The sequence below is a fragment of the Tiliqua scincoides genome, chromosome 1, assembly GCF_035046505.1.
Source record: "Tiliqua scincoides isolate rTilSci1 chromosome 1, rTilSci1.hap2, whole genome shotgun sequence".
In the NCBI taxonomy this organism is placed as follows: domain Eukaryota; kingdom Metazoa; phylum Chordata; class Lepidosauria; order Squamata; family Scincidae; genus Tiliqua; species Tiliqua scincoides.
The window spans coordinates 302,255,892-302,394,855 of record NC_089821.1 but is presented as its reverse complement, the minus strand read 5'-3'; the positions used below and the strand labels follow the sequence as shown (position 1 = coordinate 302,394,855).

The window sequence follows — 138,964 nt, the reverse complement described above, 5'->3', positions numbered from 1 at the left end:
CCAGGGGGCAGGCCCAATGGAGAGGTTCACTTGATAGTGACGAGCAGCAGTGGCAACAGCAGAAGCCCCTCTATGTCAGCACTGCTCTGGCGGAGGTGCTAAAGAAGTGGGCATGTCCATCTCCTATGTAGTTTTCTTCATGTAGGCATTGGGAGGGGAGGGGTCCTCTACTTCCTTCCAATAGGACCGAGTGCCAGGAAAGTTAAGCTTGCACCATTGGGGGGGGGGGGATGGCCAGGCAGAGAGCACACCAAAGGTGATGGAAGGCAGAAAGCATACCAGACAGCAGCTAAAGTATACCATTTCCCATTTTAGTACCATTTTAAGGTAAGGGGACTTACCTTAATGGGTGCTCAGAGTGCTCTGTGGCAGTCACCAGCAACAACAGGTGCTATTGCATTGTAAAAAATTAAAGATGGTGGGCAACAGAATTAATACTTTGCTATTCCTCTGGGGCGGCCTCCACAGACCTGGCAACAGCAAGTTCACGGCCGCAAACTTTAATGGATGAATCAGTTAGATTCATTGATAAAAAGACATTTTATCGCCTAAATTGGTGCCCTGATTAATTGGGCTTTTGTAATAAGTATTATTAATATAAATGCTGCAGATGGCAAACCCTGTCCTGAAAGAGGCACCCACCCCCTTTTACTTTTTTGAGATACTGCCTGGGATGACATCTGAGCATCATCTGAAAACAAAGTGTGCTTTTTGTTTCAGAGATATAGTTTTTAGTCATATGCAATTTAATTGATTAACATGCAAATAATTGACTTCTTTAATCAGGTGACAGCCCTAGTGCATAGGCAACTTACTTTTCAGATACACTTTTTTGTCCATCGCATCTGAGAGAGAGAGAGATCATACAAAGGCATGGGAGAGAGAGATGTAAATTGGCACAAAATAAGCTTTGGGGCAAGAGGCACAAATGTTGGGGGTGGAATTAACATAGCAAGTTTTAAGCTGCAATATTTTGATCTTGGCAAAATGCCAGGTGTTGGCACATCTACCAGTTTACAATCTTAAGTGTGTGTGTGTTTGTGTGTGTGTGTGTGTGTGTGTGTGTGTGTGAGAGAGAGAGAGAGAGAGAGATAACAAAGAGTTGGGCACCTTCAAGTCTAACACAAGTTTTCATGGATGATGGGTAGCACCCAGTGCATCATCAGTGGATGTGTGGATGAGGTCACCAAGCATCAGTGCAGGAACCTCAGCAAACTACGCCAGTACTGCCTTTAAAGTTCGAAACTACCTAGGACTGATGTAACTCAAGATTTGCTTTTTCCTCCCATACAAATCCGCCTGGGAACTCTGTAGAGAAGGAAATGAGGCTCTACTCAGTGCCCGCCCATTGTGGGAGATAAGAGTGGTAAGTATGAGAAGTAGGACTCATTTTTGTATAGTGGCACTTAGTCTATGGAACAGTGACCTTAGAGAAGTGACCCTGGCCCCATCACTACATGTTTTTAAGGGTTTTCCCTTTCGTGGCTAATAGCAGGTGGATGGTTTTCAGGGGGATGGTTTTCAACCAGATCACAACCTAAGTGGAAAAGCTTAAATGCCTCCTCCTCCCCATGCACCATAATCCTGACCCTGATTGCCTCCTACATACTGTCATGCTTACTATTTTAAAGTTAAAAAAAAACCTACAGCACTCCCTGACTTGAGCTTCTCTTCCCCTCTCAATTATCACATTGCACTTGAAATTCTGCATATAGTGAGGCGCACAGAAGCCCAGAGACTTGCTCCTGCACCTATGCAAGAGGTGCATAGATGTCTGTGACCTGACTATGAGTGTTCACAGAATGGCACAGATATACAGATGTGTCAGATTCTAACTTCATGTTATGTTTACCATGTGATGCTGTAGTTCAGGTCTCACTTTTATTCCAATATAACAGTTGTGTAGAGCAACAAGGCTAGTTCAAGGCTACAGCATGGAGGTAGGAGGGTGTTTAACCCCCAAAAATCAAGCCCTCAAGCAACTAGTATCTTTTAAAGAGCCACTGTAGTAAATAGGTGTGATTCTAGGGTGCAATTATCTGCAGAAAAATGGCACAGAGATAAGCATCCTCAACCTCTGTGCAATGGCCCCATATAGCTGTTATATGGTAAATGAAAGACCTAAAGTGCACTTAGTCATTTGGTAAATGTAAACTGTAATTTGGGTCTCATTTTTCACTAATGATCTGGGAAAAGTTTGGCATCTCTGTCTCATACGCTGAACTGTGTGTAAATCTATCCCATAGCATTTTTTTAAACAAATGAGTCAACTGCAGAAAAATAATTGCAACTGAATGTAAAAAATGAGATATTGGGCTCAACAAAAGAAAAAGGAAATACAGTATGAACTCTAGAGCTTTTTACTACTGAGTTCTGAACATACAAGGAGGAAGTTAATAATAAATTCCTTGCTACAGGTTAGGTCTTGACCAAAAGATCACTGCATTCTGACTATGTTGTTCTACATTGATGCCTGTGTATATGAAGCTGTCTTGGGGCCGAATCCTATCCAATTCTCCAGTACTGGTGCAACTGTGCTAATGGGGCATGTACTGCATCTTGTAGTGGGGCAGCAGTCACAGAGGCCTCCTTAAGGAATGGGAACATTTGTTCCCTTACCATGGGGCTGCATTGTAGTTGCACTGGGGCTGGAAAATTGGATAGGATTGGGCCCTTAATCAGTCCACTTAGTTCAATCTGGCTCGTCCTCTTAGGTCATCAGAGAAGGCCTTTTTACAAGTGCCACCGCCTAGGGAGGTACGTGGGGCGACAGCTAGAAATAGGACCTTCTCAGTAGTGGCACCAATGCTATGGAATTTCCTTCCCCTTGATTTAAGAATGCCTCCCTCTCTTGAGACTTTTCGGCGAGGCCTTAAGACCCTTCTGTTTAAACAAGCCTTCTGAGTTCTCGGCCTTTTTAACATCTTTTCAACCTCTTTTAATTTTTTACAGGCCTGATTCTTTTATGGCTTGCTGCTCTATGCTCTTTTTACCTTTTTACTACTTTTTATCTTGTTTGGGATTTTCTTGTTTGGGATACCTTGTTTGGGATTTTCTTCGCTGTCCTGCTGAAGCAGGCCTTTGGAACTGCAACAGAAGGCATCTATCTCCAGACCAGATCAGACGGAAAGCTCTTCAACCTCTCCAGACTGAGAGCAAAGTCCAAAGTCCAGCTGAAATGTCTGCGTGACTTCCTCTTTGCCGACGATGCAGCTGTCACTACCCACTCTGCCAAAGATCTCCAGCAGCTCATGGATCGTTTTAGCAAGGCCTGCCAAGGTTTTGGACTGACGATCAGCCTAAAGAAAACACAGGTCATGGTTCAGGATGTGGACTCACCTCCCTGCATTACAATCTCTGCGCATGAACTGGAGGTTGTCCATGACTTTGTGTACCTTGGCTCAACGATCTCCGACACTCTTTCTCTCGATACTGAGCTAAACAAATGCATCGGTAAAGCAGCTACCACGTTTTCCAGACTCACAAAGAGAGTCTGGTCCAACAAGAAGCTGATGGAACATACCAAGATCCAGGTCTACAGAGCTTGTGTCCTGAGTACGCTTCTGTACTGCAGCGAGTCATGGACTCTCCGCTCACAACAGGAGAGGAAACTGAACGCTTTCCACATGTGCTGCCTCAGGTGCATTCTCGGCATCACCTGGCAGGACAAAGTTCCTAACAACACAGTCCTGGAACGTGCTGGAATCCCTAGCATGTATGCACTGCTGAAACAGAGACGCCTGCGTTGGCTCGGTCATGTCGTGAGAATGGATGATGGCCGGATCCCAAAGGATCTCCTCTATGGAGAACTCGTGCAAGGAAAGCGCCCTACAGGTAGACCACAGCTGTGATACAAGGACATCTGCAAGAGGGATCTGAAGGCCTTAGGAGTGGACCTCAACAGGTGGGAAACCCTGGCCTCTGAGCGGCCCGCTTGGAGGCAGGCTGTGCAGCATGGCCTTTTCCAGTTTGAAGAGACACTTGGCCAACAGTCTGAGGCAAAGAAGGAAGGCCCATAGCCAGGGAAACAGACCAGGGACAGACTGCACTTGCTCCCGGTGTGGAAGGGATTGTCACTCCCGGATTGGCTTTTTCAGCCACACTAGACGCTGTTCCAGAACCACCTTTCAGAGCGCGATACCATAGTCTTTCGAGACTGAAGGTTGCCAATACAATAATGAACAAAGAGTAAAGTGCTTTTTTCTGGCCATCATCTGCTTAATGGCATCACGTCCTGCTTAATGATGGAAATTCTGGCCCTCAGGAGGTGCCCTGAATGCTATTCAGTCCGCTATATGAAATTGACACCCCTGCACGATACCATCCTGGTTCATCCTGGGTGTCTCTGATTCCCTTCCAGCCCCTGGAGTTCTGCCATCCCATGTAACTTCCCATATTGCTTATATCTAGAGGTGTTTGAAAACAGTGTTATTGATTTTACTCAGATGTAAGCCCATTTTTGGTAAGACTTGGGCTGTAATTCTATCTTACTCACCGGAAGCACTCTACATTGGGTCAAACATTCTCTGCGAGCAGCTTCCATGAATGTTCCATTGATAGTTCAAGTGGCCACTAGGTGCCTTTCTCATACCTTGGTGTTTTTTTTTTGCTCCATCTAACGGAAGGCAGCCTAGAAAATGTTTCCACAGAGATGCCATTCATGAAAATATGCGCTGGTGCTTTGCTGAGCTCTCGCTCTAGTTCCTCCCTCTTCACACCTCCCGGTTTCATGGGAATAAAGCCTATTAAGCAAGCCCTCTGTTGCAATTGCCATAGCAACCTTCACACAATGTCAGTGTCCTAGTTCCCCCCTCCCACCCTCGACTCTTGTTTCTGAGCTGACAGCTGTGACTTGAATGCTCCTTGAACCGAATCTGTGCAAGCGGAGCCTGCTTTACAAAAATTGCTTTTAATCAAAGATGGTCAATCGCTTTTATTTATGCTTGAGACAGGAGTAGAAGAGGTTCTTTTTCTTTTTTCTTTTTTCTTTTGCCACCACATCCCATTCTGAAAACTTTAGGGCAAATCTCAAGAAGGGCTCAAAATCAAGGCCACGTTCTCCATCCTTATAATCTGGACTGCTGTGATTCTGCAGGAGGCCAACAATTAAATCACCAAATGGCTCATGAATAATCTTGGGAAGAGCTTGATTGCAATGAATTTGAAAGACAACTTTACAAAAAAAACCCAAAACTGCTCCAGTGGGTACATTTATTTATTACTTTAAAAGCATGCATACCACCCTTTCCGCTTTGGAATCAGGGTGGTTTTTGACAAAGAGTTACAAAAATAATACAAATTACAATAAAAATCGGCATCAAAGGTTGCAAATGCAATAGCAACCAATAAGCAATGTCCCCCCCAAAGATAAATTACCGTATTTTTCGCTCCATAAGATGCACTTTTTCCCCCCAAAAAAGTGGGGGGAGAAGTGTGTGCGTCTTATGGAGCGAATACTGCAAAGCTGCAGGCGTTCTCAGGGCAGCAGAGCCTCCTTGGCAGGTGCTTCTGCCCCTGACCAGGGTCCTGCCTGCGCTCAATGGTAATGCAAATGCAAATTATAATGCAAATGCAGGCGCTCCGTGGTAATGCAAATGTTCAGTGCTTAGTGACAAAGCACTTGCAGAAAAATACTACAGTACCTCATTCTACCAGTGCAAGGATGATAAAGCAGAAAAGGCTAGTATATAAAACTCCTTTTAAACTAGAGGTAGTAAAATATGCTAAGGAGCATGGAAACAGAGCAGCAGAGAGACATATTTTATTACACTATTTGGTTCAGAATATTTTTTTTCCTGTTTTCCTCCTCTAAAAACTAGGTGCGTCTTATGGTCAGGTGCGTCTTATAGAGCGAAAAATACGGTAAAGTAAAACTTAATAAAGCAAGATAAGAGAATATAAACGAAATACTAGTGTAATACAGTCAGCCCTCCTTATTCGCAGGTTTAGCACCTGCGGATTTGACTCAAAGTAGGGGCCAAGCAGTATATAAACACTGCTATATACTATACTAGGATACTATACTATAGTATAAACTAAAACTGATCTACTGACTGGCATATGATAAATGTTGGCATTGTGGAGAATTACATGTAGAACAGTGTTTCTCAAACTGTGGGTCGGGACCCACTAGGTGGGTCGCGAGCCCATTTCAGGCAGGTTCCCATTCATTTCAATATGCTTCCATGGTATGTGATTGTATTTGGGGAAATGTGACAGATCTGTACTTTTAACAAGCTACTGTGTATATGCTTTTAACAATGATAGTAAATGGGACTTACTCCTGGATAAGTGTAGGTAGGATTGCAGGCTAGGATTGTGAAAAATTTTCCAGCTTGATGATGTCACTTCCGGTCATGACATCACTTCTGGTGGGTACTGACAGATTCTCATTCTAAAAAGTGGGCCCTGATGCTAAACGTTTGAGAACTACTGATGTAGACTGTGCACACATACACAATGAGAACATTCTGGGAATAAGTATTATATGTTGAACAAATGATGGGATTGAAGATTCCAAATGATCCATTGAGATATTATTTGAAAGGATATGCAAAAATGACCAATTAAGGAATGGTTACAAATTAATTAACAGCAGCCTATAGCTTCTTATTAGAAGAACACTATAGCTTCTTTCCTACTCCCTTTTCAGATTGTTTTTTTTAAGTGAGCTCAGATCTCAAAACTCACATATAGCATAAGAGCATGTAGTAGATGGGAGGTGACAGAGGCTGGCTGGTTTGTCCATCACCTGATTGACTCCTTGAGCCTCCAGTACCAATGAGCCACCACTGATCCCTCCATTCACTAATGGAGAGGGTGAGAGGAGTTGCCAACCACTACCAATGCCTGTTGCAGAAGGAAGCAGTGCAGGGCTTTATCCCAAGGCCTCTAGCAACCTGGCACTGGGTCCAGAGTATCATATACACAATCTATGATAACTAATTTATACAGAAATGGGCAATGTCTTGGAATGATAAATTGCATCATTATAGGCATCCATATTCATTATTTTCATGAATGTGAATTTTTTTTTTTTAATCACCACTCTACGCCATCCCTAACTTATAGAAAGGTGAAGCAAATCACTTCAGGTAGCAAACTGGGGGGAATAGATTTGAAGCCTCCTATCCCTGGTTTGCTCTTCCCTACTGTGGTCAGCGGTACCGCAGAGCCATTGGAAAAACCTCCCTAACTAGTCCACTTCTACAGGAATATTGACAGAAGAGTAATGTTCTTTTTGAGTATGGAAGCAATGGAACAGACTAGTGGCAGAAAGACAGAAAACAAGATTTATTAACTTTGCAAAACAATAATACCCCCAAACACAGAATGATATACAATGTTATCACATCACATTCAGTATAGAAGTGGTGCACAGGTTCCTCTTGTGGGCACGTTTATGGGAGATGCCCTGCAAGTCATCCCACACTGACACCAGATGCACACCTAATAGGGTTTCCAAGCCCCTTTTTATACACCTTCATGACGGAAAAAGTATATGATGCAATCCCCTTGAGATGTGGCCTCATCCAGGAGTGTGACCTTGGCTTGGTTCCCAGAACATCTCATGATGTGATAACAGCAAGGGAGACATCATTACTAACAGGTGTAAAAGCTGACTATGCATGACTCAGCAACTCCTGAAAAATGAACCCAATCAGGACAGAACAGAACCACTATTGGGAACTCCAGGATGTGCCAACTTCCAGCAACTGTTGGAACACCCGAAGCATGTACAGAACAAATATGTTAAGAAGGACCGGTTTGGCAACTATTGTCCAAACTGGCCCTTAAATGTAATGCATTTTTCTTTCTGATATAGATATACGATTAATATTTTGTGCATATTTACATAAAATTCATCAGAACTAGTTTTCATTTCTGTTTTTTAAAAACTCTGAATGTTCTTGCCCTTCAAGTTGTGACCACAAGCTTGAAAACAGATAATACCTGTTGAAATCTCAGAGCCTGAGAAGTTACTAAATAAGTCTGAGAAGAGTCTATGTAAGTTTTCCAGGGGCCGGGAAGGGGCTTCCCCGCCCCCCAAAGCACCTACCTGCAACAGTAATGAGCAAAACCAACAGAAAGTAGGCAAAACAGTATAAGCTTCATTTAGAGACAAAGATCTGTGAGCACACTACCAATCTGTTATAAAATAACATCTTCCCCAAAGGCAAAATAGAGACAAAGCAGGTCCATTGTTTAACCAGGTACAGGACCAGAAAATTCACTTGTCCTTGGTGAATAGGGACAACTGTGGTTTAGGCACAGAGTCCCAATTCTGACTGCCTTCAGAGTCCTGAAGCAGAAGAAGTGTGAGAGAGAAGCAGGAAAATATTTAACACTTCGCATGCAACTAAACTTTGATGTGAATATTTTGCATGTCTCTTCAAGGAGATTAGAAGAGGTAACACCTCAGCTTGCTCAGTTCCAGCAGGCTATGCCTTTGAAATCAATGCTAATTAGCACTTCTACAGGACCAATTGTGAAGCTACTGTTTAAAAAAAAAAAAAATCCTTAAAAGGACAAGTTTGCCTTCTGCTGATTTTAAATGTGCTGACACTCCCTGCCTCTTTGAGAACCAGTGCTCTAAATTAGAAAGATGTTGACTTTTAGGCTGCTTGAGTGGAAGTGAAAAATGAGGTTTCTCTTAGGGGCCTAGTTTTGCTATGACTGAGCTATGGTCTAACGGGGCTTTCAGTCTGTATGATAAAGGTTTCATTTCTGCAAATGTCTGGTGGCTGAATCAGAGCAATATTCTGCCCTTTATACAGCAGAATACAGAAGCACATGCAGCACAAAGGGATGCATTGTCCATTGCTTCAGCACTGGGAATACTCAGCATGGCTGTGACATGGGACATTATCAAGTGGACAGGAGGTGGAATGAATGAGGTATCAATGCACATGTGTGGAATCAGAGACACTCGCACCTTGCCATGTGTGTCACAGCCACAGTTTACCAGAAGAGAAAGAGCTACTAGTATCTTAAGCCGGTTACAGCGCAATCCTATGTATATCTAATCAGATGTAAGTTCCCTTGTGTTTAATGGGGCTGATTCCCAGGATAGTGTGTATAGGATTGCAGCCCAAATCTATGATCTTGGATACCAGGGACGTACTGAATGTTCTTAAAAGTTAGAGACTCTGATATGTGAGCCAGAAACTCATGGTCTGAGACTAGGAACAGGAAGCTCATGGTCTGAGGTTGGAAGAGAAACTCATGGTCTGAGGGTAGAACAGGAAACTCATGATCTGAGGACCCAAGTAGACGTGACTTTAAACACGCCATTTGGCCCTGCATGTTTTTGTTGTTGTTAAATGGCAGCTGTGGGGGTGGGGGATCTGCATTGGCACCTTGGCATGGGGAGGGCGGATTTAACCACTTGTCTCTGCCATGGTCCTGATCTGAATAAAGGGCCTAGCACCTGATATTTTCCCTGGGAGGGAAGCTGCCATTGGTGCACCATAGACAAATAGTAGGTGTGTGGGTGGTGGTTCTACTTTGGAATGGGACTCTGGCACCTTGTAAGCGGCCTCGCCCACTCGCAGTCAGAGCCATTCGGGCAGCAAGCAGCTGAATCGCTCTGACAATGAGTGGGAGAGGCCACTCACATGGCACATTGTGGTGTCTTCAATAGTGTGCCCCCTCTTAGCTATGCTACTGGCCTGTTGCACCTCAGGCTCCAACAATTGACCTCAGGGACCTTCCATCAGAGAAAAGATACTTCACAATGGATTTGGAGGGCTCCAACAAGAGCCTTGAAGCAGGCTTTTGTTCTCTGCCCAAGGTATAATAGAGTTACTGTGAAAAAATGGTGAGCAGAGACTTGAAATGTTTTCCACCCAAAAGTTACACAACTTCCAAACATGGACACAACTTCCAAACATGCGCTTCAATGTCAGTAAGTGTAAAGTCATGCACATTGGGGCAAAAAATCAAAACTTTAGATATAGGCTGATGGGTTCCGAGCTGTCTGTGACAGATCGGGAGAGAGATCTGGGGGTGGTGGTGGACAGGTCGATGAAAGTGTCGACCCAATGTGCAGTGGCAGTGAAGAAGGCCAATTCTATGCTTGGGATCATTAGGAAGGGTATTGAGAACAAAACGGCTAATATTATAATGCCGTTGTACAAATCTATGGTAAGGCCACACCTGGAGTATTGTGTCCAGTTCTTGTTGCCGCATCTCAAAAAAGACATAGTGAAAATGGAAAAGGTGCAAAAGAGAGCGACTAAGATGATTACGGGGCTGGGGCACCTTCCTTATGAGGAAAGGCTACGGCGTTTGGGCCTCTTCAGCCTAGAAAAGAGACGCCTGAGGGGGGACATGATTGAGACATACAAAATTATGCAGGGGATGGACAGAGTGGATAGGGAGATGCTCTTTACACTCTCACATAACACCAGAACCAGGGGACATCCACTAAAATTGAGTGTTGGGAGAGTTAGAACAGACAAGAGAAAATATTTCTTTACTCAGCATGTGGTTGGTCTGTGGAACTCCTTGCCACAGGATGTGGTGATGGCGTCTAGCCTGGACGCCTTTAAAAGGGGATTGGACAAGTTTCTGGAGGAAAAATCCATTATGGGGTACAAGCCATGATGTGTATGCGCAACCTCCTGATTTTAGAAATGGGTTATGTCAGAATGCCAGATGCAAGGGAGGGCACCAGGATGAGGTCTCTTGTTATCTGGTGTGCTCCCTGGGGCATTTGGTGGGCCGCTGTGAGATACAGGAAGCTGGACTAGATGGGCCTATGGCCTGATCCAGTGGGGCTGTTCTTATGTTCTTATGACCATTGTCGCTTTAAGTGTGAGCAAAGTGACTTCGTTGTTTCAACAAAAGATTTTGAAAAACAATAACAACACAGGCAGACTCTTTTAAAACGTGTTAAAAGGGCCCATATTAAACCAGTGGGAGATAAGACAAAAAGTGGTGGATTTCCTGCTGGGACAATGGCTGGTCCTACTGAGCCATTGAACTCTGTGCTCCAGAGACTTCAGTCAACTCCTGCTTTAGTAATGGTGTGTATCATTACTACTAAAACTGCTATTGTGCAGGAACCTGTGGCTTTATTTGCCACCTTCCAAAGAAAAAAAAAAGGTTCATTTCAAAAGGAAGCACATCAGAACTTACATGTTACTACTATAGAAGATGCTCTTTTACTTGGCTGAAGAAGATGAAGATCCTCTCGCGGGGATCTGTAATCAGAAATTTTGCAATGAATAGGTGTAAAGGGGCTGGAGATAATTTCAAAACAAATCAGCCAGACCATAACTGGAAATGGTTAAGTAACTGTATTTAATATTAATTATACCCTTTTACAATAAAAGCCCTGTTACCCCAGTGCTTTTGCACTCATTGACCAGAACACATAAGACACTTTATCTGGTAGTGACCAACTGGGCAGAATCCATTTTTCTGTATAGCTCCACAATTCATCATGTTGTTGGCAACCTTCAGTCTCGAAAGACTATGGTATCGTGCTCTGAAAGGTGGTTCTGGAACAGCGTCTAGTGTGGCTGAAAAGGCCAATTCAGGAGTGACAGTCCCTTCCACACCGGGAGCAAGTGCAGTCTGTCCCTGGTCTGTCTCCCTGGCTATGGGCCTTCCTTCTTTGCCTCTTTGCCTCAGTCTGTTGGCCAAGTGTCTCTTCAAACTGGGAAAGGCCATGTTGCACAGCCTGCCTCCAAGCGGGCTGCTCAGAGGCCAGGGTTTCCCACCTGTTGAGGTCCACTCCTAAGGCCTTCAGATCCCTCTTGCAGATGTCGTTGTATCGCAGCTGTGGTCTACCTGTAGAACGCTTTCCTTGCACGAGTTCTCCATAGAGGAGATCCTTTGGGATCCGGCCATCATCCATTCTCACGACATGACCGAGCCAACGCAGGCGTCTCTGTTTCAGCAGTGCATACATGCTAGGGATTCCAGCACGTTCCAGGACTGTGTTGTTTGGAACTTTGTCCTGCCAGGTGATGCCAAGGATGCGTCGGAGGCAGCGCATGTGGAAAGCGTTCAGTTTCCTCTCCTGTTGTGAGTGAAGAGTCCATGACTCGCTGCAGTATAGAAGTGTACTCAGGACGCAAGCTCTGTAGACCTCATATATTGGCAACCTTCAGTCTCGAAAGACTATGGTATCGCGCTCTGAAAGGTGGTTCTGGCACAGCGTCTAGTGTGGCTGAAAAGGCCAATCCGGGAGTGACAATCCCTTCCACACCGGGAGCAAGTGCAGTCTGTCCCTGGTGTGTCTCCCTGGCTATGGGCCTTCCTTCTTTGCCTCTTAGCCTCAGACTGTTGGCAAAGTGTCTCTTCAAACTGGGAAAGGCCATGCTGCACAGCCTGCCTCCAAGCGGGCCGCTCAGAGGCCAGGGTTTCCCACTTGTTGAGGTCCATCCCTAAGGCCTTCAGATCCCTCTTGCAGATGTCCTTGTATCGCAGCTGTGGTCTACCTGTAGGGCGCTTTCCTTGCACGAGTTCTCCATAGAGGAGATCCTTTGGGATCCGGCCATCATCCATTCTCACGACATGACCAAGCCAACGCAGGAGTCTCTGTTTCAGCAGTGAATACATGCTAGGGATTCCAGCACGTTCCAGGACTGTGTTGTTTGGAACTTTGTCCTGCCAGGTGATGCCGAGGATGCGTCGGAGGCAGCGCATGTGGAAAGCGCTCAGTTTCCTCTCCTGTTGTAAGCGAAGAGTCCATGACTCGCTGCAGTACAGAAGTGTACTCAGGACGCAAGCTCTGTAGACCTGGATCTTGGTATGTTCCGTCAGCTTCTTGTTGGACCAGACTCTCTTTGTGAGTCTGGAAAACGTGGTAGCTGCTTTACCGATGCGCTTGTTTAGCTCGGTATCGAGAGAATGAGTGTCGGAGATCGTTGAGCCAAGGTACACAAAGTCATGGACAACCTCCAGTTCATGCTCAGAGATTGTAATGCAGGGAGGTGAGTCCACATGCTGAACCATGACCTGTGTTTTCTTCAGGCTGATTGTCAGTCCAAAATCTTGGCAGGCCTTGCTAAACCTAGCTCCACAATTAAAAGGGCTAGAAACCTACAGCCCAAGCTTAACCAAATTCCAGTGCCAGTGGAGCTACACTAACAGGCCATAGCATAGTGAAGGGGTGCACAGAGTAGAAATTGCACCAAGCAACAAGCTTTAGGAGGGCAACAAGCTGAGCTTGATGCTAGTGGCCAAAATTGTAAAAACTTTGGTATGTTTGAATAATACCATCATGTTATATATCATTGGAAAGGTAATTTAATGCGGAATATAATGAAATAAACCATGTTGGCATATGTGCATTCTATCAAAAGGTATGGCCAATTCACCATAGAACTTTTTATTTATTTATTTACTTAACAAATTAAGTTTTATTTTGTTGTGAGAGGATGCTACAAAACCTTCTTTGACACTGGGTAGCAGATGCCTTTGCTATGCCACTGCCACCAAGGCACACATGCATCCTGCAGTGGGAGGGCAGTCACAGAGGCCTTCTCAAGTTTCCTTACCTTAGGACTCCATTGCGGCTGCATCAGTGCTGGAACGTTGGTGAGGACTGGGTTGCTAGGCTGCAATTCTATACATACTTACCTGGGAATAAGTACCACTGAACACAGTGGGACCTACTTCTGAGTAGACATTGATAGGGTTCAGGGATGGATCAAGACTCAAATGACTCACTCATGATTCACAAAAACACATTTTCGCAACTCGTACAGACTCGAGTCACGCGTGTCAAAAACTTGGGCACCGTCTCAGGACTCCAGGGTTTTACCCTGAAAATGAAAAGCCGCTAATAAACTCGAGTCAAGATTTGCTTTTGTGTGTGCTTGCTTGATTTCTTTGCTGCTTCTGGGCAGTAACAGACCTACCCCTCGACGTGCTCTGGGACAAAGGTCTGCAATGCTGCCTCCCCCCACACCACACCTCCCCCACCCCCACTTACCCAGAGCAACAGAGCCTCAAGCAACTCCAAAGGCAACTAGGAAAGCCTTCTGAGGCTTCCCAATGGTCTTAAACAGTATTGGGAAACCGGAAGTACTGCTTAAGATTATGTCAGAAGGCTTCTTGTGTGGTCTGCAGCACTGTGCGAATGTGGCACTTGGGGCATTAGTCCCCCTCCCAGCCTGCCACTGCTTCTGGGCTTGACTCACTATTCAAAAAGACTCAGACTCAAGTCAAAATGACTTAAGAACACAAGAACAAAAGAAGAGCCCCGCTGGATCAAGCCGAAGGCCCATCTAGCCCAGCTTCCTGTATCTCACAGTGGCCCACCAAATGCTTCAGGTGGCACACAAGACAACAGACACAACCTGCATCCTGGTGCCCTCCCTTGCATCTGGCAATCAGAGGCCACCTACCTCTAAATCCAGGAGCTTGTACATACCTACCAGGACTTGTAACGCGTGATGAACTTTTGCTCCAGAAATTTGTCCAGTCTCCTCTTAAAGGCATCTAGGCGAGATGCCATCACTAGTACCTGTGGGAAGGAGTTCCACTTGAAAAAATGGCACTGGTCAAGTTGTGACAGCCACTGTTATGTCACATAGGTGACTCCAGTAAAATGGGGCAGAGACTCAGGACTCGACTCGAGATTCGGCCCTATGGCTCCAGCACATCCCTGATAGGATTGCACTGTTTTGAAAAGGCAAAATAATTCAAGGAGGGGTCCTGAAATATCACCAAGGTGCAACCCCCCCACAACCCTGCTTGTGATGCTAGTCTCCTGCAGTGTCCTAAAGTGCCCTGCCATGTAAAAAACAGTTGCTAACCTTTGCAAGAGCCTGGAAACAAAAGTACTGTAACGGGTGTGGACTGCAACCTTCTGCATAGCTGTTTTGGTTTCTCCCACAATGCTGTGTGACGGTTTTCCTTTTGTCTCTTGGGATCCTAAAAGGAAAAAACAAACAAATTGGTGTTGGATCCGCATAACCCAGCCAAGCCCATATATACTGCATTTATGTGTGTGCATGAAGGTAGCTTATTGCCAGCAAGGCTACCGCCTACACAATCTCTCTCTCAGGTTTGGCGGTGATTTAATGTGGCTTGGATGAGCCCTGGTTTAGTGATGAGATTCATTCACTCTCAGCAGGATCAATGCTCCTTTTAATTCTGCTTCCTTCCACACCATAACTTCCTGTGACAAAGCAGTTTTTCAGCGGTACGTGCCCAGCTTGGCAAACAGGAGCCTGGTGGGAGTAACGGAGGCGACATCTACACATGGTCTTTCTTGCATCTCTGACTTGCAATTCCTAAGCTTGCCTGCTTAAACACACAGGTTTTTCCTACCAGACCTTCCGCACTTCGGAAGCTGCTTATTTGTAGGGGGAAAACTTAACAGTTTTGTTTATTTACTTTGCACTGCCTCTGGCGTCTGAGGATCAGATGCATTGTTTCTGTCCCCCATTCAAACACCAGTGAATAGAAAGAAGCTTTTCTTTTCTCTCCCTCCGCCTTCTCCATTTTGTCCTGCAAGGGGGTCATTTTTATTCAAGTGCCATGAATGATGTGAGCTGGGTACCAATGGCAGACAAAGAGCCGCATCCAGAGTTGGCCAAGCGTACAGTTGCCTTTTTGTTTTCCAAGATGCGAGATGTAACCTCAGAGGGGCAGGACAATGGACACGACTATGGAAGATGCCTGAGAGCTGGCAGGCTCTGCATTCCAGGGGCTGAAGAAGCTTTTCTAAACATAAATCATGTCAGTGGCTACCAAGAGCCTTTCTCAACTATATAAAAGGCTCCCGACTTTGCCACTCAAGTGACATGATGTCAAGGAATAATTTTCAAGCGTCCCCAAAGGCCAGAATGTACAGCCATCAAGGAGGCAAATGGTAATTCTGGCTGTTGAAGCAGCAAATGTTTGGTGTGGTTAGGATCATTATTTTCTTTGCTGTTCAGCTTGGTTGCTATTCAGCATTCACAAATATTCCATTTTAATTTTGACAATTAGCCAAGAGCACATTCCCAAATGGGCAGAGTATCAAATATTGAAATTATCACATTATCAGGTCAGTCATGTTAAGAGTTTCTGTTTCCTACTTTTGCAGTTCAATAAACTGTTTAAAAAAATAGATGGATCAACTAAAGCTGCTCAGTTTTGACCAATGAGGGTCACTTTAATCAGTGAGATTAAGAGTTAAGGACATGCTTGTGTGTGTTTATTGCCACCTAGTTCTACATTTGGGGCAGTGCCTTAGGCTGGCATCTGATCCAACAACAACTTCACTCTCTGTTGGGTACCCTATTGGCTTTTCCTGGGACCATCACCAATGGCAGGGAGGTGAAACCCCCCCCCCCACTAAATCTCATGACATATCCGAAATCCATAATTTTCTGACAACATACTGTCAAAAAGTGCACTGCATGGTGCCTTAGCCTAGGACCACATGCATTTACATTCATGTGTACCAGAAACAGGATATATCACCATTCAATTTCAGGGACATGGATTCTGAAGAATTACAATGCTTGCAATTCACACTAACAGAATGTTAGCAAGGCAAAAACAGGGACAGGGATTTCCTAGAGACTGGTTTAAAAAAATAAGACCTGTCCCTGGTAAATAGGGACAGCTGAAACTTATGCAGTTTTGAATTGGGCGTGGGAGTGGGGAACAGGGAGGGTCTGCTCAGCCACCCCAGCTGTTGACTGTCCTTGGACACACTTTATATACCCTCAAGGCATCAGGGCAGCCAACTGATCCTCAGCTTCTGCTTAGAAAACCTATTCTTTAGTCCTTTTTTGTCTGTAGTTTATGTCCTGTGAAGCATTAGGTAGCATGATGTTCAGGCCAAAGCTCCTGGGAAAGATGTTCCCCCATGTGAAGAATGGGACAGGTCAGAGGCCAAAGAGACTTTTGAGGAAAAGAGAGATGTGTTGGTCCCACAGAAGACAGCTGCCCTCATTTTCCTCCTAGGACAAACTTGTGTTTGCGAGTTTGCCATCTTGTTTGCTTAACCCAGTTTCCTTGTCTGGTGCTCCCCCCTCCCTGATAAAAATGGCCTTGAAATTTTTCAAATCAATGGGACAGGATTTACTCTTGACAGATTCAGTCCTTTTTTTATCAACGAACAATTTGCCAGATCAAAATATTTTCATGCGTGTGCTTCTAGTTTATATTGCTAAATATTACTGACTTGTTCTAAAGGTCCCACTTTCTTTGAAGGGCGCACTAGATCTTAGATGCAAACATGAATAATGATGCCCCAACAAAACTTTTTAAATGAAAAGGAGTCTCAAGAGGCTGCAATTTTGAACAAAGGAGAAGGGGTTGGTGGGATGCTTAACCCTACTAGAGATAGCTATTTACAGCCTAATCCAACCTATTCCCCCCATCGATGCAGCTATGCCAACACAGCATGTGCTATATCCCATGGGGGAGGCAGCCCCAGATGCCTCCTCCAGTGCATCTCTTGGGACAGCACCAGCAGAGTTGCTGCTGCCAATAACTGCCCCTTCCCACCCTGGACACTCCCCTTTCTGCCCCCTCCAGAAATTACCCCATTCTTTCCACTCCCTGCCCCATTCCTCCTCCCACCCACCTCCACCACCAGTTCACCAGTGCTGGCAAACAGTGGCCTCTTCATCAGCCCACACTGGCTGCCTTGTTGCCCTTGCTGGTAGAATGTCACTTCAGCTAGTGGAAAAGGGGTCTAGAATTGGGCTGTTACAAAGGGATGTTTCCCCCAAAGGGGAAAAACATAGAAGTTGTCAGATAGTATTTTTGAAATGGGAGCAATAACACAATATAATGGGAAGGGAAAGGAGTGGCTTGTTCAGTGACACACCTGCCTCCAATAGGTGCCTTTGATCCTAGCACAACCCACAGTAAACTGAGCATGATTGACATTGCTTGGACTATAGTTCCTGCTTTCCAGGAATTGAATCTAATGGTTAATGGCCAGGCCATGGAAATTCTCCCATTAACAGGAGTGGTTGCAGGGGTGATATTAAGTATGGCTGCGAAGTTCCCCTGGAAGCACCACTACATTTTAAAAGGCCCAAAGATATATTAAGGGCACGATCCTAAACAGGTCTACTCAGAAGTAAGTCCTATTTTGTTCAATGGGGGTTACTCTCAGGAAAGTGTGGTTAGGATTGCAGCCTGAATCAATGTTTTTAGTATTGCTGTATGATGGATTACTGAGAATGGGCTGGGAGAGATGCTGAGTTTGAGGCCTGGTTGTACAATATGCTTTGTTTGTGTGGCTTAACATACAAGTCAGTGGAAAAGCAATTTGGGTGTCCTTGCTCCTACATGAACTTCTGTTCTTTTCTGATTAATAGATCTCTGCTATTGTTCATCCTTACATCTATAGATTTTTTTTCCTTTAAACCAGGAGCCTGCAAAGAGCTGGGGCAGCAATTATCGAGTCTTGCACACCTTGAATGTTAATTGCTTGTTTTTCAAAAAATTCAACAAAGGGAGGCTGTGTTCCCATTGACGTTCTTTCACTCAGCTCGACATGGGCTATGCCCCCCCTTTTAAAAAAAACTAATCGGCTCTCCACCAAACTTTCCTGGAGAGGAGATCACAGAATCTAGTCTAACTGGAAACCACCTGTATAGTCAGCCAAATATAGAACATTAAATAGTATAAATGGAGGGTTGCTTCAAAACCAAAGCCATGATCAAGATCAAACTGCATGTGACACGGGAGATCTCCATTTGGAGTTATTGATGCATTTTTTTCTTCTGTTTTCAAAAAGCAAGTGTGGCATGGGAGTGGAGAATATGGCTAGATCATGGGGGAGGATGGTTTAACCTAGCCTCCCACACGGTGGTGATACAAATTGGCCCATTTCAGGTAATCAAAACAAGGCAAACTCAGAACACCATATTGAAAATCTGTTTTCTTGTAATTCACTGCTGAAACAGAGACGCCTGCGTTGGCTTGGTCATGTCGTGAGAATGGATGATGGCCGGATCCCAAAGGATCTCCTCTATGGAGAACTTGTGCAAGGAAAGCGCCCTACAGGTAGACCACAGCTGCGATACAAGGACATCTGCAAGAGGGATTTGAAGGCCTTAGGGATGGACCTCAACAAGTGGGAAACCCTGGCCTCTGAGCAGCCCGCTTGGAGGCAGGCTGTGCAGCATGGCCTTTCCCAGTTTGAAGAGACACTTTGCCAACAGTCTGAGGCTAAGAGGCAAAGAAGGAAGGCCCATAGCCAGGGAGACAGACCAGGGACAGACTGCACTTGCTCCCGGTGTGGAAGGGATTGTCACTCCCGGATTGGCCTTTTCAGCCACACTAGACGCTGTGCCAGAACCACCTTTCAAGCGCGATACCATAGTCTTTCGAGACTGAAGGTTGCTAATACAATTTCTTGTAATTACATCTCATTCCTTCATAATCCAGTCAAATACATTTTCTTTCATTTTGCAGGAGTCAAATTGATTCAACATGTTATAATGGATTTATCTCAAGCTGATATATGGAGATGCTGCAAGGACGGTCACAAAACCAAATTGCATTAGAAAGTTATTGTATCTGCTTACTGGCTTGCTTTTTGCCTCCCACAAGCAAGAGAGGCAACAATTTTTGCCAATCTCCCTTCCCTCTGCAGGTCTTTGCCCTTTCTAAGTAGCCTTTCCAGGCTACTTTAGAATGCCAGGTGCAAAGGATTGGCAATAGGATGTCAAGGAAACAATATCATGTTGTCTTGTGTGCTCCCTGATGGGCCACTGTGAGATACAGAAAGCTGGACTTGATGAGCCTTTGGCCAGATCCAGAAGGGCTCTTCTTATGTCCATATGTTCTTAGCAGCTTTTGAGGGCTAGGAAACCCTCTGTTGCAGGATGGCATGCAGCATAGGGAACAGATTGCCACAGGAATAAGTGTCAAGCAAAATTGCCCTTTGCACAAATGGAATTTTTTTCCAATTTGTGATACTATGACATAAGCTGCCACCTAATATATTTAGTTTCTGACTGTAAATCTTTGAGAGGCCTGAAATAGCTTGCCTAGATGCTAATGCTGACAGTGTTCTTTGCAGTAATGGTCTTGTTCTGTGCCTTTCTATGAAGGACACCGTGTCATGTCTAATTTTTGCTGAGCCAATGGGGATTCTGCCGGTTGGCAAATGCTGGTGACTGAGGGGAGACAAGGGTAAGATGAGATGAAATGAGAGCCAATTTGGAGCTAATTCATTTTGCATTGACAAAAAGACAGCTGTGCATTAACTAAAATTTCTCAAGTTACCAAAAAGCATCAAATATAAAGATTAGAAGAAAACCATTTATATCAATAAAATGTTTAGCACATCAGTCATCACAGATCACATCAAGTCTGCAGTCAATTCAATTGTTCAAGTGTCAATAAATGTTTGCCATGACTTATCTATGACTATTGAAAAGCCAACCATTAATCTGGTGATACCCTTGCAATTGAGTTTACAATCAGATAATCAATTTTCTACAAACCCATCCAGTAGGGGGCATCACCATTAATTCATAAAGAAATATACAATAAGCATCCTGTTAAATTAGACATTCACAGCTTATGCCAAGCAATGTAGCATTGTGTCAGTCTTGGACCAGATCAGTCATCTCCCATCACCATCTCTTACATTGGGTCTCTTCAGCCTAGAAAAGAGACGCCTGAGGGGGGACATGACTGAGACATACAAAATTATGCAGGGGATGGACAGAGTGGATAGGGAGATGCTCTTTACACTCTCACATAATACCAGAACCAGGGGACAGCCACTAAAATTGAGTGTTGGGAGAGTTAGAACAGACAAGAGAAAATATTTCTTTACTCAGCGTGTGGTTGGTCTGTGGAACTCCTTGCCACAGGATGTGGTGACGGCATCTGGCCTGGACGCCTTTAAAAGGGGATTGGACAAGTTTCTGGAGGAAAAATCCATTACGGGGTACAAGCCATGATGTGTATGCGCAACCTCCTGATTTTAGAAATGGGCTATGTCAGAAGGCCAGATGCAAGGGAGGGCACCAGGATGAGGTCTCTTGTTATCTGGTGTGCTCCCTGGGGCATTTGGTGGGCTGCTGTGAGATACAGAAAGCTGGACTAGATGGGCCTATGGCCTGATCCAGTGGGGCTGTTCTTATGTTCTTACTATTCACATTTATTCAGAAGTAAGTCACACGATGTTCAGTTGGACTTACTCTCAGCTAAGTGTGCATAGGATTGCAGCTTTACAGGTCAATCCTATCTGTGTGGTGAATCCTGAGGTTGTCTAGCATTCTGTGTGATCTTGCCATCGCCTCAGCCTCTCTGCCGTGCTGCTGGGTGTTTGCTTTTGATACTGGGGTGTTTGCTTTTGATACTAAACGGACTCATTTTTTTTCTCCTACTTGATTGCACAATGACTTATAAAAGCACTCAGGAGATGCATAGCTAGTTACTTTTGCTATTTAGAAAGTAACCTTCATGGGAGCTGAATTGGGCGTGTTGAAACAAGGGACAATCTATCTGTAATCATGAAATGAGCCCATGTAAATTATTTACAGAATTTGGAGCCATCTATAATATGCTTGGCTCTTCTGTAGCCAAAAGTTCTGGGCTTCCATGTAAACAAAGGACACGGAAAAGAAAGTAAGTTTATGAGATTGTGTACATTGCTGACTCAAATTAAACCCCTGGGTAAACAAAGTAAGTGGTTTGGCAAACACATTTTCAAAGTGGGTCTCCATCAGAAATTATAAAATTACAAGTCAAATAGATGTCTTCTTCCAGGAATGCTAAAATGTCATAATGATGGGGACCCCCATGGAGATCTCCATAGAGACACCCTAAAACAGTGGTTCTCAAACTTTTAGCACTTTTAGACCCACTTTTTAGAATGAGAATCTGCTAGGACCCCCTGGAAATGATGTCATGACCAGAAGTGACATCATCAAACAGGAAATTTTTTTTAACAATCCTGGCTGCAATCCTACCCACACTTATCCAGGAGTAAGTCTTATTTACTATCACTGTTAAAAGCATATACATAGTAACCTGTTGAAAGTTCAGATCCGTAACATTTCCCCAAATGCAGTCACATACCATGGTAACATCAAGTCTAATATATTAAATATAAAATATTGAAATGAATGGAGACCCACCTGAAATGGTCCCGTGGCCCACCTAGTGGGTTCTGGCCCACCATTTGAGAAACACTGCCCTAAAAGCTAGAACTTGAGCATCTGAAAACTGTAGTGAGGGAGCAGAGACCATTGGCCAAGACCACTGCTTGCCATTGCCATCCAGCAGCATGTGACATGGAACGGAAGTGCCACAGATCAACAGCTGACCTCATTTTAGTGGGAACATTTTCATTCAAAACAAAGTAGGCTAGAGTGTGGGCAGCAATGTTGGGTTGTTCTACTGCTTATTGGGGCAGACAAGAGCCTACACAAGAGGAGGCTTCATGGTCAACATATTTATGGTTAGCAGAATCTGTTCCAGCCCTACCAAAATCTGGAGCGACAAGCCTGCTTGAATTTGAAATAACCCAACCTCTGGCCGTAATGCACAAGGCAAGCACCTTGCCGCCTTTCTAATTCCTAAGAAACAAATACAAGAGTGACCGAATTATAAAGAAAGGGGGTAGCAGAAAAGAAGGGGCGTTTGCTTAGTAATAGTCTAGGGATCTTTTGCAAAGGGGCCAATTTTTTTTCACCACAGTGGAAAGGGTGGGATTGTTTACTTGTTATTGTTCAAACAGCAATGGGTATGATTAAGATGGCCCAAAGTCCTGCCTGCTTTGGCTGAGTCGGTAACAGCCGGAATAGCTCCCTTGCTTTGTTCCCCTGTGCCCACATTCAAACTCGCTCTCCGGGTTGACACACAAGGCCAGGGGAATATAATGGGTGAATAGCCCAGTTGCTAAGGATACCTCAGAGCAGCTTAACAGATTGCAGCTCATTAAACATTCTTCTGGAGGGGTGTAAGCAGCTGGAGGTTCCTTGAAGCAGTCGATGTGCCTCTCCGCTTTTGTGGCCTTTGACTGACACCTGCCTGATCCTGTCATTCCTTTGTGAGCCAAGAATTTTTCTCAGCATTTTATGGGCATTGAACATGAACACTGCTCCCCCACCCCCCACCAGTCCATCATTATTATTTTTTAAGATTAAACAAAGGTTATGGAAGAAGATCTGTGGCCTTGAACTACAAACTCTGCCTGGCTCATCAATCAGAAAAAGGGCTTGTAATCCATAATGCATCCTGGGTTGTGATGCAACACATTGGTTTTTCCAGGCCAGCGAAGACAGCTTCCTCCCACCACGAGAAAATAAATTACCTGGACTAAGCGAACAGCCTGTAGCATAACAAACATGGGCCAAATTGCCTTCATTTCAGTGGTCAGGAACATTATTGCAGCATACCCGAGCTCTACAATCTGGACATACCAGATGTTTCGACCTCCACAGATACCAAGTCCCACATGACCAAGTAGTAACATAGCTGCTGCTTTCCTAGCACCCCTTCTGTGGGTCAATCAAAGGGGGAAGTGAACTATCCTTAGAGCCAGGAGGCATCAGTTGAGGCAAGGAGCACTTCTTCAGCACCATGTAAGCAGAAGTTAAAGCAAACAACTTTTTTTAACAGGGGCCTTATTTTCAGCTGAACCATGATTGAAAGCCTGGCAATGTTGACTCTGCCCATTTTCTCACTTCCACATAAGGCAAGACCCAGGAACTGAGCTCTTTATCCCCGGGCAAATCTTTTCTGTAAGTTCCTCAGTACCATTTTCCTCTGTCTTGCTTATACATGGCAGTGAGCAGCTGAATTCCATAATAAAAGGAGAGGATTAAAGAAAGAACTACGTATTTGGTTTGGGAGGAAGTGGGCGGGTAATGGGCTATCCTAGATGGAAAGGCATTGGATGCTGGGTTTGGAATTTGTGCACCTTTCATTGTCTTGTCATAGCTTAATGTCCCAGAGGTATGCAAATGCTCTGCTTTCTAAATGTATGGCTATGTGTCAAGATTCAGATATGGGCCTACCCAGATCTACATCACCTCCTTTGCTGGCATGGAACTGAAGCCTGGCAGGGGCATGGATTTGGTGTCTGCCACTGCTGCTATCGCCCCATCCTACCCGGATCCACCCCATCCTGGCCCAATCCCTGCCCTGAGCCCCACCGCCACCAGACTCCTACTGGCAGCTGCTCTGCATGGTACCAACTGCCAGCAAGTGGCCTTCCAGGTCTTGCAGCAGCATCAGCAGAGAGCACCAGCAGTGCAGCAGAGAGGCTGAGGTGATGGCCACACAGAATGCTAGACAACCTCAGGATTCACCACACAGATAGGATTGACCTGTAAAGCTGCAATCCTATGCACACTTAGCTGAGAGTAAGTCCAACTGAACATCGTGTGACTTACTTCTGAATAAATGTGAATAGTAAGAACATAAGAACAGCCCCACTGGATCAGGCCATAGGCCCATCTAGTCCAGCTTCCTGTATCTCACAGCGGCCCACCAAATGCCCCAGGGAGCACACCAGATAACAAGAGACCTCATCCTGGTGCCCTCCCTTGCATCTGGCCTTCTGACATAGCCCATTTCTAAAATCAGGAGGTTGCGCATACACATCATGACTTGTACCCCGTAATGGATTTTTCCTCCAGAAACTTGTCCAATCCCCTTTTAAAGGCATCCAGGCCAGATGCCGTCACCACATCCTGTGGCAAGGAGTTCCACAGACCAACCACACGCTGAGTAAAGAAATATTTTCTTTTGTCTGTCCTAACTCTGCCAACACTCAATTTTAGTGGATGTCCCCTGGTTCTGGTGTTATGTGAGAGTGTAAAGAGCATCTCCCTATCCACTCTGTCCATCCCCTGCATAATTTTGTATGTCTCAATCATGTCCCCCCTCAGGCGTCTCTTTTCTAGGCTGAAGAGGCCCAAATGCTCATTCCTGACCAGCGCCAGAGCAGCCCACACTGTATCCAGCACTGGGAAGGAGCAGGCTGGAGGTCTTCTCAGGGTGGCGTTCGTCCCCTTACTCTGTGTAAGCCTGTTCCGTGGGGCTACTCAGATCTGTGCCTATCAAGTGGCTACAATTCTGAGAAGCCCTGTGTTGGGCTTTCATGCCCGGGAATAAGACTAGGATTTGGCATGCAACAGTGCGGCCAATCCCACCACCTCCTGGGCCTGTTCCACCTCCCCATCTATTCCCTCTCCCTGCCCCATTTTGCCCCTCCCCTGCTCTCCCCCAGCCCCTGCACTGCCTGGTGGGTGCTTATCTGCTCTGTTGGGTGTACCATTTGGATCTAGAGCTAGCAGGATGGTGCAGGCCTTCCCACCAGTGCTGCTTACTAGCCTGGTGTCACAGACAACTTTACAGCGCTTTTGCAACACCCTAGGCTGGCAGAGCAGTCACTGTGCCAGCATAATGCAGGCATAGGATTGTGTGGTCACTGTGGTCTTCACACCAATCCAAATGTCCTTACTGAACCTGCTGCTGCAGCAATTTTCAACCATTGTGCCACTGCACATTGGTGTGCTGTGAATGGTCCCCAGGTGTACCACAGTAGTTTGGGGGAGGTTCATTTATTAATAGGGCTATTGAGGGATGTGAGCCTCCACTGGCAGCATGGTGCGCTTTGTCAATTCTCAAAAAACCGACGGTGTGCCTTGACAATTTGTCAGTATGCTGTGAGGTTGAAAATCACGGTGCTTCTGGTGTAGAAGGGGAAAAATACAATCATATGTACAGGTGAACATAGGAACATAAGAAGAGCCCCGCTGGATCAGGCCAAAGGCCCATCTAGTCCAGCTTCCTGTATCTCATAGTGGCCCACCAAATGCTTCAGGGAACACACTAGACAACAGACACAATCTGCTTCCTGGAGCCCTCCCCTGCATCTGGCAATCAGAGGCAACCTACCTCTACCTTGCACATATCTACCATGACTAGTAACCCATGATGCACTTTTCCTCCAGAAATTTGTCCAATTCCCTCTTAAAGGCATCTAAGCAAGATGCCATCACTACTTCCTGTGGCAAGGAGTTCCACAGACGAATTACACGCTGGGTAAAGAAGGTGCCTGTATGTTTTGCTGTCTGAGGCAAATGGTAGTTCCAGTTGTGCCCATTAGCCATTGACTGGACAAGAGTCCATCATGGAAGAAAGGTGAGATATCCATGTAATTAATTAAATGGAAGTATTTCAAAGTCCACTGATTTCCATGGGAAGGACGTAAGCATACGTTGAACTCCCTCATGAAAACCAATAGGACCTTTTATCCTTGGGTGGAATTCAGCCTTGCTTCTTGGGGTATGTTACCTGAAGCCTTTAGAGTGGACCAGGATTGGGGGAGGGGAATAAAACAAAACAATAACGTGTTACCAATCGCACCTTCTCCATCAAATGAACTTATCTGCCTTGATTTGATTAAAATCTTTGTTGATGAAAGAATGTGGAACAGTACTCAGTAGGGGGCAGTGCTATATGGGGAGTAGATAAATAGTATTTAAGACATTTTAATTGCAAGAAATGTGGAAATCGAAAGGCCAAACAGAAATACCTGAATGTATCATTCCTTTTTTCACCAGATCAAAGGAAGTACTCAGAACAGTTTCCAAATGTATAAACAGATACCAGTAAGGTGCTTTTTCCCATTAGCAACTATATTATTTTCCATTTTTTTAAAAAATTCTGCATTTTTAGGTCAAAGATGACATTCAGACTGGATGGTGCTTAAGTGTTTTCTGCTTTTATGCAGGATACAGGCAAGTTATTATTTTAACTATAGCCCCTCCCTGACATTAAAGTACAGTCAGTTCTCGCTATCTGCACAGTAAATTTGCACATAATGAACCATTGATCCTATAGGGGGTTATGAGTAGGGGGTGCCTAATCTGGCCACTTCAAAGCCTCCATCTCCATTTGGAGCCAAAGCTCCAAAGCCACTTCAAAGCCTCCAAAGCCTTCAGCTGTCCTGCTGAAGCAGGCCTTTGGAACCGCAACAGAAGGCATCTATCTCCGGACCAGATCAGACAGAAAGCTCTTCAACCTCTCCAGACTGAGAGCAAAGTCCAAAGTCCAGCTGAAATGTCTGCGTGACTTCCTCTTTGCCGACGATGCAGCTGTCACTACCCACTCTGCCAAAGATCTCCAGCAGCTCATGGATCGTTTTAGCAAGGCCTGCCAAGATTTTGGACTGACAATCAGCCTGAAGAAAACACAGGTCATGGTTCAGGATGTGGACTCACCTCCCTGTATTACAATCTCTGCGCATGAACTGGAGGTTGTCCATGACTTTGTGTACCTTGGCTCAACGATCTCCGACACTCTTTCTCTCGATACCGAGCTAAACAAGCACATCGGTAAAGCAGCTACTACGTTTTCCAGACTCACAAAGAGAGTCTGGTCCAACAAGAAGCTGACGGAACATACCAAGATCCAGGTCTACAGAGCTTGCGTCCTGAGTACACTTCTGTACTGCAGCGAGTCATGGACTCTCCGCTCACAACAGGAGAGGAAACTGAACGCTTTCCACATGCGCTGCCTCCGATGCATCCTTGGCATCACCTGGCAGGACAAAGTTCCAAACACAGTCCTGGAACGAGCTGGAATCCCTAGCATGTATGCGCTGCTGAAACAGAGACGCCTGCGTTGGCTCGGTCATGTTGTGAGAATGGATGATGGCCGGATCCCAAAGGATCTCCTCTATGGAGAACTCGTGCAAGGAAAGCGCCCTACAGGTAGACCACAGCTGCGATACAAGGACATCTGCAAGAGGGATCTGAAGGCCTTAGGAATGGACCTCAACAAGTGGGAAACCCTGGCCTCTGAGCGGCCCGCTTGGAGGCAGGCTGTGCAGCATGGCCTTTCCCAGTTTGAAGAGACACTTGGCCAACAGACTGAGGCAAAGAGGCAAAGAAGGAAGACCCGCACCCAGGGAGACAGACCAGGGGCAGACTGCACTTGCTCCCAGTGTGGAAGGGATTGTCACTCCTGGATCGGCCTTTTCAGCCACACTAGACGCTGTTCCAGAACCACCTTTCAGAGCGCGATACCAGAGTCTTTCGAGACTGAAGGTTGCCAACAACAAAGCCTCCATGCTGGTTGTGGACGACATTTTGAAGGTCCCTGTTGCCTCTGGAATTTTTTGCTGCACTCAGGAAGCCAGCAAAGACCTTTTGGAGACAGCAGGGACTTTCGAAATGGTGTCTGTGACCAGAACTGAGCCCTTTGAAATGCCTGTAGGAAGCTTCTGAAGCTTTTCCTCCCCTCTAGCTATTCTACTGTCTGTCTGTATTCTTCACCTATAGAGATCCCTAACTCTCACAGAACATTTTGATTCCACAGGTTTGGTATTCAAGCTGGGCTGAAAGTTTCACCCTCATTCCCCCGTGCAACTTTTTCTGTTAAGAAAGAGAATCAGCCCCCTGCCACTGAATTGGAGATACCATATAGCTGCAGCACCTAATCAATGTTCCTCCTTTGTGAATTTCTCCAAGCACCTTTTAAAATCATCTAAGCTGGTGGTCATCACAACATAGATCTTGGTCCAGGAGATTAAATATATGCATCCAGCTTGAGAGTCCACAGAATAGCCTGAGCTAAATGTAGTAATGCAAACTGTTTGCGAGGAAAGGAGTTTCTGCTGCTGAACTAGTGGGTTGTGCAAGGATGATCTAATTCAACTCCTCTGGGACTGGATGTGATGTAGCAGCTATACACAAAACAAAAATCAATTTTCATTTCAACCCTGATTCCAGTCTCTGCCTGGCTTTGAAATGGTCTAATCTAAGGGAAATGTTTGTTTCACTGTCTTCTTGTTCTGAGACACTGCTCTTCTGCTTTTTGGAGAATCAAAGGGTGGAAAAGAAAAGGGCAAATAGAAGTGGGTTTCAGTAAACAACTGCTTGTTTAAAACAGAGTTTGATTTTGTCATTGTTTCAACAAGAGCAACCCCACTGGACCAAGTGTTGGGACCTTCTACTTTTTTATTTGGCTGTCTGCAGTTCCCATATTCTGCTTTCTGACTCCCTGCCTCAGTCTCTGTGGGCAGCCAGCTGTCCTTCCTCTATTGTCATCTATCTTCCTCTATCAACTGTCCTTCCTCATCCTCTGTTCTCCAATATCACAGGATTATGTTGAATAATTGTCTCATGTGCTGTTCTAAAGTACAGATTGCACCAATGGCATCACCACCATGTTAAGTGCTAACCACGGTTTGTTGTGATATCTGGCTTAGCAAACTAGTTAAGTGCTTGCTGGGGTTTCTGATTCTGGTCTGGAGAGCAAGTGCTAACCACAGTCTGGAGTCAGGTAACTGCAAACAGAAGGCACAGGTACGCACAAGACGGAAGGATGGAGTGTGTGAGTCTGCAGCTTATTTCTGATTCTCTGAAATCAGCTAGTGTCTCAGGCTGCAATCCTATCCACATATTCTTGGGAGTAAGCTCCATTGACTAAAATGGGACTTACTTCTGAGTAGACAGGCATAGGATTGGGCCCTCAGTTCCCTATTTTTGAATTCTAGGTCACAACAACACTACAAATGCAAATTGATTTAACCATTGTGGCTCTCCCCCAAAGGATCCTGGGAATGACTGTATAGTTTTGTGAAAGAAGATGGCTGATTGGAGACTAGTTAGCCTTTACTATAGCACTATTTCTATTTGTGGCCGCATGATGTGGCTTGATTGATTGGATACAGGCTTCAACCTGCATTATTATTCTGGCAGTGTTTTAACAGCCAGCAGTTCACCTGACTCCCATTGCCCCTCTCCCATTTCCCCTATCAGCTCCTACCAGCAAGTTCAGGATTTTACCTGCAATAAGTTCCCTTTTATTTACAAGAGGGTCATGAACATTGTTCATTATTAGACTAAGCAATTAAGGGTGCAATCCTAACCCCTTATATCAGTGCTTTCCAGCACTGGCATACTGGTGCCAATGGGACATGCACTGCATCCTGCAGTTGGGTGTCACTCACAGAGCCCTCCTCAAAGTAAGGGATTGCGTCCTAAGAGAACACAAAAGGCATTTCCTTATACCCAGAGCGCTTCTAATGCCTTAGCCAAGATTGTTACTATGGAGATAATAAATAAATAATAACTTTATTTTTACCCCGCCTTTCTCCCCAAAGGGACTCAAGGCGGCTTACAATAGGTTAAAACAGATTAAAAACATAATTTAAAAACAGATAAAAGCAAAAATAGTTGGCAACCTTCAGTCTCGAAAGACTATGGTATCGCGCTCTGAAAGGTGGTTCTGGAACAGTGTCTAGTGTGGCTGAAAAGGCCGATTCGGGAGTGACAATCCCTTCCACACTGGGAGCAAGTGCAGTCTGCCCCTGGTCTGTCTCCCTGGGTGCGGGCCTTCCTTCTTTGCCTCTTAGCCTCAGACTGTTGGCCAAGTGTCTCTTCAAACTGGGAAAGGCCATGTTGCACAGCCTGGCTCCAAGCGGGCCGCTCAGAGGCCAGGGTTTCCCACTTGTTGAGGTCCACTCCTAAGGCCTTCAGATCCCTCTTGCAGATGTCCTTGTATCGCAGCTGTGGTCTACCTGTAGGGCGCTTTCCTTGCACAAGTTCTCCATAGAGGAGATCCTTTGGGATCCGGCCATCATCCATTCTCACAACATGACCGAGCCAACATAGGCGTCTCTGTTTCAGTAGTGCATACATGCTAGGGATTCCAGCACGTTCCAGGACTGTGTTGTTTGGAACTTTGTCCTGCCAGGTGATGCCAAGAATACGTCGGAGGCAGCGCATGTGGAAAGCATTCAGTTTCCTCTCCTGTTGTGAGTGAAGAGTCCATGACTCGCTGCAGTACAGAAGTGTACTCAGGACGCAAGCTCTGTAGACCTGGATCTTGGTATGTTCCGTCAGCTTCTTGTTGGACCAGACTCTCTTTGTGAGTCTGGAAAACGTGGTAGCTGCTTTACCGATGCGTTTGTTTAGCTCGGTATCGAGAGAAAGAGTGTCAGAGATCGTTGAGCCAAGGTACACAAAGTCATGGACAACCTCCAGTTCATGCGCAGAGATTGTAATGCATATTATCATAAAAACAGCAGTCAGATAAAAATAGTCAGGTAAAAAGAGCATAGAGCAGCAAATCATAAAAGAATCAGGCCTGTAACCAAGTATTTAAAAATATTAAAAGATGTTGAACAGATGTTAAAAAGGCCGAGAACTCAGAAGGTTTGAGATCAATAGGAATAGGGCTTGACTATTCCTTGCCTAACCTTCGTTAGGTCCACAGTGATTAAAAATTATCACAGCAACACTAAATAATTTAACATGTATTTCGTCCATGGGCTTAGTTTTTGTAAGGAAAATTACTTTTAAGAATTCAGAAGATGACACAACAGACAAATTTATCTGATGATGGATTCTATTAAAAAAATTAAGACAATATTCATCTATTTACACTGTTCTCTTTACTGTGAACCTGTATTTTTGTCAGTAATTATTATCTTGTAGGGACGAAGAAGAAAAGGTTATAAACAGTTTTTACACACAAGAAGAAAAGTAGTACACAATTCAGTTCTCCTTCAGCAGGGAATTAGTTTGCAAACCAACAATGGTTTCCCCACATTCCTCTTGTGATTTTTCCATTTCAGGAGTGATGATTTGGTTATGAGGAATACTTGTTCCTATCATACATTTTTATAAGCAAACTTCAATTTTTCCATCTGCAGTGGAAATTGCATTTTCCTTCCCCATGATTTTTTGGTCTGGGCTTCCTTGTTTCTTCTTTTGTCTTCAAGCCTGCAGCAAATGTATTAATTCCTTCCTTGCAAGTCTGTAATTTCAGAATGGTCACATCTGAAAGTTGCCTAACATTGTTCCAGTGCTGAGCTAGGAATTTAATTACCTCTACTTTTTAAGCTCTCTACAGGGCTTTGATGAATTTATGACAAAGTCATGCTGTGTTTCAATGTCATGAGAAATGTCATTGGTTATGTTTAAGCACATCAAAAAGCTGAGAGTTTGGCAGAATAAAAAGATTTAGGACCCAATCCCCATCCAAATTTTCACCTCTGATGCAGCCATGCCAATGGAGAGTATGCTGCATTCTGTGGTGGGGGGAGAGTCAAGGAGGCCTCATCAAGGTAAGGCCATGTTTGTTCCCTTATTTTAGGGCTGTGTTGTAGCTGCATCAGCACTGGGAAATTGGATAGGATTGGGCCCGTAAGAAACATTAATAGAATCCAAGAGTTGGGAGGGACCTATAAGACCATCAGGTCCGATCCCCTGCCAATGTAGGCTTTCCTCAGCTACGGTATCTTCAATAGGTATTTATCCAACCTCCACTTAAAGTCTTCCAGTGTTGCAGAGTCTACCACCTTCTGAGGCAAACTGTTCTTTTGCTGAACAGTTTATAAGATCAGGAAGTTCTTCCTAACATTTAACTGAAATCTTCTTTGTTGTAATTTAAATCAATTTGGCCTGATCCTATCTTCCAGAGCAGTGGTTCTCAAACTTTTAGCACTGGGACCCACTGTAGTGGAATAGCGGAAGATCTGGCAAGGAGGTAGAATGTGGTGTCTGCAGTGGCCCCTTTAAGAGTTAAGGCCTGGGCTTTCAGTAAAGGGTGTGCTGCACAGCTGCAGCCACTAGAGGCAATGAGGTACCTAAGGATATAAGGAGCACCTGAGGCAGGAAGGATTTGGAAGGGGAGCTAATTAGCTTAGAGTGGGCATAAGTTCCCTAAGTGAGGCTTGGATTGGGGATCTGGCAGAACACCCACTTTTTAGAATGAGAATCTGTCAGGACCACCTAGAAGTGACATCATTAAGCAGGAAATTTTTTTAACAATCTTAGGCTGCAGTCCTATCCATACTTACCCAGGAGTAAATCTAATTTATTATTGTTAAAAGCATATACATAGTGGCCTGTTAAAAGTATAGTTCTGTAACGTTTCCCAAATGATGTCACATACCCTGGTAGCATCAAGTCTAATATATTAAAAATAAAATATTTAAATGAATGGGGACCCATATGAAATTGGTTTGTGACCCCTCTTGTGGGTCCCAACCCACAATCTGAGAAACTCTGTTCCAGAGCAATCAAAAGAAAACCAAAATCAAATCCACTCCATCTTCCATGACAGCCCCTCAAATATTTAGACAGTTATTGAGTTCCCTCTTAACAGTCTCTTCTCCAAACTAAACCTGCCAACCCCTTCAACCCTCTCCCATCCTAGCTTTCCCATCCTCTCACCATCCTAGCTGCTCTTCCTCTAGACCCATTCCAGTTTGTCAATATCCTTATTAAACTGTGGCACCCAGAACTGGAGACAATATTCCAAGTTTGGTCTGACTAAAGCAGAATGCAATAGTACCATTAGTAATTAGCAACTTCTCTCAATCTTGATACTAGTTGCTGCTATTAATTTAAATTGAGAGCTAGGATGGTGTAGTGTAGTGGTTCCCAAACTAGTGGGTTGCAACCCACCAATCAGGGAAGTACTTGTCCCTGCCCCTTTAAGAGGTGGGGAGGAGGGTAGGCATCAACATGACCCCAGGATCATGCTGTTGCGGGGAGGGGGAAGGGTTTTTTTTAACTTACCTAAGAAAGTGCCAGCCTCTAGGGGGTGCAGGGATCCCCACAGACACCTCTGCAGGGTTCCCCAACCCTCCAAAACAATAAAAACCCATTGGTGGCCAGAAGACCTGCTCAGATCTACTTTACCTACCTCTGGTTGGCCATCTCCCTCCACCCACTGCATGCAGTGAGTGCACTGTCAGTGGGGCTTCATCATGTACAATGGTGGGGGATAGGATTGGGCTATTAGTTTCTAGAGAACCTGGGGAGGGAACTGAACCCTGAGGAGTGGCAATACTAGCTATTCAAACTAACGTAATTTTAAGAAGGCATCTCCAAGGAGGAAAAAATGGGGACAGAACAGGGACAGTGATTTATCACGGTCAGGAAGTTAAAATTCCTGGTAAGGTAAATAGATGGAGTAGAAACAGCTATAGCTTTAAAATTGTACTCACAGTCAAGTATTAGCAGATTCACATTACAATCTTCATCTTCTTGTTATCCCACACTTTTTTCAGAGGGCTCCAGGCAATGCACAAGGTTCTTTCTCCCATCCCCTCTGAAATTTTAACACAATAACCTTATGAGGTAGTTTAGACTGAAGAAGGATTCGATCAAGGTCACCTAGAGAACTTCAAAGCATTTGAGCCTCCAGCCCTGCACCTTAACCAATCGGATCCAATCACCTTTATTGGCATACATACAAAATACAGTACATGTGGCGACAGCCAGCTACAAGAGTGTACCTTAACCACTACACCACACTACCTCTCAACTTACTACACTGACTGAGGTTGCAAACCTATACACACTTTCCTTGGCTTAAGCCCCATTGAGCACAATGGGACTTACTTCTGAGTAGACCAGCATAGGATTGTGCTGTCAGATAATACAGAGAGTTGTTTAGGGTTGGCCTGGAATCTCCAAAAATCAGCAACAATCTCCAAGAAAATACTGAAAGTGCTCCTGTAGATTTTTAACAGGATCATCCTGGCTAAATGACATGACAACATGCTGGAGGAAAGCAACCCTAGAGGTTTGCTCTGTTTAGGGCATCAGGAAACTGGCAAACGAGAAGGCCTTTGGGGGGTATCGAGCTGTCATGGCTGATAGCATTTATTGCTATGCTGAAATGTTTGTCATTGTGCTTTGCTGTGGTGTTATGTTCATTAGTGGTTGTCTCTTGTTTTGTACTGGCTGGCTGCATTTTAAATTGATTTTTCAGTTGTTTTATTATTGTAAGCTGCCCTGAGGGCCTGCTTGAGCCAAAAGGCAGAAAGAAAGTTGAAAAATAAGTACAAATAAATGAGAATTAATCCAAAGTAAGGCTTTGTTGCATGACATAATAAGGGTAACAATCCCTGAAAGCCTGTGTAGCTCATGCACAGGGCAATTGTATACATATCTACTCAGAAATAAATCCCATCAAATTCAATGGGGCTTACTTCTGAGTGGACACACTTAGGGTTGCACTGTAAGGCACTTTTGCTCATCCTGTCCTTAAGTAAAAAGCTATTTTAGAAGCTGTAGAGCTAAATAGCAATAAGCTATTTAAGATGGAGGACAGAAAGAAAGAAAGACAGACAGAAAGATCCTGGGAATGAGAAGAAGAGGGTCTTTAGATTTTCTTTTAAAGATTTTTGAAAGGCCAAACATATAAACTGTTTTCCACAACCACAGGTGAATGTTCTTGTAAGCAGATGTGTCTAAAAAATGTGGCACTTGGCAAAAGTTAGGGAGAAGGAAAAATCATGCATATTTCATGCAACAAAAGACATATGAGAGCTGAGATCATCCAGCAGTCCATGTTACTGACCTAGATTGTAACAACTGGACCTGGGCTTGTCTCTTTCAAGAATTACGGTCATATTTAGCAGCCAAGGGTATTTTATCAGAATCAGACCTTTGCTCCAGAACCTGATAGCAACTGTTACCCTGCATGTGCCTGATCTCTTTTGATCTCAGAAGCAGGGTCAGGCCTGGTTAGTACTTGGATGGGAGACCGCCTGGGAATACCGGGTGCTGTAGGCTTATATCAGGGGTGCCCAAACCCCGGCCCTGGGGTCACATGTGGCCCTCGAGGTCTCTCAATGCTCAATGCCAGTCTCCAGTGAGCCTCTGGTCCTCCAGAATTTGTTGGAGTCCGCACTGGCCCAACGCAACTGCTCTCAGCGTGACTGTTCGACCTTTTGCATGAGCTGTGGGATGAGGGCTTCCTACACTGCTTGCTGTTTCACGTCTGTGAAAGGAAAGGCCTTTCACGGCAGCAAAGGAAAGGCCAGCCTTGCTTTGTGCAAGGCCTTTTATAGGCCTTGAGCTATTGCAAGACCTTCATTCATTCATATAAGTTCATCTTTAATATATTCATTTATGTAAACTTATTCAAATTTTAAATGTAAATTAATTCTTTTTTTCCCTGGCACATTGTCAGAGAGATGATGTGGCCCTCCTGCCAAAAACTTTGGACACCCCTGGCTTAGACCATAGTCTTTCCAGACTGAAGGTTGCCAACCATTTTTTTGTTTACGACAGAAGCGTAGCGAGGAGGGGGGTGCGGTAAGAAAGGCGAACTCTGCACCACTCCATATAAGTGCCCTCCACAGCATTGGAGGCATTTGGGGCCGCAATGGCAATGTACTGCCCTGAGTGGCTCCAAAGGCAAGGCAGAGGGGCTGCTTATACTGCGCACTGGAGCACCTGCTGTACTTACCACGCATTCCCCCTCTAGCTACACTTCTGGCTTATGAGAAAAACATAAAAATCACTCCAGCAGACCAACAGCCCAACTTGCCCAGTCCAGAGTCTGAATGGGAAGAAACAGACCTGCTACCCAGAGGTGGTGCGACGTGCAGCGCCACCCCATTGCAACTCCATGGCTGCCACCACTGCCATGGAGCTGCACAAAAGAAAAGAAAAAAGCTCCTTCCCATGCTTCGCTCACATTTTTGTCAAACAAAGAGATTCGAGCTTCCTTTTCATTTAAAGGGGTGGCACATGCTGTCCCTGTAAGTAAAGCTGGAAGTCCTGCACTTCGATCTTTAAGAAACCTGCACAGGCAGCAAGGTAAGGAAGAGGATTAACAGCGCGTTACTTGCGCAACAGGAAAGTGCATCATCCCTACTTATGTCAGCAGCAGGATGGAGAGAGGCTGTGACAGGCTCCGGTTAAGTGTGCCCAGAATCTACTGCCCCCTTGGACCCCTTGCAATCTGCTGCAAATGCAGGGCCCAATCCTATCCAACTTTCCAGCCCTGGTATAGCCGTGCCAATGGAGTATGGCACTGCATCATGTGGCAGGAGAGTTGTTATGGAGGCTTCCCTTGACATGGGACTGCACTGCAGCTGCACCGGTGCTGAAAAGTGATAAAAGTGATATTCACCGGTGCTGAAAAGACCAACTCAGCGTATGGTTGGTCTGTGGAACTCATTGCCACAGGAAGTGGTGATGGCTTCTGGCCTGGATGCCTTTAAAAGGGGATTGGACAAATTTCTGGAGGAAAAGTCCATTATGGGTTACAAGCCATGATGTGTATGTGCAGCCTCCTGATTTTAGAAATGGGCTACTTCAGAATGCCAGATGCAAGGGAGGGCACCAGGATGAGGTCTCTTGTTATCTGGTGTGCTCCCTGGGGCATTTGGTGGGCCGCTGTGAGATACAGGAAGCTGGACTAGATGGACCCATGATCCAGTGGGGCTGTTCTTATGTTCTTAAAGTTGGATAAGATTGGGCCTTCAGTCTGCTTCACCTCACCTCCTAGGAGGGATAGCAGTGCTGCTGCCTCCATGTGTCTTTGAAGCCTAAATGCAACCCAATCTTACCAGTTTCTTACTGGATGGTGTAGTGGTTTGGGAGTTGGACTTAAATCTGGAAGATCCAGGTTCAAATCCATACTTAGCCCTGAAATTAACTGGGTGAACTTGCACTGCAAGAAATGTATCATGTGCAGCATAAACTGTTTGTTTTGTTCTGTTTATCGAATACTGAAAAGAGTGGGGTTAAATGTTCATGAAATGCAAGAATTTATCATCTGACCCCATTGTTTACCATTCCTCCCCACACCTCTGTGTGTGAGATATACACATGCACACAGAATAAAGTTACGTGTGTATGTGATGTTAGTATTTAAGGTGTCAAAGTTTATAGTGCTTGCTACCAATTATAACTGTTACAGCTCTGGAAGTTATCAAGAGGCTAAGATGGTCAAAATTGACAGAGGTACTTTATTAGAGCTTTGAAAAGTGAAACAGTTAATCACTACCAAATTGCAATAATCAACACTTAGTGAAGAACGCTAGGGCAGATAAGTGGTTTGTAGAGAGAACAACCAAAGAATAGCCATTCTTTAGGGCAGTGGTTCTCATGGTTTTAGCACCGGGACCCACTTTTTAGAATGAGAACCTGTCAGGACCCACCGGAAGTGATGTCATGACAGGAAGTGACATCATCAAGCAGGAAAATTTTTAACAATTCTAGGCTGCAATCCTACCCACACTTACTCAGGAGTAAAAAGCATAAATGTAGTAGCCTGTTAAAAGTACAGATCTGTCACATTTCCCCAAATGCAGTCACGTACCATGGTAGCATCAAGTCTAATATATTCCAATTCCAAAACCTTTATTGGCATAAAAACAGTAAAATTGAAATAAAACAATAAATTACGATACAATAGTAATAACCGGCACAATGGCTATGTTGCCAAGAGAAAAGGTCACAGCAAGGGGATAAAGGTAGAAAGGAAAAAAAAAGCAAAAATAAAGTCAAGGTAAAGGTTTTAACTTAGAAACTGCAGAGAGAAATTCTGCTACAGCATTGGTGGTGGCTACAAATGAGTCACTTCAGAGGGCAGATAAAGTCTCAGTGAGGGAACCTAAAGGGAAAGAAAATACTGGATAAAGATGTATTTCTCAGAGTAATTGGTGGGCCAGACAACAAAGTAGAATGTGGGCCACTGTGTTCGGTTCTAAAGAACAAAAAGGACACAATCTGTGTTCTTGGGGGATAGTAGAGAATCTGCCAGAGTGCACGGCTGAAGGAAAGATGTTCAGTCTCGCAAGCATAAACGCTCTCCTCTTAGTAGGATTAATCAAGATGTTGAAATAGTTAAAAGAACGGCCAAATGAAGGAAGGAGACCAAAAAACCGGGGAGAACAGGTGGGGTTGAGATTGGAAGAGAGTTGATTAAATTCAAGTTCCCAAAATTTAGACTTAATAATTGAATGGGCTCTATGAAGGTTCTATGAAGGTTCTATGAATGGGCTCTATGGGCTCTATGAATGGGCTCTATGAATGGGCTCTATGAATGGGCTCTATGAAGGGCTCTATCAGCAAGGGATTCGAGGGACAGACCTAATGATAAAAGTTTGGAATCAATGAGTTGAAACCACCTGGAGAGATAGGAATCCTTTAAGAGATCATTTAAAAGAGATTCAGAGTGAATACTTAGATGCAAACGAAGCCAGAACTTGAATGTAAGGGACCACGCAATAGTAGAAGGAAGGTGGATCCCTAATTTGAGGATAAGAGTGGATAATCTGATTAAATTAGGAACCCCCAAAATCCATCTAAGGAAAGAGACTGCAACTTGGTCGAGATCTTGGTTCGCAGTCTCTATCCAAATGGGGGCACCATACAGTAATTGGGAAAGGATTTTGGTTTTGAAGATATGGAGGGCAGCAGGGACATACTGATTACCACTGAAAAAATAAAAACGGGCAATCACTTTTAAGTGAGGTGAAGATGAAGAAATGGCAGATTTCCTGTGAGATAACCAACTGTGACGGAAATGAAAAAGGATCCCTAGGTATTTAAAGGTTGGTACTTGTTGGAAAGCAAGATTACCTATCTTCCAAGGGAACAAAGTCCAAGACTTAGCAAAAACCAAAATTTTGGTTTTCTCAGAGTTGATTATTAAGTCATTGAATAGACAGTAATCTTGAAAGGAAGACAATGAGTGACATAGGCCAAGTCTAGTGACCGACAAAAGGACTGCATCATCTGCATATAGAAGGATTAGGAGGGGGGTACCATTACGGGAAGGAGGGGAATTCTGACAACTTAGTAAGTGAGAAGGTAAATTTGCCAAAAATAAATTAAAGAGGAGAGGAGCGAGTATACAGCCTTGACGAAATCCTTTGCTAATAGGAATTTTATTGAATGTAGAACCCATGCCATTAAAACGAACCCTACAGTAATTAGTTGAATGAAGGCGACGAATTAGGAAAAGGAGATGGGGATCGATCCCACAACTGGCCAGCTTGTTCCACAGCATAGCCCTATTGATAGAGTCAAATGCTCCACGGAGATCTATAAAGGCCGCAAAGAGTTTGGCACCATAATGGGCAGAGTATTTCTCAGCCAAGAAGGAGAGCAGAAAGGCATGGTCAACAGTAGAGACGCCTAGACGGAAGCCAATTTGTTCTCTACCCAGTAAGGCTTTAGAAAAAGCCCACGATGAAAGTCTGGCTAACAGATATTTGGAATAAAGCTTCCCTATAAAGGAAAGAAGGCTAATAGGCCTATAATAAGTCTAATATATTAAAAACAAAATATTGAAATGAATGGGGACACACCTGAAATTGGCTCACAACCCACCTAGTGGGTCCTGACTCACAGTGTGAGAAACACTGCTTTAGAGGCATTCAGAACTTCTTCACACTTGATAGCACTTATAGGCCTTCAGCATGTTGGAAACCAGCTTTGCTCTCAGCACCCTACAGTTTGATGGTGAGGAGTCATGTCTCTATAAATACAGTATTTGAGGTATGTGGATAAGGTAATCATGATTAGCCACGGCTTCCCAGTATGCATCTCCACCAAGTGCTTGTGTAAGTCTCCTTCAAACATCAGTGTATTAACTGTGTGGGCAGAGAGTGGAAATGCTGAAATGAGATGTGGGAAGCAGAAGTCAGGCAGTGCATGATTGCTCCATGACTCACAAATATGAGCAGTGACCTGCTGAAAGAGTATGTCTGCTACTTGGAAAGGGTTGTGCCCCCTACGCGCCCATCTACAACCCCCTGTGCACTGCAATTTGCACCTGGTACAATACTGTGTCTGGGATTTTCTAGTCACTTCAATGCAAGGGAGTTCCTTGTGTGTCTCCTTTTGAAAATGCGCAATAGCCATTTCTATGAGGTGAACACAGATGTTCTGGGAGGCAGAATAGCTCGGTGTGTACATTGGAGCTTGCATAACCATAAAAAGCAGATGTCCCTGTTTGGATGCTAGAGAACATAAGAGCCCTGCTGGATCAGGCCAAAGGCCCATCTAGTCCAGCTTCCTGTATCTCACAGTGACCCACCAAATGCTTCAGGGAGCATACAAGGCAACAAGTGTTAAGATCAAGTGGCAAGATCACAAGACAGCAAGATCTAAGCGGTGAGCACAGGCCTGCCCTCGTCTTGCTTCAAGCAGGTCTGTGAGAAGTCACAGCCTCTCCTCCAAAACTGAAATAAGGGAATTGCCTTCTCCCCTGAATGGTGGCGATTCAACTTCAAACTTCATTCTCAGAGCTAAGCAGTCCTGGCTGTTGGATCAGGGATTTAACATCTATTTGCAATCATGACTGCCCAGCCAGTTGTAACTCCCCAGCACAGAAGTAAGCTTGGTGCAAATATATGGGAAGACGATTTTATTCATGCCACTGTTTGCCTGGTTTCATTCTGTTTAACCCTTTTATGCCCAGCCCACATGTGTACACATTTTATCCCTGTTGTGTATATGCAATGTTGGGTAGAAATGGCTTAAACAATAAGGGGGTTTATGTTTTGGCAAGTAGCACTGAATTAGAGAATCAGGCTGCTCAAGAGAGCTTTGCTTGACCTTGGCCAGGCTGTCTTGTCTTGCTTCTCCTAGTTCAAACAGGACCACAGCTCTAGGAAACAAAAAGAAACAGGATGTCTGTTAATACAAACAGCAGAAGAGTGCGTGGCAAAGCTCTCGCTAAGTACCTTTCTAAGCACACTGCTTACAGTACACAGATCTACACCTGGCAAATAAGCTGTTCACTGTTTGAAGCACTGAGGTCATCCAAGGTGGAAGAGGAATTTTAGAGTTGTTACCACCGCCTTGCTATAATTGCTGTTCCTCTTGGACCACGTTTCTTCAGTGGCAAAGCTAAGGGAGTGAAGGGAGTAGCAATTACACCAGGCAACAGGCTTTAGGGGGGCAACAACCTGAGCTTGACACTAGTGGCCAAAATTGTGAAAACCTTGGCATTTTCAAATAACACCAGCATGATTCCATTTGATGTGGAATTTAATGCAGAATGCAATGAAACAAACCAAGTCAAAATATCGCTATGCTATCAAAAGTTATAGCCAAATAACCAGAAAATAAAAAACACAACTGCATTATGGAACAAAAACTGGATTTTCTTAACTCTAAACTGACCAATGATTGTTCCAAGAGCCAATTAGGTGTTGTTATGATACAGCAGGGAACCAATAAGGTTCTAATATTGGGGGAGGTTGCAGAGCAACGGGTGGTAAGCTGCTGGAGGGAAGAGGTGGATTTTCGCCCATTTTCACTGGGCTTGATGTCACTTCCAGGGCATCATTTTGAGCTTAGCACCAGGCTACGCATTCATTAGCTATGCCATTGCATTTCTTGGTCAGTTTCCCACTGGGTTTGGCTGTTGATTTGTTGCAAGCGTAGTATTTTGTTGCTGTGGAGGGACCCAGCAGTAGAGCTCATTCATTTTGCAATTTTTGCTTTTTGCCACAGTTATGAATGAAGAAGAAAATAAGAGAAGTGAAAGAATATGGCTGTTCAGGGAAGATGTACAATGCATGACTGTGAATCAGCTTCAAGGGGGGAAATGTCATCACCTACAGCAGTACTTCTCAATATGATGTGGTGGACTGGCAATATATTTTTCCATATTTGTGCCATATTATCTTTTTGCATAGGCATGGTGCACATCACGAAATGCAAACATTTGGGGTAGAAGAGAAAATATTTATTAAAATATATATTATTACTGCTTACTGTCATTCTCAGATCAGTGGGTTTGGATGGGGTCCCAAATGACAAATGTGTAGAGGGAATGATGCTCTTTATTCAACTTCTCGACTGGGGGGGACGGGACATCCACTAAAACTGTTGGGAAAGCTGGGATATTTCTTTAACCAGTGTGCAATTGGTCTGTGAAACTCCTTGCCACAAGAAACAGTGATGGCATCTTGCCTGGATGCCTTTCAGAGGGAACTGGATAAAATTTCTGGGGGAACAATTCATCACAGGTTACACGTCATGGAAGGTATGAGCAAGCTCCTGGTTTTAGAGGTAGGCTACCTCAGATTGCCAGATGCAGGGGAGGGCACAGGTTGTGTCTTCTTGTCTTGTGTGCTTCCTGAAGCATTTGGTAGGCCACTGTGAGATACAGGAAGCTGGACTAGATGGGCCTTTGGCCTGATCCAGCGGGGCTCTTCATATGTTCTTATGAGTGTAACTGCTGGTTGGCCATTGGGGTGGGGTCTTATTTGCAAAGGACTGGGATGAGTGTAGGCTTATGTGCCTCAAGCAAAACATGCTACTTAACCTTTCAAATCTATACCTGAACCGATCTATGAGTTATGTTCCAATTCGTGTGACCATGTGTACGCATAACAACAAGCTACAACTTGTATTGGCAACCTTCAGTCTCGAAAGACTATGGTATCGCGCTCTGAAAGGTGGTTCTGGCACAGCGTCTAGTGTGGCTGAAAAGGCCAATCCGGGAGTGACAATCCCTTCCACACCGGGAGCAAGTGCAGTCTGTCCCTGGTCTGTCTCCCTGGCTATGGGCCTTCCTTCTTTGCCTCTTAGCCTCAGACTGTTGGCAAAGTGTCTCTTCAAACTGGGAAAGGCCATGCTGCACAGCCTGCCTCCAAGCGGGCCGCTCAGAGGCCAGGGTTTCCCACTTGTTGAGGTCCATCCCTAAGGCCTTCAGATCCCTCTTGCAGATGTCCTTGTATCGCAGCTGTGGTCTACCTGTAGGGCGCTTTCCTTGCATGAGTTCTCCATAGAGGAGATCCTTTGGGATCCGGCCATCATCCATTCTCACGACATGACCAAGCCAACGCAGGCGTCTCTGTTTCAGCAGTGAATACATGCTAGGGATTCCAGCACGTTCCAGGACTGTGTTGTTTGGAACTTTGTCCTGCCAGGTGATGCCGAGGATGCGTCGGAGGCAGCGCATGTGGAAAGCGCTCAGTTTCCTCTCCTGTTGTGGGCGAAGAGTCCATGACTCGCTGCAGTACAGAAGTGTACTCAGGACGCAAGCTCTGTAGACCTGGATCTTGGTATGTTCCGTCAGCTTCTTGTTGGACCAGACTCTCTTTGTGAGTCTGGAAAACGTGGTAGCTGCTTTACCGATGCGCCTGTTTAGCTCGGCATCGAGAGAATGAGTGTCGGAGATCGTTGAGCCAAGGTACACAAAGTCATGGACAACCTCCAGTTCATGCTCAGAGATTGTAATGCAGGGAGGTGAGTCCACATCCTGAACCATGACCTGTGTTTTCTTCAGGCTGATTGTCAGTCCAAAATCTTGGCAGGCCTTGCTAAAACGATCCATGAGCTGCTGGAGATCTTTGGCAGAGTGGGTAGTGACAGCTGCATCGTCGGCAAAGAGGAAGTCACGCAGACATTTCAGCTGGACTTTGGATTTTGCTCTCAGTCTGGAGAGGTTGAAGAGCTTTCCGTCTGATCTGGTCCGGAGATAGATGCCTTCTGTTGCAGTTCCAAAGGCCTGCTTCAGCAGGACAGCGAAGAAAATCCCAAACAAGGTTGGTGCAAGAACACAGCCCTGCTTCACTCCGCTTCGGATGTCAAAAGGGTCTGATGTGGAGCCATCGAAGACAACAGTGCCCTTCATGTCCTTGTGGAAGGATCTGATGATGCTGAGGAGCCTGGGTGGACATCCAATCTTGGGGAGAATCTTGAAGAGGCCGTCTCTGCTGACCAGGTCGAAAGCCTTTGTGAGATCTATGAAGGCTATAAAGAGTGGCTGTCGTTGTTCCCTGCATTTCTCCTGCAGTTGTCTAAGGGAGAATACCATATCAGTGGTGGACCTGTTGGCTCGGAATCCACACTGCGATTCTGGATAGACGCTCTCTGCAAGTACCTGGAGCCTCTTTAGTACAACTCGGGCAAACAGCTTTCCTACAACGCTAAGGAGAGAGATGCCGCGGTAGTTGTTGCAGTCACCCCTGTCACCTTTGTTCTTGTACAGCGTGATGATGTTTGCATCCCTCATGTCTTGAGGTACTCCACCTTCTCTCCAGCAGAGACGGAGGATTTCATGCAGCTCAGTGACGATGATCTCTTTGCAGCATTTTAGGACTTCAGCAGGGATGCTGTCTTTTCCAGGTGCCTTGCCAAAGGCAAGGGAGTCCAGGGCCACGTGAAGTTCTTCTAGGGTTGGTTCACTGTCAAGCTCTTCCAGCACAGGCAGGCACTCAATGTTGTTCAGTGCTTCTTCGGTGACTACATTTTCTCTGGAATATAGCTCAGAGTAGTGCTGCACCCAGCGTTCCATCTGCTGCGCCCGATCCTGGATGACCTCGCCTGTGGCAGACTTCAGAGGGGCAATTTTCTTCTGTGTTGGACCTAGGGCCTGCTTGATACCATCATACATCCCCTTGATGTTGCCCGTGTCAGCTGCTATCTGTATCTCGGAACAGAGCTGGAGCCAGTAGTCGTTAGCACATCTCCTGGCAGTCTGTTGGACTTTGCTGCGAGCAGTTCGGAGGACCTGCAGGTTGCGCTCACTGGGACAGACCTTGTATGCTGCTTGAGCTCTCCTCTTTTCCTCAATGACTGGTGTCAACTCCTCAGAGTGGGCTTCAAACCAGTCTGCCGCCTTGTTGGTCTTCTTGCCGAATATGGACAAGGCGGTGTTGTAAACGGTATTCTTGAAATGTTCCCATCTGCTGGATGCGTTTGCGTCGGCCGGGCCTGGAAGAGATTCCTCAAGCGCTTGTGCAAATTCCTCCACTTTTCTCTGATCCCGGGTCTTGCTGGTATCAATGCGAGGTCTTCCTTCCTTTTTCGTGTGATACAGTCGCTTTGTTTGCAGTTTCACTCTGCTGCACACCAGGGAGTGGTCAGTGTCGCAGGCAGCACCATGATAACTGCGTGTGATCTTGATGCTGGGAAGGCTGGAGCGTCTGGTGAGGATCAGGTCGAGCTGGTGCCAGTGCTTTGATCTTGGATGTCTCCAAGAGACTCTATGTTGGGGCTTTGTGTTGAAGAATGTGTTGCTGACACAGAGACCGTGATGACAGCAAAACTCTAGCAGGCGTTGGCCATTTTCGTTCATCCTCCCAGTGCCAAACTGACCTAAGCAAGTGGGCCATGAACTGTTATCAGCACCAACTCTAGCATTGAAATCGCCGAGGATGAACAATGGCTCTTTTACAGGGATTTTCTTGACAGTGGTGGCCAGGTCATCATAGAATTTGTCTTTGGCTTCTGCTGGAGACGACAGAGTCGGTGCATAAGCACTGATGAGAGTGATAGGTCCTGCTGATGACTGGAGCTGCAGGGACAAAATTCTTTCACTTCCCACAGTAGGTGGGATGATGGATTTCAGCAGGGTATTTCTGACCGCAAAGCCAACGCCATGTTCCCTGGTTTCGTTTGGTGGTTTTCCCTGCCAGAAAAATGAGAAATTTCTCTCCTTGACAGATCCGGAATCTGGCAGCCTAGTCTCTTGAAGGGCGACGATGTCCATCTGCAGTCTGCTCAGCTCCATGTCGATGACAGCTGTTTTGCGTGCGTCGTCTATTTCTTGCAGGTCATCAGAGAAGCCAGGTGTCATTGTCCTAACGTTCCAGGTGCCCAGCTTTAGGGCAGTAGTTTTCTGTTTTCTGTTGCATGGTGCAGAGTTGTCGATCCGCTTGTCGGTTTTCACCCTAAACCCCACGCACCCCATGAGGTTAACGGACCGTGGCGAGGCAACACCTTACTGGCTGGGGACTGCCCAGCTTAAGGCGGGCGGTAGCTGCCCAATGAGATGCAATGATCTCTCCCACCGTCGGAAGCAGCCCCTGGCGTCATGCTCTACGCCAATCGAGCAAAGACTTATAACCGGTAAACTGCTGCTTCCCGTGTTGTGCCGACGCCGTATGGCGAAGTTGGAGTGTCCTCTCCAGTGCGCGAAGCCTGGGTAAAGAAGGTATGGAGGATAGGCTGTTACCCATGCAGCAAATCCCCCCTCTCCACGTCGCTGGAATGGTCCAATGGAAAGGCAGAAGCCAATACGGTTGGTTCCAGCGGCGTCGCAGGAGTTGCCAGAACGTGACTGTGTTCAGCCATGAACTGCCTAAGGGACTCCGGCTCCTGATTTTGCCTCGAGGTTGACTCCTGAAGCCTTTTCCAGAACTGGATGTAGCCACAAGGCAGTGGAGGTTTGGGATCAGAGTTTCCTTCTCTTAGATGAGCTGCCTTCCTAGGCTGACGAGTCCCATCTACCCGGTGGCTGTTTAGTCGCCTCTTACGACAAGTACAGCCAAACTGAGGGCCTATTCTTGGCCCCCAGCCCCCAGGGGTGAAGCTACAACTACATATGTTTCATAAGCTACAACTTATGTAGCTACATAAGCTACAACTACATATGTTTCAATTGGTGTGACTGGGCACATACATAATACAGTGTGTTTGTATGTAGGTATACACATATTGTAGTGCTATTGAATATAATAATATGTGTTTCTGAAATATTTAATATTGTCAACCTTATTGACTGAAAATTATTCTTGGAATTCTGGTGCAATTATAATACTATTACTTTCTTTCCTGAAAATTCACCATGAACTGGCAGCCAACGGATCATGGACCAGTACCAGTCTGTGGATCAGTGCTTTGAGTAGCACTGGTCTTCTGTACAAAAGGGGCTGTTTTTCACTCAGAGCCATCCTCGATCCGTCCCCCCACTGCCAAAATTAGGTACAGGTATAGCTGGGAAAGAGATAGCTAGGAAATAGGGTCCAGTGCGCAATAGTAAGCTAGATGGACTAGTCTGACACAGAGCCCAATCCTATGCATATCCTGGGAGAAGGGCGGGATAAAAATAAAGTTTTATTATTATTTATTATTATATCTACTCAGAGGTAAATCCCACTGTAGTCAATGGGGGCTTACTCCCAAGTAAGTGTGGATAGGACTGCAGCCTCATGCAGTTTCTTATGTCCCTCCCTCCCTGGTCCCTCCCCCCCGGCATGCCTCCCCCACCTTCTCCCAACCTCCCACCTCCTCCCCCCATGTCCCCACTTACCTCTCTGCTGCTTGGCGCAACCACTGAGCAGCGGAGGTCTGGTGCCCACCCGATGGTAGCCTGGCGCCAGCCAGGCCAGGTGAGCTGGCGCGCTGAGCCCCCGATTGGGCTCTCAAGCACCTACAGAGACATTTGAACAGTTCTTAGCTGTGTAAAAAAGAAAGCTGCACCTGTGACTTGAATCAGCAGGGGCATGTACAAAGGAGCAGATCTTGAACTTAATTTTGAAGGAGCAATTTGCATGCTCATTGTCTGAATACAAAAAGTTAACCAGTAATTAAAGGCTCACTTACAGAGATTAGGAAAACAATTGAAGGCCAATTCAGGTAAAATATAGCCATGATGAATTCCAAAGGAGTAACTAATTACGGGGGCAGGAAGTACTTTAAAAGAAGGAAGGAGCTACTTATTAAAGAGATAGTACACCCCAAAGACCTCAATAGCATTTTAAGAGTCCACACTGGACAGGCTTGCACTGCAATTCTGTTTTTCATTTTTTTCTTAAATCACCACAAATCTGGTCTGAAAAAAAGAAATAATGGGAGGACAAGCTAGAAAAGACTGCGGTGTTGCGATCTGATAGCACTGCCATCTGGGTTCTCCATAAGAAGTGATAAACAAAGCATTTTAATTCTAGATGAAATGATTCGTTTGGAAGCAGCCAGTAATGCAAGTCCAAAATCACACACTCAGTACTAGTATGCCAGGGGTTGGAAATGAGGAAGAATGGCATGGGAAAGGGGAAAAACAGGAAGCATGTTCTAGCAGCCAATTGAGTTTGTTTTTCCTTTTAAATAGCCACTGAAAAGATTTGGGTGGGAATTTACAACAGCAGTGGGGTTGCAGCAAGTTCCTTCTGCAAAACCCTTGAGATCGGAAGGGGGGGTGGAACCCACCAGAAGACCCAGAGCCATTTCCTCTACACATTCCCAGGCTAAGCCAACACAGGGAGAACCGCGGTAGCCAGCCTATTTTTAATTGAGTCAACTTAAATACCAGTCTGTGACAAAAGGTCTCAGAGCAGATGGGATTGCTGAGCTGCCTTCGCTTCTCAAAGGTACATCTGAAAGCACTTTCTACGTCAACTGGATCGAGGAATGGCATTTTAATTTCTGACTCCTCCTGTGCTTCACAAATGCATCTCTAGATTTCTTGACCACGATGCTTCTGCAGACCATTTATTGGCCTGTGGTGAGGAAAACACCAACATTTCCAGAATGATGGTGTAGAGGCAAGTGACTTCTTTAAGAAATAAAGAAAACACAAGCAAGACTGTGATACCCAGCAGAAGCACTCACTGCCTTTTCCCAAGAGGATTAGACTTTCTAATGGGGACAGTCTGTTCTTGCATGCCTGGCATTTTTTATCCTTTTTGGAACTGCATTTACAGTGCACATAGACTTAGCTTGAGAACAGAAATGAACCGTGCAATTGCAATCCCCAGCTATGATCCCTCCAGAGTTAAGCACATTGAAGTCTAATTTATTGCAATGTATGACTTAGAACAGGTGCTGAATTTTCCCCCATTGAAATGGGCGAGTCTTAAAAGTGCTTATTATTGAGCTGGGTTGCTCCCCCATTTTTTAAAAAAATATTCCATAGGGTTTGAACCTCATAAAAAGAGTCCTGTTTGATCAGGCCCAGGGCCCATCTAGTTCAGTTTCCTATATCTCACAGTGACCCACCAGATGCTTCAGGCAGCACGCAAGACCACAAGCTACATGCATCTCACTGCCACTCTCCTACATCTGACATTCTATTCACCTTCACATCAGAGCCTCTGAGAGGAATTTTATCAGGGGGTGCAAAGTTTCTTTTGGGTCCCTTTGCAAAGAGGGAGGGGTGAAACAGAGCGGGGGAGGGTTGTGATGGGCAAGCAGAATGGGCAGGATGGCAGGGAGGGATGAAACAGGGTGGGAGGAAGGTAGAGACAGCTGGAAAAGTCTTTCGAGCCCAGGTCTACCAACCCATGTGGCACAATAGCTAGATACAGTAATACAGGAAAACAAACACACTCCTAAGTCTCTCTAAAATCTTTTAAAAATACAAAATCATGCAGAAAATTAGCATCATTGTATTTAGGCTCACACTAGAATGGAAAGTGTCCTGTGCATACCAGAACTTGCTCCTGCAGCAACTATAACCCCACTGCTGTGTCCCTGAGCTCCTCTACACTCCTTCATGGAAAGCAGACTCACAAACCAAAGAGCTACTGTAGCAGGCCAGTTTCCTTCCAGATTTGACACTGTGTTAAGGAGTGTCATGTATGCATTCCTTGGCCCAGCATACATGGCTTGCCAGTAGCTGCATCCACATACTCATGCATCCCAAGCATCCCGTGTGAGTAGATAGTAGAAGCATCAAGTCTGAGTAGATAGGAAATTGTAAGATCCCAGGAAATTTCTGGGCCCCCTCCACAGGCTCCTGGGCCTGGGTACAAATTACCCCCTTTATCCCCCTCTCCTAGGCCCTGCCTCACATCCCCCAATGTAGGCACCAGCTTGTGGCTTCAGTTTAAATTGGGCCACTAATATGTGTGAGCAGGACAACACTTGCACAAGGCAATTCCCCACTACTACTCCCCATAGCAGCTCACTGCAACTCCTGAAAAACATCCCCTGAGGGTTGGGGGACTTTGGGTAGGGTGAAGGCTGGGGGGCTGCAGGAGCAAAATCCCTGGCCATCAGGGCAAGGATGAGGCAAAAGAGAAAAAAGCTGATCCATGTTATGTTGAGCCTTTTTCTAATACATGTCTGCCTCAGCCCTTAATGTTTTACAGAATCCGTGGCATGAATGTGAATAATTCTCAACGCAATCCTATACTCACCTTAGGCTGGCAGAGGGCTGCCCCAACAACATGTGCTGTTGCAAATGTACAGTAAACCATGTTGCAACATCGCAGAAGATAGTTGTGCTGGTGGGAAGGCTTGTGCCATCCCACTGGCACCAGTGCAAGCCTAAATGTGCAGGTAAGCTCTGCACCAGGCAGTGGAGGAGTGGGAGAGGGCAGGGAGGGGGCGTAATAGGGTGGGGGTGGGCAGACTGGGTCAGAGAGGCCAGGATTGGCAGTGCTGGAGTGCACTGTACCAAATCACCCTTCCTTGGCAAGATCCACCAACATAGATCCGCTCAGACTCGTGACGGCAATTTAGAAGTCACAGGTCTGAGTAGATCTGTTGCTGTGGCTGGGGTTTTCTCTGGGGCATGGGGACAAATGTCCCCTTACCTCGAGGTGGCTTCCAGCCTGAAAAATTCCCCTGCAGGATGCAGCACAAGTTGCATCCTCACAGGGGAATTTTGTGGGATTGGGCTGCCAATGCAGTCATCAACAATGAGCTCCTGGTTTCTTTACTATAGTGGTGGGGACGGAGGTGGTGGTCTTCATTTTCCAGGTATGTATCTAAAATCCCCTCTAATTTTCAAAACTTGTCATGTATGAGTGAATGTTGGGGTAGGGTGAGGTGGGGGGCGGAGGCGGTACATGCCTTCCTTTGGAAGCTGATGTATTCCTCCCCCGCCTCCCCCGTGTGTGTGTGAGTAGAGAGGAAAGTCTTATTACAGAGCTTCTAATTTCATCATCATGACACTAATTGGCACCCCTTGTGGGCCCAAGTGTTAGGAAAGGGCAAAAGAACAGGAAGGGCATGCAATTGAATAAAAACAGAACCCCAAAGAAGGAAGCCACTTGCCTACTGAGCTGAACGGCTTAGATCGGGGTCATTGCTGGGTCAATGTAAGGAAAAAGGGCTTAAGAGCGCTTGAGCCTATATTCATTAGATCATTCATATTTGATTAGAAAATAATACCTTGCACCAGAAGCAATAAAGGAAATATAAGTCGGTTTTCAGGACAAGTTATTCTCTTCAGGTCAGATATGTCTACATGCATAGAATTTGCACAACACATTTGGGGTTTCTATGGAACTTGAAGGATTTGCTGAACACAGGGTGGTGGTGCTGTTGAATGTCAAAGTGGGCTTAGGGCAAATGACCCCTTGGGATGGGCAATTTTCAGTAGAAGACTGGCATGAGGGAAAGAACTCACTGATTGGGCAGGAGGTCTGGTCTAGAGGGTAGAGCCTCCATTTGCCTGAAGATAACATCCACAAGGTCACCAGTTCGAGGCCACCGGCACCGTGCAACCTTGAAGCAGCTGACAAGCTGAGCCGAGTTATTCCATCTGCTCTGAGCATGGGAGGATGGAGGCCAGAATGTGAAACCAGATCAGAAAGAAACATCTGAATGTTGTGGTTCTTGAAAGATAGAACCTTCTTTCAATTGTAAAAATCCCTACGGAGATTTAAATAGCCTGCCTATGTAAACCGCCTTGAATAAAGTCTTGAATAAAGACCAAGAAAGGTGGTATATAAATACCATTATTATTATTATTATTATTATTATTATTATTATTATTATTATTATTATTATTATTATTATTATTTCTCTCTACTTTTAACTTAATTCAACCCTTCTTGTACCCCAGAAGCTTCTGTGATGCCTCAACATCCTGCAAAGCTTAGCTGGTACAAGTCCTCGGAGAAAAGGGGGTGTGTCGGATGGCTCTGGAAGAAATAGCATCCAACACAAGTCGTTCGTGCCAGGTGCCACCCCTGCCACTTCCAACAGGCCCTTCCCTGATCCTCTCACCCTCTGTTCCATTCTGCCCACCCTGCTGACTTACCAGTGTTGGTGGAGCTCCTCTTCACCATCAAGATGCGAGAGATCCTCCCCACTGCCTGTGGTGGTAGCCCAGCAGCGTGTGACTCCATGCACTTCCAGAATATTGTTTACTATAAAGTGTGTTCCACACCACCGGAACACTAGTTCTGACAGTATCTGTGCCAAATAGAATAGGACCATAACCTTGAGGAAACTCAGTAGAATAGCAATGCCGGTAGGAAAATATTTCAGGCTTATCTCAGCATTCTAACCATAGGTCTGGAGGCACAAGATATAGCCCCCCCCCTTGCTGAAACTAAGCAGGTCTGGGTTTGGTCACAGCCTGGATTAGTTACTGCTTGGGAACCTTGTGCACGCCCATGATGGAAAACATATATAAATATAAATAAAATAAAATTGTATTTGTACAAACTAAGGCTTCTGTGACCACAATTGTCACTAAAAGAGAAATTCATTTTTGGGTTCTCAGGCCACATTCAGGAAGTCTATGCTGTGCTGTAGGTGGGTGCATTTATCTTTGCTTAGGGCTCCTTGAGTTTTTGGCTTGGATATTTGCTGTAGTTTTTGGTTTATGAGACAGTAGAGAGTTTTTTGGGTGTCAATATAGTTTTTTGTTTCCTTGAGAAATCCCCACATAAGTTGGGGTGAAACTTTTTGGAGTTCTTGAACGTGGTCGGAGAACCCACAAATGAATTTCTCTTTTAGTGAAATTGTCTGATCTCAGAAGCTAAGCAGGGTCAGGCCTGGTTAGTACTTGGATGGGAGACCGCCTGGGAATACCGGGTGCTGTAGGCTTATACCATAGTCTTTCGAGACTGAAGGTTGCCAACCAAGCAAGTATTTATGGGATAAATAATATTTATGGAATAAATAATAAATAATGGTGGGATATACATTCATTTGTGGTATAAATAATAAATAAAGATGGAATATAAAATAAAATAGCAAATATACTGAGTTTCTGAATCGGTTCCTCCAAAACCAGGACCATCCGCAAATACTGGCAATCAAATTCCATCCCTCCTCATTCTCAGTCAAGATGACATGAATCAGATTTTGAATCAAACATTATCTTTCCCACACTTGTCAGGAGGAGCTGAATCGAAATCTGAAATAGCTGTGATCAGGAGTGGAGGGCTGAATCACAATGTGAATCAACTTTTCAGTCACTGGTGAGGAGGAACTGAGATCATGCAAAACTAATTCAGTCAGCTGCTCAGTAGGGGAAGGGGCAAGAAAAATGGGATATTTTCAAATTGCTGTCCACCAACTATCAGCCCAATCCTATTCACACTTTCCTGGGAGTAAGCCCCACTGACTCTAATGGGACTTACTTCTGAGTAGACATGCATAGGATTGGGCTGTATGTCTCATATCTTTAGAACAAAAGAACATAGAAAGATCCTTGCTAGATCAGGCCAAGGGCCCATCTTGTCCAGCTTTCTGGATATCACAGTGGCCCACCAGATATCCACCAAGACAAGAAGATATCCATATCCTGTTGTCACGCCCTTGCATTGTTATTCAGAGATAAACAAAATCCAGAAGCTGCATCATGGTAGGTACCATCACAGGTAATAGTCAGCATGGCTTGTTACCTGTGATGGACTTCCTCCATAAATCTATCCAACCCCTTTTAAAGGCATCTAGGCCAGGTACCGTCACAACATCCTACAGCAAGGAGTTCCAAAGAGTAATTACTTGCTGAGGGCCCAATCCTATCCAGTTTTATAGTACAGGTGCAACCGTGCCAGTGGGCATACACTGCATCCTGTGGTGGGGAGGCAGGCACAGAGGTCTCCTCAAGATATGGGAACACTTGTACCCTTACCTGGGGACTGCATTTTGGTTGCACCTTTGCTGGAAAGTTGGATAGACTTGGACCCTCAATTAATTACACACTGGGTAAAGAAATCTTTCCTTTTTTCTGAATTTTTTTTGGTGGGTGTCAGAGACAGGGCCTCCTGAGTGGTGGCACTGCAACTTTGGAATTGTCTCCCAGAAGAAGCACAATAGTCTTCTTGTTTTCTGGTGGTTACTGAAGACATTTTTCCTGTGCAAAGAGGTGAAGCACAGCCCAATGATAGAGCATTTGTGCGGCCGTCAGTTCAGTCCTGGAGAGTACCTTCAGGTAGACCTGGGAAAAGACCCCTGTCTGAAACCCTGAAGAGCTGTTGCCAATCAGCAGAGACTACACCCAGCCAGACCACAGGTTTGACTCTGTAAGTTACATTCTGCAGTTTTATTATTCTATCAATTTTATGCTATTGCTTTATATTGTCTTTTATTTTATAGATTATATTTTATTGAGTGTTTAACTAATATGGATTTGGTAGGTGCCCTGGGCTCATTTTATGAGGAAAAACATGATATAACCTCCTAAAATAAATCAATAAACTAAAGAAGTGCCTCTTAATGCTGTGGGATTTCTGGCCTCTCTTTTCCTCCAAAGTCTTTGCTCAGTTTCAGGAATGCTCCTCCTTTGCAGGGCTCTCTTTTCCCATTTGCTCATCCTTATTTCTTAAATCCATCATGGTTTCAGTGATGGCAGTAATTAAAGGGTGTCTGCATTCCTGGGTGTGCTGTTCTGTGTCTTATCACTTTCATTATTCTCTCTGACATTAATAGTGTTCTCCAACTGATGTCTTTTAAGATTCCTGTGGTATTTATTGTCATCTGATAATGCAGCTGACAGGAAGCATTATTTTCCCTTCAAATTGCTCAGCAGAATCTGTTTCTAGGAGTCAATCCACAAGGACTAAGGCAGTAGATGAAGGTAGCAGAATTCTGGGCTCTGGCACTACAAACTGCCACTTAAAAAAAAATTCCTCCATATAAAAAGCTTTTAACTTGTTGTAAACAGAGTCCAGTCCCATCCTCCCTACCCACCAGCTGGTGCAACTGCACCAAAAACAGGTGTTCTGTATCCATTGTGTGTGGTGGGGGGGAGGGGTTCAGAAGGGAAAGGAATTTTAAATCCTCTTCCCCCCTGTAAGCCTCCTGCTCCACAATGAGTCTTGGACATATGCCAGTGATTTCATTGGCACATCCAAGGAGAGGGAAGGGGCAAGGAGAATGCAATATGAGGGGATACACTCCAGCACTCTCCATCGCACACATTCCTCCCCCTCCCTGCCCCATTTTGCGCCCTTCCTGCCCCATTTCATCCCTTCCCCACCCTGGCACGTGCTCTGGTGGATATAGGCAGCTATGGCAATGGACTGGGAGCACTGCCAGGTTATCAATGAAGTGCTCTGTGCTTTGTTTGCTTCCATTTTGGACAACGGAAATGTTTTTCACTGTTGCAAAGTGCTATGTAGAACAGCACAATCCTGCATAGGACTGAGCTGCAAGTTATGTAGTAAACGAGCCCATCAGGGAGAAGGCCATCCCATATGAACTTGCATTAAGGTCATCTACTGAGGCCTTTCTCCAGATCCTTCCCGCACTGCAGATGGTGACTAGGGAACAGGACTTCTTTGTGGTGGCACACTCTTTGTGACATAACCTGTCTAGCATGGTACATGATATACCTCGCTGAAGCTAAGATGGTCTATGTCTGTCAGTGATTAGATGGATAACCATTTGCAAACATCATGTACATCAGCTTCAGTTTTATCATGGAGAGGAGATGGGATATAACGTAACAACTTTATAATAGGCATTTAAAGCCATATTCATGTTTTAATATTCCTGAAATCTTTAAATTTTGGAAAATCTTTAAAACATACATGTTGTTCAATGCTTTCCACCTGGAGACTGTTTTTATCTGCTACTATTTTTATGCTGTTCCATTTTTTGTCAGTTTAGATCAGGGGTGCTCAAACTCCAGCCTGGGGGCCACTTGCGGCCCTCGGGGGGGTCCAATCAGGCCCTCGGGGAACTCCTAGTCTCCAATGAACCTCTGGCCCTCCGGAGACTTGCTGGAGCCCATGCTGGCCCAATGCAACTGCTCTCAGCATGAGGACAACTGTTCGATTTCTCACCTGAGCTGTGGGACGAGGGTTCCCTCCACTGCTTGCTGTTTCATATCTGTGATGCAGCAGTGGCAGCAAAGGAAAGGCCAGCCTTGCTTTGTGCAAGGCCTTTTATAGTCCATGAGCTATTGCTAGACCTTCATTCATTCATATAAGTTCCATCTCTAATGAATTCATTTATGTAAATTTATTCAAATTTTAAATGTAAATTAATTAATTTTTTCCCCGGCCCCTGGACACAGTGTCAAAGAGATGATATGGCCCTCCTGCCAAAATATTTGGACACCCCTGGTTTAGATTATGTGAGTTGATCTGACTAATGCATATTTTATGTATTGCTTTGAAAGCCATTTATCAGAATGATGATGAAACAGACCCACAAAACATTATAACAAGAGCTTGCTAGATTCTGAACAGATTCTCCCCTCCAACATCCCTTCGAGCTTTCCGAAGAGGGTAGGCATCTACTTGTGGATAGTCGGAACACACCATCACTGCTTGTTTAAGGTCCTGAATCCTGGAATTCTTCTATCTCTTCAACTCTCCATGCTTCTAATGTAGCGATTTTTAACATTTTCCTTCTCATGGCATGCTGACCTCTGTGGTCTTCTCTATAGTCTTCTCTTGTGATATCACTTCCAGTTTCCGGAAGACTCTTCCAGTTTCTGCAGCTCTGTTTCTAGGGCAACTGCCTGTAGTAACAATTATCTGTCCCTCTTCCTCCACTGGCTAGAGGAGGAGCAGACCATTTATTACTACAGGTAATTGCTCTAGAAAGAGAACCCCAAAACCCTGAAGAGCTTTCCAGCAATTTTCAACTACTGTGCTCCAAAATCCTGTGGCACACCTGCGGATCTTTTGTGTCACATCAGTATGCAACGGCAAACCAGCTGAAAATCAATGTTTGAATGTCATAAGAACATAAGAACAGCCCCACTGGATCAGGCCATAGGCCCATCTAGTCCAGCTTCCTGTATCTCACAGTGGCCCACCAAATGCCCCAGGGAGCACACCAGATAACAAGAGACCTGCATCCTGGTGCCCTCCCTTGCATCTGACATTCTGACATAGCCCATTTCTAAAATCAGGAGGTTGCGCATACACATCATGGCTTGTAACCCGTAATGTATTTTTCCTCCAGAAACTTGTCCAATCCCCTTTTAAAGGCGTCTAGGGTAGACGCCAGCACCACATCCTGAGGCAAGGAGTTCCACAGACCGACCACACGCTGAGTAAAGAAATATTTTCTTTTGTCTGTCCTAACCCGCCCAACACTCAATTTTAGTGGATGTCCCCTGGTTCTGGTATTATGTGAGAGCGTAAAGAGCATCTCCCTATCCACTCAGTCCATCCCCTGCATAATTTTGTATGTCTCAATCATGTCCCCCCTCAGGCGTCTCTTTTCTAGGCTGAAGAGGCCCAAACGCCGTGGCCTTTCCTCATAAGGAAGGTGCCCCAGCCCCGTAATCATCTTAGTTGCTCTCTTTTGCACCTTTTCCATTTCCACTATGTCTTTTTTGAGATGTGGCGACCAGAACTGGACACAATACTCCAGGTGTGGCCTTACTGTAGATTTGTACAACGGCATTATAATACTAGCCGTTTTGTTCTCAATACCCTTCCTAATGATCCCAAGCAAAGAATTGGCCTTCTTCACTGCCGTCGCACATTGGGTCGACACTTTCATCGACCTGTCCACCACCACCCCAAGATCTCTCTCCTGATCTGTCACAGACAGCTCAGAACCCATCAGCCTATATCTAAAGTTTTGATTTTTTGCCCCAATGTGCATGACTTTACAATTACTGACATTGAAGCGCACCTGCCATTTTGCTGCCCATTCTGCCAGTCTGCAGAGATCCTTCTGGAGCTCCTCACAATCACTTCTGGTCTTCACCACTCGGAAAAGTTTGGTGTCGTCTGCAAACTTAACCACTTCACTGCTCAACCCTGTCTCCAGGTCATTTATGAAGAGGTTGAAAAGCACCGGTCCCAGGACAGATCCTTGGGGCACGCCGCTTTTTACCTCTCTCCATTGTGAAAATTGCCCATTGACACCCACTCTCTGTTTCCTGGCCTCCAACCAGTTCTCAATCCACGAGAGGACCTGTCCTCTAATTCCCTGACTGTGGAGTTTTTTCAGTAGCCTTTGGTGAGGGACCGTGTCAAACGCCTTCTGAAAGTCCAGATATATAATGTCCACGGGTTCTCCCGCATCCACATGCCTGTTGACGTTTTCAAAGAATTCTATAAGGTTCGTGAGGCAAGACTTACCCTTACAGAAGCCATGCTGACTCTCCCTCAGCAAGGCCTGTTCGTCTATGTGTTTTGAGATCCTATCTTTGATGAGGCATTCCACCATCTTACCCGGTATGGATGTTAGCCTGACCGGCCTATAGTTTCCCGGGTCCCCCCTCTTTCCCTTTTTAAAAATAGGCGTGACATTTGCTATCCTCCAATCTTCTGGCACCGTGGCTGTTTTGAGGGACAAGTTGCATACCTTAGTCAAGAGATCTGCAATTTCCTGAATAGAATAGAATTTCCTGAATAGAATGTCCTGCTTCTAACACTAGCTTGCCACTGAAATGTGTGCCCTCCCACTGCTCTCTCTGGTCATGTGCGCTGTGGGACTAGGTGCCATAACTGGTGGGTCACATACCATGCTTTCCCCCCTGACGGTGCTTTGAGTGGTCCCCATCTCTAACCTCAGAGGCTTCTCTCTGTCTTTCCTGTCAGCCTCTGAGCCACTTCAATTTTCTCAGCGCTCTCTCCCTCCTCCAGCTTTACCTGCCACCTCTCTTGAAATTGCAGTCCTAACACCACTTAAATTAATGAGAATTTATCTCTAGGCTTACACAGGGTCTGGACTGATTTCCAAACCCTGAAGATTGACAGCCCTGCCTGAAACTCTTATTACCAAAGGAGGTCACTAGATGTTTTTCCCCATTTCCCCCCCCCCAAGTCATTATTACTGACATTTTGCATAGTTTGAAAGTATTCCTTAGAAGTACCACCCAGGAACAGAGCAGGAGAAAGAGAACAGTGTTCTTAAGCTTCCCCCAATATTATGAAATATGAATTGAGATAGGATTTGAGAGGATTAGACACAAACAGCATTTGCACCAAATTAGTCAGGGCAGGAGTTACAATGATCCGTAGGCCTCAGGGGAGTAGAAGCCTCTTACCAGCTGGAGACAGGGAACCAGTCCCACCTCCCTGAGACACATCGCAACACAATTACTCATGCCTGGGAGTGTAAACCTTCCTCGGGAACATCTGCTGGTGAGATGATATCCAGGCAGTCAGATGCATCATTGATCCACCAAAAGTGACAATTACAGAGATCTCTGGTTGCAGCTGTGGATGCCCATCTGTGGCTGGTTTTATATTTATTTCCTACTCAGGTCAGCTGCTGCTAATGGGAAGGAGCAGATTTAAGTGGCTCAGGAACAGCACTTGAACATGTCCCTTCCCTCTTCTTCCCCAACACTTCCTAGTTACTGGACCCAAATCCAAACCAAGTCAGGAAGAAAATCTTCAAGTGAGTCAAAAGGGGGGGGGGGAGTGATAAAAGGGTGAGGCAGGTCTAAGATGGTGAGACTCAGGAATAGCCCCTTCTTGCTCCAACCTCATGTTGACACAATGGCTGAGACCCCAATCCTGAGCTCCAGCCATAAGGCACGTCTGCCACATCTGGAGTGTAAGGAGCACCAGTTGGTGCTGGGTCCAGCACCATACAGATGGCGCCCGAAGCACAGTAAGAGCTCTGGGTAGAAGTGAGGCCTTGGGGGCATGGGGAGGTGGGGGGAAAGAACTGGGGTGGAAGGGAGGTGGGACTGGTGGAGCCCTACTCTGTTATATCCAATCCATGTCGGGTTGCAAAGCTCAACATGGAGGCTCTCAAGTCTGCACTGGCAAAATAGCTGGCACAGGCTCGAGAAGCCCCATTGCAGGGCCTAGGGCTTCTCCCAAGGAGACCTCTGGTGGCCTTGGTGGTGCCACCGAATACAGTGGTAGCCATTTTGGCACTGCTGTACCTGGTGGTGGTGCCGAGGATAGGAATGGGTTGCCCGTTCAGATGTAACATGAAGCCATGATTTGCAGTAGCCTTAGTTACAAATCTACAATACGGTATGAGCATACAGTTGTAGGGCCTCTTCCCCCAACCACTTGACTAACACTTAGGTCTGTCCATCCAAGGCCAGACTTGTTACAGTTACAACTAGGATTGAACTGAAAGGGAAGGGAGGTATTCTGCAAACATTTTCAGTTGGTCGCGGAGCAACCGCCTTTTAGCAATTTGGGGGTGACTGTTTCAGTGGCCAGTGAATGCCTGCATGCTATGTCTCCTGAGTCAACTTCACCTGCCTTCCATGCCACTTTATTTGATAGGAATGGTATTGTTTTTAACATGAAAACAGAAAGCAGGGAACGTTTGGCCCAGCCCTGTCCGATCCAGAAGCTTCTGACTGCATGTCAGTTACAGGTGTTGATGTTACACCACCTTATTGCTTTTTGCACGTGAAGAGGCTGGGCGCACACAGTCCACAGTAGTTTTCACCTCTGTTTTATGCTAGCTCAGCCGAGACTCCTCTTTATGACCAGAAAATTGCAAGAAAAGCACTGCTGGATCTGACTAAAGGTCTGACAAGTCCAGGATCCTGTTTCCCTCCCCACCCCCATCCCGAGGCCAGCCAGATGGTACAAGACTCTGAGGCCATATGGTTTCTAGTTTATGTTCTCCAGGAATGAGAAGGATTAGGCACCAAAGTAGAGACCCTACCCTTCTTCCATGCAAGGTTAATTAACAGCCCAATCCTATCCTTTTCCCTGCCTGGTGTGGGGAGGGGGAGGGATGACTGGGAGGCTTGGGAGTTATTAGATATTTTCCCTTACCTCCCTATAAGTCTCCTGACCACCAATGGATCTCCTTGAAACCGAGCCAGATCTTTAGCTATGCAATTCTAAGGAGGCATGTCGGGAGGAGACGAAGAGGATAGCACAGTGGCACATGTCATGTGCGCCATTACACTCCCCCTTCTGCTCTGACATGCCCCCTTCCTTCCCTGGTCTCTGCCCTGTTCCACCCACCTCCACCTCTTTCTGCCCACTCCACCAGGTTACCTGCACTCCCATACAGAGCCAGGTGTTGAAGAGAGCCACAGCCATTTCAGAGGGCGGATTTGGAATGGATGCCAGTGGCCCGCTCTGCATGACACCCTAAGGCAGTGGTTCCCAAACTTACCTGGTCACATCACTGTCACAGCCTCTTCTTCCCAGCGCCGTCAGGCACCACCGTCTTGGATTCCGCAAAATCTTGCGAGATCCAAGATGGTGGCACCCAAATATTGCAAAATTTTGTGAGATCCAAGATGGAGGCATCCACATCTTGTGAGATTTGGGCACCACTACCTTGGATACAAGGACATCTGCAAGAGGGATCTGAAGGCCTTAGGGATGGACCTCAACAGGTGGGAAACCCTGGCCTCTGAGCGGCCCGCTTGGAGGCAGGCTGTGCAGCATGGCCTTTCCCAGTTTGAAGAGACACTTGGCCAACAGACTGAGGCAAAGAGGCAAAGAAGGAAGGCCCATAGCCAGGGAGACAGACCAGGGACAGACTGCACTTGCTCCCGGAGTGGAAGGGATTGTCACTCCCGAATTGGCCTTTTCAGTCACACTAGACGCTGTTCCAGAACCACCTTTCAGAGCACGATACCATAGTCTTTTGAGACTGAAGGTTGCCAACACACCTTGGATCTTGTATGAGATCCGAGACGGTGGTACCCTGGAGAACAAGTAGTAGGGGCCACCAGCACAACCCATGGTACCCCTTTGAGTGTGCCTGTGAGTGCGCACACTTTGGGAACCATTGCCGTAAGGCTTTTGTGGCATCGTAACTAGCATCGTGACATTGCAATGGGGCTGATAGGATTGGGTCGTAAGTGGAGCTGCAAAAGAAAACACCACCTAATTCCAAGCTACAACATTTCTCTCTATCCATCCAGCCTAAGTACACAACCTGTGGATGCGAGCAGTTTGATTTACGTTTATTAACAGTATGCCCAGACTTAATTTCTGTAAGTTAAAATTTAATGAAGCAGAAATATCAAATACATTTTTATGTCCAGAAACTTCATGCAGTGAGCAAATTCCTCTCCTCCCCCCATATTTCAAGGGTTCTTGCGTTAAATGTCATATCAAAGCGGGATAATAAGCTGAAGAAAGAGGGAGAGAAATATCAATCAATCAATCAATGACTTGCCACTAGCATTATATTCTGAAGTTTAATGTCAAGCAGAGGGCTATCTAGCAATCTAGGAATAAATCATCACCTCGGTTGAAATCAGACAGACAGCCCTATCCTAACCAACTTTCCAGTGCCGATGTAGCCATGACAACAGGGTACATGCTGCATTCGAGGGGGGGGCATCACGGAGACCTCCTCAAAGGGAAAATTTGTCCCTTTACCTGGGGGCTGCATTATAGCTGCTTCAGCACTGGAAAGTTGGTTAGGATTGGGCTGAGAAGCACCTTAATGCAAGTCAGGTAATAGCAAGTTTGTTGATGTTTCACAGTTCAGGGTGCAATACCCATAATCGGGGAGTCCTGGGTAGAAATGCTTTGCAAATGAAGTGGGATGTTGCAGTATTTATTTTATTTTATAGATTTCTGTACCACCCTTTGGGATAAATATTTGCAGGGCATTTAATAATGAAGTAATAAAAACAATTCAATCAAAGCCACAATAGAAATGCAACAATCAATAATGAGCAGGATAAAACCATAGCATTACAATTACAACAGAACTTCAAAAGAACAGGAAAATATAAAGGTCTTTGGCACTGGAAAAAAAAATTGTAGGTGCCAGGTAAGCCTTCCTGGGGCAAGTATTCCATAAATGGGCACCATAAATAATTAAGAACTTTTCCCTGGCTATCACCTGTCTCACAAGGTCAGTATCAGTGTGCAGTCCTTCCCACAGCCAAGTTGCCTCTGTTCTTCCATTCTCCATTTTCCTTTTGGGCCTCTTCAGCCTAGAAAAGAGGCGCCTGAGGGGGGACATGATTGAGACATACAAAATTATGCAGGGGATGGACAGAGTGGATAGGGAGATGCTCTTTACACTCTCACATAACACCAGAACCAGGGGACATCCACTCAAATTGAGGGTTGGGAGAGTTAGAACAATAAAAAGAAAACATTTATTTACTCAGCGTGTAGTTGGTCTGTGGAACTCCTTGCCACAGGATGTGGTGATGGCGCCTGAACCTGGTCGCCTTTAAAAGGGGATTGGACAAGTTTCTGGAGGAAAATCAATTACGGGGTACAAGTCATGATGTGTATGTGCAACCTCCTGATTTTAGAAATGGGCTATGTCAGAATGCCAGATGCAAGGGAGGACACCAGGATGAGGTCTCTTGTTATCTGGTGTGCTCCCTGGGGCATTTGGTGGGCCACTGTGAGATACAGGAAGCTGGACTAGATGGGCCTATGGCCTGATCCAGTGGGGCTGTTCTTATGTTCCCCCATAAAACCCCATTTGTCTTTCCCCACCCCAGCCCAGCTGACCTAGGACTTCCCCCCTTTCCCCCCAACTCTCCTTGGGGCTAGCTGGGTGCCAGGCTCTCAGTAGGCATGCCTGCAGGGGCAGTTCCTCCCTTTCCAGTCTTGCCAACATTTATTCTCCCACAATTTTGACCACTGGGGAGGGTAGGAAGGAGGATGGGCCCAGCGCACTGCCTTCGTTCTCTACCCCCAGTGGCCAATAGGGGTAGTTACTAGGTTTCGAGAGAGCCTCTGGGAGAACACCATTGGTTGCAGTGGGATTTGTGGCAGCCAAAAGCGTTTCTTAAAATACTGGCGTTACATGGTGACCCTAGATTTTATTCTGTGAGTTGCAGAATTGGAGCGGGGGGGCGGCAAAGTGGAATGAGGCAGATGGACCCACTGCTGCCTTTTCTCCCATCAGAATGGAGCATCTGTTGATCGACAGATGCCTAGTTTGCAAAGCCTGGATACAGCCTAGGTTCAGGTTTATCCCCTTAGGGAGGCTTAAGCCTGAGAGAATGAGAGAGGCTGAGCAATGATGACTAGGCCAAGCAGGGGACCCCAGAAGTGTCATGGCTGACCTAGGAATTTGTGCGAGCAGAAGAATGTGGCTTACAGCCCAATCCTATCCTTTTTCCTGCCCTTGCATGCCGCTGTGCTAAATCAGGTTGTGTTGCATGCTGTGGTGGGGGTTTAAGGGAAAATATTTTCCCTTGATCATCAATGGGTCTTCTCAGACCTGCACCAACTCTATAGCTGGCACAAGTCCTAGGAGACAAAGAATGTGTGCAGAGGGGGTAGCATCCCTGCACAAGTCCCTTGTGCCAGGATAACCCCCAGCCTCCAATACGCCCCTTTCCTGCCCCCTAATCTGTTCTGTTCTGCCCATCCCGCCAATTTAACAACATCAGCAGGGCCTCTCCTGGCCGCTGCCACATGCAAGGGTGCTCTTTGGCATCTGCGGGAGCAGCCCAGATGCATGCAGCTATACATGCTTCCATAACAGCATTTATGATGTTGTAAAGCACATTCCACTATTGAAACACTAGTTCCAGAGGTGCAGCCCAAGCATAGCATTGGGCTGTGAATCTCCACGACTAGGAAAAGTGCAAATTGTCAGAAATGCCAGAAATTCAGAATTTGTAGTGCAAAGTGCAAACAGCCAGTGGCGTCACTAGGGTTCGTGTCACCCGGTGCGGGATGCCAGCGCATCACCCCCCATGCAGTGGGCGGGGTAACACCCCAGGTGGTAGGCGTGGTGATGCACCATCACTCTGCCCCCACTGGTTTTTTGGCTGTACCATTTGATAAAACAAAGATAGAACATATTCTGCATGAAATTACACATTGATTGATATATAACACGATGGTATTATTCTTCCAAATTATGATTTTAGTGATTTTGGTCACTAGTGATGTCATACCCACACCCCAGGGTGTCAACTTACTAGCACCTTATTGCAGCAGTTCTCAAACTTTAAGCACTGGGACCCACTTTTTAGAATGACAATCTGTCCAAGACCCACAAGAAGTGATGTCATGGTGGAAGTGACATCAGGCAAATCAAAATAAATAAGTATAAATAATTAAAGTAAAACAAATAATTAAATAAGCAGAAGTTCCACCAAGTGAATTTCCTCTGTAGCCTGCCTGCTACAAAAATCTAAAGGTTTTCAGCCCTACCCAGTGTCCAGTTCAATTTAAGAACTTCTGTTTAAACCAGATCACTGTCAGGATCCACCTGGCTTTCCAAGTCTCAAAAAGGTTCACCTTATCAGCTGAACTTGAAGCCTGTGTTTTGATCCTTTTTAGTGGAGGGGGGAGGCTGCCTTCTGGAGCATTTGTTTAGCTCCAGGTGCATAGGATCAGGACCATTCTGGTAGCCTTGCACTCTCCTTTACCTGATCTTCCACACCAGCCAACGCACGTTTGCTTACTTGCGAGTAAACTCAACTGTGAGGCTTAGTTTTGCTTTCCATAGGGCTCAATACATTCATCTGCTTGAAGGGAGGGACTTTCTTCTCAGGTGTTTTTGGGGGCTGCATTCATTGGATCAGGACCATTCTGGTGTCATTGGATTCCACTCCACCTGCCCTTTCCGACGGACTAAGGCAAGTTTGCCTACTCGCCTACTCGCGAGTAAATGCGCGATACGGCTCACTTTCACTTTCCATAGGGATCCATGCATTTTTGTTCTCCAGTTTTTTGGCCATGACTTTTGATAGAAAGGAGATATTTCACTCCCTTTTTGCACTGCCTTCCACTCGAAATTCCACATCCAACGGTATATAATATGATGGGATTACTCTGAACCACTGTGATTTTAGCGCATCACCCCCCTGTGCGCGTCACCCCCCTGTGCGCATCACCCGGTGCAGCCCGCACCCTCCTAGCTTTAGTATTAGACAAAACTCTTATGAAGTGTGGCTGTCTTTTGCTCCTGGTTGCCATAGGAACTGTGTGCCAGAGGCATTCAGCTGAAAGGTTGAGACATGGGAGAACTCCTAACCTGCAAATGGGACCCCTGAGGCAAACCAAATACGATGTGATTGCTGCTTGAGGATCACAGGGAGAAAAACACAGAGAATGGATTTTGGCGTTTGTTCCCCAGAAATGCTTGTCTCTGGGAAATCCATTTTGTGGAAGGGTAACAGTTGCACTGTTTTCCATTACACCTTCAGCAATCTGATTGTGTGCCCTGCATTCCCCCGCAGAGTGAATGGTGGACTATGACTTCACTTTTTAAGTGACAGGCAGTTGGGGTAAAAATGGGGATATGAATGAAAACGGAATAGCACAGTATTGCCAGTGTCGCTACTCATGTTTTACAATATTATCCAAGTATTTTATCTTGTTTTAATTGTTTTAACTGTTTTGTATTTTTAATCTTTATCTGCTGTTTTGTATTTTTAACCTGATTGTTAGCCGCCTTGGGTGCCCTTCAGGGAGAAAAGCGGAATATAAATTAAATAAATAAATAAATAAATAAATAAATAAATAAATAAATAAATATGTGAAAAAGCAGCACCTTCTGCCAGGTGACTACAGATATGCACAAGGCATCTTTGTGAGATCTGAGGACTGGGACAGCAGTCTGCTAATGCATTTGGAAGGCAAGAACGTCAAATGTATCTTTCCCTATCATGTGAACTGCACAGTTGGCTACACTTTTGCTGAAATCTACTATATGGTCTTTTACTTAGGACTAAGATATACAGAAGATCCATGACTGGATCCCCCAATTAATAATAATAATAATAATAATAATAATAATAATAATAATAATAATAATAATAATAATATGTTTTAAATTTTAAAGCAACCAGCATGCATCTGTGCATCTCAGTTTAAGTTAAACTCCACCTCCAGAGTAGACTGCTGGCCTGACATTTGACATGCCACCTCAGGCATCAGGAGAACTTGGACCCGCTTGACTCAGGGCCAACATAAACAGTTGACAGAGATGCGGATCTGTGAGTCCTGTGCATGAACAGTTGACCATGCATGTGCTTCCTTTCACACAAACATCAAATACATGGCTGCAAGAGGGAACAGCAGACACGTCAGCACTGAGAGCATGGCCCAAATGTGTAGCCCTGGTTCCTCCCTAGGTGGAAGAGATCCTCACAATGATTTAGATCGAATGCTGGTCACCTGGTATTCTAGATCACAGGGAGAGCTCCCTCAGTGTTTACCTTTGCAGACAAACACCATCCCAAGCGGTGTGATGTGTGTACAGAGTGGATCAGCAGCAAGACTGGGCTTTGCTGGCACATTCTATAACTTCCCCTATAAGTTATAGAATGGTTACAACAATGTCTGAAAAAGGCTCATAGTGAAAATTGCCTGTGTCTTGTTGCCATTTCAAGCACATTTCAGTTTAGGAAACTTGCAGGACATTTGAAATTCAAATCTTTTTTTTTTATGTGAGCAGTTTAGTATTGCTTAAACTGTGGGTCATAACAAAGTTATTTACAAAATACAGGTAATAAAATGTTCAACTATCTGTAAAACCGCCGACCACGTGACTGCCTAGATAGGTTTGCCTCAAGTCTTTCAACTGCAAGGACAAACTGAGCCACCTTCTCTGACATTGACCATCTCTGTTTGCAAGCTAGAACTCAATTTCCTGTCGATGATCCAAAGTCAAGACTAGAACTGACTTTGTATGCGTGACAGCCCAATCCTGCCCCCCACCAGACTGTGCAATGCAGTGGTGCTGATGGAATGCATGCTGCATTCTAAGGTGGTGGTGGTGGGGGAACCAGATGGCCCAGGAGAGGTAAGTATAAATATTTTACTTACCTCCCTGTAAGCCACATGCCCACCGTGTGGTCTCCTTGGACCTACGCTAGCTATTTAGCTAAGGAGCCTCCAAGGAGCTCAAGGAGCTAAGGAGCCTCAAGGGGCATGTTGGGCCAGGAAAAGGGGGATAGGATTTTGCACCACTCTGCAGGAAGAGTTTCTGAGATCCTGAGGAAGAGTTTCTGCACTGAGATCATCCCCCTCCAGTCCCTAAACTGACCCCGGCCTGGCCCACTACCTGCACCAATTCTTCCCGAACCACCCCCAAACTGCCACTGCTGCCATCTTACCTGCAGTGGTGTGAGCTGGTTGAGCTGTCAGTGCTGGCAGTCATCATGTTGTTTCCAGCCCTCCAACCTGATTTCTGCTTCCTGTTAGGATTTGCAGACAGCAGAGTAACAACCAGGCACAGGATACAGGGGCAGGAGGGCTGCGATCAAAGACGCAATCAGAGGGCTGCAATCAGGGAAGTCATTTCAGCGGGGGGGGGGGGGGGAGAGATTTGTGAACTGTGGATAAGTGAAACCACAGACATGGGACCTGAAAATTCAGGGGGACGATTGCACAGGGGGGCGCGTTATCCACAGATTCGGCATCCGCTGTTTTGATCATCTGTGGTTGCCAAACCAGGGCCCCCCAAGCCCTCCAAGCCTGACAGGAGCTTCAATTCGGTCTGGAGGCTTTAGGAAGCCCATAGAGGCTGTGTGCATCTGCTTGAAGCCTCTGAAGGCTTCAGAATGAAGTCAGGGGCCTTTATGCGCAACTTCCGGTTTTTGGCAAAAATGGAACCCCCTGTAGTTAATGAGGGCTGACTGTAGTTGTATTAAACTCTTTCATCATGCACCATTTCCCCAATGAAACTTAATCCCCCCCCCCAAATGGCGTAGTTTGGAATACCTGGTTATTGCTGGTCCAGTGCTATCAAAAGCACCAATGCAACCATCCGTATAACTGACCAAAAGTCCTCGTGCTGTTTTCTTCCTGGGAAGAAGAGATCCGACATAGCAGCAGTCCTTGTTCTTTTGGTTGATTGCTTCTGGCAGCCAGTTTGTCCTCCCCTGGTGTCCATGGTCAACAGATGAATGATGGCATTGAGAGGTGAGAACTTCATACTGCCAATGCTCTTTGGACCAGAATGTTGGTTCTGTATGCATCTGCCATGAAGATAATGGGGCATCTGTTGGGGGGGGGAGTGGTGTGGTGTACAGACATCAAATATTCCTATGCAGAAGCACCAAGATATTTGAAAGGGTCCTAATTTCTCTGTTTTATAGGCTCCCGGCAAACATGATTCATGTTTTATCTTGCTGCGCAGTACAGGTAATATATTTCAAATGTCGCTAATGTATTATCCCAATTAGTCTTCTAGTTTACAATCAATCTCTTATGAAATGCTAATCACGGCCTTTTCTTGAAATTTCCATTACTGTCAGGGACAACTTTTTCAATCCAGGACCACAATGGAAATTTATCATGTGCTACGAGGGCCCTGCAGAACTGATGCAGGCTTATTAGTGTGACAGACAAGTGTGGCAATTAGTATCTCAGGAACTGTCACAAATCCCTTCCTTCAATCTGTTTTTTTCCAGTCAGCTGGAAAGATCACAATTCATGGCATCTAATATGAGAGAATTTCATTTATTATTTTCTTATTTCTGGACTCTCAGGGGCCATTGATGACTTCAAATCCCCTGTCCCCAGAAACACGAATACCAATAAACATGAATACAGGTGTGTGCCACTTAACGATGGGGATACATTCTCCTATCCCTGTTGCTATGTGATTAAGTCATTAAGTGAACATTCAGTTCAATCTATTGCCTTTGTTGTGTAAACAGACACTCCCTGCCAGACACTAGTTGGCTGCACAGGCTACTGGAGATAGATTGCCTCTTCTTTGCATTAAGAGCCTCTCTGTTGTGTAAACAGACACTCTGCAGCAGGCTATGGAAGTCCTGACTGCCTCAATAAGAGCCTCTTTATTATGCTTTGACCACCATCATATATATGGTCCTTCGTTAAGCGAACGGTTGTTAAGTGGCGCATGCCTGTATTACAATTACTGAAAAAAAATTAAACAAACAGCAGCCTTATTCAAATCAGAATCTATCGCATATCGAACCTGGCACTCTGGGAAGAAACTGCACATTATGCTCGATCTGGGTCTGCCACTGAAAATGGCCTTCCTGTTCTTAATCCTTTTTGCTTCTCTACAATGTAACATCATTTACCCTGTGTCATCAAGTCAGCACAACATGTGTTTCCTTACCCCCGCCCACAGCAAACAATGCATATCCACAAACATTTCAGTGAGTGGACAGGCTTTGTACCAGAAAGCTTCTTATAAAGAATCAGTAACCAAACTGCATCCACAGCTGTGCACTTGTGAATACTCTGCATCCATAGCCTGTAATGCAGTGGTTCCCAAACTTTTTTGACTGGAGGTTCCCTTGACGTACTGGGCCATTGTCAGTGGCTTCCCATTAGACTACAATCTTATGCATTGTATGGGGGCGGCAGGTTTTTTGCAAGGATTCTGTGGCTCCCCTGGCTGGTTTCTGAGGCTCTCCAGGGAGCCATGATGCACAGCTTGGGAATCACTGCTGTAATTGTTTACTCTGGTATTACCCTGTCTTTCACCAAATTAAAGTGAGGATGGTACTTGTCCTTTTGGCTGAAGACACAGTAGAAAAAAATAAGCATCCTTTTACAGTAAGTCAGCAGCAGCTGCAAATATGACTCAGTAGTTACCTTACATGGGACCTTATACCTTAGTGCAGTGGAGTAGCTAGAGGGGGTGCAAAGCACTAAGATTTGCAAGGAACCTCACCACAGTGTGCAAGCAGCCCTTCCCCCTCCCCTTCGGATCCAGGCGTTCACCTCCATTTTGCAGAGGAAGAGGGACAGATGATTCATTACTACAGACAGTTGCCCTAGAAATCGAGCCACAGGACCTGGAAGAGGTTTTCATTGATTTCATCAATTTCCAACTACTGTGCTCCCAACTGCCATGGCACACCTGCAGACCTTTCATGGCACACCTATGTGTCATGGCGCACATTGTATTGGCAACCTTCAGTCTCGAAAGACTATGGTATCGCGCTCTGAAAGGTGGTTCTGGCACAGCGTCTAGTGTGGCTGAAAAGGCCAATCCGGGAGTGACAATCCCTTCCACACCGGGAGCAAGTGCAGTCTGTCCCTGGTCTGTCTCCCTGGCTATGGGCCTTCCTTCTTTGCCTCTTAGCCTCAGACTGTTGGCAAAGTGTCTCTTCAAACTGGGAAAGGCCATGCTGCACAGCCTGCCTCCAATGGTTGAAAATAGCTGCACTAACCTGAACAGGGAGGGGAAGGCCTTGGTGGGGAGAGGTGAAGCTCTAAGGAAGGAATTAGAAGGACAGAGACAGAAGTACAACTAGTGGCATAGCTAAGAGGGTGAGGGGGTAGCAGTCGCACCGGGCAACAAGCTTTAGGGGGGCAACAAGCTGTGGTCTACCTGTAGGGCGCTTTCCTTGCACGAGTTCTCCATAGAGGAGATCCTTTGGGATCCGGCCATCATCCATTAATCCATCATCCATCATCCATTCTTTACTTAATTAAATTTGATTTTGTCATAAAGAGGGGACTACAGAATCTCTGATTCTAGGTAGCAGATAGCTGCCTTAGCTATGCCACTGGCTGGTGGGATGTGGCAGATCAATTGAGTGGTGAGCTGCTGGGGGTAGGAGGCAGGTTTCCCCCCAATCTGCACTTTTAAAAAAGCCCAGGTGTGATGTCATGTCCAGTTGTGACATCACTTCCAGGGCATCATTCTGAGCTCTGCAGCAGGCTACATGTTCATTAGCTACGCCACTGAGTACAACCTGAGAGCAGGTCTGTGAGGACTGGTGAGGCTCAGAGAGGAGTTGGTGGAAAAGCACCCATTGCAGAGATTGGGCAATGGGTCTGAGGCAAAGAGGCAAAGAAGGAAGGCCCATAGCCAGGGAGACAGACCAGGGACAGACTGCACTTGCTCCCAGTGTGGAAGGGATTGTCACTCCCGGATTGGCCTTTTCAGCCACACTAGACGCTGTGCCAGAACCACCTTTCAGAGCGCGATACCATAGTCTTTCGAGACTGAAGGTTGCCAATACTTATAGGGAAACAGAGAGATTATTGTGGGATGAACTCAAAAAGCGCCCTTGAGCCAGATAGCTAGCTGGAGTAGAGAGTGGGGGTGATGCTTTGCACAGCCAACATTGGGGTTTTCCCATAAGGCCTATAGAACTGGATGCTTTCTGGCCCCCAGCCCAAGCAAAATGTCATGAGAGTGGTCTGGGTGGTGCTTACCTGGCATGCACCCAGCACCATGTACATGTGAATATGGAAGTGTGTCGGGCAACACTACAATATAGTTATTTTGTGATATTCCCCCCCCCCCATCCTAGTAAAACAGGAGAGTCAAACTGTGTAGTGGCATCTAGCCATGGTAACAGCTGTTCAGTGCAGTGTGCAGGACTGGATAACCTGTGGCAACAGTTCATCCCCCTGTATTTGGTAGCATGAAATCATTTTCTCCAGTCCCCTTTTCCTGCCAGTCTACATGAGCTATGAAAGGAACAAACAATGCTATTGCCTTGCAGTGCCGATAAGATCTTTACTGATCTGTTACCTGTGCTAAAATGAACTTTGCCTCTATGGTAACGTACACCAGGTGAGCTTTTCATTTCCATTTGTACAATGTTCATTCTAAAGCACAGGATTGACCTTCAGGCTTCTTTGGAAAGTGGGTGTATTCAAGCCATGACAAAGCAGTTGCCTCCCTTTAAAATGCCCTTATTATTCTTTCTCCTCTGCATCACCTTTGAAGCTGTGACCTTCAGGTATTTACTCCCAAGAGCTTTTTTGCCATTCACTTTCTTCAGTGGACCAATACCCAACCAATTCTTGTCACTGAATTTGTTCATCCAATAGCATTACTTCTGGTAAGACAGTGTCTGTGGCAACACTCTGTGGTAACAACTTTAAGCCTTTTGCCTAATCCCTGTTGTTTATCCTTACTTCAGCCACCCCACCCACCAACACATGCATTGCACGCAGCACGCTGAATTTTGGGAACTCCAGCACCACGGAGCAGTGGCGTAGGTAGAGGGGGTGCAAAGCACTAAGTTTTGCAGGGAGCCTCACTGCAGCATGCAAGAGTTCCCTCCCCCTAGGAGCCAACTGTACACATCTGTTTTGCTCCCACCACCTGGAATGGCTCCAAAGGGTAGGGGGAGGGGCCCCTTTCATGCTGCATTGAGGCTACCTGTACAACTTAGTGCTTTGCACCCCTTCTAGCTACTTCACTGCCACAGAGCAAGCGGTCATGGGAAGTACACTCCCTTGCCTTTCAGAGACTGCAGCAATATTTAAGGAGGCATTTACACAAACGATGTATGAATATATAAAATTACAATTTTATAAGGTAACCTTGTATAATACACACCTACTCTTGTCCAGTTTTCTCTGTTATTAGCATGAATGAGATTCTCAGCTCCATTTTTGCTGTAACATATTTTAATGATAGAGTAATGTAAGTTAGAGGAACTGAAGGTTACTTCAGATGTAGTTCATAAAATAAGAATATACACATTTTATTTATTAAAAAATTTTTTAACCTACCTTCCCTATTGTTTTAGGTGTGAGCACTGACCGCACTTATGTAGTCCAGAGACCTGCTGTTTCTTTCAAACTGTTACCCTGCACATGCCCGATCTTGTCTGATCTCGGAAGCTAAGCAGGGTCAGGCCTGGTTAGTACTTGGATGGGAGACCGCATGGGAATACCGGGTGCTGTAGGCTTATACCATAGTCTTTCGAGACTGAAGGTTGCCAACCATTCATGAATTTAGTAGGAAAAGCAGCAACTGCAATTTCTCTTACCCATTAATTCCTTAGTCTTTTCTCTGGTGCATGCAAAGGGAGACAACATGGTGTAGTGATTAGAGTAGAAGTGGGTTCAAATCCCCACTCAGTCATGAAACTTGCTGGATGACCTTGAACCAGTTGCCATCACCCAGGATAACGTGCTACAGAGGGTGATGATAAAATGTGATAATAAAATGGGACAGGAGAGAACCAAGGATGCTGGTTTAAACTTCTTGGAGGAAGGATAATATATAAGTGCAATCAATAACATAAACTCTGTCTGCTGTGCAGTAAGCATGGAGTCATTTTTGTCATAGGGCAAATATTTTTGGATATGTATGCTGGTGTAGCAACACTCTGTCATTGAGAGCCAAGGCACAGGAATGCTTTGTCATGTGGAAAGAGCATGGAGTGATTTGAAGTGGTCTCCATAGAGCAGCTTAGCCTGAAAAACCTACCCACCTCCATCCACTTTGATTTTGTTTATGTTTCGTATATGTTTCATATTTCTGGCCATGCTGGCTTTGTGGAAAGGCAAAGGGCCACTGCTGATGTGTCTCGGGGATCCTTGCAGAGGCATATTTGTTCCTCAGTCTCCTCCACTGCAGATAGCTTCCTACTACACAAGGGCACATGCTCCACAGCCATGCAGGCCTTGCGATGACGCCAGCATTCATCAGCAGCTTGGAGAAATTTGTTTGTACTGCTGTATAAATCATTCATAGCTTACACTGAATTGCTTCATAGCCACCTGGTCCAGGAGGTGCTTAATCATAGATTGTCAGCTGCTGCTTTCCATCTATTCATCAGTGTGCTAAATTAAAAGATTAATGCAGCAACTATTACCCTGCACATGCCCAATCTCGTCTGATCTTGGAAGCTAAGCAGGGTCAGGCCTGGTTAGTACTTGGATGGGAGACTGCCTGGGAATACTGGGTGCTGTAGGCTTATACCATAGTCTTTCGAGACTGAAGGTCGCCAACCAATCTTTTCTCCCTGGATAGACGGTGGTAGGCCAGAGAAGCAATTTGTAGATTTTCTCATTCAGGAATCAGTTTGCAAGTAGGTGAAGACTGTGAGGATGCAAACCTGTGTCATACGCCGGTTAAAGAGACTTGCTCTGGCCTAGAAGTTTCTCAAAGTGCCATAAAGCACGTTTGTGCCTCCTCGGGAGTCACAAACTCCCTGCACCAGCTGGGCTGGTGCAGGGACGCATCCGGTCTCCTTGCTGACCTGGGGAGGGAGGGTTGCGTCAACCAAGCTCGGCCAATGCAGGTCTGGGGAGAGGGAGGTAGGAGGGAGGCATTCTGGGGTAGGGGGAGGGAGGGCAGAGGGCATTCCTGGGAGCGGGTGGGTGGGGAGCAGGCGGCAGGGCTGGGATCCAGCAGTTATGCTAGATCCCAACTCCATTTCCCAAGCAGCATGGAGTGGCCCAAAGCCCCTCTGTTTTTCTCAGGCTTGTGCCACCTCCTGCGGTGGCCCAGGTCCAAGGAGACCCATTGGGGCTGTGGTGGCTTACCCGAGGGTAAGGGGTAAGAGTTTCCCCTTGCCTCTGACTGAGCAACTTCTGCCCCAATCTTGCGCTGGATACAGCACAGGCCTCCTAGCCTGCCTGTTCCAGCGCAAGTTAGGATTGTGCTGCACGTGTGCTACACAAGTGAACGGTTGGCAACCTTCAGTCTCGAAAGACTATGGTATAAGCCTAAAGCACCCAGTATTCCCAAGCGGTCTCCCATCCAAGTACTAACCAGGCCTGACCCTGCTTAGCTTCCGAGAGAAATTTGTCTTTGCTCATATGCCCTGCTGTCGTTTTCCCTTCCACAAATTCAGCGTAATTTGTTTTTAGGTTGTTTTATAAATTATTATACTGTCATTTTTAAATTTTGTTTTATTATTTTAGTATTTCTTATTTGAATTGTAAGCCGCCTTGGGTCCCCTTGGGGCAAAAAGGCTGAATGAATGAATATTGGGAGCTGATGGTAATCCATGGATGATTTTGCCTGTGCATGGAGAAATTTGCAGATGGGCAAGCAATTCGAAGCACCCCTGATAATAGTTCACTGAGATTTCCTTTTCCTTCTATAACAGGAACGTCAAACTCCTTTCATACAGAGGGCTGAAGTTAGCATTCATGTTGCCTGCTGAGGGCTGGAAGTGACACCATTAAGCAGATGATGGCCAAAGATAAGCACTTTGTTCTCACACAGAAACTCATTAACTGCAAAGGACATATGAGAAAATATGCAAATCTTGTTTATATTTTGAAGATAAGGTTCTCCTCTATGGAGAACTCGTGCAAGGAAAGCGCCCTACAGGTAGACCACAGCTGCGATACAAGGACATCTGCAAGAGGGATCTGAAGGCCTTAGGAGTGGACCTCAACAAGTGGGAAACCCTGGCCTCTGAGCGGCCCGCTTGGAGGCAGGCTGTGCAGCATGGCCTTTCCCAGTTTGAAGAGACACTTTGCCAACAGTCTGAGGCAAAGAGGCAAAGAAGGAAGGCCCACAGCCAGGGAGACAGGCCAGGGACAGACTGCACTTGCTCCCAGTGTGGAAGGGATTGTCACTCCCGAATCGGCCTTTTCAGCCACACTAGACGCTGTTCCAGAACCACCTTTCAGAGTGCGATACCATAGTCTTTTGAGACTGAAGGTTGCCAACTACTGTTTGAAGACATGAGAGAGCACAATTATCAAGTCGTAATCGGGGCCAGATAAATGACTTCTGAGGGCCACATTCGGCCCACAGTCCTTGTGTTTGACACCCCTGTTCTCTAACCTGTGCTGTCCCCACATTTCCAAACTGTTCACCTCCCACACCTTTGCTGTGCAATTCCTTTGAGGGTGTTTTCTACTGCTATCTCATTTAGAATTCCTTCATCCCTCTGCTTTTTCCCATAACACCTATGTCAAAGCAAAGCTCTTAATATCTCGAGCAGCAACATTGTACAGTATGTACTAATTATTCTAACTGAGGTGTGAATGGGAGGGGGAGTCTGGAATGCAAAGTCTTGCAAAGTGGAATGCCTGCAGGTTACATTGCTGCAGCATTACATTGCATTGTAATGCAATTGTTACATTGCATTGTAATCGGTTGCATTGTAATCGGTTACATTGCATTGTAATCAGTCCCTCCGTATACACACATCTTTTGCCTTGGGACAAAAGAGTCAATTTGCACTCATAAGAACATAAGAACAGCCCCACTGGATCAGGCCATAGGCCCATCTAGTCCAGCTTCCTGTATCTCACAGCGGCCCACCAAATGCCCCAGGGAGCACACCAGATAACAAGAGACCTGCAAAGCCTCCTGGGAATTGTAGTTTAAGAACATAAGAACAGCCCCACTGGATCAGGCCATAGGCCCAGCTTCCTGTTTCTCACAGCGGCCCACCAAATGCCCCAGGGAGCACACCAGATAACAAGAGACCTGCAAAGCCTCCTGGGAATTGTAGTTTAAGAACATAAGAACAGCCCCACTGGATCAGGCCATAGGCCCATCTAGTCCAGCTTCCTGTATCTCACAATGGCCCACCAAATGCCACTCCTCAAAGGGCCAGCTTTAGCCCTCCAAATCTTTAGCCCTCCACAAATCTTGGTTTGTGGCATACTTCTAAACAAACCCTGGCACCTGGAAAGGAGAGATTAGACAATCCTTGTAGCTGTTGATAATGAGAAAACTAATTCAGCCAACAAGTGGGAGTAAGAAGTAATTATATTTGGAAATATATTGCGAAGGGATGGCTAGAAGAACCACCACCATCCTTCACCAACAAGAATGGCTTTTAGCGAAGTAACTAAGCAGCCATCCAAGCAACCAGCATGAAGAAAACCCAATTACTAAGGGAATATGCTTAATTAACTGTAGTAAGCTGCATGTGCAGAGGGTATAAAGAAGGTGTAATTAGTGTCATATACCCAATTAGCATTTGATTGCACTGGTTACCCATTCCTTTGAACTGTTCTATGGCAGGTTCTTTGTGGTGTTAATAACTCTGCCTATAGACAGCTCTGCTCAATAACCTGTTTCTGACTCCATCCCTGTAACTCTGAGGAGCCAATGCACAACCCTCATTACATTTTGAACATGGGTGCATGAAGCACTGAGGTTAAAATTGCAAAATACAGAGGCACTGTTGTCATATGTGAATTCCTTCCTGATTCTATGTTTTGGCAAGGAAGTACCACCAATTTACTATATTGATCCCTTTCCAACAAGGAGCTTGCAGGGGCTGCATAGTTTCTCCCATTTATTCTCACAGCAACCCTGTGAGGTAGGTTGGGCTGCGAATGGGTGGGGGAACGGCACAGAACGGACAGCTACAAGCAAATGTCAGTTCAGTGCGTAGCAGCCGTGAAGATGGCAAATTCCATGCTGGGGGCCATTAGGACGGGGATTGAGAATACGACTGCTGGGATGATATTACTCCTGCACAAGTCTGTGGTGCCCCCACATTTGGAATACTGTGCCCAGTTCTGGATACTGCTCTTCAGAGAGCATATTGTGATGGTGGGAAAGCTAAAGCTGAAATGGCTTGAAAAGGGAGTTGGACAAACTCATGGAGGACAGGTCTATCAATGCCTGTTGGTTGTGATGACTATTCACTACCTCTGAGTTCAGCTCTGAATACTAGTTGCAGGGGAGTAGCGGTGCAAAAAAAGGCATACTTTTCTCTTCCACTTGTGGACTTCTCAGAGGCCTCTGGTGGACCACTGTGGGAATCGGTGCAGGATGGGCCCTTGGCCTGATTCAGCATGGGCTTTTCTTGTAATTTGAATCTGGTAACTGCAGATAGCTGCTTCTCATCCCTGTAATCAGAAGTTTACTGCGTCTGAGTATGATGGCTGCATTTAGCTAGGCATTGACCAAGCTGTCGTCCATGGCAGACTCTTATGGCCTCAAAGAGGCTTGCAAGTGTGTGAACAACGTGTGGTAAATTCTCTGGAGCTAAGGAGGATTTTCAGTGAACAGGGCTTCGGTGGCCAGCATAGTGCTGTGTTTCTCCTATAAGTGGTGGAAACAGAATTATGCAAATAGCAATAATTCATTTGCTTAATTAACCTCATAAGATTTCTCCTTCTTGCTGCACATTTTGCATGCAGATTGAAAATGTGATTTTTTTTTGTTTTAGGAGAGTGAACACAACTCTCTAAGCATCCGAAGCTGCAGACAAGCGACAGAGAATGGCCACCTCCAACAAGTCCTGAGCATGTTGCAGAGCTTGATGGACCTTGGCCAGGGAAATATAAGGCACGCTTTATAATTGTATGTTCTTAAAAGGTAAGAGTTGTGAAAATACTGCAGAAATAATTATAGTGAGGTCAGCATTTCCCACACATTTTCATCTTTGGAGCAGCTGTGGACATGGGTGTGTTGCTCCTTGTCCCCAAACTATATCGGCAGAGATGGGCAGATCTGCCAGTTTTGTCTACCTAAGTGACATCCCATGATGTCCTGGGGTAGAAATTCCATGCTGGACTTGAACAGCTGAATGGGTTGCATGTACTCTAAGAAACTGCTGCTGGGTCCATCAGCAGGGCTTGATGGACCTGGTGGCCTAAACTGATGTAGAACCATTCCAACACTTAAAATATTATATTTTCAAGAGAAGTGAGGGCCATTAAAGCTGACTGCAAACATGGCTACCTCTTACTGGTGATTCAGTGGCCTGATGGAGGTGATCCAGCGGCCTGGTGGAGCAGTTGTAGGGTCATACACCCTATGGGTCAGGGCCGAACCAGTCACGAAACATGCAGATGTGGCTTGTGCCAGTGTTGGATGGCAGGGGGCAGTGGATTTGGGGCACCCCTTCACCCTCCTTCAGTCTGTGGCTCACTGTGGACGTGAACTGAGTTGATCTGCTTCCTGCTCATTTTTAGCGTCATGACATGTTTGGGCTTCAGCTGGAAAAAGAAAAAGAGCCACAGCCAAGATGGTGGAGATAAAACATTTTTGTTGCAGGTCCTTTTTGTTCCCAGTTATTAAGTTTATACCCTATTCTTCTTTGAAAAAGTCAGAGCAGCTTATACATGGCTCCTATCAGACTCCCACCCAGGCAATCTACAGGATCAGCTTCAGCCATGGATCTGTCATGGACCTCTGACCTTTCTGACTGACCAAGGCTGCACAGAGCTAGCCATCGCAAGCCATCTCAACCACACAGCAAGCACCAGGTTTCAGGCAGGAGACCTTCCTGCCAGTCAGGAATGCTGGAGAAGCCTTTCCAATTAATTAGGCGTGTTGAGACTTGAGTGGAGGAATGACAGGCCTGCCACCCCCTGCCTGAACAGCAGATTAAAGAGGAAGCAATAAAGGCTGCCAAACAGAACAGGTTGCATCCTCTATCACTCTCCTGTGAAAACCAGGAGCGGCACCTCAACTCTCTCACCTGCCAAGCTGCTATTCCCCAGCGTGATGGTGTTGTTGGAGCAGGCAGTGAGGAAAGGCACGTACGCTATGGACCAGGCTGTAGCACGTGAGCTGCAACTGTGGCTCTGGCCTAAGATTTCCAGCCTTCTCTACTGCCCGGGTTCCTGTGTGTTTTAAGAGCAACTTGGTCCACAGACATTAGCAGGTGATGCAGTTTAGCTCGGTTCATGGAGATACTTGCCTACTGTTTACTATATCGACAGATTGCCTTTCAACTATAACAGCTCCCTGGCTGGTTTACAAGTAAAACCTGCTAACTGGGTGTGATGACTGCGTGTTTCTCTCTGTCCGCATCCCTTTCCTTTAAGGGAAACCTTGATGTAAGGTTTAAGTGGAAAGAGGCTTCCCTGATACCATTATCATTCCAGAAGGACTGCCCGACCAGGCAGACAGGTCTTTTATTTTTTGAACTGGTCATTTCCATTGTCTCGACCCAGCAAGAATATCCAGATGCCAACTAATTAGACACCCAAGCCCACCAGGGTAGCTCAGGAGGTGGAATTAGATGCCCAAGTGGTAATAAATCATTGCATCTGATGGGACAATGACTCATCAAATCTAGGTTGCCAAAGATCAAGGCCAAGGACCCCTGGGTGCGTTCCAAGCTGGCTTCTAAAGAGCTCATCTGCAGGCAGGGAATTCCACCTCCCTCCATAGGGTCAATGAAGTGCAATAGAGGCCAAAGTGGAAGACTGATGCAAGCACAGTTATGAATCAGTGAGCTAGACGTGTAAGGGGGTTGTTTTGATTTATTTTTCCCCTGCAATCACCTGTTTTCCTTTGGCCAAGAACCACATCTGGGCACTTCTGCTACCCAAACTATGTTGGAAGCCTAGGTGTGTAAGATAGGTTTAAGTCTTATTGAACACAATAGGCTTACTTCTGAGTAAGGTAAATAACACCATTTTCAAATACTTCTAGTTTTTTGTTTTTTTAAATTCCTCCTTGTATTATTCCTGTCCAATAAACCTCCTGTTGAGAGTCTTCACCTGGTTCTTTGTGACTGAACTCAGCTGGAGCTTTGACCTTTTCCTCCTGGAACACTACATGTAATAGGCTTTGGGGAAGTCTTCATGCATCTGGGAGGAAGGCTTTCTTGACCAGCTTTTGTATTCATAATGGTAATGAATGCTTTGGCCCTGGGACAGGGCAGATCTGGGAGCAAGTGAGCATCATTAGCCGCAGGGCTCTTACCCTTGTTCACCAGCCTGAGTAAAGAGGCACATTTTAATCAGTGGTTCTCTCATATTTAGTGGGGGGCAGTTTGCAATTGTCTTTCTTTCTCCCAGTTTAGCTTGAGATCATCTTGCAGGCAAATGTCTGACACTCAACCCAGTCTGAGAAATGTGCTGCCTGACACATCTGTCACAGGTTCTCCAGCAGTCTAGAATCAATTTATAGGAAATTGAATTGAATAAGTACAGTCTCTCACTGCACAGAACCCACCCACCTTACTACAAACCTGAGCTACTCAGAGCTGCATCTTCTTTTAGCAGCAGGAAATCAAGGAGGAGGCACAACATGGTTGAAAAAGTAGATTACCTGGAAAATAAGATTAATAATGGAATTTTTACAGTACAAGGAAGCCGATATTTCTGTGAAGACTGATTTTTCCTTCAGTACTGGAGAAAAAAAATTGCTGGGCATTTTATTTCCACTATGTTTGATGTTCTAGCTTGCAGTAAAAAGGAAAGATACTGTACAGCCCTCTTTTATGGCACTTCTCAATTCACTGCAGTGCAGCGAATGCAGGAGCAACAGAGATTTGCTGTTGATTCTCCTCCTGCTGCTCACAGGGCAATTGGTGGTTCTACTGACCTCTGCAATGGAAGGAGAGGCCCAGCTCCAACAGAAGCAGCAGCATTGGGTAGATTGCAAAGGTGACACTTTACCTCACTGACTTCTCCTTCCCTTCCTCCTGGGAACTTTACTGGGGAATAAATGTGCTCTACAGCTTTAGCGAGCCACCAGCGCTTCTGCCACATCAGCAGCCATTACACCAATTCCCACCCTCATCTCAGACCTATTTGTGTGTTTAGCAACTAAGGGCCAAATCTTATCCAGTTTCCCAGTGCTGGTGCAGCTGTGCTAATGCAGCTGTGCCAATGGGGTGTGCACTGCATCTTGTGGGGAGGCGGTCACAGAGGCCTTCTCAAGGTATGGGAACATTTATTCCTTTACTTCAGGGCTGCGTTGTGGCTGCACCAGTGCTGGAAAGTTGGACGGGGCCTAATCCTGTCCAACTTTCCAGTGCTGATGCAACCGTGCCCATGGGGCGAGTGCTCCATCTTGCAATGCAGGGGCAGACCCAGAGGTCTCCTCAAGGTAAGTGAACATTTGCTGTCTCACCTCAGGGCTGCAACTGCAGCTGCATCAGTACTGGAAAGTTGGATAGGATCGGGCCAGAATGCATCTTACACTGAAAAATGGGGCAGGTACCTCCATATTTAACAGGCATGGAAGCAAAGAGCCAAAAACAAACATGAGCATATGGGGCTAGACAATCATCAGCATAGCTGTTCCTTTTCACATTCTTACAACAAACCGTTGCAGATCCACAAGCCCTACAACCAGCGTTGCTCAACCAGTGGTATGGGTTCCACCTGTGGCACTTGAGTTGGTGTCGGATGGTACTTGTGGGACCACTGGACACCTGGCAGCAAGGCCAGTGACATGATGCAACAAACAGCAGTAAGAGGCTTGGCAGGCAGAGCTCCAAAACATGCTTTTTGCATGCTTGAAAAAGCCCTGCCGTCCACCCTGAAACTCTTACTTGTGTTTGTCATGTCATAGCTGGCCTCCCAACCCAGAAATAACTGGCGATGACATCATCACTAGTTACTTTCAGTGGTACTTCTAATAGGTGGACCACGCAAAGTGGTATAGTAGGGGACAAACGGTGAGGAATGCTGGTCTTGAGTAGATGTAAGATTTCATCCTCAGCTTTACATATGAGAACATAATGCCAAACCATCTAGCAGATATGCAAGGGTGTCAAATGAAGTGCAAGGCATCCTAAGCACAGACAGGTGGCATCCACTCAGCATTTTCCTTCCCTTCGAAGGTTTGAGCCAGCTGCTCCTCCCAGTCTGAGTTCAGCAAAGCTTGTGTGTTTACATATGCAGGCACTTTCTCTCCCCTTGCAGGCACGCAGTTCTAGCCACCCCATTAATGATGCAGCAGCTTCACCCAGCTTCCTCTTGAAAGCCCTTCAGAGCAGTGTGTAACAAAGTCAGCCACATCCTTCCAAGGAGGAAAGCTGGAGCCATAGAACACCTTATGTAACAGCTTCAAGCTCAGATGATTTGCTTCCCTGATTTTTAATCTGCTCAGCTGTTCTGTCATCGCGGCTGCGATTGGTGGAACTTCTGTTAAACTGTTACAGATTAGCACCGGGGCCGTAACCCGTTAAGAGCTTAGCTGTGCTTATTTTCGTCAAGAAAAGGGCAAAACTGGGCTTCACATTTGCATGTGGATTTATTTAACAGGCTGTACCAGGAGTGGATTAAAAGGTATACCTCACGGACTGCATTTTATCTAAACGCAGGGCAGATAAAGCAGTTAAACACACGTACGCATGGTGATGAGAAGTCTGGAGAGAATTTATTATCAAATATTTATACTAATTGACATCAATGTAAGACAGATCAAACAAGGGCACTTTTTTTTTTTGCAGGAGGGGGAGAAACTAAACGGAACTCAACCCTTGCCATGTAGGACACAGCAGGTGTGTAGTTGTATTAAGGATTAATTCACCCAAACAGCAGAGAAGAAGATAAAGCTGTCTGAACGTTAATCATTTCAGACTGCAAGTAAAGGGTGGCCTGGTTGAAATGCTTCTCCAAGGGAAAAAAAACCCCATGCACATCCTACAATGAATATCAGTATGAAGTGTTCCACCCTAGGCTTTCCCCCAGATTGATAATTGTAGGTGCAAGGAATTTCTGTTATATGGAAGACCACTTGATTTTGTACTCCCACAGCTACAATCCAAGGTGCAGTCCAATCCAAGAACTGTTTTACCATTGCCTCACCTGTGGTAAACGAGGGCCAAAGTACACAGTGCTACCCACATTATGTCACTGGAGCTTTAGCATTACTTTTTTCCAGTGTAAACAGCATGTATGGTGGTATGTATCCCAATTGGGATACATGGATTGGGACACTAGTGTAGAAAACAAGGACTTTAACCCACTGTCACCTTTGCTGCCCTAAATCTCCAGCCTGACTGAACTTTGGAGGAAGTTTGATGGGTGTTATGAGGTGCAGGTGACCAGTGTGGTCAGGACTGCAAGGCCTGAGAAATGGCAAGCTAAAGCCACACAGAGTGCAATCCTAACATTGCATTGGCCCAGCCCAGGAGGGTTGTAAATGTGCCGTAAAGCATGTTTGCGCCTCCTCGAGTGTCACCTGGGAGGCTGCAGGGATGTGTGCCTGTCCTGGATGCAGCCTCCATGCTGGAAGGGGAAGGTATGATGGGGGAAGGTAAGGTATGGGGGTCTTTGGGGGGTGTTAGGAGGGTGGGGAGGAGGTGTTCTGGGGTGGGGGGAGGGCAGGTGGGCCTGTGGGAAGGCAGTGGGAGATTGGGGGTGGGACCAGGACCCGGCCCTTCTGCCGGATCCTGACCATGTTCCTGGGCAGCATGGCTCTTTAGGTGGCGCAGATCCGAGTAGACCCATTGTGGCTGCTGCGGCTCTACCCAGGGTAAGGGGAAGCAATTCCCCTTGCCTCAAGCCAAGCTGCTTATAGCTCCAAACGTGCACTGGATATGGGCAGGCCTGCTGGCCTCCCTCTTCCAGTGCAAGTTAGGATTGCGCTGCCAGTCTCCAAAACCACTAGAAGATTACCATGGAAATCGATAGTCTGACAGCTGCAGAAAGACATCCTGATTCAGAGAGTGGGTGAAGGAGTGAAGGGTGCACAAGTGCACCTTTTTCTGCAAGTGAGCCTCTTTTCTTTCCAATGCAAGGATTCAATCTGCAGAAGGACATAAGTAGTGATTGCACTCCTCCAATATATGAACTGAGAAACCTGGATGTGCAAGAGCTCTGTGAGTGCACCTGGACCTAAAAAACACAGCCAGAGCATTTCCCCATTAATTTGAACGACACATGAACTGCTTGCTAGCTGCAACCTGAACACATCTCTTACACAGAAATACATTGTGAAGTAGCTGTGCCTGGACATTAGGAATGAGGACTAGAAGCAGCTGATTTACAAGACAAACACTACCTTGGTTTGCTCCTGTATAGCGTAATGTTATTAGAAACCAAAACTGCTTGCAAAACTGGCATAACTCAGCTAAATAAAAAGACCCATCGCCAATTCAAGCCTTAGAATCAATTCTGGCTGCATTTAGAGGTCATCTTCTCTGATCCCCCAAATCAGGAAAGAGCAGAATGTGCACGTGTGCTAATTCTCTTTTTGGTTTGTAAGACCATATTTTGCAGTGACATCTGCACTGGTAAATGGTGGTTAGAGAGATCCCGTCCAATCAGGATTGCAGGACATGTCTGCACACAGAGAATGTTCCAAGGATGTTTGGAGCACAAGAGAATGTGACATCTGCACTCAGGCTCTATGAAACAGGTTTGTGCTCAGGCTTTAAAAACAACAGAGCTTCTTTCAACATTCTTACAAAAAAAGAAAGCAATAAATTCCTAACAGCAATATTAAAAAAAAAACAAAAAAACCCAACTCTCCCATGGTATACCCTCTTAGCTGGGAAGAATTAAAACAGAATTCCAGGAAACCAAAGAAAGCCCCCTGACTTTTTTCCTTTTTGTAAAATGAGGCAGACATCACCTCAACAAAATGCTTTTACTTTGCAGATTCCAACCTACTGCTATTAGCTGCTAATCCATCTTCCTACCTGACACCTAGCCAAGCACTGTTTCAGAACAGCAGGGTACTGCTGAAGCTGATGTGGTTAGTGCTTCTGCGTGCTATTTAAACAAAAGCATAATCTTACTCAGTCTGACTATATATGGAATTGCCAGAGGAGCACAAACTTCAGATGCTCAACTGGGAGGGAGGGAGTGTGGGCAGCAGAGGCCTCTCTGCCTGTGTAACTAAATTGGGCTTTTGGTAGCAAAGGTCAAATATCCAGTGTGACCCACCATTTCTCTGGGCGGTATACCGCTTTTAAATTGCACAGTTCCCTGCTGAAGATTAGCACAGGAGGCATCTTGATTTGATTGGTTGCCCCTGTCAAACTCTGTGCCTGATTTATCCTCGCCTGCTTTTCCAAGGTCAGGGATTTGCAAGCTAATTGTCCTAACATTGTACACCCTGAGCAGGATCTCCAAAGTATTAATTTCAGTAAATCCATGTTCCTCCAAAGCCAGGCAGGTCCTTTGAACTTGTTCGATGCAAGGAGAAAATGAACAGATGCGTCCACCTAGAGATAGAGAAAGAGAGAGAGAGAGAGAGAGAGAGAGAGAGAGAGAGAATGAGAGAATGAGAACCAGCAGCTTCAGTATCTCATCCAAATTCAACACAACCTAAGCTGCAGCTTAGTAAATAGCTCACTTGCAAAGCAGCTTCACTGAATCTAGAAAGTGCAGAATTTAAAATGGGAATCTCAGAAAATGTCTACATCAACTTGCCCAGTTCCATTGGGACAGTCCTACTTCATTCCTGTGTCTGACACTCATTGTCCCTGATCACCTTCACTTCCCTAATTCTGCAGCATGCAGAAGGCAGCACCTCATTAAAATGGTACTGACTTTCCTAGTGTCCTTCAATCTGATCCAAACAAGTTTAGCTAGCAGTGTTAGATTTGTTGAAAGCGTGACAAGATTGATAATGTATTTGAACTCTGGTTTTTTTTTGTTTTTTGTTTTGCTTTCTGCGCTTCTAAATTGTGTGTTCAAGACAAACAGAGAAATGTCCTTCGTTCCAGTAAGTCTAGCACCTCCTCAACACACACTTTCCACTTATAAAAAAGAAAGTTTTATTTTATGGTAAATGTGCATTAACAGAAACCTGCTTTCCCTTGCAAGCAGACAAGCATGGGCACAACCACTTCTCACTCAATTTTGGATACTTCACGATCCCTCAAGGATGTCTCAGAGTCGCCTTTGCTTTCTGTTTGTGTTCACATCTGATGCTTTAAATTAAATAAATAAATACTATCAAACCCAAACAGCAGCCCACAATCCCAAGAGAAGGAAGTGCATTTCTACAACAAAAGCGTGAATATTATTTCTGGAGCAACAACTGAAATGTGACGGCCTCATGGACTGCAGAGATATTGCTGCTTCCGGTATTTTTTAGCATTTCTGTAAACATCGACTGTGTGCCAGATAAGGACTGAGGATCCGCAGTCGGCACAGCGGGTTCACACACAAGCTGACAAGTTTGGCATTGAGCTTCTCTCCAATTCTGCACATATTTCTGAGATAATCAGCTGATCTGTTCATAATAAGCTTTACATGAAACACCACTGAAGCTCATCTTTCCATGTATCTGTTGTAATCCACCAGTTCTTATGCCTTCCCAAATGAAGCCATTTCCATATTTCTGCAAGTTCTTTGTACAAAAACAAAACACGGATTACATTCAAGAGCCTGAAAATTATTATTCAGAAATCCGTTTTCACTTTCCCTTGGTTGGCAACCTTCAGTCTCGAAAGACTATGGTATAAGCCTACAGCACCCGGTATTCCTAGGCGGTCTCCCATCCAAGTACTAACCAGCCCTGACCTTGCTTAGTTTCCAAGAGATCAGACAAGATCAGGCATGTGCAGGGTAAAATGGCTCTTAGCAGAGTCTCTTAGCGCAGTGGTTCCCAAAGTTACCTGAGTCACAGTGCCCCTGCAGCCTCTTCTTCCCAGCTCAGATGGGTGCCACCATTGTGGATCTCGTGAAATCTCACAAGATCCATGATGGCGGCGCCTGAATCTGACGATATTTTGTGAGAGCCAAGATGGCAGCAAACAAGTAAACAGGTAGGAGGGCTCAAGGGTGACATCCCATGGCACCCCTGTGAATGTACTGCAACTCCCTAAGGTGTGCTCAGTGGATACAGTGGATTGTTGCTTTGCGATACATTCAGTATATGATCAAACAACTTTAGTTATACAATACAATGGGGTCGCAAATGGATTAATATAATAAAGCAGGGATCCCTTATATTTAAGGGGAAAACTGCAGCAGATTGCTGAATGGTAATTTTCAAATCATTAATACACATTAATGAGACATTACATGTCACGACAATAATCACGACATTAATACACTTGTAGTGAGAATGGATGATGGCCGGATCCCAAAGGATCTCCTCTATGGAGAACTCGTGCAAGGAAAGCACCCTACAGGTGGACCACAGCTGCGATACAAGGACATCTGCAAGAGGGATCTGAAGGCCTTAGGAGTGGACCTCAAGAGGTGGGAAACCCTGGCTTCTGAGCGGCCTGCTCGGAGGCAGGCTGTGCAGCATGGCCTTTCCCAGTTTGAAGAAACACTTGGCCAACAGTCTGAGGCAAAGAGGCAAAGAAGGAAGACCCATAGCCAGGGAGACAGACCAGGGACAGACTGCACTTGCTCCCAATGTGGAAGGGATTGTCACTCCCAAATTGGCCTTTTCAGCCACACTAGACGCTGTTCCAGAACCACCTTTCAGAGCGCGATACCATAGACTTTCAAGACTGAAGGTTGCCAACAACTCAATACACATTGCAGGTGCCATCTCCTTTGGAGATAAGACTCATGCTAGGACCTTCTTAGCTGTGAAGCCCAACTTGTGGAATCCCTTCCTGCTGAACATTGGAACAGCTCCCTCAGTGCTGGTATTTTTATTCTCTCCTTGGTCAATAAACTGCCTCTGTATAGTTGTAGACTTTTGCCAATTACTAGTCTGCTCTGTTACTCTGATGCTTTTTAAAAAAAAATTGATTTTGTTAAATTGCATTTCCTATGTTTTTTTTAACTTGTAAGCTTTAAAAAATCTACTTTTTTGTAATCTTGCGCTTCCCACTGAGACTTGAAAGTCAAATATAAATATTTTAAAAGAAAATACATATATTGCAACACTACTATTTCAAAAGCTCTAACAGTTCCACAATGCTCAGAACTATGATATTGTTAATTAACTGAACATTTTCCAGAGTCTGTACTCACCAGCAAAATACCACACAAAACCTTAAATCGGTTCCACAGTATCCTCAAAACACTGAAATCAATTAAGAGTTTATGTCTTGCTTACTGGAATCAATAAGAAATCTCATTTATCACACAAACACAAATTATTGCCGAAACCCAATATTATTTATACAATGTCCTGTGAAAATACAAAAGTTAGTTACGTGCTTCCATTTCATAGATCAAACAAGGCTAAATACACATTTGCCACCAAGTACCCCAAAATAAGAATTATTATACAGATTCTGAAATTAAGTTTACAAAATATGAATACTGTACATGTTAACTAATTAGTTGCACATTTCCCAATAACTGTGGTCAACCAAAAATGACTGGAGATTTCTTGTTAATTTCAATTGAACTGAAACTGTTGCAAAAAACCCCAAGCCAACCTTACAACCCCAACACTTGCTAACAAAATGGACTTCATCTTTTTCATATTTATTGGTATCAACTAGAATATAATGGACACAATTATTCACCAAATGATCCATATTTTCAGTATTTATAACCACCACATCCATCCACAAACTGCTAACTCTTGATCAGAAGTCAGTCCCAGTTCCACAATAATGAAATCCATTGTCAACCTTCCATCCATGTTTTAATCAAACACTAGGTATTATTGAAGAGAAGCACTATGTCTCAGTTCTGTCTTTTGTTGGGCAGTTTATCACTTCTAACAGTTTCATGTAGGTATCCTAGAAAATGGAGAAAAGATAGATCCCTGCAGGACACCATAGGCCAATGGTCATGATACTGAGTAGGACTTCCCCAGCACCACTTTCTGGAATCAACCTCCTAAAAAGGATAGCAGTCACCATAAAGTGTTGCATGCCAGCCCAATCCCAGCAAGGCAGTCCAAAAAACCCCATGGTCAATGGTATCAATTGCTACTGACAGGTCCAGCAAAACCAAACCAAAAATGGGATGCACTTCCTCTGTCCAGCTGCTTGCACAGATCCTCCATTAAAGTGACCATATCCATTTCAGGCCCACGATCAGGCTTGAGGTTAGATTGAAAAGACTTGAAATACTCAGTTTCATTCAGGAATCTCCCGAGCCAGGTCAACTCCTCTCCACTGCAGATGGCTTTCTGCAGACGAAAGGTGGCAGAGAAGTAAGCCTTTTTGTTTTTTATTTTGCTGCCATCATGGCCACAAAGTAGGTCCGAAGACTAGCTCTAGCCCATATTTCGGGCAGGAGGTCTGGTCTAGAGGGTAGAGCCTCCGTTAGCCCAAAGATAACATCAGAAGGTCGCCAGTTTGAGGACTTCCTGAACGGCTTCCTGAACGGCAGCTTCCTGAACGGCTGAGAATGGTGAGATCTTGAAGCAGCGGACAAAGCCGAGCTGAATGATTCCACCCGCTCTTGGTGTGAGCAAGAAGTGTGTTGGCTGCCCTCCATGTGAGAGATGGAGCTGCTTGTCAGCCTGCATGGGAGAACTGGAGACCAGAAGTGAGACCAAACCAGGAAGGTCCATTCTGAAATGTTGTTGGTTCTTGAAAGAGAGAACCTCTGATTGTAAAAATCCCCTTGAGGGATTTAGAAACGCCTGGCTATGTAAACCGCCTTGAATAAAGTCAGAGGAGTAATCTGAGGACCAGATAGGTGGTATAGAAATACCTAGTTTATTATTATTATTATTATTATTATTATTATTATTATTATTATTATTATTATTATTATTATTATTATTATTATTATATTTGCTCAAACTCAGTGTACTGGGGGGATTTTCCTGCACCCTCCTTCCTTTACAAACTTGGATTATCTTCCCAAATTAATTTTGGGATGTCCAGCTTGGCCAGCATGCCTCTCAGACAGCTGCACAATTTGTTATATTAAGGCAGCTGGATGTATTTTTGGAATAGCTATTTGTTACTCTGGAAGAAAAAAGTGGAATTTTTTAAAAAGTAGAGAGAGTGAGAGAGAGAATTAAATATGCTTGAATAAAATGGAGTCAAATCCCTGCATGGCAGGGTGGGATATGGGTCAGAAATCACTGTGGCTAGAGCAAAACGCTAACCAAAAATAACTAGCACCTCATATGCCAATCTGGGAGTAGAGTGAGGCCACAACACACAGCAAGGATCCTCCTCAACAGCCCCTCAACCATATCTTGCCAGATGCCAGGGAGGGCACCAGGATGTTCTTATGATGCAGATCACTTGTTGTCTTGTGTGCACCCTGAAACATCTGGTGGGACACTGTGAGATAAAGGAAGCTGGACTAGATGGGCCTTTGGCCTTATCCAACAGGGCTCTTCTTATGTCCTTATCTGTTCTACAAACAGGTTCAACAGCTATTTCTTTGTGCTCAGGGAAAAACTGCAGTTCTGTCAAGAAAAGAACCAGGATTCTCAACACTTCCACAAACTATAGTTCCTGGGAGTCTGTTGGGAAGCCATCTCAAACAACACAGTGTGTGTTGTGGAGATATATCCTTCAAGCCTGGGCCCAAACCTGAGCCTCAAAAGTACAGAGACATTCAGCTGGAAAAATGCTGCTGGCCTGCAGTTTGACTACCAGCTTCAACATTTGAATTGTTGCATTAGACAGACAGAGAGAGAGAGAGACAGAGAACTGGCTGTGTTTATTCAACAGGGATGGTATGTATACTGTATACAGAATAATCTCCATCCCTTAGATGGGAAGCTCTGAAGACTTCATGCTTCCAGCCAAGAAAATTTGCATCTCTGCATTGACTTGACAATAGACACCGCAGAGGAAAATCCCCCAAAGGCCAACTGATGATTCAGCCAGGATGTTCCTCAGGGCAGACACCAAAATCTTTCAGCTGCTTAAGCTTATGGACTCTCTCCTCTACACTACAAGTCAAAGCCTGGAAGAGGGAGTGTCTTAGAAGACAACACACCACCATTCATCACAATGTCACCTCTGCAGCTGGGAATAGAAAGATTCAGATTTACACTGAAAAGCTACCCAGCTAAATCAGCTCAAGGCATTAAGAAGGATGTTGTCTGCCAGAAATCCAAGGGTCACGTGGTCTTCCTCGTGATGCAATGTCCCCATAAGGAAGGCCTCCCAGCACAAAATGGATGGGGGGGGGGGAGAGGAATAGCAGTCGAAGTGGCTTTAATTACTTGGAGGCCAAAATGATTTGCTGATCAGCGCTGCTCTGCATTCCTTCCCATCTCTCTGGTGAGCTGCTGGGTCCATCAACGATGCTGGCCCCCACAAAAGCCGGTTATATAATATGACAAGGCAACTGGCCTGCTAAAAATAATGTGGACACACACAGTGGCTTACATCTAATTCTCTCGCCGTCTCTTTTCAGCGACAAAGCTCTTTTTTGTTTTTTAAAGAGGAAGCAAGCAGCATAGGTCTAAGAGGCATTCCACAAGTTAGGCAGAATGAAGTGGCATAATTTGGGACTGTACAACTCAGTGGCATAGCTAGAGGGGGTGCAAAGCTCTTATGTTTTGCAGGGAGCCTCACCGCAGCATGCAAGCGGACCCTCTCCCTTCCATTCAGAGCCCGGCATACACCTCCATTTTGCTCCCACCACCCGGAATGGCTCCAAAGGAAAGGGGCCGCTTGCGCATCGCGGTGAGGCTCCCTACAAAACTCAGTGCTTTGCACCCCCTAGCTACACCACTGGTACAACTTCAGACTGGAGAGAGAGGAGACTCACTTGTTAACATCCTCCTCTGAAGAAAAAGCCAAAAAAGGTGGCCAACAGGTGCAAGGTGTTGCCATTCAGGGTAGCCAATTCACTTCATTCCTGGGCAGGTCAGCCCTGACCCCACACCAACTTTCATAGACAAAATTTACACATACAGAAAAACATACAGATTGTTCTATAATCAACAGTTACAAATTAATCAACAGCTACAAATCTCAGTTTCAGCATGTGAAACTGCAGACTGAATGCAACATCATACCTTAATAACTACATGCATGAATGTAGAGACATATACTACGGGGGGGGGGGGAGAGCACCCAAGGTCACCCATGGCCACCCATCATCACTCATCATCATGAGATTTAATTTCTAGAGAAACAATTTTCAGTTGGTGTGCAGTGGCACACTGATGTGTCATGAAAGGTCCATAGGTGTGCCTGGGAATTTGGAGCACAGCTTTGAAAATCACTGAAAAACTTTCTGGCTACTACAGCTCAGTTTCTAGGGCAACTGTCTGTAGTAATGAATTGTTGGTCCCTGTTACATAAGAACAGCCCACTGGATCAGGCCATTGGCCCATCTAGTCCAGCTTCCTGCATCTCACAGTATGCATCTTCCTGCATACAAACGCCCCAGGGAGCACACCAGATAACAAGAGATCTGCATGCTGATGCCCTCCCTTTTCCTCAGCTGGCAGCCGCAGAACATGGAAGCGAGAAGTGACATCACAAGAGGCAAAGACCATAGAGGTCAGTGTGCTGTGTGTAGAAAAACTCTGAAAATCAAGTTCTAGAAGACCAGGCTGAAATCTCACAAGTGGCAACTCCAGGAACATGTACTATAACACAATTTAAAAGGCAAATTAGGGACAGTGATATACCAGGGACAGGTAGCAGAAAATGGAAGTTGGTAAATTGGGATGACTGGAGCCTGTGTGAATGTTGCAGAAGGATTTACAGATGCACTCCAAGGAACCGTCACTGAATAACTAATTCCATAGCTGCTAATCCTGCTATAAATGGTTTTGTAGGCCGGATTTTTTAGCTCCGTCTGAGAATAAAAGTCACGGCAGCCTTGTCAATGATAGCTCTTCTATCATGCACCTTTGAAACCGAAGCTGCCCTTCTCCTCAAGCATTAACAAGGTGGCACACTCTGATCACCGGCAACCAAGGCTCCTATGCACACTGCATGAAGCTGCAGTTTACACCTGAACATCAGAAAACAAGAGGAGATGCCATGTGTGTCTCACTCAGAACCATTATCAAACTCAGTGAACATGTGGAGTGGAGATCATCTTTCTCCAACCCAAACTAACTCCACTTATGCAATGCAAAGTACATTTTGAAAAACAGTACAGAAGGAAAACCTGGATTGGAATCTAATTAGTAGATTACAGCTAACAAACAATATATTCCAGAGCTTTGTCACACCAGAGCCTTATTTTTAAAGACAGCTGCAATTCTCAGTGTTCAGGCAACATGGGGGGGGGGGAGGTATTTCATCTGAGTGAAATGTCACTTCACAATAAATGCTTTGTGTTCAGAGAAGGCGCCAGGGAGACACAAAAGCAGCTTACTATTGTTCACGTCAAGCCTTTTATGAGTTTTTGTGTAGTGGTTTATACCAGATTGTTATAAGCTGCAAAGTGTTACATTGGTAGTCAACTGATGGTTGTCAATATAAGCCGAGCTCTACACAATTGAGAATAAATTCCCAAGATGGCCAAAATGAAACATTTGGAAAGCGAGGAAAATTCCCGGGTAGCTATCCAGACACACATCTTAAACCAGGCTTCAGAACCTCTTAATTGCTAAAGCTACAGGGTTTGAGTCAATGAGGCACATCTACGCTACAAAGTCATATGCGTTGGGCAGCCCAATTCTAAACTTCCGGCGCTGAAATGGCTGCTGTTGTATCATGTGGGGCCAGGAAAGCAGACGGAGATCTCCTTGGGGGAAGGGAACATTCATCCCCTTCCCCCAAGTAAAGCCCCAGCCTCCACAATGGGGCTTCTCGTGTCCAGTGTTGGCACAGACTGCAGAAGCCCCATGTCAGGATTCTCCGCAAGTCCCATTCCCCTCCTGGGCTGGTCCCAACCCCCCGATGTGCCCTCTTGCCACCCTCCCCATTTCCCCACACTGCCCATGGCCACAGCTTCTTCTGCAGCGCCAACAGGGTGGCATAGACCTCCTCACCAGCTTACTCGGAGGGTACCACAAACATGCTTTATGACTTGCAACACCCAGAGCCAGCAGTATGAGTGTACCACTGGCACTAGAGCCCATAGGATTGGGCTCATACCATTTCAGTGGTCATGCTTTGCCCAAAGGATCCTGGGAACTCTAGTTTGGTAAGAATGCTAAGGTTCCCCCCCCCCCAACTTCAGTACCCAAGGCTCCCTGGGATAAATCTTAAACCAGTTTACATGTGAGTTGTTTCTTGCACAACACTAAGGGCATATCTACACAATCTGGTGATTAAGCACCAACAGCCCACATAGCAGAAAGGCTTTAGGCAGTTTTGTGCAACCTCTCATAGATAAGAGTGGCTCCTTGCAATTTACATTCAGTTCTCAGAAATGAAGTATTACATGTTGGGTTCTGTGCCAAGAAATAGTTCAGTGCAGGGGCAGGTACTCTGAAGACCATCCCAGACAACTTTCCAGCACCAATGCAGCCGCTATACCGCCCTAAGGGAACAAATGTTCCCTTACTTTGAGGAGGCCTCTGTGACTGACCCCCCCCCCCACTGCAGGATACAGCGCATGCCCCATTGGCACAGCTGCATCAGCGTTGGAAAGCTGAACAGGACTGGGCCCTTACTTGGCAGAAACCTGTACTCTTGCTATATCCTCATTCAGTAAGAAAGTAGGTGCTAAAAGCATTAGAAGAGATGATAATCCTAGAGGAGAACAGGCATCCCTTGCAGGGCAATAGAATCTAATACCTAAAGCTGCCCCCCAGTAGCTTTTCTCACTTTGAGGCAACCAGCAGATTGAGTGGCTAAATCTTGAGAGCCAGGATGGTGTAGTGGTTCAGGAGGTAGACTTAGATCTGGAAGATCCAGGCTCCAATCTGCACTCAGCCATGAAGCTTCCTGAGTGACCTTGGGTCAGTCACTATCTCTCAGTTGCACCTACCTCACAGGGTTGTTGTGAGGTCAAAAGGAAGGGAGGAACTACGTATACCACCCTGAGCTACTTGGAGGAAAGGCAATATAACAACGTGAAAAATAAATCTAGGTTTTATCTGCATTGTAAAGCAAGTTGTTACAAGAAATGATCTGAGTCGGCTTTACTTCTAGAATAGGATTGGCAAAGATGTCATGAAGGCAGTGCACTCACAGAATGGAAATCCAGTATTTTCAAGAATTCACTGCCCGTTTGGGAGAAGTTGCGTCCTCGGGAATATAGGCATGCAGTTCCTGCAAGTGTATGATTTTTCACAATCTATTTTCCCAAGGGAATCCCACCCCAGGAATACCTCCCCAGTGAGAAAGGGGCGTTGTGTGAACGCTGTCCACTTACCCTCCCCAGTGTGGCTCCCTCAAGTGCTTTCTGCTTGCAAGAAAAGCTACCGCAGCCCAATTTGTTTAATGAGACCTCTGTGTTAGTCTGAGTTGATACAGTAATTATCCCAGATTAGTGCTGCTCGCATTGGGAAGCTGTGGGCGCTTTTTGATCTGGGGAGCAGTCTTTAAAAAATGAGTGTAATCATGTAGAACTTATCTGAAGCTGGCTGATGTGGAGGAGGAGGAGGACTGGGAAACAATACGTGGGTCTGTAGAAATGCTCCTTTCCCCACATCCATTCAACGCAGGGGGTAAAAGAGATTGTCAGAAACCTTTTTTCCTAAGAGGCCAAATCTCCCCATTCTGTAGTTTGGTGAAGAGGGCAGACGGAAGGCCGACAGACACTCTTAAGCAGTGGGGATTCAGGATTTATATAGGTTACAGCACAGTTCAGGTTGAAGAGATCAGAAATGAAAGGTGGGGGAAGAGAAGTGAGAATACAATGCTAAACCCTTTTAAACACTTTCTCAGTGTTAACAGTGTCACAGAGAGGTGGGTAACCTGCTTTGCACTGGAGGTGAGATCAGAGCCCAGAGTAGGGGGATTGCAAGGAAGAACCTTTTAAAGTGGTGACTCTCTTATTTTTAGGAAGAGGGGAGAACTGTCCCAATTCATCCCAGTACAGTATCCCTCCCAGTAGCTGTTTGTTGGTGACTCCTTTGTGTCTTTTTTTAAGACTGGGAGCCATCTTATTCTTTTCCTTATGTGAACTGCTAAGAGAACATTTTGTTAGAAATGAGTATATAAACATTCTAATCAATAATGGGCTCCAGGCCTGCTGGGTGAGAGACCTGTAAGATCGGTGGCTAAGGACTGCAAGATGACAAAAGGGCAGCATCTCCAAAGAGCCTTAACCAGCCATGCCCTTCTGTGAACAGATACACCTCCCACCCCAAGCAGATCTCCCAAGAAGCCACGTGTTTAATCTCTGCTTTCTCCAATGTCAGATTCTTCTCCCCCTCACCAGATACTACCTGAGCAGTGGCTTAAGGAGCAGAGAAGAAACTGCAGAACCAACGCAATTATAGTCGGTTTTATCACGTATTTTTAGGAAAAAGGAACTCAGTTCACTGTGTTCTGTGATGCCACTACAACGTCTCAACAGTAAATTACTAGTACCTCGGTGATGGTGGTGGGTGGCACTGATGGTTTGTGGGGGCGAGAAACCAACATCCAAGATCAGCATCCTTCTGGCTTTTATTCAGTGCTTACTAGCACACTAAAAACATTGCCTTTGAAAGGGGGGGAGGTGGACAGAATGTCCTTTAAAAAAGCAAGTGTGTGGGTGAGCTGATATTCTACTGGCAAGGAAAACTGGAGGGTTCAATTCTCAAGAGAAAACTGGGGTGGGCAGGGGGGGGAGAGAGAGGATATTAATTCAGAAAAAGTGATTTGAAGAAACATCATCCACTGTTTGCTGTGGTATACAATTTCCTGCAGTTGCCTGGAAGAATTGGAAGGAGTTAGTGATAACTCATTGCTGCTTTCATGCAAGCAGTCTGGCTACATGGAGAGAATGCAAAATTCTGTGCAAGTCAGATCTGGAACTGGGCTGAAGCAGCCTCTCTCTTTCTAATCATCTCAGTTTTAACCCATTTCTGCCCAGCCCACAGGTGTACACATTTGATCCCTGTTGCATATATGCAGAAACGGCTGAAGTTGTGTTTTTTTTTTTTAATTAAGCTTCTACTGCACATTGCTCAGGGAGAAAAAGGGAATAATGATGATCCATGGGCAGCACATTGTCAAAGGCAGAAGGAACTGGGCAGAGTTTGCAAGGGTGTTACAAACGTATTTCCGTTTCATAGCTGCTCCCAATGAATCCCAAGAACCATCATTGCTGAGAGGTCTCTGTTACAGATCCCTAATCCTTATCCTACTCATCCCAAATTAGTTTCCAGGCTTCCCTTTGAGACCAGTTTGAGCTGGTAGCAAAGAAGCATTCTGGGGCCGAAGGTCTTGGCATGCATAGGATCTGCTTCCTAGGCCTTCTCACCCATCCACCCATTCCTTTCCCACCTGCCACTTTGCTCTCTACCTTCCTCATCCATGAAAAGCTATTCCTAATTATACAGGAGTGCTGCAGTCAGAGCATTACACACATTTAATTTGCATAAACATATTCTAAGCATTGCAGCTGAGCTTCTCCAGTACATAATTAAAGAGGGATTATATTAGAAGCCTGATGTCCTATGCTTTAAAAGGAGGAGAAAAATCCAAAAAATCCTATAGCTTTCTCTGCTGGAGAAGAAAGATCTTTATGGAAAGAAAGAACAACAACAACAAAAAGAGATGAAAAATCCTTGCTCTCAGCAGTTCACTGCAGGCATGAGAGAAAGCCTAACTGGGTTTACCACAATCTGCCTAAAGCCTAGCATGGAGAATAGATGGCAATTATTATTAGGCAAGTGTGTAAAGTCCTGCAAGAACAAGTGGGCAACCCACCCCCTCCAGCCAGTGTCTCAATATTCTGCAGAAGCTACTGAACCCCAGATAAGATGCTTCATCTCGTGCTGTACAGCAGGACTCCTTTGAATTGGGTCCTCAAAGGTCCTCAATAAGATTAACGGCAAGAATGGAATACATGTTCCAGCCCACTTCCATCGGTTCCTGTGGGGTGATAGCAAAGTCAGCACCACAAGCTAAATGTGTATACACAGAAAAAGGTTGGGAAAACTTGAATCATTTTAGGAAACTTGCCCTCTTTTTCTGTACTTACTGAAATGTTTCTACAAATACAACACACACCTCTACAAATACAACACACACAAAATTCAAGTGTATTTTCCTGTACAAAGTCTCTATTATTTGTGGGTCTGGTCCTTTACATATGAAGTTGTATTTGACTGTGTGGTTTAGTATTATTTCTGCCATCCCTACTCCCCCTGTCAATTTTAAATATCAAATTGATGGACTATTGATGGGTGCATCAACATTAATCTGTTTATTGGTCTGGGTGTCCACATTCTTTAATTGTGATCAATTGCCAGATTTCTGTAATTTCTTTGGATTATATGGAAATCCTGAATAAATATGATATTAAAAAAACAAGTAATCACGTCTCATAGATAATCACAGTCAATGGTGGCTTTAAATTTTTACATTCATGCCATGTGTCAATCTCTTTCCTATATTTGTGATACACATTAGAATGCTCTACCCTCCATCCTGCTGCAAGGCACAGAGTGTCTGTGGCAAACATGTAGGGCTTTGGTGAGCAGACAAATTGATGAGGAAACTGCAGCCAGGCAGCTTTCTAGAAGATTAATACTGAAAAAGGAAAACAAGAGAGGCAGGTTAATTTTGTAAGTTAGGATAGGCTCCATTCATAATGCACGAGGCTTGAATTTTTAAAAAAAGGCTCTACAGTTCCTTTCCCCCTCATCTCTCAACATGAAAATTTAAAATCCTCCACAAAGCACAGTTCTAACTGCATGGTTCCTATAAGACTCAAGAGCATTAGAGGGCAAAAACAGTGGAAAGGATGTACAGTTTCAATCTGCAGCAAAAACAGATTGAAAGGCTTCTGTTGAAAGCTTCCTTAAACAATAAGGACTGTCATCTTGAGACATTAAAATGTAGACCTCCCTCATCCAGTAACACTATCCCTATCTACAAGGCAGGCAATCCAGAGTAATCACCCCCCCCCCAAGCTGAAGACTACCTTGGGCCACTCAGAGATCACTTCGAGCCAATCTACATGTTCAGTAGAAAGCACATGATACAATGCACTTGAGAAGTGGAACTATGGATGGTGGGAACCATTTTTGACTGCAGTTGGAAGAACTGCATGTTTGATGGCACCAAACAACAAACCTCCTTGCACATAGAAGACTAGCACATCAAAGCAAAGGCTAGACTGTAATCCTAATGTACTAGCTTTTCACAGAAATGAGGTGTTGTGGGGAGAACAAGTAAGCCTCCACCTGAATTCTGAAGAAATCTTTCAGTTGGCCTTCTGTCTGTGTCTATTGGAAGTATTTTTAATAGTTTATAGTGCTAAATAAAAGTATTGATGCTTATTTTAATAAATATTGAATTATATGGGATACAGCCGGGGGGGGGAGAAGCAGGGTGGACTTGCATGCCTTTCCCAGAACATGTCGATCAGCTTTGCATTTACAGCAAACACAGCATGTGATTGCAAACCTTCACCTACCAGGTGCAACAATTCTGCTATTGGTTTTTCATGATGACATCCTGCTCCCCCCCCCCAAATTTTGCCTAGGATTGACAACTATCATTTCATTTCAACTCTTAGTTCACTTCTTGGGGGGCAAATTAATTAGAAGCCAACATTAATTCAGGAACTGTCATTGATCAAGTGTAAGAATGAGCCCCACGGCCCTCCTCCCCAAAAAGCAGAGCACACATTCCAAAAACCTGGTTCTTCCATCCTTGGATATGTACAGCTGAGCCATAGGGAGCTTCCTCTCTCCCCTCCTCTGCCTTTTTTAAATTTAGCCCAAAGGCGTTTGCTAGAGATTCAGTCAAAATCAAGGTCAGGCATTCGGCACAGCAACCATTGCAGTGAAAACCATTTATCAGCAGATGCTGGAAAGGGAGGGAGGGCAGAAAGAAGAGAAGAGGAAGCAAGATCTGCAGTGCAGCAAGTCATCAGTAAGCAAGAATTGCTGCTGTCAGACTGAAGAGCATCCTTGGCAGGAAAATGGTTGGCAACCTTCAGTCTTTATACCAAGACTATTGTATAAGCCTACAGCACCTGGTATTCCCAGGTGGTCTCCCATCCAAGTACTAACCAGGCCTGACCCTGCTTAGCTTCCGAGATCATGGTATAAGCCTACAGCGCCCGGTATTCCCAGGTGGTCTCCCATCCAAGTACTATCCAGGCCTGACACTGCTTGCAGAAGAGGGAGCCTGTCAGTACACATACACACCAATACAGCATCAAGCACAACGCAGGACTTTCAAAAGCCCCAAGCACCGGCTTTGTATTCTTTCCAGCTCTTTGCAGTAAAACAGGTTGTTAAAGAAAGAGGTTAAAACAATCCATGGCAGGAACAGCAAGGAGGGATGTATGCTTAACAGACCATTAACCCTTAAGCCCATTAAAGTAATGAACTGCAGCTATTCCGAGAGCAGGACCGAGTCACACAAGGGAGAGAAGAAAACACACAAGCTCTCCCTCTCATCTTGTTGAGGATTTATGGAATGTGTAAATTAAAAATTAACACCCATTTTCAAATAACTGCTCTGTGATCTCAGGGCTAGGAGGGAAGAAGGGAAAAGGTAGGTTACCAAGAGAGCTTTCATTTTATGCTACCTTTTGTTCACTTGGCATGCAAAGATCTATTTAAATATATGCAAATGGAAAACGTCCCACAGTTCAAAACAGGAGCTTGTTGAGGAAGTAACCAGTCAGAAGGCAATGCTGTGGGCTGATTTGCACATTCATTGCAGAGATCATGCTGATCACCATCAGGGAAGTGTATGGCTTCCTGGCTGCATTCACAGAAAAAAAATAATGACATCAGGCACACAAGAGGAACCTTTTCTGAAGTCAGGTAAGAAGAACAGAAGACCTGCTCAGCTGAAACAGGACAGGGATACAAACCTCTGTCTCTAACTGTGGTCAGCCAGAGTCTCTTAGGAAACTCAGAAGCTGGGGATGGCTGGACGAGCTATGCCTCTGTTGTGGGTCTTTGACATTTGGTAATCAGGGGTATGCTGCCCTTGGATGTGGAGGTTTCATTGCTGATAGTGTTCCAGCTTGCAGTAATGAGTTCAAGTCATCAGGTAAGTGGGGGAGGGGATAAGCTACAGGAGATAAATGGTTAGGTTCCAGAGATACCCACTGCCACTTCTAGCACTAACCCCCCATACCCCAATGTACACTGACACTTATCAACCATGACAATCAGGAATGAAACCTCCATGTTCTTTCAGCTGTAGCAAATTTGGTCATTATCACGGTAAAAAATGGTGCTCTGTGTGCGGCCTTCATGAGGTGGAAGGCAAGATTTAGGTTACTAGGAATCCTGGTTCAAGACCTCCAGTGTCTTATAAACAGCCATGGAATTGTCACATTCCCAGTGAGATTTTATCAGTTAAAACGAATGAAAATGCAGCCTTGGCCTCTGCAGTGGAAATCTGTGGCATTTCTGACTGCTCTTGAAATGAAATAGCTGTGTGAGTGAGAAACAAGGGAATGTGGGAACATGCTAAAGTTCTGAATCACGTTCCTGGCACATTCCAGCTACCACTGACTGTGTGTGATTTTACAACATTCATACAGATACGAACAGGAGGAGCAAAGCTGCTTGCCTTCCAATTTAAAATAAGATTCTGATCCTCCCTGAAGAACGCTTGCCAATTCCCTTACCGTGTGGCTCAAGTTCCTGGCTCACAGTGACTTTCCAGAGAACCACTAGAAGCATCAGGTCTTGGACATGCTCAACTGGATTTACTGAATTATTCAACCTATATTAATTACAGGCAGTACAGCTTGCCCATCTGATAAGTCAAAGAAGCATGACAGCCTGGAACATCTAAATCGAGGAAGGACATTGCACTGCTCTGCATGAATTAAGCTGATAGACCAGGCTGTAGGCAACCTTCAGTCTCGAAAGACTATGGTATCGCGCTCTGAATGGTGGTTCTGGAACAGTGTCTAGTGTGGCTGAAAAGGCCAATTCGGGAGTGACAATCCCTTCCACACTGGGAGCAAGTGCAGTCTGTCCCTGGTCTGTCTCCCTGGCTATGGGCCTTTGCCTCTTTGCCTCAGTCTGTTGGCCAAGTGTCTCTTCAAACTGGGAAAGGCCATGCTGCACAGCCTGCCTCCAAGCAGGACGCTCAGAGGCCAGGGTTTCCCACCTGTTGAGGTCCACTCCTAAGGCCTTCAGATCCCTCTTGCAGATGTCCTTGTATCGCAGCTGTGGTCTACCTGTAGGGCGCTTTCCTTGCACGAGTTCTCCATAGAGGAGACCCTTTGGAATCCGGCCATCATCCATTCTCACGACATGACCAAGCCAACGCAGGCGTCTCTGTTTCAGAAGTGCATACATGCTAGGGATTCCAGCTCGTTCCAGGACTGTGTTGTTTGGAACTTTGTCCTGCCAGGTGATGCCGAGAATGCGTTGGAGGCAGCGCATGTGGAAAGCGTTCAGTTTCCTCTCCTGTTGTGAGCGGAGAGTCCATGACTCGCTGCAGTACAGAAGTGTACTCAGGACGCAAGCTCTGTAGACCTGGATCTTGGTATGTTCAGTCAGCTTCTTGTTGGACCAGACTCTCTTTGTGAGTCTGGAAAACGTGGTAGCTGCTTTACCAATGCGTTTGTTTAGCTCGGTATCGAGAGAAAGAGTGTCGGAGATCATTGAGCCAAGGTGCACAAAGTCATGGACAACCTCCAGTTCATGCGCAGAGATTGTAATGCATCTCTGCAAAGCTGATGGACCAGCATGCAAGGGAAAAAACGATGGGGCACACAGAGCTGTAACCAGTGGCGTACTACGGCTTGTGGCGCCCAGGGCAACACCTGATGTCATGACGCCGTGCAGCACCATGAAGTCACCAGCATGCTGATGTCACCTTATCATCACCTGATAGGGAAACAGCTGGAGCGCGAGCTCAGCAGCTTGCAGGGTGATTTCGCCTGAACGGCTGCCAAGAGGGCGCATGCGTGAAGGTGCGCTTGGCAGTCAGCCAGGTGATTTGGCCTGACTGGTTGCTCAGAGGGCACATGCACTCCAACTGCTTCCCAACAGGGAAGAAGTTGAAGTGCATGCTCTGGCGCCCTGTGATGGCGCCCAAGGCATGTGGCATGTTTTGCCGCAGGGACGGTACACCCCTGGCTGTAACTAAGATTCCCCACATATGTGCTCCCAGCAGACAGAGAGCTGCTTCCATATGGTGTGACCACATTCTGCTGGGGAGCGCTTGTATGAATAATGAGTGTGCATGGATAGGCTGACCTTGTGGGTCTCTCTCACCTACACTCCCAATGGAGTTCCAAAGGCATGGGAGAGACCTCTGTGCTCACTCCCATGGTCCTGTTAGTAACACATGCACCTCTGTAGCAAGAGATTACATCCCAATGAAACAAGTCTCATGGGGCTGTCCTTGAAGATCATTTGGAAGCTGCAATTCATGCACAATGTAGCTGCCCATTCAGTTGCTGTATTCAGTGGTTCGACTTTATCAGGCCAGTGCTCTTATAGCTAGAGCTGCTGCTGGTTTGCTTCCAGGCACACTGCAGTTTTAACCTTTAAAGCCCTTCACAGCTTAGGGTCAAGGTATCTGAAGGACCATTGTTGGCAACCTTCCGTCTCGAAAAACTATGGTATCACGCTCTGAAGATCTTCAGAGCGCGATCTGAAGGACCACATCCTCCCATACAGTCTGATTCATCTCCCAAGATCATCTGAGAAGGCCCTTTTGTGTGCTGCCTTGAGAGAGGCTAGATGGGTGGCTACCAAGTGTTATGGTCTTCTCCATGGGTGGTACTCCAATTGCAGAATTCTCTCCCTAGTGACTTGAGAGCAGTATCTTCCCTGGATGTCTTTTGAAGAGGCTTAAAAACACATTTATAGGTGTGTCTCATATCTGTGGGAGTTCCATTCTGGAACCCCCCCCCCCATGGATACTTGAATCCACAGATAAGGGGGACAACCCCCACCCTCCAGCATAGCTCCCCTGTATTTTGGGTGGCATTTTTTGATACTGAGGGTGAGTGGGTACTGGGGGGTGTTTTTCTTTTGGGGGCACTATTTTGCTACATTTTATTGCTGATTTAGCGCTGTTGTCTAATGTAAAAATTCTACTGCTTTTTTGCTTTTAAATTTGGCTTTATTCACCCTTATTTTTTCCTGGAGATTTTTTTTTGCACTGTTATTAATCTATTACTGTTGTCCTATGTTATTTGTATTGTTATTTATTATTTTACTGTTGACTGCCTTAGGTACCACATTGTGAAAAGGGGGGAAAGGTGGGTTATAAAAGTCTTAAATAAAATGGGACAGGAATATACAGCTGTGTGCAGTCCGCAGCTTGCTTTGAGCAAATGATGGATCCATAATGGGAGCCTGCACATCTCCCAGGCATCTCCCAAACACCTAATCCCTACCAGCACGTCCATGTAAACCCAGAAATTAGGAGCTAATGACAAATTTGTCTCAAAAAATCTCAGTTTTCTCTAGCGAAACACAAAAACAAGTTCTCTAATCCTCGTGGGCTGTGAAGAGAGACAACTAAAAAGAAGAGAATAATACTTGGTGACATCAGAGACGTCAAGGTGGAAACAGACTTGCAGAAGCAAAGCAAAAGGGACCATGCGGATTTGGGATTCCTGGTATGCAAATTTTATTTCTTAGTGCTGAATACATGCAAACATGCCCACAACAGGGATGGGAGTGTAGCCCAGTGCGAGAGCACACCTTTTGCCTTCAGAAGGTCACAGATTCAACCCCTGGAATCGCCTGGTAGAGCTCCCAGCCTGAAACCCTGGAGAACTGCTGCCTATCGGTGCAGATAGGACTACACTTGATGAACAGGAGCATTTATTGTATTTCTAGATTTATAAGTTTACAAACTCAAACCCTTAGATCAATTAATTGCTACCCTGAGAACCTGGTGATCAATTATGGCTTCTCATAACCTTTCCAATGGGACAGTTACCAGGTGTGCTTCTAGGACCCATGTAACAGGTGCACATGGGGGAAAATCTATGGTGTATGCAGGGATCAAACACATAAGAACATAAGAACAGCCCCACTGGATCAGGCCATAGGCCCGGCTTCCTGTATCTCACAGCGGCCCACCAAATGCCCCAGGGAGCACACCAGATAACAAGAGACCTCATCCTGGTGCCCTCCCTTGCATTGGCATTCTGACATAGCCCATTTTTAAAATCAGGAGGTTGCGCATACACATCATGGCTTGTACCCCGTAATGGATTTTTCCTCCAGAAACTTCTCCAATCCCAGCCAATGGCACAGCGGAAAGGAGGAGAGAGGCAAGGCTGAAGTACAACAATGCAGAACTTCTCTTGTAGGGATAATACATTAATGGGGAGAAAAATCAAAATCGAAATTCAATGCAGCATACAGTAGTCAACAATTAAACCTTACGCAGAAGTGATTTCTAGGCAGAAAAGAGAAGAAAAATATCTTAATAAGGATTTAATGTCTAATGGTTCAAACAGAAGGAGAGGAGGGGGAGAAAGATGTGGGGAAATTAGAATGGTTTCCTAGGGGAGATAGGGGCTGATGAAGGGGGGGGTTGCAGAAGCAGGAGGAGAGGGGTGGAGAAGAGAGAAAGAAAAAAGGGAAAGCACCAAGGTTTTAGTGAAAGATCATAGCCAAGTCTTTGTAGCCTGAACTAGGGCTATAGGCAAGGAGCGAGCTGTTCCACAGGCCACAACACCACTTCACGCACTTGCGGTGGGAGGGCTATTTTCTCCCAATGTTTGGTTACTCGTAACCAGCACTGCAAGTCCTTGAAGAGGTGCTCCTCTGTGCTGAAAAGCAGCCTGGTTGTTTGAGCAGTTCCTGCAATGCTTAAGGGCATACTGCCTGAAAGAATGCTGGGGGCTGTTTTTTTTAAGCATTTTTGGGAATGCTTTTAAGTTTCTAATGCGGACCCCAGTATCTGCGGATATTGGTATCTACGGGTGGAGGGGGGTTCAAGAACAATCCCTTAGGATACCGTGGGACTACGTATTATGATCGTCAGTCGCTCCGAATGCCTCCGGACTGAAGGGGAAAGGCAGGATATAAATGCCTAAAATAAAAGGTACTAGGAGTTTGTTCCAGTGAAGCAATGCTTCAGGTAAACATTGTCAGAAGCAGGAACCTTGGACAAGTAGATCACACTAAATCTTCCTCTTCAATCTGAGAATGGAAGAGCTGGCCTGTCCCTCCATGCACGTACATCACTCACTTTTCTCATTACTAAGTGACTGGTAGCTGAACATGCTAAACCAACTTCTACTGAGAAGAAAGGCTGTGAAGAGGCAGGCTGCCTCTGATTGCCAGATGCAGGGGAGGGCACCAGGACGCAGATTGTGTCTATTGTCTTTCTGTGCTCCCTGGGGCATCTGGTGTGCCACTGTGAGATACAGGAAGCTGGACAAGGTGGGCCTTTGGCCTGATCCAACAGGGCTCTTCTTATGTTCTTAAGTTGGTACACAAAGCCACCAACTCTGGGTCTTCATGTTTTTAAATCTCCAATGCCCTCATAAAAGCCCAAAATGCATTAATAATGGAAAACCTACTCAAATGGTAAAGGGTGCCAAAAGACATTTTAATCACCTCACTTACTACCTAGTGGTCAGATTGGCCATTGCCCATTTTAAGATTACTGTGGTTATAGACCAGTGGTGTCCAAACCCTGGCCCGGGGGCCACTTGTGGCCCTCGGAGGCTCCCAATCAGGCCCTCTGGGAGCCCCAGTCTCCAATGAGTCTCTGGCCCTCAGGAGACTTGCTGGAGCCCGTGCTGCCCCAACGCAACTGTTCTCAGCAAAAGGACGACTGTTTGACCTCTCACCTGAGTTGTGAGATGAGGGCTCCCTCCACTACTTGCTGTTTCACATCTGTGATGCAGCAGAGGCAGCAAAGGAAAGGCTGGCCTTGCTTTGTGCAAGGCTTTTTATAGGCCTTGAGCTACTGCAAGACCTTCATTCATTCATATAAGTTCCATCTCTAATATATTCATTTATGTAAATTTATACTCAAATTTTAAATGGTAAATTAATTCTTTTTTTTCCTGGCCCCCAACACAGTGTCAGAGAGATGATGTGGCCATGCCAAAATGTTTGGACACCCCTGTTATAGACTACTCAAAGTTGTTAACTGTTCCATACCGGGGGGGGGTAAAAATTAGGAGGGAACATTACATGACACACCAGTGTTCTCACAGAAATCAGTTGATTTGTAGACCATTTGCGTTACTGGAGCCGAAGTTACAAAGCATTTTTCCTGCACCACGTGACTCAATGTGTCACTGAATCACCCTAAGCATAAGGCCAGCAGCTCATACAGCAGCAAGAGTTTTCTACATTTTAATAATAATAATAATAATAATAATAATAATAATAATAATAATAAAGGTATTTCTATACCGCCTTTCTTGGTCCTCAGATTTCTCCTCAGACTTTATTCAAGGCGGTTTACATAGGCAGGCAATTTTTAAATCCCCGTAGGGATTTTTACAATTTGAAAGAAGGTTTCTATCTTTCAAGAAACCACAACATTCGGATGTTTCTTTCTTGATCTGGTCGCACATTCTGGCCTCCATCCTCCCATGCTCAGAGCAGATGGAATAGCTCGGTTCAGCTTGTCAGCTGCTTCAAGGTCGTACGGTGCCGGTGGCCTTGAACTGGCGACCTTCAGATGTTATCTTCAAGCAAATGGAGGCTCAACCCTCTAGACCAGACCTCCTGCCCAACTCCAATGGCACCCAAAATTGCTTCCAACTCCATGACTCTTAATTCCACAGCCCCGCTGAGAAGCAACGTGTTTCCGGTGAAGTAAAAAAATTCTATCGGCGGCGTGGCATCTGTGCCAGCCCATCCACACATGCAAGGCTTATTTCTCTAAACTAAAAGACAGCCAACAGGAGGACAAGATCAAGATCTGTGAAATTATGCGTGGTGTGGAGAGAGGAGACTGAGAGAAATTTTTCCCACTCTCTCATAATACTGGAACTTGCGGCCACCCAATGAAAGCAATGGGCAGCAGATTGAGAACAGACAACAGACATCACTTATTCATACAGCATGTACTGTAATTCATTTCTGGAATTTCCTTCCACAAGATGTGGTGATGGCCAGTAATGTATATGGCTTTAAAAGGGAATTCATTGAGGACTTGTCTAATAGATAGCTAAACGGAGCCTCCATTTGGCAGCGTGCCATCAAACAGCATTTGCAGAGAGGCGAAGAGCGAGAGAGGGCTCTTTCCTTCTTGTGTGTTGCCAAGATAGATTTGTCTGGTCACCGCTGGAAACAGGATGCTGGATGAGACAGACTCCTGCAGCACAATCCCAGACATGTTTACTTAAAAGCAAGTCCCACTGAGTTAAATGGGGCTTACTCTTGGGTAACTATGTATAAGATTACAGCTCTGGTCAGATCAGACAAGTCTACTATGTTCTGATCCTGGGTTAACAACCTGACTAGATAACTATAGTTTAAACCAGGGGTGCCCAAACCCCGGCCCTGGGGCCACTTGTGGCCCTCGAGGCCTCTCAATGTGGCCCTCAGGGAGCCCCCAGTCTCCAATGAACCTCTGGCCCTCCAGAGATTTGTTGGAGCCCACACTGGCCCAACGCAACTGCTCTCAGCGCGAGGACAACTGTTTGACGTCTCACATGAGCTGTGAATGAGGGTTTCCTCCACTGCTTGTTGTTTCACATCTGTGATGCAGTAGCGGCAGCAAAGGAAAGGACAGCCTTGCTTTGTTCAAGGCCTTATATAGACCTTGAGCTATTGCAAGACCTTCATTCATTCATATGTTCCATCTTTAATATATTCATTTATGTAAACTTATGTAAATTCATTCAAATTTTAAATGTAAATTCGTTCTTTTTTTCCCCGGCCCCCGACACAGTGTCAGAACGATGATGTGGCCCTCCTGCCAAAAACTTTGGACACCCCTGGTTTAAACAAACCTCATATTCCTGAATTCAGACAAAATGATATACCGCAAAAGGAATTTTTCAAACCCCTCCTCTAACGCAGGAAGGAAAAGGAAGTGTGTGAATCTGGGCAACAAATTAGGCTAGGCTAACAAGGGATGGTGTTGGGGACTGACCAGGTCAGGTACAAGTTGAGGGACCTGCACCCATAAGAGAGTCAAACAAACTGGGTTAACTTTATGAACCCTCAAATACTAGTCAGCCACCACAGCAGCGATTTTCAACCTCTTTCATCTCATGGTACACTGATAAAGCACTAACATCGCCAGGGCACACCATCGGTTTTTTGACAATTGACAAGGCACACCATGCTGCTGGCAGGGGGCTCACAACCCCCAAAGGCCCCATTAGGGCCAGGCAGGCAGGAGGTCTGATCTAGAGGATAGAGCTGCTGTTATGCCCAAAGATAAAATCTGAAGGTCTGATAGTCACCTGTTCAAGATCACCGGAAGACCTTGACAAGTTGAGCAGAGCTCTTTGGAGTGAGAGCCAAAAAAGCCAGGTCTGAAGCTCTTTGTGTGGGATGAGACAACAGCCAGAAAGTGACCAGACTGTGATAAGATCCACCTGGAATGTAGTCATTTCTTGAAAGATAGAACTTCTCTGTTCATTGTAAAAACGTCTTTGGGGGTTTAGAGCAGGGGTGCTCAAACCCTGGCCCGGGGGCCACTTGCGGCCCTTGAGGCTTCTCAATGTGGCCCTCAGGGAGCCCCCAGTCTCCAATGAGCCTCTGGCGCTCCGGAGATTTGTTGAAGCCCGCACTGGCCCAATGCAGCTTTTCTCAGCGTGAGGGCGACTGTTTGACCTCTCGTGTAAGCTGTGAGATGAGAGCTCCCTCCACTGCTTGCTCTTTCACATCTGTGACGCAGCAGCGGCAGCAAAGGAAAGGCCAGCCTTGCTTTGTGCAAGGCCTTTTATAGGCATTGAGCTATTGCAAGACCTTCATTCGTTCATATAAGTTCATCTTTAATATATTCATTTATGTAAACTTATTAAAATTTGAATAAATTTACAATGTAAATTAATTCTTTTTTTCCCCCGGCCCCCGACACAGTGTCAGAGAGCTGATGTGGCCCTCCTGCCAAAAACTTTGGACACCCCTGGTTTAGAGAAAGCCTACCCATGTAAACAGCCTTGAATAAAGCCAAAGGAGCAATCCAATGGCCAGAAAGGCAGTATATAAATAACTGTTGTTGTTTTTGTTGTTGTAGTTATTATTAATATTAAATTATCCTCCCCCAACTCCTGCAGCACATTTGTGAACCATCCACGGTCAACCAATGTGCTATAGCATAGGGGTTGAAAATCGCTGCACCACAGACTCCTCCCATTTGCCAATACAGAGGGTGGGAGAAGCTTCTGCTGCCCAACAACTGAGGCTGGTAAGTTTGGGGAGGGCCCAGTGCAGGACTTTGCCCCAGGAATGCCAATAACCTGGTACCAGCAAAGGCTCTGACCCTGATGGACAAACTGACCCACCAAAGTCCCTAATACTACTGATTTACATAAATCATTTGATGATGCAGTTCAAAATGACAAGCATGAGTGCGTAATGCAGCCTAGGCCAAATCCCTAAGAGATGCTTTACCCACAGCATTCTGTTCAATCAACACAGTCATTAGCAGAAAGGATTTCTGGATGAATCTCTATTACACATGCACACACCCCCTCCCAACAAAATGTCAGAGAGCATTTACTTTCAAGTTATGTTACTACGTCTTCCCACTCACTCGTAGCTTAGCTAGAATACGCCTGACAGAAGTTCAAAAACTTTTTTTCTATTCTGCACAAGCTAGCTACTGTGGCAATCAAAGAAAAACCAGTGGGAGAGAGTTGTTTTTTTCCTTACAGATTCCTCTCTCTACCTTGCTGCAAAACCCGAAGCTTTCTTCTTCTATTTTCCAGCCTCAACAGACCTTTTTAACAACGTTCTTCATAACTAAAATTGAAAGAGCTGAAAAAGGGTCCAACCAATTCAAGAACACTATTCCTACAAAAATAAAGATGCAATAATAATAATAATAATAATAATAATAATAATAATAATAATAAACAACTTTATTTCTATCCCGCCCTTCTCCCTAAAGGGACCCAGGGCAGCTTACAACATATTAAAAACAGATTAAAACATAATTTCACAAACAGATAAAAACATATTAAAAACACATTAACAGAAACCATAAAAACAGTAGTCAGATAAAAGTCAGAATAAAAAGAGCATAAAACAGCAGTTCATAGAGGAATCATGCCTGTAAAAAAAACAACTAAAAGATGTATAAAAGATGTTAAAAAGGCCATGAAGTCAGAAGGCTTGTTTAAACAGCAGGGTCTTCAGGCCTCGCCGAAAAGTCTCAAGAAAGGGAGCCATTCTCAAGTCAAGGGGAAGGGAGTACCATAACGTTGGTGCCACTACTGAGAAGGCCCTGTTTCTTGCCGCTGCCCCACGTACCTCCTTAGACGGCGGAACTTGTAAAAAGGCCTTCTCTGATGACCTGAGAGGACGAGCCGGATTGTATGGGAGTAGGCGATCTCTAAGATACCCTGGCCCAGAGCAGTATAGGGCTTTAAAGGTCAAAACCAGCACCTTGAATTGGGCCCGGAAACGAATGGGCAGCCAATGTAGCCCCCGGAGAAGCGGGCTGACAGAGTCAAACCACCTAGCTCCAGTGACCACACGGGCCGCCGCATTCTGCACTAATTGCAGTTTCCGACCCATCTTCAGGGGCAGCCCCACATAAAGCGTGTTACAATAATCTAACCTCGATGTCACCGTAGCATGGATCACCGTGGCCAGGTCTGCACGATCCAAGTACGGCCGCAGCTGGTGCACCAGCCGAAGCTCAGCGAAGGCCCCCCTCGACACAGCCGCCACCTGGGAATCCAGGAGCAGCTGCGAGTCCAGGTGGACCCCCAAGCTGCGGACCTGCTCCTTCAGAGGGAGTGCAACCCCATTCAGAGCAAGCCGATAATCCAGCACCTGCATCGAGGATGCAGCAGGGGTAAACAAACTAAATTTATATGGCTTTTGCCCTATGCACAACCCAGCAATGGAATAAAAATCAAATAAGATTGCAGTCTGCATTTATTTGAAATACTGCTAATAAAAAGGTCTGTAGTTTTTTCAAGCCTACAGGTAGTAACTAGTGACACAGACTTGAGAAACCTTTTCCTTCCTGGGCAAGCACTGCTAATTTGTCTATGTGACCCTACCAAAGAACAAAAGCATATCAATGGCATTTCACATCAGTCCGCACTGATACACAAAGAGCCCAGTTCACCTACACACCCAGGCATGCATTTGCGCTCATGTGTGCTCAGACAACAATAGAGGGGCAGAGAGGGAGGGTTCGCTCTCCAAACAAGCAAGGTTGGCCTACCAAGTGAGAAAGAGCGCTATCTGTTCTACAAATGTAGAATTCCATTCCCGATCTGGAATGGGTCCAAAGTGCTTGGCCTTTCCAGGGGTCAAACAAGCAGAGACTCTTGTTCTACATAACGTCATGAAAGCCAGTGTGATACAGAGCATTCAGGCAAGGAGATTCAGGGTCAAATTCCTACTCCACCAGGAATGACCTTGAGCCAGTCCCTCTTTTGCAGCCTAACCTACCTCACAGGGCTGGTGGGAGGATAAGTGTAGGGGAAGAACAACATGTTCTGTATTGAGCTCCTTGGAGAAAGGGTGACAAATAAATGTAACAAATAATGGTGCCACTCCATAGGTCACCAACTTCTTTTGCCATGTCCCAATGAAGATATCCCCCCCCCATTTCCTAAACCCCTTTTCCCCAGATCACCCCCATATTTGCCAGAAACCCAAACCTCCAGAGACTGCATTTGAAACATTTATGTGCATTGGATATTTTTTTCTGTGTGCATTTGCAGTGCGCAGCAGGATAAATGCCTATTTAACATGGCTACATCTGGTATTTGGAATATTCCAAGTGAATATTGGCACAGAACATGCACTTCCAAGCCCAAGATCAGTGGTTCCCAATGTTTTGCACTTGCATACCCCTTGGCAGCCCAGGTCCATAAATTGTACCCCTCATACTAGCAAGATATTTGTAATTGTTATAGTTGCTTTTATTTTTAAATTTATATGTTTTCAACTACTGGTCCATATTTGATAATACACAATTTGATGATCAAAAACTAGCAGTTGGTGGGGCTTTCAGCCTGCTAGCTGCCTTCCTTCCTGCCTTGCCAGCCCTGCAAGGCATTCTAAATCAAATCTGCCTTTTTCCTCCATTATTCAATTCTTTTTCAAGTACCCCTAAAGGTCCTGGCAAGTACCCCTGGGGGTACACATACCCCAGGTTGGGAACCACTGCCCTAGATGGTTACATCTTGACACAGATAACCTACCTTCAAGTTTGAGAGCTGATTTCGCATGCCTTACAGCTTCCCATGGAGATGGGATATCCAGGAACACAGCATCTGCAATTTCAGTGATGCCAAACCCATTTTCGCAGACATCCTGGTTCTTCACTGTCACCAGATCGTCCACCTTGTGCTCTTTAAACTCTTCTATAGCCTTCTCAGCTCTCTGCTGGTGGAACTCCACTGTATACAGATGCCCCGTTGGAGCAATTGTTCTGATTATGGCATGAGAGAGGGAACCACTTCCTGTGCCTAAGGAGAAAACACAATGAACCATTTCTCAGAACATGGTGCACTAGTATAGCTGTAATTGGTTGTCTGGGAAACTGACTCACCTAATACAGCTCATGAAGAGCAAGCATAGACAATGCTGAGTTTTAGGAACCAATAGCCTGATCAATTGCTCCCGATAACCTTAACAGCATTATCAAAAGGTCCATTTTTACCAAAAGGTACAGTAATACCTCCTATAAAGCTGTGGCTGCGTTCCAGAAAACAGAATACTATAGGAGGCAATGACAACACAGTTCCAATGGAGACATGTTTACAGTACAGTACGGTACTTGCCCATGCATTAGATTAGAGCCTGCTGCGTAATTAACCGTTGCTGCCAATACACCTACATGCCAGGTGGAAAGTGATGGGAAGAGCTACTCCCAGGAGGTTGAGCCAGGTGTGACTCATCCTTGGGAACTACCGTTTTCTTGCTGAAGAAGGCAACTAAAATATACTGAAAAAATTCCATCCAGGACAGTGTTACTATGAAACAGTGTTACAGGTGGTACAATTGAACTCTCCCTCTACCCCAAGAATACAGGCAGCCCACCGTATCCAGGGGTCCTTCATTCATGGTTGCACTTATCTACGGATCCAGGGGGGCCTGCACCCCCATGCCTGTTAACCTGGTTTTTAGTCTTACGGCTAGTGCCAAGGATGAATGTGTCTTGCTTTTACTGATCACTATAAGCATGAAGCTTATAGAAAGACAAGCAGGCAGGAAGCCTGCACTCTAGACTCAGAGAACACGAACAGGAAGTCCAATTAATGGGCAGGACTTATAGTGACTAGTAAAAGCAAGACATGTTCAACCTTGGTGTTAGAGGTAAGGCTAAAAACAAAGTTAATGGGGGGTTGCAAAGATAGGGTTCTGCCATATCCGTGGTTTCCATATCTGCAGGGGGCCCTGGAGCACATCCCCATGGATACTGGGGGACACCTGGACATCCCATGAAAAGTCAGGCGATTCGCATATTTCAGGTGCAGTTGCTTTTGGGAAGGGCTCCATTTCACGTGGAAGGTTGCCCTAACAGTAGATTTATACATATGAATCCCTGGCTGGGATGCTTTATTGATGAGCAGCCTCCAAGTTCTGGACAACATCCACTTAGACACAATGCACATAGTTAAAAAAGAAAAATAAATTAACTTTTTCACAATCCAGCTCATAGCACTGAGTCTGCTGCATGACACAGAAAGGTAGAATCTTTATCCCCAAACAATTCTTTGTCTCTGCCTCAGGAACAGGAGGGACCCGGATTGAGCTTGCCCTTCTCTCCTCCTTCTGGGAGAGATCTAGGTGTTGGATATAGGTCCCTCAAGAGTCTTTATGTAACATAAAGACAAACAGAAGAGGTAGCATCAAAATCTGTACTACCACATAATAAGTATACACAGACACCCCTGAAAGTGTTATGATTCTGGGGATCGCATTGCTGCATTCTCCCCTCCCCGCCCTTTACAGGGGCAAAAGCAGAGGTCCTCAAGTTGGGGTGTCGCAGCGCCCCAGTTTGAGAACTTCTGAGATAAGAGAACACCTAGTCACTCGTAACTGAATTTAACTCCCCAGGAGCAGATGAATTACACTCCAGAGAACTGAAAGTGCTATCTCCGAGCCACTATTTGTACTCTTTGAGAACTACTGCAGAATAGGTAAGGTCCTTGAAGACTGGAGACAATGACATGTTGTCCCTATCTTAAAAGGGGGTGGGGGAGGACCATTCAGGATGTCAGCCTGACATCAATACCCAGGAAGATCTTGCAACAGATTATTAAGTGCAATGTTTATAATGTCTGGAAGCACTTAGTAGACAATGGGGTGATCTCTAGGAGCCAGTATAGGTTTTGTCAAGAATAAGTAGTGCCACGTTAATCTAATCTCCTCTGATAGAGTGATTAGTTTAGTAGACCTTGGAAACTCCAGGGACATAGTTTACCTGCATATATTTCAACAAAGCATTTGACAAAGTCTCTTATGATACCCTTATGGATAAAAGGGTAAAAAGTCAGCTAGATGGAACAGATGGATTCAAAGAAAAAGAGGTTCATTGATTTAATTCAACATTTTCCAGACAGAAAAAAGCGCTGAAAGTAGTTATTGGGCAGATCAGCATTCTCCATGAGATCAAAGGTCAACATCCAATTCCTGTGATTTGCGGGTAAAATCACACATATTTGTAATTACAAACTCCATTCTGAGTAAGTTGCAGAAATCAAATAGTTACTAGGCATAAAGCAGATGTAAGAAATTACCCAGATAGATCAGCAGAGATTGTGCAGACGTGCCAAGAAACCTGGTCCCAGTATCACATAAATGAACTATTCGGCTATACAATGACCAACAAAGATTTTTTTCCTCCTATAGTTCTCTTTTTAAAAAGAAAAAAAAGCTTTCATAAAACTGAATTTACAGCTCTTGCAGCCCAATCCTAACCAATTTTCCAGCAGCAATGCAGCCATGCCAATAGGGCATGCCACACTCTGTGAGGGGAGGGGCAGTCACAGAGACTTCCTCAAGGCAAAGGATCATTTGTTCCCTTCAGGGCTGCATTGCAGTTGCATTGGCAGTGGAAAGTTGATTAGGACTAAGCTGTTAAGAGGTGGCATTAATGAACATTTGCATTATTAACATTTGCATTATTAATTTACATTTGCATAAATTAACATTTGCATTAATTTCAGATTTTATTTTAGGACTGGTTATTTCACAAAAGAGGAAAAAAAAAAACAAGCTAAATCTGATCTAAATTTTCTACATTTAAATTTTGTTTTAAATCATTTACTTTTATCCAGCCTGCTCTTACCTAATTTTCTTGCACCAAAGTGAAGCAAAAGAGATCTTTTTAAAATCCAGAAGCCAAATCTCCCATTTTTGCATTCCAATAACTCAGTGATAAAGCCACTAAAATTTCAGATGAAAACATTAACCCAGATGAAAACATTAACCCAACCCGGGTCTATTTTTTGCCATGATCTCACTGTCAAAACCCATTTATTTCCTCATTTAATGAAAGACAAAACATTCAGACCTATCTTAAACTTCATCAGTTGTGAGCAAAGTCCCTTAGAACTCTGAAAAACAACAGAGGGCCCTGACATAGAATCTGACCAATTTCATATTAGCAGTGGAAGAAGGTGTTCAGCATTTAGCATGCTAGGAGGAAAAAAAAAAAGTCAAGAGGCTGTTTGGCCCATCTGTTTGGTGGGAAGTCGCCTCTTGTGAGAGAATAGCTAGCCAGACTCAGTTGAGGAAATCAATGTCTTATTAAATGCCAACTGAAGAGGAATGAAAAGAGGATTGCAGGGAGATCCAGCCAAGAGGAATGCATCCTGCCCAACACCCAGATCAATTGCCAATGCAGCTATTCACCTGGGAATTAACAGCATTGTAGCATTCTGAGGTCCTCAGAAGTCAAACTCTGAATTTTTAGGCATTGCACCAAGAGATCATTTCAGAGTCTTCAGGACCCAGGATAGTTCCCCTTCATAGCTGCTATTTTCTATCTCCTCACACTACTAATGCTCATCATTTCGTTCTAGCTCCCCTGTCTTATCCATCTCCATTCGGCTTTATGTGCAAAAGAAGATCCCAAACCTGGATCTGAGGGGGCAGAACGTACACTTTTACTTCCATCACACATTGTATAATAGCTAACTTAATGTGTCTTGAGAAGTGGGTTAGTAAGAACACTTTTAGGCCAATCACTTTTGTGGACTTCTTTGAAAGCCTGAGAGGAGGGCAGGGGGATGAACTTACGAACATAGCCTAAACTCTGTTTCAGCCTTGCATATCCCAGGACATCATCCTAAGGCACATGATGTAACAACCTTGCTGAAGTTAAGCAGGTCTGGGTCCAGTCAGCAACTAAATGGGAAAGTACCTGAGAATTCCATGTACAACACCAGGAATGCAGGATATAAAAATACGAAGTGGCACTCTATGTCACGTGTTCCAAGAAAACATGTTATTGCATTCATATCCTGCCCTTCCCCTAAGGAGCTCATGGAGGCAAATATGGCCCTTCCTCCTCTTCCTTTTCTCCTCACAACAACCCTGCAAGGCAGTTTGGCAAAGAGAGAGAGAGAGATAACTCAAGTGAGCCTGACTCAAAGTCACCAAGTATGTTTTTGTCTAAGCAGGGATTTGAACCTGAATTTCCTGAGTCCTAATCACCATTCTGGATAGCGTCACACTTACACGCACACTTCTATGTGTTCAGCCACATTTTAGATAGCGCTGTGCAACCTGGGAGCAACAGCGTGTCTGGAGCTGTTCCAAGGAGAAACCAGATCTGTGGGATGCAGACACGCCCATGTGATGCTACAGCAAGAGTGTTCTCACCATTGCATTACATGGGTGTTTCAACATCCTACAAATCCAGTTTCTCCTTGGAACAGCCCCAAACTCACTGTTGCTCCCACGTTGCAAGAGGCTATCCAAAACGAGGCTGATCACATGAATCCTTGCCCTCCCTTCTCCAAGCACATCTGCACTGCTGGGATAGATGCCCTGGCAATTTCACTGACACCCAGCCAGCACAGTGCAAGGTTGCTCATTGATCGCTTTCCAGGACAACAGCAAGAGCAGCTCAGGAGGCCAGAAGGCTGTGCCAAACTCCCTCACCAGCAGGCTTACTTGCGTGACTGGGGACTTCTGCCATCCCAGGGACTGTAATGATTTTGCCTCCCAGGTGGTTAATGTTGCAGTCACGCTGGGCCTCTTCCTATTCATCTCTGCAGCAAACAGAAGGGATGTCAACACAGCAGGGATAGAGAGAAGCAGAGGCAACAGCTTGGCACACACATCTCATTTCCCACTCAATATTCTTTTACATTTCCAAGCATCTGCCTTTTAGTTTCTGCTCTTCAACAACCACGGAACTAACAGTGGGCATGAAGGCTCCTGTACCAGCTTGCAGGTTTCCTAGCTTCTCATGGCTAGTTGCAGAATTAGATCAGCCTTTGAGCTGGCCTACCAGGGCTGTTCCTCTGTTTTCAGCAAGGGACCGCATTTTACAATATATTTGCAAGACAGCTTTTTGGCAAGTTGCCTCCTGCTGCCCTGGGGGATTGTCCAGTGCATAACAACCACAAGTGCAAACATCAGATTCTGAGTTTGGCATGAGTAGGGCTTGTGATTAATCCTAAGACCCAGGCATTGAGCTGAAGCCCACTTTAAAGGGGAGGAGGGTTTCTAAGAAGGGAAGAACAGTAGCTTCCCTACTACCTAATACGCAAAGGTGCATTGGACAAAGGGGATTGAACAAATTTCTGGAGGAAAAGTTCATTACGGGTTACAAGTCATAGTAGGTATGTGCAAGCTCTTGGTTTTAGAGGCAGGCTGCCTCTGATTGCCAGATGTAGGGGAGGGCACCAGGACGCAGGTTGTGCCTGTTGTCTTGTGTGCTCCCTGGTGCATTTGGTGGGCCATTGTGAGATACAGGAAGCTAAACTAGATAGGCTTTTGGCCTGATCCAGTGGGGCTCTTCTTATGTTCTTACGTGTATCGCCTTTGAATATGAAGGGTCCATTAACTATCATGGTTAGAAGCTACTGAAAGGACTATCATTCATGAATTTGTCTAAAGCTAGTTTACACATACACTTTGATTACACATAGATAACAATAATGTTTGTAATGGGCACTTACTATGGCTGTAGAGAGACCAATGAGTTATCAGATTAAACCACAGAGCACCTAGATTTGTTAAAAAAAAAAATATTTTTACCAAGGGGCAAACTTCAGAGAACCTTTACAAGACCATGAACTCAGGTTTCCATCTTGGAAACCTTCCTAGTTCATGACTGTAATAGTTCTGGTTTTAGTCTATTGAAATTAAGCCTCCTGCCACTATTGGCCAGCTTCTGTCTTACAGAATGCTTACAAACATCCTAATAGCTGAGAAATTAAAAAAAAAAAAAAGTACATTAGATCAGGCAACAGATGGGCACAGAGCAGTCAAAAAGAAAAACCACAAGGGTAGCCAATCCTTAAGGCCAATATCTCCATCAAGACCACAATTTGCCTCTTCCAAACACTGATCTTGCCAATTCTCTTATATGGATTGGAAACATGGATTCTGCTCAGATCAGACACGAACAAGCTCAAGGTCTTCCAAATGAGTTGCTTGAGCATCTCTCTTCATGATTAGACCATGATTAGACCAAGGTCTCTCATCATAAAGAGACCATTTGGATAAGGTGCGATCATCAAACAGCAGTCGAAGAGCAAACCCAAGAACGCAGACCGCAAAGGTTTGGCCATGTCAGCAGAATGAACTCTAGTTGGCTACCGCACAGGCTCCTGTGGTGAGAGCGACCACCCTATTGGAGGGTTCAACAGGCAGCACCAAAGAAAACATGGCTCAAACACATTGAGGAAGACCTAAGGAACCAGCGTCTCACCATCTACAAGGCAAGGAAAATCACCAACAATTGCAAAGATTGGAAGTGTGTCATAAATGATACACCGATCCCAGCAGCATCAAAAGCAACAAATTGGCTGGGAGGACAATCTGCTCTTTAAGTGAAAGTTAAGGACTGAAGAAGAGGAAGAGGAAGGTCCTTAAACATTTGAGCAAGCCTGTGACTGATGTACATATCGAACTGCAAATGGAGAATGCATGCACAGTAGATATAAACAAAAACACATCTATGAATTTTTTGAGCCTTGCTACTTGCATTCATTTCTAAGCTTCTTGTTCCCAGCAACTCTGGATAAAACCTATAAGCTATATACCTATTTACATAATGTGCTACATATCATCAGTCTGAACATAGATATTGTACAGACAATTACTCGTTGCCTGCTCTTGATGCATTTGTCGAAGCAAGCAACTTCTCCTTTCCTGTTAAGTTACAAATGTTTAAAATAATGAACGAGACTAATAATAATAACTTTAATAATAATAACTTTATTTTTACCCCACCTTTCTCCCTGAAGGGACTCAAGGCAGACTAATCAGTCTGGGAGGGGCTTTGGAACTATGTCTTTGAGAAGAAAAAAAAGAGCCATTTGAGTTTCTTTAACTTGCCCCACTGGTGGCAAGGGGTCCTTTCAATTCTTTGCATCCATGAGAACGAGAAACTTAAGACAGAGATAACACAAAGGCTCACATTCCTATACTAAAATCATCATCATCATCAAGATACATTACAGGGAGAAGAGGGAATATGGGAAACACATGAAAGCATCTGAAACTTATGAGGCCTTCAGGCCATGCTATTCCTACCTCTGGGTGCTAAGCAGAGAATGCAGAGTACCCTGCTGCAATTCTCCCGCTAAGGCCACTAATGCTCTTTTTTGGCAGACTGTAGCAGGCAGCCCTTCTTCCAAGTTTTGTCATTAATCTTGCCAATGTTGTTATGAGAACAAAACATCTGAAGAGCACAACATAGTATAAGAACATAAGAACATAAGAACAGCCCCACTGGATCAGGCCATAGGCCCATCTAGTCCAGCTTCCTGTATCTCACAGCGGCCCACCAAATGCCCCAGGGAGCACACCAGATAACAAGAGACCTCATTCTGGTGCCCTCCCTTGCATCTGGCATTCTGACATAACCCATTTCTAAAATCAGGAGGTTGCACATACACATCATGGCTTGTACCCCGTAATGGATTTTTCCTCCAGAAACTTGTCCAATCCCCTTTTAAAGGTGTCCAGGCTAGACGCCAGCACCACATCCTGTGGCAAGGAGTTCCACAGACCGACCACACACTGAGTAAAGAAATATTTTCTTTTGTCTGTCCTAACCCACCCAACACTCAATTTTAGTGGATGCCCCCTGGTTCTGGTATTATGTGAGAGTGTAAAGAGCATTGCCCTATCCACTCTGTCCATCCCCTGCATAATTTTGTATGTCTCAATCATGTCCCCCCTCAGGCGTCTCTTTTCTAGGCTGAAGAGGCCCAAACGCTATAGCCTTTCCTCATAAGGAAGGTGCCCCAGCCCCGTAATCATCTTAGTCACTCTCTTTTGCACCTTTTCCATTTCCACTATGTCTTTTTTGAGATGCGGCGACCAGAACTGGACACAATACTCCAGGTGTGGCCTTACCATAGATTTATACAACGGCATTATAATATTAGCCGTTTTGTTCTCAATACCTTTCCTAATGATCCCAAGCATAGAATTGGCCTTCTTCACTGCTGCCGCACATTGGGTCGACACTTTCATCGACCTGTCCACCACCACCCCAAGATCTCTCTCCTGATCTGTCACAGACAGCTCAGAACCCATCAGCCTATATCTAAAGTTTTGATTTTTTGCCCCAATGTGCATGACTTTACACTTACTGACATTACAAATTAATACAAATTAGTATTCCTGAAAGGCACCGAAGACAGAGAGGCCAATCCTGGGTGCTACAGTCTCTCCTTCTCTAACACATTCCCCCCCCAACACAAAATAGAACGTCTTAATGTGTCCTGCGTCTGCAGCCCCTCCCCACTATTCCCTCTGCCATCTCACCCCTTCTTGCTTGGCTTACAGTTGGAGACTGGTTGAGAAATCCGTGGTCCTGAAGCTCACGCTGTCCCTAGTTCCTTTCAAAAAGTGGCCAGAACACTATAAAGGAGGGGGTGTGACGGGGGAACACAGAAACACACACACTAAAAGATTTATAAAATTAGTTGGTGCAGGGAAAGTGGATTGAAAGATCTTTTTCTCCCTGTCTTGAAACTCTAAGAATTCAGGGTCACCCAGGAAAAAAATTGATTGACAGGACATTCAGGATTGACCAAAGAAGGGACCTCTTCACACAACACAGAATTTACATACAGGATTTGGGGCCACAAGATGATGGTGATGGCCGCTAGATTAGATGGCTTTCAAAGGGGAATATTCATATTCATGGAGAGGGACTGTCTATCCTTGGCTGTCAGCCACGATGACTAAGCAGAATCTCCACGTGTAAAGGCAAGGTGCTACCGCATGCCAGGTGCTGCCAGGGCCAAGAGTTGGGCAGGGTTGTTGTCTTCATCTCCTGCTCAGGACCTCGTAGGGTGTTAGGATGCTAGTGAGACAGAATGTTAGTGAGATGGACCCTTGGCCAGAACCAGCAAGGGCCTTATGCTTGTTTCCAAAAATCAATAACAAGAGGCACCCACGAACACTGCAGAATCAAGGGGAGCAGCCGACTCCCTTGCAAGACCTATGCAAATGCAGTGGCTGAGCCCTTTCTCAGAACTTGCAGGGCACTTCCTGCATTTAAATAAGGGACATTTGGCTCAAATTCCCAAATGGATTTCTGCCGTTTTTCCAACCGCATGCCAGATACGCTTTCTGAACCAACAAGAAAATCCAGTACCTCACTAGGTTGCCTTATGCAAGTCTCTTTAGAAGCAAGCCTGCTCTTTAGCTTAACTAGAACACATTAATCATGCATGCACAGGGTGCACAAATGAGAGCAGAATCTAGGTTACTTCACGCTGGCGTCATTAAGGAACATCCTTAGCTGCCTCTGTTGCTACACCACAAATCAGCTACACATATACAAATGCCATCTGCCAACAGCACTGTGGCGAAGCTGAATCTACCTTTACTCACAGTGCCTGTTCACGAGATGCTCCAGCAAGGCAGACTAAATATTCACTAATTCCATGAAGTTCCGCACTTGCAAGTTGCATCACCACATCTAAGCTGGAGGCTTATGGGATCCCTTACCCATAGGGTTTATGCTCAGAGGTGGGCCCTGGCTCCTTTACCCTGGATTTGCAAGGACTGACTCACCTTCCACTACTTGACTTTATGCAACTGCTGTTTGACTCCAATCACTCAAAGCAAGCTGGAGAAATACATTCACCACATTCATTAAAGAGCAAAAAGCAAGATCTATAAAGGTTCAAAGGCACAACATTAAAAATCCTGGCCAGCAAGTTGGCAATGCCGCATTATGTTTACCAACAGGAATCAGCACTGGGCCAAATTCAAAGCTCTAAGTTCCTGGCACAGATAGACAGGAAAACACCTGCAATATTGATTTGCTCCAAAAGATGCATATTCAAACATCTCCCTTTTGGGTCAGTGCAGTGGTGGGTCAATAAATTTGCTAGAAGGACCCTTTGGGGAGAAGGCCTCAGCTTCTGTCCCCAAAGCAGCCAGCCAACAACATCTCCCAATGCTTCAACCACCACACTTCCTACACCCTGTTTTAACTCCAGGCTGGCAACCTGAGGGCCAGCCTAGCTATTGGAGGCTTTCAGTTACTAATCCTAGCTTGGCATTTTGCAAAGAATTATCAAAATAAGTTCAGATCATCAAGAGGTAATTTAAACTAGCCCAAAAAGGAAGAACCTTCTCATAAGAACATAAGAACAGCCCCACTGGATCAGGCCATAGGCCCATCTAGTCCAGCTTCCTGTATCTCACAGCGGCCCACCAAATGCCCCAGGGAGCACACCAGATAACAAGAGACCTCATCCTGGTGCCCTCCCTTGCATCTGGCATTCTGACATAACCCATTTCTAAAATCAGGAGGTTGCGCATACATATCATGGCTTGTACCCCGTAATGGATTTTTCCTCCATAAACTTGTCCAATCCCCTTTTAAAGGTGTCTAGGGTAGACGCCAGCACCACATCCTGTGCAAGGAGTTCCACAGACCGACCACACGCTGAGTAAAGAAATATTTTCTTTTGTCTGTCCTAACCCGCCCAACACTCAATTTTAGTGGATGTCCCCTGGTTCTGAGAGTGTAAAGAGCATCTCCCTATCCACTCTGTCCATCCCCTGCATAATTCTCCGCCATAAAGAATCCAGACCAAAAGTTACAACAAACAGGCAGCAGGTGATATGACTAGTGGTTATGCCTGCAGTGGAAAACAGCATCCCTGTGGTAAGTGTGACTCCCCTCCCCATCACTTGGTAGAACTGATCACATGAATTGGAGCCATCCTGAAGTGAACATTTTCTCAACACATGCTAGTGGTTCCAGGCAATGGTGGAGAACTTGCTCTGAGAATGGCCCCTACTCAACAGGAGCAGGTCCGCAGCTTGGGGGTTCTCCTGGAACCACAGCTGCTCCTGGAGTCCCAGGTGGCGGTGGCGGCCAGGGGAGCCTTTGCTCAGCTTCGGCTATTCGCCAGCTGCAACCGTACCTGAGCTGCACGGACCTGGCCACAGTAACCCTTGCCCTAGTGACATCTAGATTAGATTATTGCAATGCGCTCTACGTGGGGCTGCCTTTGAAGACAGTCCGGAAATTACAACTAGTACAGAACGCGGCTGCTCATGTGGTTGCTGGGGCACGTCGGTTTGACTCTGTCAAGCCGTTGCTCCAGCGGCTACACTGGCTGCCGGTTCTGTTCCAGGCCCAATTCAAGGTGCTAGTTTTGACTTTGAAAGCCCTTTACGGCTCGGATCCGGGGTATTTGAGGGACCGCCTCCTTCCCTACAATCCTGCCCGGGCTCTTAGATCATCTGGGGGGGCCCTTTTGACTGTGCCGCCACTAAGAGATGTGAGAGGGGCAGAGGCCAGGAAGAGGACCTTCTCGGTGGTGGCCCCCGAACTGTGGAATACCCTCCCCTTAGAACTGAGAACTGCTCCCTCGTTGCTAACGTTTCGGCGTGGACTGAAGACCTTTTTATTTCAAAAAACTTTTAATTGTTGACAGGCTGGCTGGCGTTCTTGCTTTTTATATGAAAATCCACGGGGTTTGTTTTGTTTTTTAGATTTTTTAATTACTGTAAATTGTTTTTAATGATTGTTTTTAATGTTGTATTTTTAAAGTCTGTGTAAGCCGCCTTGTGTGCCCGTTGGGCAAAAAGGCGGGGTATAAATTAATAATAATAATAATAAATGATATACTGTAGGAGAAAGAGGTGGATGGGAAACACACAGTAGTGTAGCTAGAGAGGGTGCAAAGCACTAAGCTTTGCAGGGAGCCTCGCTGTGGCATGCAACTGGCCCCTCCCGTTTGGAGTCTTTCCAGGCATGGGGAGCAAAACAGAGGTGAGTGCCTCTGTTTTGCTTTGTCCACTCCACCAGGAATGGCTCCAGATGGGAGGGGCCACTTGCACACTGTGGTGAGGCTCCCTGCAAAACTTAGTGCTTTGCACCCCTTCTAGCTACGCCGCTGGAAACACATGACGAGAATTCCAAGCCCCACAGTAAGTACAAAGAAGTCTTCCAAGTAGGGTTGGCACACCAATCAACTGGCCAGTTAAAAACTGTCAACCATTTTAAGTAGCCCAGAATTCCCTTGTGTAATGGCTGCTTCCTTCTATCCCTGCAGCCACTGAGGCAACCTTCGCAGCAGATCAACAGCCCAAACCTATACATGTCTACTCAGAAGTAAGTCACATTAGAGTCAATGGGGCTTACTCCCAAGAAAGTGTGGATAGGATTGGGCTGCAAGTCTCCTATTCACCACCTGCTAGAACTGCAGGCACCTTTCAGCAGATACAGGAAGACAAGCCATCAGCAGCAAAGATCACTGCCCAGAGCTGCCACCTTGCTTGTCACTGATACCAGGAGACCCACCATGTGTTCTGGTTGTCTGCTCTGTAAAGCTCCTGAACTCAGGTCTCAGAAAAAAAACCTTAAGGTACTAGCTGAAGTAAAACATACAAGAGACTGTTGGAAGTGAGTTGTTAAATTATGGAGAGCCAAGGGAAAACAAAACCCATTTTTTTTCTTTGTTCTAACACAGATACAACTTTTAAAATGCTTGATCATGATTGGATGGTATTAGATTGGTTAATTGAGCAAACTGTTTGGGCTGGTCAGTCTACTTGCAGAAGATGTCTACTGAAGTGACCAGCCCAGACTCTCTTTGTGGTACACTGAGAAGCTTGAAAGAAAAACAATCACCATTCCTTTTTTCTTTCACAGATGCTTCCTTGTCTGGTTGCTTGGATGCAATTCCCATAGATTACAAAGAAAAGGTTTATTTACAAGCCAGACAAATTCTATCCATTCTATAGATTGGAATTCTACTCTATGGTTCTACGATTCATGTCTACTCAGAAGTAAATCCAACTGTGTTTAATGGGGCTCACTCCCAAGTAAGCATGCATAGGCTTGCAGCCAGCATGCAACGTCCAGGCCAGCTCCCCATGAGGTGAGTGCTTTCATCTTGAGGTTTCCCACACCAGAGCATGACACAACATTGCAACATTTCACGTTTCAGAACTGAGCCCACCTGAGGCTATTCTGTTCCTTTACTGTCTCCCTGCAATACAAGTTTCCCACACGGAAGGGGGAAAATATCCCGGTTTGCTAAGAGAGAAAAGGCAAACAGGATGACAGATGGTATTTTAGCAGTCCAAGAACTGCCCAGCAGGCTGCCAAGACTTATGCAATCATAACAATACTGCTTTCATCGGGGAGCCACAGACATGAACTTCTACCACAGGGCCAGCAACACAGCAGGCAGCAAGAGCACAGACAGTGGCAGTTGCTACTGCTCTCCCCGTTATGAAATTCCTCTTGCAGGAGACCAAGCCTGAGCACTTCTCAAGAGTGTTGCAAGGCCCACCTGCTTGGGCTGGCCCTTGGGGCTCATGGTTAACTCAGGAAAGGTTGGTCATTTGATTTAAACTGTATTCGGCTTACACTTGCTTGTTTGCTTTTGTGACCCACCTCAAATCTTGGAGATAAGTTAGGCCATGGTTCCACAACTTACTGTGACACAATGCCCTTCCTTCGTGGCAACCTCTTCTTCCTGGCTCTCCCAGGTGCCAGCATCTTGGGTTGTGCAAGATCTTGCACAATCCAGGATGGTGTCGCTCGGGAGCGCCAGGAAGAAGAGCCTGCTAGGAACATTCCATGGTGTCCCTATGAGTTCAGCCTCAGGTGCCGCAGCACACAGGTTAGGAAACACTGAGCTAGGCTATACAAGTCAATCAACAATGGACCAAAGGCAATATGGCATGACCTGTGGACACATGGGGCAGCCCTTTTGCTAAAGCGAAGCAAATTTAGGTCTGGTCTGTTCCTGGATAGTGCCTGCCTAGGAATACACTGTACAGGGTCTGGAGTTCCATGATGGCAAAAAGATAGCATATAAATCAAATAAACTGTTTATTCCACAGGGGTCTTGGTCCAAGCTCTAACCTCACTTAATAGAAGCACATAAGCTCTCTTTCCTTTCTTCTCCCAGTATCTCCAGTCCTCACCATGCAAATGTACAAAGTATCTCAGTTCACACTGGCCCAGGCACCTATCAATATAGCTAACAGAGATGAAAAAAGTGAATCCATTCAATACAGGGATATCCTAGGCTGGAGAACAAGTCCCTTCCATTCCTAAAGATTCTCCCCACAAACACCTCAAGCACCATAATGGTAAACAGGGAGCACCAGGGATGGGGGTCTGCCTCTGAGGATGTGCCCCAACTCACAGAAACAATGGTCGCAAAACAATGATTCCAGGTCAATAGACAGAAATACACCCATAAAGAGGTACTGGGTGCAAGTCTGCCCTACACTCAAAACTTCATCCAAGAACCAAGGCTACACGGGTGGAGATATGGTCAGACTATATTCAACACAACAGCTGGGGCATGGGTCAGGGAGAAAAGGATGTGCACGTTTCTTCCTCTTGGATCTGGGGCAACCAATTGCGAGGACCATAAAAACAGACTAGCAGTAAACACAGAGCCTTTTAAATTACAATTGTACACGCTTTGCAAGAAGAAACATTTACCCGATTCACAGACGATGCTTCCTGGTTTCAGCTCAAGCATCATGGTGATGAGTGAGATGTCCGTTGAATACAGAATCTGAGTTCGATGAGGCAAATTCACAGTCCAGAGTTCTGGGGTTGGATGGAGAATATACACCCAACCGCCTTTGCTGCAGGTGACCTTGGAGCCATACTTCTTTCCTATGAGGTCAGAGGAGTGTCTTATGACACCGTATTTAGTCTGAGTTTGACCACCACGCTGCACTTTCACTGGAAACATTGAGTCATGGCCCAAAAAGACAATAGCTGTATCCCCTTCTTGGATGGTGTCTCTGTATTCAAGAAAACTCATTACGATGATCTTGTAGCGGGCAGATCAGTTATAGCTAAGGAGGAAGGAAACACACTTGAGAATCAGGCCGCCCATCCTTTCCTGCTTCCCCCATTGTCTGCAACTCCTTCCCAGAACATTTACGTTGTGCAGCTTCTCTTTGTTCCTTCCGATCCCTCTTCAAAAATAAATTTTTCCCATAAAGCCTGTGCCTTTAACCTCTTAGTCCACCTCCAACTAAAATGCAACCTTATTGCCCTTTCTCCCAAGAGCTCAGGACACACACACATTTTAAACTTGCCACATCACTATGAAGTAGGTTAGGCTGAAACCCAATGTCACTCAAGCTGCCTCACCTACAGATTTTAACAGATGCCTACAGATTTTAACAGGCTACTACGTATATGCTTTTAACAATGATAATCAATGGGACTTACTCCTAGGTAAGTGTGGACAGGATTCCAGCCTTTGGGATGTTTGGGAAATTTTGTGAACAGCAACTGTGGGAAAGTTAGGAGAGTATTTTAAATAAATTTTTAAACTTATACTTATTGTAAACTTTTAATTTACTTAGGATGCAATCCTAAACCACTTTCCAGCACTGACATAAGGGCAATGCAGCTCTGAGGTAAGGGAATCAACATTCCCTTACTTTGTGGAGGCCTCCGTGAGTGCCACCCAACTGCAGGATGCAGCACACGTCCCATTGGCACAGCTATGCCAGTTCTGGAAAGTGGGTTAGGACTGGGGCCTTAATTAATTGGTTTAATTTGTTCATATAGGTTGATGATGTCACTTCTAGCCATGACATCACTTCGAGTGGGTTCCAACAGATTGTCATTCTAACAAATGGGTCCCAGTGTTAAAAGATTGAAAATCATTGGCGTAAAGTATTATGAGCAGAGATGGCTTAAAAATAGGAATGAATTAGACTACAGGTTGACAGCCCAATCCTATGTAGGTCTACTCAGAAGTCCCATTAGAGTCAATGGGGCTTACTCCCAGGAAAGTGTGGATAGGATTGGGCTGTGAGTCTCATTCCTGAGGGTTCTGTTCTCAGAACTCATGTGGATGGCAAAAATGGCACTATAGCAAATCAATTTGAAAAACAAAGTTCCTTCCCTGGAGTGATTAAAAAACAGCCTTGCTGACCTTTGTGATGTTAAGACAGAGTCATTAAGATGACAATCTAACAATGAGTCTCTCTCAGGGTGCTTAGAAAGGCTTCACTCTGACCCCTCCCTTCACCAATGCAAAGTATCTTTCACTTGCTCAGGGGGAAGGAAGGGGTCTTGGAGTGAAGCTGCCTGAAGAGAGAGAATGATTGATGGATTGTTAGCCCACTGCCCTCCCCCTCTCATTGTTAAACGATTGTTTTCCTTTAATTTAAAGGGTGCTTCTTATTGCATTGAGAGAGAAAAATCTATGGATGATTAGGTTATACCTGTAATGGCTTGCATGACTGTCTCTCTCTACAACAGTATTTTAAAGGGATTCATTTTTTCCCTTCTCCAGGGATCAGCACATTCCTTCTCATTTGCAGGGGGCCATTCGGGTTGAGTCAAATCCGCGTATAAAAAATCCGTGTATAACAAGGCTGGACCTGTACAAGCAAAAACAGCCTTTCCACAACAAACACAAACGACTCACAGAAGAAGTAAACCCCGGTGGTTTGGACATATAGTCCAGGATAGCCCAAGGGGTACTCTGTGGTGCAGAGCCATTCAAAGATCAGTTCTTTATTTGTATTTTGTTTCCTCTGTGGGAAAGGGAGGGCAACAAGAACATAATTGTTCAAAAGACTTTTGCACCATGAAGCAGCACACACTTGATACTGCCTGGGTGATCTGCGAGTATCATTTAAGGCTGGTCCAAAGGTTATTTGCGGGTGTAGATGCAATTAAAATCCCAGGTCCTTATCTATAATTGCAATTCATAATTCAGTGGAAAACATCCGGCACAAAAGCTAGGCTGAGGCCATGAACTAGAAACTAATCTCACTTCCAGATGCCCAGGTGACAGCGGTTGCCAGTAGCACCTTCTATCAACTTCAGCCCAATCTGATGAAGTCAGATCTAGCTTCGTTCATCCACACATTGGTTACATCCAGGCTGGACTACCGAACAGGAGCTGCCCTTGAAGATAGTTTGCAAACTCCAGCTGGTGCAAAATGCAGCAGCCAGGTTGCTGACAAGCATGAGGCATTCAGACCATAATATGCGTGTCTTATACCAGCAGCCAAACACCAACAGACAATATGCGTGTCTTATACCAAAGGATCTCCTCTATGGAGAACTCGTGCAAGGAAAGCGCCCTACAGGTAGACCACAGCTGCGATATACCAACAGCCAAGACACCAACAGCGTGTCTTATACCAACAGCCAAAAACCAACAGACAATATGCGTGTCTTATACCAAAGGATCTCCTCTACGGAGAACTCGTGCAAGGAAAGCACCCTACAGGTAGACCACAGCTGTGATACAAGGACATCTGCAAGAGGGATCTGAAGGCCTTAGGAGTGGACCTCAATAAGTGGGAAACCCTGGCCTCTGAGCGGCCCGCTTGGAGGCAGGCTGTGCAGCATGGCCTTTCCCAGCTTGAAGAGACACTTTGCCAACAGTCTGAGGCAAAGAGGCAAAGAAGGAAGGCCCATAGCCAGGGAGACAGACCAAGGACAGACTGCACTTGCTCCCAGTGTGGAAGGGATTGTCACTCCCGGATTGGCCTTTTCAGCCACACTAGTTCCAGAACCACCTTTCAGAGCGCGGTACCATAGTCTTTCGAGACTGAAGGTTGCCAACAACAATACCAACAGCACTGGCTGTCAGTTCATTTCCAGGCCCAATTCAAGCCCTACAAGGATTGGGACAGTGCAGCTTGTCTTTGTACATACCATACTTCTGGTCCCTGCTCTGATTTGCTATAGACATAAATTTAGTAGGCAGCATCAAAGCCAGGGCCTTTTCAGTGGTGGCACTGCACCAGTGGAACTCTTTGCCTAAGGAGGTTCATCAGGTTCCCACATTGCCTGCCTTTCAGCAGTCCCTAAAAACACATCTCTTCTGCTTGGCTTTTAATGGATTTCAGTCTGATATTTTTATTGCAAATGAAACTTTTACTGTTGACTAGGCTTTCAGGGGAAACATGGGTTTTAGCTTCAATGATGATTTTGTGCGCTGGGTTTGCCTGTATTTGTTCTGAAGGGACCAAGGTTACAGTGGCGGCAGCACCTGCTGTCCTTCTCTACACTCACAGGACTCAGAGTTAAGGACAATTGATCCTGAAGGACAAGGACTGTGGTAGTTGAACCCTCCTCCTACAGAGGTATGAGTTCTAAGGTTGAATAAGGCTTATCCAACTTCCTAGCATTGACGCAGCTGCAATGCAGCCCCATGGTAGGGTTGCAAATGTTCCCTTACCTTGAGGAGACCTCTGTGTGCCTCCCCCCCCCACGGCAAGACGCAGTATACGCCCTGCTAGCATGGCTGCATTGGTGCTGGAAAGTTGGATAGGATTGTGCCCCAAATCTCCTCCATTCTGTGAATTTGGCAGAATGAGTAGTAGTAGCTCCTACTGGACTCGGAAGAACTGGACTAGGAAGCACCCTAAGTAATAAGGGATGAGTAACAGGCATTACACAGGCTCAGTGGAAGACCTCATTGCAGTGAAATCTTGATTTAACAGACAAATGTGCGGAAGGGGTCTCTGACACTGAATGCTCTGTTATATCAGAATGCGCTGAAGTCAACAGTGACATGCACATGCAAAATGTACATGGCTAGTTCTGCATGGAGCAGAAAAGATCCATTGTTTCCCAAGTCTGTTAAATTGAGCTTTCACTATACATAACACAAGAGTTTAATGCTACAGCATTGTTGTGGGTTAAATGTCAATGCTGCAGGTTTTCAAGGGAGATGTTAGGGGTTCTAACTATCTCTCTTGTTTGGACATTGGGCCTTCTGCCCTGGAAATCATGACATGTGCACATCTCTGTCTTGCAAATCAAGATACCATCAACCACTCAAATGTCCCTACCCTTTCTCTCTTGTTGCCGCTCCTGCCTGGAACTGCCTCTTGCAACAACTCCTCTCTTACTTCATTCTTAAAACCTTTGCAGTGAAGCTTTTGGCACTACTTTCTTACGCAATGCCTACTCAGAAGTTCCATTTAGGGTGCCATCCTAACCGCTTATGTCAGTGCTTTCCAGCACTGACATAAGGGTAATGCAGCTCTGAGATAAGGGAACAAACAATAAGGGATATAAGGAGATAAGGGAACAAACATTCCCTTACTTTGAGGAGGTCTCTGTGAGTGACACCCAACTGCAGGATGCAGCACATGTCGCACTGGCACTGCTATGCCAGTGCGAGAAAGAACTGACATAAGGGGTTAGGACTGCACCCTTAGTTCAATAAGGCGTACTCCCCTCAAAGGTTGGGACTTGTCCCCCCAATCTTTGACAAACACCATGTATGTAGATGGCGCTATATAAATAATTATATGTGTTATATGTGTATATATGTGTTATATATGTGTGTTATGTTGTTGGCAACCTTTAGTCTCGAGAGACTATGGTATCGCGCTCTGAAAGGTGGTTTTGGAACATCGTCTAGTGTGGCTGAAAAGGCCAATTCGGGAGTGAGTGTGTGTTATATGTGTGTGTGTATACACACACACACACATATGTGTGTGTGAGTGTACATATAATAATTTTATATATATATATACACGCACACACGCGCACACACGCGCACACATATATATGTGTGTGAGTGTACATATAATAATTATATGTGTGTATATGTATATGTTCCAAGATATGTAGGAAGCCTGTTGCAATTCATTACAGTGTCAAAGAAAGTCACTCTGCACATGCTCCACAGCCGTACCTGCTTATCATCTTTAGATCTTGTATCTCAAGACCCAGCACTGAAAACCAAGCCCTGAAAATTAAATGCATTACTTAGGACCCAGCTCTTAATGTAACAATTACTAGATTCCATTCATTGAGCGCTCTGTCTTTGCTTAAGAAGGCCCAGGAGGAGAAGGTACATTGTCCTTCTCCTTGCCTGAGTTCCTAACATATGCACTATTAGAAAGTAATTGAGACCCAAGTGCAGTTAATTCTGAAAAGCTAAAAAAAGCTGCGAATCTGCACTTTGAGTTAAATGACTTTAATCTATTTACAAGCTAATGGAATTAAAAAACCCAAGCCTTGAAGGTGGAAAGAGAAGGCATTTTTTGCTAGGAATTACTAGAGTCTAATAGGATTGCCACCTTCTTTCAGTGGCTGGGCTCTTGTGCCTCTGAGAACAGCTTGACAACAGACATGTACTTAAGAACATAAGAACAGCCCCACTGGATCAGGCCAAAAGACCCACCTAGTCCAGCTCTCTGTATCTCACAGTGGCCCACCAGATGCCTCCAGAAGCACATAAGACAAGAAGAGATCAGCATCCTGGTGCTCTCCCTCGCATCTGGCATTCTGGGGTAGCCTATTTCTAAAACCAGGAGGTTGCACATGCCCATCATGCCCGATGCTCAATTTTAGTGGCTGTCCCCTGGTTCTGGTGTTGTGCAACACCAGAATATCCCTCTCCACACCCTTCACTGGACTTAAACAATGGAATAAGTTAGATACATGGGCCACCCAGCTGAAGGGTACCAGTGGTAAGAATGTATTTTTAACATAAGAACATGAGAAAAGTCCTGCTGGATCAGGCCAAAGGCCCATCTAGTCCCGCTTCCTGGATCTCACAGTGGTACACCAGATGCCTTTGGGTGAGCTCAAGGCAAGAAGAGACCTGCACCCTGGTGCCCTCCCTTGTACCTGGCATTCTGAGGTAGCCCTGCTGGATCAGGCCAAAGGCCCATGCAGTTCAGCTTCCTGTATCCCACATTGGCCCACCAGATGCTTCAGGAAGCACAAGGAGAGACTTGCACCCTGGTGCCCTCCCTTTCAATGGCATTCTGAGGTAGCCCTGCTGGATCAGGTCAAAGGGGGCCCATCTAGTCCCGCTTCCTGTATGCCACAGTGGCCCACCAGGTGCCCCAGCGAGCACACAGGACAACCAGAGACCTGCACCCTGGTGCCCTCCCTTGCACCTGGCATTCTGAGGTAGCCCTGCTGGATCATGGCAAAAGCCCATCTAGTCCAACTTGCTGTACCCCACAGTGGCCCACCAGATGCCTCTGGGTGCACTCAAGACAACCAGAGACCTGCATCCCGGTGCATCCTCCCTTGCACCTGGCATTCTGAAGTAAAGGGGCGATGCCTGGGTTCCTGACACCAGTGGGTGGGAAAAGGCTTCACTTGTCAGGCTCCTGGGCTCCAGACTGCGGTTCAGAGCACAGGAGCAGAAGTAACCGAAATACATGGCAACTCAAAAATATATATGTAGCTTGCAAAAAAAAAAAAAATGGATGGCATGACAATTCCTGAAGGCAGCACACAAAGGCACGAAAGGGGGTTTTGCCAGCACACACAGCCACTGCTAGCCAGGCAGGAGCATCTCTGCGATCCCTTCCCACGCCTTACCTTCCAGGACTCCCACGTGGCTGCGAGAAATGACGACAGATGCCCAGCTGTGGGCAGATCCCTGGCTCAGACACGTGGCTCTGCTTCCTCCCAGACCCAGTCGCAGCCTTCTGACGCTCCCGGGGCCTCCCCGCAGCGCTCCTTCCCGGAATCAGGGCAGGCAACTGCGCTCCCTTCCCCCTGATTTGCATTGGCCACCGTGCAGCGCACGCCCTCCTGCCTCCTCCCCACCGCGCGCACACGGAGGTCTCTGCATCCCTGAGCCGGAGCACGATGCGAAGCTGACATGGTGATGTCATGATGCTCTGGGCCGGTCCCCTCTGAGGCTCTTGTCGACGTCATCGCCCCCCATCCCTCGGTGCCTGCCGGGGGGGGGGGGCTTGCTGTGCAAACCGATCGCCTTCTTGCAGAAGGCGGTGCCAGGCTGGGGGCAGCCACTTCCCCCTCCTCTGTCAAAGCAGGCGAGGCTCATTTGCATCCCAGCTGGGTCCCTGCCCGTGTATGTGCTTTGCATGAGCTGCATGCAATGCTGCTGTATATGATTTGCATACCTGCAATAATCTACGGCTGCAGGTGATGCTGTGCCTACTTGCATGGTCGCCAAGCGCCACCATCTTCAGCCACCTGAAGGGCTCCTGCTCCCCCAGACCCCACCTGCCTTCTCACCTTTATCCTGGAACCCTCCCAGACCACCTGTCTAATGCCACTTCTCTAGCCCATTGTTTCTCAAAACAGTGGGTCAGGACCCACTATTATTAATTATTAACAGTATTTATATACCACTTTTCAATGGAAAGTTCACAAAGCAGTTTACAGAAAAAATCAAACAAACAACTAATGGCTCCCTGTCCCCAAAGGGCTCACAATCTAAAAGGATGCAAACGAACACCAGCAACAGCCACTAGAAAAGACACTGCTGGGGTGAGGAGGGCCAGTTACTCTTCCCCCACTAAATAAAAGAAGAGCACCCACTTAAAAAGTGCCTCCTACCCAGTTAGCAGGGGTTAACTAGGATGCAGCACGTGTTCCATTGGCAACTGGAAAGCACTGACATAAGGGGTTAGAATTGTACCCTTAGTTTATTAGACTTAAGTGTTTCTCAAATGGTGGGTCAGAACCCACTAGGTGAGTTGCAAGCCAATTTCAGGCGGGTCCCCATTCATTACAATACATTATTTTTAGTTTATTAGACCTCACTGTTTCTCAAACTGTGGGTCAGGACCCACAAGGTGGGTCGCGAGCCATTTTCAGGTGGCTCCCCATTCATTTCAGTATTTTATTTTTAATATATTAGACTGGTATGTGTCTGCATTTGGGGAAATGTTACAGATCTGTATTTTTAACAGGCTATTATGTATATGCTTTTAACAATGATAGTCAATGGGACTTACTGCTAGATAAGGGTGGGTAGGAGTGCATCCTAGGATGGTTGAAAATTTTCAGCTTGATGATGTCACTTCTGGTCATGACATAACTTCTGGTGGGTCCTGACATATTCTCATTCTAAAACATGGGTCCAGATGCTAAAAGTTTGAAAACGATTGGACTTGATGCCAACATGGTATGTGACAGCATTTGGGGAGATCTGTACTTTTAACAGGCTACAATGTATATGTTTTAAACAATGATAATCAGTGGGGCCTACTCTTGGGTAAGTATGGATAGGATTGCAGTCTAGGATTGTTAAAAAATTGTCCTGCTTGGTGATGTCACTTACAGCCATCATTTCCAGGTTAATGGCATCACTTCCGGTGGGTCCCAACGGATTATCATCCTAAAAAGTGGGTCCTGGGCTAAAAAGTTTGAGAACCACTGCTCTAGCTTTATGCCAGTGTTCTTGTAAACGTGGCCAGCGTTCGCAGCTAAAAGAAATGGCGTCTGCCACCAAGCCCTGTCCTGCACCAAGACATGCCACAGTTCCACCCCTAATCCCCCAGATACAGTGTTTGGCTGCAGAGAGCACTGGCAGCTGGGGGCAAGGCTTGCCAAACACCAGTGGCATAGCTAGAGGGGGTGCAAAGCATTAAGTTTTGCAGGGAACCTCAACGTGGCGTGCAAGAGGCCCCTCCCCCTCACCTTTGAAAGCATTCCAGGTGGTGGGAGCAAAACAGAGGTGAATGCTGCAGTGAGGCTCCCTGCAAAACTTAGTGCTTTGCACCCCCTCTAGCTATGCCACTGCCAAGCACACTCCTGCCATAACTGGGCATTCCACAGTTGCAGTAACACTTGAATAGGCCTTCTT

At 45.5% G+C, this 138,964-nt stretch overlaps 1 protein-coding gene and 2 pseudogenes across 1 annotated transcript; 2 read left to right on the top strand and 1 right to left on the bottom strand.

Moving 5' to 3' along the window:
* Positions 1–73,937: 73,937 nt before the first annotated feature.
* LOC136637409 (5S ribosomal RNA) lies at positions 73,938–74,055 on the top strand (annotated as a pseudogene).
* An 894-nt stretch (positions 74,056–74,949) lies between these two features.
* On the top strand, positions 74,950–75,069 carry LOC136637161 (5S ribosomal RNA; annotated as a pseudogene).
* Positions 75,070–84,144: 9,075 nt separating this feature from the next.
* TRMT61A (tRNA methyltransferase 61A) lies at positions 84,145–136,816 on the bottom strand. Its single transcript, XM_066612292.1, has 4 exons — positions 136,723–136,816; positions 129,874–130,238; positions 114,932–115,198; positions 84,145–86,949 (listed from the first exon to the last, which is right to left on the bottom strand). The coding sequence occupies exons 2-4, from the start codon at positions 130,202–130,204 to the stop codon at positions 86,621–86,623; spliced, it is 927 nt and encodes a 308-aa protein (XP_066468389.1). The 5' UTR covers positions 130,205–130,238; positions 136,723–136,816; the 3' UTR covers positions 84,145–86,620.
* Positions 136,817–138,964: the final 2,148 nt, after the last annotated feature.

What these genes read in the sequence shown, in the direction of transcription:
- TRMT61A (XM_066612292.1), bottom strand. Translation starts at nt 130,204, where the DNA reads ATGAGTTTTCTTGAATACAGAGACACCATCCAAGAAGGGGATACAGCT. An exon ending in AAGCATCGTCTGTGAATCGG is followed by an intron (nt 115,199 to 129,873) that starts GTAAATGTTTCT and finishes TTTTCTCCTTAG; the next exon opens with GCACAGGAAGTGGTTCCCTC. An exon ending in ATCAGCTCTCAAACTTGAAG is followed by an intron (nt 86,950 to 114,931) that starts GTAGGTTATCTG and finishes CTCTATCTCTAG; the next exon opens with GTGGACGCATCTGTTCATTT.